This window comes from Lissotriton helveticus, chromosome 4_1, assembly GCF_964261635.1.
Source record: "Lissotriton helveticus chromosome 4_1, aLisHel1.1, whole genome shotgun sequence".
NCBI classification, from domain to species: domain Eukaryota; kingdom Metazoa; phylum Chordata; class Amphibia; order Caudata; family Salamandridae; genus Lissotriton; species Lissotriton helveticus.
In genome coordinates this window covers 1,382,908,467-1,383,052,645 of record NC_136063.1, presented here as the reverse complement: position 1 = coordinate 1,383,052,645, position 144,179 = coordinate 1,382,908,467, and positions in this window count along the sequence as shown.

The window sequence follows — 144,179 nt, the reverse complement described above, 5'->3', positions numbered from 1 at the left end:
AGGAATATGGAACTTACACCTTCTATGCCGATTATTATCATTTAATGGAATCTCAACAGGAGTACATGAAGGATAAGGCATGAGCAAACCAAGAGATATCCAGGCACCTGGTTTCTTCTAGTGCACATCCTCTGTAGTAATGGTTTACCTTGCTTAACCCCTAGTTGTTCTATGAGCACAAACAACAAAAGCTTCCTTCTGTGAATGAAAAGAGAACTGATAATCGTGTCTTCTCATTCTGCAGTAATAAGGCGGTTTTGCATTCCTGTAACAAAAGATAGAAGACAAAAATATGAAGCTAATTTTGTTCAAAGAGCGATCATCTGAGAGGGAATAACAGACAAATTCAAAGAGGAACACAGACAAGAGTCCATAAACATAATAATGAAATTATTCTCAAGGGAATTACTCTAGTAGGAGCATTGAAAGAGACTTAGGTATTAAACTGTTCTTTATCAGCACCCTCTTTTTTAAGTAGGTCCTTGAAGGTCTATTGTAGTATCTAGCTAAGGGTGGTGCTTATATAAATGTTGCCATGGAACTTGGAACATGGAATGTGGGGAAGTTTCATGTGAGGGAGTATCAGTTGCTATGAGGAGTCGGTGGATAAGGTGCTCTAATAAAGCCCACTTACCGCATCTTGATCTTGTGTGGTATCTTCCTTTAAATGTTATAGTGATCTAACTTATGGGCAAGTTTTAGCATTCCAAAAAGCCTGCAATATAGCATTCAAAGACGAAAGGAGCATTAAAGGAATATGGAACTTACACCTTCTATGCCGATTATTATCATTTAATGGAATCTCAACAGGAGTACATGAAGGATAAGGCATGAGCAAACCAAGAGATAATGGAAACATTTAGAAAGCCATTTATTAAAATGGGGTGGCCACCAATGCCAGCAAGACCTTTTGAACGTTTCTCAGCTTTAAGAGGGCTAGCACCAAATGTCTTGGGAGGAGGCATAGTTTGTGATGTTGAGTCAAAAACGGGAGAGCAACCCCTCTATCAACAAGGGGACAGGGTTTTCCTCAAAACACAAAACTAAAAATCTCCCCTTAGTTACATTATATTGCTCTGTACACATCAAATTAATAATGATCTTATTCCATTCCAATCTCATTTGTATACCACAAAAAAATGTTTAAAAGAGATATATGAATATAACATTTCGGGGCAGATTTACAAGCCCCTTGCGACAACTTTACGCCGCCGTTGCGTCACTTCTGTGACGCAGCGGCGTCAGAAACAATGCGCCACGATGCAACATATTTACAACGTGATGCCTCTAGGGAGATGCATCACGTTGTAAAGCCCTGCCTACATTATACCTGCGCCAGGTATAATGTATGCAGGGTGGGCGTTCCGTCGCCAGGAAGCCTCGTAAAAGTGATGCAGTGAAATCTACGAGATTTCACAGATGCACTTTTACGACGCGATTGCATCAAATCCTTGCGCCTGCTTGAAGCAGGCATAAGGAGTGACGCAGCATGATGAGAATAGGCATTCCTGACCATTGCTTGAGTTGCATCGTGCTTACGACATGACTCCAGCAATGCGCTGCCTTTCCGCCAAAAGATGCATCACGCATCTGTCTATCCTTGCACCACGGTACTCCGCATTGTAAATGCAATGCAACCATGGTGGCGCAAGGCTTTTTTTTAGGTCACGCAATTTAGCTGATGAATCTCTGCTAATATGCAGAGATGCTCCTTTGTATTTACTTGAACCACAACAAATATACTCAGAAAGGGCCATATGTATCAATGTTAGGTTTTGTGTTTCTCAAATAGCGAATTTTTGAGAATCCCTATTTGAGAATCGCAAAACGCTATGTATGTAGGATTTCCAATACATTTTGTGAATCTTACATATTCCTTAATTGTGAATCGCAAATTGCGATTCTCAATTAAGGAATAACTCCCCCATTCATTCCCATGGGCTTAGAGGCCCATAGGCATGAATGGGAAGAAATTCTCAATTTGCGAATTGTATTTGTTTTTGTATAGCGCTAATCACTGACAGGTCTCTAAGCGCTTTTAGAGGCGAGGCTTAAAACGAAGTGGACAGATCAGGGAGTCTAACCAAGATGGGAGGTTTAGACGGTGGTCAGTGCTTCTCTGAACAGCTGTGTTTTTAGTTGTTTCCTGAATACGATGAGCACAGGTTCCCAATTAGAGATTCACAAATTAAGAATGCAATTTCAAGTGTGCCAGGGTGTCAAAAGGACACCATGTTGCACCCCTGAATTGAGCATGGGTCCACATGTGGCACACATACATGCCCTAAGGGCATGTGTGTGCGCCACAGGTCACTTTGAAAAATGCAAAAATGTAGCAGTTTTAAAAGAAATCGCAAATTACCACCAACTGTAGTTGGTGGTAATTTGCGATTCCTTATGCCATATTCACACAACTTGGGTGCTTTATACATTCCATTTAAGGAATCGCAATTTGGGATTCCTTAAATACTTGAGTAAAATAAGGAATCGCAAATTTAGCGATTCCTTAATTTGGAGGACCGCTGTGCTTTCACACATAGCACTAGGCCAAATTGCATTTGCAAACGCTGAAATACCAACAAACACCTAAAAGAGTATTCAGGGCCCCTTCAGTTGCAGTGGCGAGATGGAGGGGTCCAGAAAACACAATCAAAAAGTGTGGTAAACTGCTGCAAGACTTGTTACAAGTGGATTGTCCAGACGTAACTTCCAGAATGTGTGGTCAGGAGCAATATTACAATAGTAATTACACAGGAAAGGTTGGAGATAGAACGAGCAAGTTAGGAAAATATTTTACACTAATTTAATTAAAAAATTAGTGAAATGTCTAATGTCAACTGGTACTTTTTATACATATTTACAGAATATGCAAACGTAGGGCTTTGAAAACAGTTTTAGGTGCCCTTATAACTAATATCGAAGGAAAGTTTATTAAATATTCCTGACATGCTTAACCTAAGAAAAGACATAATATACAGACATAACAACAACAACATAGATATAACATACAGATTCGTAACTATCTGTTTACATGAATTGGACCAAGGTGTTTAATTGCTAATCTCCTTTTTGGCAAAAACGAGGATTATTAATTAGATAGTGATTAAATGTATTTTGGTTTTAACCGTGATTTTTTATTTAAAAATAAAGAGCAATTATTTTAGAGTTTACAAAGTAGTATTGCTAATTTAAAAGAAAGTGTAATCCATTAGGAGTTTAAAAAACTTGATAGACATAATTAAAATGCAATTATTATATATTCAGAGCTAAATGAAGGTTTTTATTCTTTACCCAATGTAGCAAAAAAGAATCTGTAATTTGGAATTGTGTAATTGCTAGAGAGAAAGTAACATAATTAATTTGGGGTTAAAATGTTATGATTGTCAATTAAAAGGCAATGCAAAGATTCATTTTTCCATTTAATACAATTCCCTAATCTTGATTACAACTTGAAATTTAGGTAAAAAAAAAGGATGACTAGTAAAAATTGTTCGAACTTTATGCTACTGTTTTTCCCTATACTTTTATATCAAAATATAAAACATTGAATTGAATTTTTATCAAAATGACACACAACGCAGCGCAGCAAGTTACTTTGCTGTGCTGCGTTGAATGACCGTGAGAGGGCAGGAATGCGCCATATTTAACATTATATGGCAGATTCCTGTGTTGTCCTTGCGCTGGTGCATTATGTGCTGCCTAGCGCCAATGCAGGCTCCCTTGCACTGTGTTGCAAGTGTGCATGAGTTGTAGGCAGGATTGTTTTTAGTACAGGAAGGAACCCCTTCCTGTACAAAAAACAATCCTTTGAGGATTTTTACTCCGTCTATGTACGCTGCAGAATGCATCACATGTAAAAAAAAAAAGGCAAAGGGAAGAGAAAGAAATATATTTCTCCTCGGTATGCCTCCTCTGGGCACGCATTGCATTCTACACAATTCCCTGGACTACCACTCATGGTAAATCTGGGAATGCACCAAAATCCATGGGTGGATGCCTGAGAACACCAATGCTCAACTCATGAAACGCCTCCCAGGGCAGAGTAACGCAAGACAGCGACTCACACTGCCTTGCATTACTCCAGATTTATCAAGCCACACAGGGTTACTCAAGGTGGTCTTGTTTGGCTTGGTAAATCTCATCAAAGTTTTGTATCGCCCTTACGTTACCTTACGTGGCGCAAAGACAACGCAAAACTTTGCTAAATATGGCCCTAATTGTTAATGTGTAAATGTACACAGTAAGAAATATATTGTGTTCACTCTCTCATAACTGAGCCACATTGAGTGCTTAAATTGCATGCTTACCGAGGAGATTTGCAAAACAGAAACTTCACCAGTATGCTGGAAGCTTTGTACTCCAAAGAATAGGTCCAGATTTTCTAAGGCACTGCAAATGCATTGCAAAATAACACAAAGTTTGTCTCGTACTCACTTCCCAGTGTAAAAAACTGTTTGTACAGACAGGTCAATTTTCTCAGCGCAAAAAAACACTGTGCACTGCTTTGTTTTGCTCTGCGTTATGGGAGCATTACTGCTTTGTTACTTGGGCAGGTCAGAACCCCCCCTCCCCCAATGGGTTTGACGCAAAGCTTGAACTACTAAGATAGCTCGACAGAGTTATGCAGTCGCTAACAAGGAGAAATGTTTTCATTCCTAAAAAAATCCTACATTTTCCATTGTGCGGCAGTGCACACCATACATCCACTGTGTGGGGTCCAATTATGTTTGTCTGGACATAGGGATATCAACTGGAAGGGTATGCCACCAGTACAAATTATGCTCGACAGATCACACAGACCTCTGCGAGGCTGTGCATCACATAAGGCAGCCTTTTAGTAGCAGCAGGTCAATCTTATTAGTTATTTCTCTTCTCTCTATTTTCCTGTTTTTTCCCCTTTGAACTCCTGTGCTGCATTGTGTGACAATTATTATATCTGGACCTTATTATTGGTTTGGGTTTATGTGTGTTCCAGATAACCTATAATTGTTTTTTAGGTTGACAAACTCGCAGCTCCGTGGCTATTCACATTACCCTTGCTTATTGTTTCCCACTCTAGAAATGCACTCAAACCTTCTCATGTCTGGAGGAGTAGTATATACATTTCCTGGTGGGAATAGGAAAGCAAGAAACCAGGAATTAATAGTAAAGAACTGGAACTTTTTTCTCTGGAGGGGAAAACACTTCCCCGCAACAAGACACAAAGGTAAAGCATGTAAAGGAATTGTGCATCATGTTTTTATATGTGTAATTTTCCACCTGGGGAAAATTTTAAATGAAAATATTTTATTATATGAGCTCCTTCTCCTTGAAGACTAATACTGTAATTGGATTCTTTGTAAACACTTTAAAAGTCAGACATTAGCTCCAAACATAGAAAGGAAGTCTCCAACTTTGTTTTTGCTATGGTATATATGAACTTATGTGGAATTTCTATAGCGCAAATCTAGCAAAAAGGCTGCAGAGTGCTGTACAGGGTCAAAGGCAAGCATAAACTCGACGAGTGATTGGAGGGATAGCTGCTTTTAAGATGCTTAATGCATCGTGATTCAGTATTCTTTAAAGAGGTGCATCTCTAAATCGTTTCTGAATTGAAGCAGTGTTGGGGTAGGGTCTTTATGGATACATGGGTGTTATTACAGATCCTGAGACATTAGATGTAAAGTTCTGAATTGCATTTATTTAAACTGTATTTTTTAATTTTAATGCAGTGAGATTCTAAACTGGCATGGGTTAAAATAAAATATATCAGTGAAGGGTAGAAAAAAGGAAATAAATACAGTTACCTTGATAGATACCAATTTCTTCATTTCGGCATGTGATGGAGGAACTACCTTGAAGACCTGGAATTACTATGTTGTAGACTAAGATATTATATTTCATATTTATCAAGGGTTGCATCGCCTTTGCACCACGCTGTGTGGTGCAAAAGGAACGCTATGCTTGACATGCGATTTATCAAGTCACGCAAGGCCCCCTTGCGTGGCCTTGAGTGGCTTCATAAATCTTGAGTAATGCAACACAGTACACGTCGCTGTGTTGCATTACTCTGTCCCAGGGGGGAGGTCCATCGGCATTGGGTGGGTGTTCCAATGCAACACCTATGGATTTTGATGCATTCACAGATTTAACAGAACTGGTAGACCTGGGAATGTGCCAAAATGCACCTTCCCAGGGGAGGTGTAACAAGAAGAAAGATCTTTATGCATTGTGCAGCACACATAGAAAGTGAAATATGTCTCAAAAGACTGTTTCTGTGTATGAAGGTGCCACTTCCTGTCCAAAAACAATCCTTCTAGCAATGCGGGCATCCGTGCGCCATGGTGCAAGGGTGCCTGTGTCGCAATCAGGGCAGCACAGTGCTGGGAAAAGGCATGGTTGTCGTATTGTGATAAATACAGTGCATTCCATCCCTATTCCATTAACGCAGTGCAGCAAGGTGATTTGCGGCATTGGTCTGCGTCACTATGTGATAAATACAACCCTATTTGTGGGTGGTGTGGCCTGCTCTTGTAGTAATCCTGGTTACTCTTACATTCCAGAGTAAGGCACGATTATTTCAGGCTTACTCCTGGTGTGCTCCTGAAATTCAGTAATAAATAAAAAGTACAATAGGGGGATATTACAGCAAAGTCGATGGGAATCAAGCCTCGGTGTATTTTTCAGTGAATATATCTCTTAGTAAGGAAAATTTACAGTGAGTGTTTTGGAACACTGTGAGTTTTAGTCTTGCTGGAAAATATGATAGATTTCCAATGTGAACAGGTAGGTTCACAATTCTATTTTTGGAATCATATACTTGGGTCCCTGATTTGCACAGATTTTGAACTGTCAGCGAATTCTCGAAAATATTTAGATTACGCATAAAAATCTAAGCAGATCTTAGATGTCAAGGTATTCTCATAAGCCAAAAAATCCGTTTTAAAGTGATTCTGACAAAAGGGCAAACAGGAGGACACAGGAAAGAATAGGGATAGAAATTGATTGGGAAAATGGGCTATTACCAGAATGTGTGAGCTTACAATAACTAATATATTGTAAGCACTATTTAGAAGTAGTTGTATTAACTTTTTTGTGCTTTAAGTTTTCTACATAGACTGCCAAGGTTACATACAGCTTGTTATTCATGCTTTTTGAGTAAGATGTTTTAATGTGTGTTAGCGTTTTATCGAATTAAAGTAATAATTCGGGTTACTAAAAGATGTATAATGTTGAAAGAAAATGATAGTGACTCATTTTGGGCAACTAGGAGCATAATATCTGCTTTAAAAGTGGCAAAGGTTCTTTTAGTGTTCCTTTTTAAGCCTCATTGCCGTAATCAATTTAATGCCACCCCAACTGCTACACTACTTAATAATCTTAATAGAGATACCTTAATACAGATAACAATCATGGGTGAATTGTTTCACACTGCATGATAGGTGAAGCCAGTATTAAGCTGACATGGCCGTTTCCATGATGTTGTAGTCCAGACGAAGATGTGTATCTAATTTACACCCTAGTGTTTGTCAATAGTGATGAAGGCGCACAACGTGAGAATCGTGTTGTGCTGAGAACAAAGGGCCATATTATCAAGAAAGGGAGATACATCATCGCCGCTTTTATCGGCAGGAAACTGCTGCTAAAGCGGCGATAATGGCATTGATAATATGCCATTGTGAATTCCCATAGAAGCCCAGGTTCTGGTGTTAACCTGGGCTTCTATGGGAATTCACAAGGGCATATTATCAAGCCCATTATCGCCGCTTTAGCAGCAGTTTTCTGCCGATAAAAGCGGCGATAATGTATCGCCCTTTCTTGATATTATGTCCCTCAGTTTTAAGATGCAAATGCTAATGTCCAAGCCTCCACACAAGAGATAATAGTGACCACGAGATTATACTGGAATCAGAAGTTAGCGCTCTCTATTGGAGCAAATGGGGGAAAGAGGAATTTAGAGGGAGAAATACAGAGGTGACTTACCTCAGATTGGATTAGGGCATTTTAAGAAGATATGTCTTGCTGTGCACAAATGCACCCAGGTCACACACTCGCAGAATGATAATTAAGGTCTAAGTAAAGGATAGATAAGAGTTATAATTGCAAGCAATGAATCATGACTCTTTGCATAGAGAACTGCAGTCCAGGTTATACCAAGTCTCGCTGAGGGATTGCAGGTAACCAGAGGAATACCAGAAATTCTCCTGTAATAAAGAGAACCTAGGGACTCAAAAGATGACTGTAAGATGAGTCATGGGTGTTGAGAAAGGAGGACTTGAGGACGTCAGGACTGGAGCATGCCTTAGGCGGATGCTAATAAATTCGGTCAGCAGGGAAGAGTTTCCTAGGAGTTCGGCCTTCTCAGGAGCATGTTTGCACTTACGTTAATGGTAACTGCGGCAACAGAGGAAACAGGGAAAAGGTAATGGAGGAAACAGGGAAAAGACTGTGAAAAACAACAATGGAGCAGGAAAGGGAGAACCATGGCCAAACTACTAACAAGACAAGCTAGGTACTTGCGATAATCACTACAACTTTCCCTTGTTCAATTCTTCTGAAAATGCCCACCATCCCTCAAAGCCTTCCTGTGATTGGTTCTGTTGTTAATCTGATCTTGAAATCTTGCCTAATGCCTTTGTGCACAACCACCATTGACAAGCCCTGTAGCGTCTTCATTCTCGTCCTTTCCTTCACTATCTATTCTTGGTATCTTGTGAATTCCCAGGTATCAATCCGTCATCCAATTTTCTCAACTCTCTACTTCTGACAAGGGAATGTTCTGGTGCATTGCAAATTCATGAGTACATCCTGACAAGGATGTTGCAGCATTTACGGGCAGGCAAAAAATATGACAGTTACATTTTTATGGGTTCATTTCAGGAAATGCTCTGACACCCAGTGCTCAGCAATGAAAGCCTATTCAGGATCATCTATTATGTACTTTTGACGTTTCCAGACATAGAAGGGTGCCATCACCATGCTAGTGGAGAGTGAGAGTCGAACTATTAAGAAAACGTAAGTCACTCCCTCCATGAGGTGAATGACATGAGTGATTAAACCACTACTACAGGGAAAAGAACTGTGTGGGGCGAGACTCTAACACACCCATTTTAACTTGGAGGATCGCGGCAAGAAGTAGGAGAACCTGGAAACTATCATTTCTTCAATTTCTATATTTGATTTAAGGATGCATAGCAAGATGAAAAGTAGGTTATATTAAAAAACGAATTAACATTATATACATGAAATTTCTCTTCCAATAAAAAACTCTTTCAGATACTCCTATCACATTTCAGGTAGGAAAAGGCAGGCACTGCTCATTTTGATGATCGTTCTTCTGCAATGTGGTCCCGGTGACCATATGCACCTTCAGAAAAAGTCAAAGCTACATTTGATTGAATCCGCAGCACACCTACTCTTCTTAACCGGATTGTACCCTGACATTATGCAATGCATAACGTACTAAGGAGTTTTCCAGACTTAAAACTTAATTTAAGCTAGGCAAGACAGCATGGTTCAAAAAGGATTTTGCCTTGGCTTAAGACTGGCGTATATCAGAGCCTAATTCTTTTTAAATCAAGCACTGGTACCTGACTTAAACTTTCTTAATTCCAGAAATATTCTTAGTAAACTGAACTCTACATGCTTTATGAACCAGGAAAGGTTCTTCTGTCTCTTTTGGCCATAAAAGAGTACAACCATGAGCTTTTCGTTCAGGTGTGTGACAACTCAAAGATGGTTCAAATACTACTATTACAATGCATATGTATTCCTTACACTGGTCTACAAACGTCCTTTTTTTGTTCAGAAAAACAAGGTTCCACTTACAAATATATTTTTGAAAGGCAACATGCTTTCTGGGGGCACATGTAAATAGATATAACATATTTTAACAGAAGTTCCCAAACTCAGGTAAATAAAAAGTACCATAATGCAGTTATACATACTGCATTTGTATTATTATTGGCTCACCATCAGGAATGTAGACATTAAGAGGTTACCTCAAACAGTCCCTATAAAAGTGCTCACATAAAAATATGGTAGAGGGGAGCGAACAATTCAGTGTCTTATGTTTTGCTATGTAAAAGTATAGCAACAGTTAATGGTATGGAGCAGATGGGAAATCTTTCTTTTCAAACCAATGCTAATTCAGATATATTTTGAGATGTTCAGGTTGGTTGCTGTTAGAAATGGGGGTCTCTAGTTAGCAGATGTAGGTACCTTTGCCTAAATAGGGACCCTTGCTTCTAGTCAGGGTAAGGTGGATACACACTTTAGATAACCCCTGCTCACCCCCTTGGTAGCTTGGCACGAGCAGACAGGCTTATCACACAGGCAATGTGTAAAGTATTTGTACCAACACTCCCAATAACACAGTGAAAGCACCACAAATGGACACCAAACCAGTTTAGAAAAATAAAATATCTTTATCTAAACTAAACAAGACCAAAACAACAAAAATCCAACATACAAAAACTCAGTAAAATGTCTTTAGAAAGGTGGTTGAAAAAATAAATTTGTAGGTGATGAAATGCGACACTTTACTCACAAAGTACCTGGGATGCGTAACGCAAGACAAACAAAGGGTCGCAGAGAAGGCGATGCGTCGATTCTCCCTGTGCTCTGGTTCCAACGCGGCAAGATGGTGCCTCGATGAGTTGCGACAATCCGGTGCGTTGAGAGAAAACGACGTCTTGGCTGCGATGCGACAACGTAGAGGCAATGTGTGCACGCCCGATGGCCGTGTGGTGAACTCAATGGTTTTCTGAGTGCCGACAGGCCCTGTGACACGCTTCTACGGTGATGCTACGACACCCTCGGTGACGGCGACACGCTTTTCCGGTATTGCGGCGATGATCAGCAGCAGCGCACTTCCTCAGCTATGCGATGGCCCTGCGACATGCTTTTCCGGTGATGCGACTGCACCCTCTGTGCGGCGGCACACTTCTACGGTGATGCGACAGCAAACAGCGGCAGCGGCGACATGCTTCATTGATGATGCGACAGTGGCTGCTTCGGTGGCGTCACGCTTTTCTCGTTGCGTCGTGCTTCCAGCTCCCTTCAGCAAAAAGGCCTCACACACAGTTACAGGCCCTCCTGGCAGACTGGAATTCCCAGCAAGGAAGTTCAGGGAAGCTGGGGGTGGAGTCCTTTTGTGCCTGGGAATTCAGAAACATGAATACAGCTCTTCTCAGGCCCTTGGAGACTTTTCGTCAGAGGGACACAGCACAAAGGAAAGTCCTTCTTCAAGCAGGGGACACAGCACACAGCAAAGTCCTTTAGTTGTCTCCTCAGTAGAAACAGCAAACTGTAGGCCAACCCCAGACACACAGCAAGGGCAGTACTCCTCCTCAATCTCCTCAGCTGATCTTCTTTGGCAGGGATTCCTCTTGATCACGAAGTAGTCTAACTTTCAGGGGTTTTAGCTCTGATATTTATACCCCAAAAGTCTTTGTTGTCTATGTGTGAGGGGCACTGGACCCAGTCCAAACCAGTTCTGGGTGCACTCTGCCAGTGCACAACTTCTTCCTTTGTCAGTGTGGGCCAGGGTCATCAGATGCACCACAGGCAGTAGGGCCAGCATTGTGGAAGGCAGACACAGCCCTATTCAGGCCCAGGTGCTACTCCTCCCACCACTGCAAATGCAGATGTGTCTATTCAGCCTAGTGCTGACTCACCCAGACTTCTGAAGCCACCCCAACCCGTTACTCTCAAACCAGACAGTCAATCCACAAACAGGCAGAGGCACACAGAAAGTTGAACAAGAAAATAGCCACTTTCTAAAAGTGCTATTTTCAAACACTGAAATTAAAAACCATCCTTTGTAAAAGATGTGTTATTAAATTCTGAGTTCAGGGGTACCATATTCCAATTTTCTATCTTGCTTCTATGTGAAGATATGCAGGTAAACATGTTACACAGCATTCCCCATTCTGTCCTATGGGCAAGTTAGCCATTTACATACACTGCACCCTACCCGGGGGGCACCTTGTGCCTACCATAGGGGTGTCCAATGTGTAAGAAAAGGGAAGGGTAAGGCCTGGCAAATAGGTGCACTGGCCAGGTCGACATGGCAGTTAACAAACTGCGCACAGGCATTGCGATGGCAGGACTGAGACCTCTTTTCAGTGCTACTCATGTGGGTGGCACAATCAGTGCTGCAAGTCCACTAGTAGCATTTGCATTACCAGCCCTGGCACACACAGTGCACTTTACTAGGGACCTACTGGTAAAACAAATATTCCAATCATGGATAACCAATCACAATAATAATTTACACAGGGAGCACTTGCACTTTGGCAGTGATCAGCAGTGGCAAAGTGCCCAAAGCATCTAAACCAGCAAAAACGAAATCCAGCACAGTGACAAAAATACAGGAGGTAGAGGCAAAAAGTCAGGGGAAACCACGCCAAGGATGCCAGGTCTAACAGTTGCACTTATAAGGCTGTGTAGACAGGGGTATCCAGCAGAGGTGTGCCTGGACAAAAAATACCTGAATCTTTAGATATAATTTAGGCGTGTCATATTAATGTGGAGGAAAGGAAGGGAAATCTGTGAAATTGACATATTTCAAAACAGAATGAGGAACTTGTATAGGTACCTGTGGCTCTCTGTGAGTCAGCCTGCCTTAGATCCTCAAGTGAAAGTAGACGCAATTCTTAGAAATTTGAAGCAATGAGCATATAGAAGTTTAAGACATTTCATGGGGTTAAAAGGGGTGTAAAGGTAGATCAAGGAGTAAGGTATTTCAATTGGCAAGCTTCCCTAGATCACAGGAGTTAACAGGATACTTGGCAGAGTGGAAAATAAAAAAAGGAAGATTATGGAAGTGGTGTAGTAGAAAGAACATTGGAGCATGGTGGGTGGGGAGAGGAAAATGGAGTATGGTGGGAAGGGAAAGTGAGATGGATTGGTTTGGGTAATTGTGGGCAAGGGGAATATTATGATCTTAATCTTGCCTGGCATTAGTATTAAACATCCAGTTTTAAATTATCACAAAGCGGAGAGCCAGAGGGGATGGAGTGGATTTCCTAAAGGAGTGGAGGGGGGTACATTATACTTGTGCACCATCGACAAATAAATAGTTGAAAAAGTCAAGCATCAAAATGATATTATCCAAAAGATTATGAGTCAAGAGAACTGAAGAAGGGCCAAAAAGCAGACTTCACAGATGTCTACTGGAATTGAAAGATTGCCAGGAAACTAGGTAGGAATGGTCTAAATGGTAGGATAAGATCCAAGAGATTAGAGTAGTGGTCCAAATGGTAGGAGATGGTCTAAGAGAAACAACATCTGTGATGCATAGTGCATGTTGTGCCTTAATCAATCATTTTAATGGTGGCAGAAAGTTCACGAATGATGATGACAAGAGGGATGTTTTTCTACATACAAAAGCTGTGGGTGATTGTTTTTCTTCCAAATAACTAGGGAATGTTGTAATATAACAGGTGATCATCATGAACTCATCAAGATGGGCTGCAATGCCTCACAAAGGCATTGACAATCTAGCCGATTGTCCTTGTGTTTACCTACTAGAGTAACTACATTGCTTTAACTATACATTATGCCTTAAGTTATGTAAGTGGTACCAATACAGATTCTACTGTGAACAAATTGGGAAAATGCAGGCAAAATGATCTGAAATAGGGTGGGACGGTTTGTCTGTACTTGCACATCATCAATGACTCTTGTGTGTTTTATTTTAATGCATTTCTATTGCTTTGATTTTTATCCTAGTTCTTCTGTTTGCCTCTCCAATCTGCAGAGAGCAGGGTACTGCACAACACATTTCAATGTAATAGGATTGGACAATACGAGATAAAGTTGGAAGAAAGGGATTGTTGTCTGTGCATAATATTTTACAAATGTGTAAATTCCGAATTACCAAATCATAGAATGTCTATTTTATTAAATAGACTAAACCATTTAGAGGTACAGCAGCATCTGAAATATTGTCACAAGAGATTTTTCTTGCAAATAATTGCGCATATCACCTTTTATAATAAACTAGAATTGATAACTATTTATCTGCAATGAAGCAAAAGAAAAATTTACTGTAGGAGTGTCACACAAATATAGCATGACACTGCTTTGAATTAAGGGTAGAATGGACGAAGGTAATTGACGGGACGAATTGCAGAATACCTTCCAATAGCACCTCCAACTAGACCTGGACACCTTTCTAAGCTGTAGAGGGTTGCAATCATTCTAATTTGGGGGATGCAAATGGAGGGTAATGTCCTCGCTGATAGGACTAACCATTGGGTGTGTCCACAATTCTTTCCAAAGTTTCTCCCCAACATCCAACATATGCAATGTTCAGATGGTACATTCACTTTGTCAATTGCCTTAAGTAAATATTCAGCAGTCAGACATTGCAAAATATTTTGTCCTTTGCTTAATTTTCTGCAGGGGTAATTATACATGTCTTTCCCAAGTGTGGAACGGTTGCAAAACAATTGTGAATACCCACACACATAGGAGTTTGACTAAGGCAGTCCACAGCATTGTGCCTGGCTGATTCTCCCCTCCCGTAGGGGCTACTTTCTCCTTGTGACCATACAAATATCTCTATGGACAATCTGGCATAATGATGGAAATCTCAGATGAATTCGAATTTTGAATTTGTAAAGCACACTTAACCGAATGGCATCAAATCACTGTCACCAAATAAGGGACCATAGGACAAGGGAAAAAAGCTCAAGTAAAATAGAAGCAGCAAAACCAGGAAGGCATCCTGAGCAGAACAATTATCAAGATAACCCGGTTTTCAAATACAAGTTTAGATTTCTAATATTGTCCGGCAGTGTTTTCCACAGGCTGGCAGCTGCCACCAAGAAATCTGGCTTGCTCCAACTAGCTATCGGGAACCTGGGAACAGTCACCATTCCCAATCCTGCTGATCTCAAAAGACTGCTGAGTGCATACCATTTGAAGGCAGCCCTAAGATAGCATGAGCCCTGTTGATGAAGAGCCTTAAATACCAGGTAGAGGGATTTAAAAGTCACCTACAGCCTCATTGGCAGCCAGTGGAGAGTCCTGAAGCTCTCATCACTAAGATGTTTTTAAGCAGCCCCAGGACCAACCAAGTCGCTGCATTTTGGATGAGTTGAACCTTGTTCAAAGAATACAGGTTGGCATTTAAATGCAGGGTTTTACAGTAGTCAAGGCGAGATGTGATGAGCACAATGATCATTGACACCCTTAACTCCCCAGGAAAAAAGGAAAGAATTTTCTTCAAGATCTTAATAATCCAAAAGCAAGATCTCGTCATTCTATTAACCTGGGAGTCAAACGTCCTGGAAGTCAAAGTTCACTTCCAGATTTTTTACAGTGGCCCCAAAGATGCAGAGTGTAGCCCAGGTTTCCAGCCACCAAAGAGTACAACTTCCATCTTCATTTTCAGCCAGTTCTCCCTCACCCACATTTTTACGTTGGTCTTACAGGACCTAAATCTGTCTGCCACCTCTTCTCAATCTTTGGAAATGGAGATGATGATTAGTTTGATTGGAGCATAGGACAACATCTGGAAACTGAAGAAATGTACCAGTTTCTCCTGAGGGGCGACATACAGGTTAAAGAAGGTAGGTCTGGGGGAAGAACCCTGTGATACTCCACAATGAAGCTGTAAAGGTTTAGCCCTAAAATCATCCCCACATCTGACTGTCAGAGACCTATTCATAAGAAAGCACTCCAGCAGGTCTAAGGCAACATTCCTCAGCCCTGCTGGCCACAGCCTTTGCACTAGCAGAGATGGGGATATTGTGCCAAAGTCTGCTGAAAGATCGAGCATGACCAAAATAGCCGCACCACCCTGATCCACTTGACAACTAATCTAATCAGATGCCGCCAGAAGTGCAAATTCTGTGCTGTGGTTCCTACCAAACCCGTTTTGAGAAAGTTCTAGGAGTTCATGGTCGATAAATAAGAGAGGTAATTCCTGGTTGATATGCTTCTCCTGGATTTTTGCTGGGGCAGGCATAAAGGAAATCGGGCGGAGATTTCTTAAATCTCCTGGAACTCCATTTGTCTTTTTCTTCAGGGGGAGGACAATCACCTTCTTCCAGCACTGAGAATACATTCCAGACTCCACAACCTGAGAATAGACTTTCCCCAATGATTCAGCAATTTAACCTGGACCAATTGAAGTACCCGGGGTGGGGCAAGGGTCATCCTTCAATCATAAATAAAATGAGATAAAACACCACATTGCATCAGTTTCCTAAAAGTGTATCTTTCTGTTGAGACAGATCAGAAAAATGCCACCCTATTTAATCTTTGGATCCCTCAAAATGGTGGCTCTGTCTTGATTTGGTTCAATATTGCACTGTGTAAATTCCGTATATCTTATCCTCCCTGCCACAACTCAGAAGCTTCAAATTGTTAAAAATGCAGCAGTTGCCTCCTCTCAAACACACTAAAAAGAGTACACATGAGCCCATTGCATAAATATCTCATCTCAATTTCCAGTCAAATACAGAGTTCTTAAATGCCTTTCTCCTGCATTTTTTAAAAGTGCCTCGAGATATTAGGAGATACATTTGTTCAAGTACGCTAGGAGCTGCCTCTGCAAATTTTCTGTCCGTACACAGAATAGTCAAATCTAAAGTAGGGGGCATTCCTTCTGGGTTAGTGCTCATTCTCTTCTGCTTTTGCCTAGAACTGAGAGGAATCTTTTACCTACCAGAAAAGCCTTAATAACCTCTCCATAGTTGTAGTTGTCTACACGTTACTGTTCACAGTATCTGCAATATTTGTGTCTGGCTGTTTTGTGCACTGGAGATTTAACATACTTATTTCTCAGTGCCAAGAACTCTTTAGAGTACATGTGCTCTATTATTTGTGATTAAAATAACAAAAAATAAAAATGAACAGTTATAGTGATATTCATCGTATTGTGATATTATTCATAGGTGCAATAGGCTAATACTTACAGGACAATGTTTGTACAACAACTGCCTATAAAAAGTTGTATTTAGGAATATCAAGCATGGAATACAGAGATACCGTATTATCATAGCCAAAATATTAAGGCCCAAAATATCAACAGGTAAGTGCATATAGGCAAGTATAAATTTACTATTCCTAACTCCACATTTACATAACTTGAAGATACATATATTCATTGAAAAAAATAAAGGTTACAGGGACATTATAGTTAGGCCCTGATTTCACTCGTACAAAACCATTGAAATTCAGCAGTTATAGTTATAGTTCTCTCAAGTAACTATAACTCACGCCCTAATGTACCTATAACTCGCGCCCCGCTATGCACAGTTTTGTCTTCAATAATTTTACAGCAAATTTTGCAGTGATATTAACAAGGATGTCATAGAAGATGAAAATGTGTGGCAATTAGCAGTGCATAGCGAGGATGAGAGTTAAAGTTACGAGCACGAGTTATACTTACTTGAGATAACTCTAACTATAGCTGCAGAATTTCAATGGTTTTTTAGGAGTGAAATCTGAGTTGAAATATAACGTCCTTGTAACCTTTGTTTTTTCAGTGAATTTCTATGGTTTTTGCTGCTATTTATCAACTATACCATCCTTGCAACCTGAGTGTGTGAGGGTGTGTGTGAGTGGGTGTGTGAGTGGTTGTGTGGGTGTGTAAGTGGGTATGTGAATACAAATATAGGCTTCAGGTGGTCAACAGTAGGTAGTTAGAGTTAGATACTAGTTTCCATAGGAAAAGCATTTTTTGTTCTACCATTATCTTTGGTGCTGTTTGGCGAATCCTCACGAAAATGTCAAAACTACTTTGACACTCAATTAAGCTGCTTTCTTCAAAGTTTTGGTTGCCGAGAAAAAGGGGGGGGGGTCCCAAAATGCATTTTTTTCCCATTTAATTTCTTGTACTGACTTTAGACACAGCTACTGCCCGATTTGGCCAAGGTACATATATGTGGAATTACCTTTCAATATTTTTGTCATTGATATTTTGACTACAACATTAAGGTATGACAATATTTCCTACTCAGTATTCAGAACCCACACCCCCATAGCATTGACAGAATGTGGAACCCAAAGGGAAGCTATTTTATGAACATCAGTTGAGGCAAATTCAGGAGATTACTGCGGAACATTATGCAAACATGGTATCAAATTCATAGCCTTGTGCTTAATAAATAAGGTTTAAGATTGAATAGGCCCTACATTCATGAGAGATGCTTTTTCTTTACATACATTAATGCAATTGAGATCAGCATAGGGCAACTTTATGGAACTTTGGCACTTTGAAACTCACACGGAAGGTAGAGCATTTGGAGTATAAGCAAAACAATTATGGACAAATCTTAAGACATTTAAAAGTTTCAGACCACAAGCTCCATTTCATTGGAACGTTTATTTCCTTAAATTCCGAAGTCATCAATGGTCAAACATCTGTAAGTGGCTTCTGGACAAATATTAGTTCAGCAATAAAACGTAATGACGCCTTTGGGAATGCATGCACTTTAGGAATCAATATTTCAACACTATAGGGACTCCGCTATTGCAGACGTGGCTGGAAATGGCTGCTAATTTCTTTCTGTCCACTCTTCTTTATTGCCTGTTAGGAATAGACGTATTTTGTGAGCATGACTGCTTTTGCACTTGTTTATTTTATTATTTCGTTTTTGACTGCCCAGAAATAAAAAGAGTTAAAAACAATAAAATAAATTAATAACAGTAACTCCATAATGCATGCTATGCCATGCATGCAAACCAATGCAGAACTTGGAGACACTGGTCCCAGACAATGTTTTCACTTTATTCAGGCACCAGAAGATAAAAAGATATGGCATATGCCTCTTTGCCTGCTCCAAGAGAGCCCTGCAATATATTTGTACAAGGCCCTGCACTTTGCTGTCGATTATAATTGTTTACATATTTCGAGTAACTTGCCTTGTTTTTCATCATTTATATTTTAGATAGATATACAACATACCAATGTGACAAGCCCATGGTGTCTTAAGACAGAGAAACAGACTATTCGCCATAATAAATATTCTCCATAGGTACATTAATCTGCATTTCATGTTTAGCAGAAAGCTCAGCGAATCATAATAAATGCCATTTTGAGTCTCATAACAAGGAAGATGCCTGAAAAATGTTGCATATTATTCATACATATTGACTCAAGCCAAGTAATCTATTCTAGCATACTATAAGAAAAACATTACAATTGATCAAAAAGATTACATGGACTTGACTTAAAAAAACACATTTCATGTTCAAGAGGAAGAACATACAATATACAGTTCTGTTAAACACATGAAATATAGCATGAACACACAGCCATTTCTATTTTCAGCGGAACAACATTGGAGGAAAGTAGTTCAAAAATAAAATTCGACTTGCAGACCTAGATAAAATTGCACTTTTAGAATGTGTTTAAAATTGCTGCAGTAACGTTTTAACATTGACGCAGGCATTTCATAACATGAAAGGTTCATTTTAATGTATAATTTCTCAACGTGAAATATTTCATTAATATTTCATTTTATACAACTGTACCTGTTTGTATAAAATGGAATACACTATAAAAAAACTTTTTTGCACTTAGCTATCATTCTTAAATGTGTACTTTTAGTTCGGCCTCAAAGCCTTTTTCTCACGACTCTTGCTCACAGCTTAATGGAAGTTTATTTAGTATATTTTTGCCCAGCACCAGCAACTTGCTTAAGAATGTGCTGACTTCAAATGCATATTTTATTTAGTTCCTTCATCTCATATTCCTTCATCTGCATTAATACAATGAGACTTGATGTGATTGTTGTAATAAATAATGACATATATATTATCTGTGTGCTTCATCAGGATATTATTGCTTGTTTGCCTACGCATGTCTGACAAGCCTTTGTCTGCACACTGAAACTCATAGCGCATCCTTTAGCTTAGGTTAGAAGGTTCTCATGAGAACTTTCCCCCATGCAATAAAGTCCTGAAACAATGTTTAAGCACTATATCGATGTGAATGTTTACAGTGGGAATCCGGAGAATAAACATTAGAAGTTGGCGACACCATCGGATGAGTGGTTTCCATTGGTTCAGAAGACTCAACGCTTAACATATTTGATACATTATTGTGTGATTTTATATTAATGAGTGTTCCTACCTAGTTAGTAAGAGAGAGACCCCGTAGACCCTGATACGAGACTGAGAGACCCAGACCCATCATCCCTGCCTTGCGCTCTTCTCCTGGAGACTTGATCCTTTACTTTTTTGCCGACAGCTCCTGCTAAAAGGTGACTTGTTTTCTTCTATCTAAAGAACCTTTTCTAATCAATGCTACTGCAGAGATCATTATATTATTGATGGCAGCTACTGCAGCTTTAGGGAACTCAGCCGATTTTCCAGAATGACTCTTTATGGGAAGTTCTTCTCATATCCTCATTTTGGTATTTTCCAATTAGACTTCTCTATAGGTTCTATTTAGAATAGGTCAGTGGCGGTTTTACCATTTGGGCGATGGGGCGTTGCCCCACTAATAATTATCAGGCAATTTATTCGAGCGGCGCGTTAATAAAAGTTTTATAAATTAACGCGCCGCTCGAATAAATTTGCCCGATAATTATTGCCCTGCGGCCGTGGTGTCAAGCTTCACTCATGTGATGTCACACTGGTCACCACTGTCTGACACTGGGTGGCGCTGGAGTGCCGGCACAGTGCGCACTGCGCATGTGGTGTTTGCCCGGCGGCCTTTCTGCAGCTAGCAAACTCAGTGGATTTTAAAAAGCAAGCACTGCAGAGTACGGGGTTTGCCTTTGCAACATACCCCAGTGCTTGAAAAATGAGCGGCGTTTTTTTAATGCTCAGTCCAATCCTGATGCTGCTCTCTTTAGCCCAGCTCTCCTCTAAAGAGAGCAGCGTCAGGATTGGCTAGTACTGTAGTACTCTCCTGTAACAGTACTACGACTGTGTCTGTTCGTTTGCTCCCAGCAGTCTAGTGTCTCACCGCGGGGGTGGGAGCATCTCACGTGGTGGGCAAGCAATGCCCAATCACTGTAGTGGCTTAGTATTAAGCCATTCAGTGATTGGGCATTTCTAAGTTGCTGGGCAAATCGGGCCGGCCCACGGCCAGTCACCCTTCCTCCAATCCTCCTCGTGGTCGTGACTCGTGCGCTGCGCATGAGGGACAGAGACAGTCTGGTCTGAGGCCTCAACACCTAGTCGTCGAGTGAGTCTGTCATCACCCACCTCACCTGCACTTGAATTATTTTCGGGGACGTGTGAAAATAAATTCCGACCGGACCTGCAGGTATGGACCTGTCTTGAAATATAAAAGTTAAGTTGACAATCTGTATGCTCCGTGCCCTGCTCCGGCTCAGGCCTCCCACCGGCTGGTTTTTGAAATGATCTTTACATTAATCAGACCATATTTCAGATAAACAGCAGGTTGGAGTATGTGCTCCACTAAGCCAGTGGTGGAGCTTGTGATGCAAGCAAGCCGGACACGCCAGCATCCAGATGGGAGGGGACGAAGGCCTAGGCAGTCATACCATGGGACATGGCTTCATTTGGAATTTTGTCTCTGATGGATCCCTGTGAGCAACTGCTAATTTTGTATCTTGGGCTGTGAATTTGCACACTTGGTTAAGATGTCTCCCCAAAGCCTTCTAATGATTCTATTTACATTTTAGAGCCTTTGACTAGCTAGAGTTATCAATTATGGTGGTTCTGAACTGTCCGCTGGGAGAAACGGAGGGTTTGTGAAATACATGCCTGTGCTTCTTGCAAGCTGAGAAATGTGTAATCCAGTCTCCAATGGGACAGTGAAGGATATTTAACTACACAAAAACATTTCTAAACTGTGTCGACGGGGGTTAGCGGGATTCTATTCTGAAAGCACAATAATATCTCTTAAAGCCGTTGTGCAGATACATTTTGTAAGCCATCATCATACCAACGAATATTTGCAATTTGAGACAAACAAGATGAATTTGCAATAACTAGCAATGGCAGCAACCCGTCTATCTCATGCTAACAGGAGGAGAGCTGACTCATCCTATGTGCAGTGGACAATTATTGTCATATAAATTACACTCTCACACAGACATATACACACCCACACACACACACACACACACACACACACACACACATATATACACACACATATATACACACACACAGATATCTTTTTGAAATGTACTCACAAGCATTGCAATAATTGGCAGTACACCGCCAGTAGCATATGAAGACGGGAGATCCTCTTAACATACATACATGCCTCTTACTCAAACATTACGTACTAAAAACGAGAATGTGAAGTATATAGTGAGGGCAGAGCAAATCACTTGGTGCCTGGGGTAGTCCTAACAATTCACAGCACTATGTACAGGGAGCTTCAATAAGCATACTATGAAGCTCTGTGGTTATGCTAAAGATGAATAAGCAGCTACCTATGTTATATGACACCACTTTATTAATGTAATAACTGCACTTTCACAATTGCTTTATTAACCTTCCTGCTTTCACAAACTTGCTTGAAAATGCACCATTTGTCCACTCTTTTTTCAAAATTTTCTCGGGGGGTTATCCCCCCGAACCCTCCTTAGGGGGTTAGGAGTGTCTCGCTACGCTCGCTCGCTACCGTGCAGTATGATTATCTTTTTATGCCTCACCACTTTCAAATGTTACCAGCCGCCTAGGTTCCCTAGCTAGTATAGTGACGCTTTACTATATGGAACACTGTGTATTGATTTATGCTGTCAGAAATAAATCTTGTTATTGATATTCCTGTAAACCGACTAATTTGAATAAAGATGATGAAAACAATACTAATCTTTTAAGATAAATAAAGGTGTTAGAAATTTCACCAACTTCTCATAATTGACTGAGCGTTTAAGACAAATTGTCGATGATATATGCATGGTTTATGTTTTCGTTCGAACTCTGTTCTAACTCGGTGGCAAAGGTTAATTTACTTTTTCAAAAGCCATCAGAATTTCTCAAAGCTGAAATCTGTAAGTTGAGTGTTAAATCTTGAAACCCATACTTGGCTAATCCTCAGGCTCCCGCAACACTATTGCTAATTTTAATGCATTGCTTTCTATAAAAAAAGAAAAGATAGAGGGGCACATTTTCAAGCCATGCGCGCTGCCGGAATGTCACTTTTTGTGACGTTCCAGTGGCACACAGGTTTTAGCCATATCTACAAGGCCACATTAAAGCCACCCTGCTTAGCTTTTCATGGCCTTGTAGATATTGAGTGAGGTAAAGCAGCGTAAGTCGCTGCGTTGCCTCACACTACGATGGGAAGGCGTGCCATGGATGTTGCAGTGGGTGTTCCCACGTAACACCCATGTCATTTGACATATTCCCAGATTTACAAGAAGTAGTAAATATGGGAATGGCTCAAAAGCCTATGCCTCCCCAGGAGAGGCGTAAGGGAGGCACAATGAGGTGAAATAACATTGTGTCTTCTCGTTTCTTTCCTCTTTCTATGAGTGCTGCATAAAGCAGCACATTAGAAAGAGAAAACCACCTCCATTCATTGTTTTTGTGTAGGAACGTGCCCCTTACTGTGCAAAAAGCATCATCCCTACAATGCAGACCATGGTGCAAGGGTGCCTGCATTGGCTCATCGCAGTCAATTGAGTGCCAGCACTGAGAAGTAGGACAGGAATGCACTGGATCTGATAGGTGCGGCATATTCATGCCCCTTACTTTTGCCATAGGGCAGCAAAGCAGGAAGGTTTGCAGTGCTGCCATACTGCAAAATATTGTAAATGAAACCCAGAGATTATTAGGTACATCAGTTTGCACACCTTTCTTCTTACTTTCAGCATAGAGACTAACCTTGGTTTTTGACACAAAGCCCTGTTTATGGATATTTCTGGACAGGGTTTTGCACCAAAAAATAACGCCTCTTTGAAGCTGGTCTTAAAAGCTAAAGAGAAAATAGTATTATTTCACCAAACTTTCCTGACTTTGCATGTGTGCTGCTCTTACAGTACACATCCAGAGTGGGAAACATTTTAATGTTTATGTAAGCATAGCATTTTATTCTGAAAGTCCTTCCTGTGCAAGACCTAGGCAAGACATCACACAGACACCTTTGCACCATAGTCAAAAGGTAATTTTAAGGCAGTAGCCAGCCTGATTTTCTGCCAGGGCTAGAGAAGAGAGCAGGAGTGCCATATCTTAATAGTTATGGCACTGTCCTGCTCTTTCCCTCTCATGCAACACAACTTTGATTCCTACAGTGCGTTGCGTGACAGCTTTGTAAATCTACCCCTACAAGTTCAAAACTGTGGCATGCAGTTGGAAATCCCTTAATCCTGATTCATATAATCAGGATGAGTAGACAAAGTGACACAATGATAGGATGTGGAAAATACACAATTCTGGTGAAAACATTATTCACTGTGGTGATTGTTGGAGCGGGTGTTATTAATTAAGCTCTTTGGAGGTCTTTCTTAGAAAAAGAGCAGTGAATGTTCACCATCATATGTGCTTGTGGGTAGTTTCCATCCATTCAAATTTGTATGAATGATTCCATTAAAGGGCAGCAACTAGTGCTTTCCTAGGGTTTGAAATGAAAGGCTGCACTTCTCTTCATGTTTCCCATAGTGGGTTCCTATTTAAAATAAATGACTGCTTTCTTCTGTGGAGTTTCCATCATAAGCAGCATTCACAGTGGTACTTAATAGTATGCCTGGAAAGATATGTATGTTGTAGACATATATGCCTCCTCTTTTAAGGGTGTATGATTCTCCAGAAATATGTAAATATAGGCAAATTACTGATACATGTCTATGGTGTATAGAATTATGCACATTTTTTAGACTTAAGCCCAATATCGCGCTTTTTCCTTCACAAGGTATACCAGAAATTGACACACTTCTTTATAAAAGGACTTGCTGCTCCGTTCGAACAAACCTTCCCTTTTCTCCTGGTTAGATCCTTTCTTCATGCACCTCACAATTAGCCTTGGTTTCCTCCAGACCTTTCCACCCTATTTACCCAGCTTTAGTCTTGAGATATATAGTATATTGTTCCTCGCTACCACTCTGTACTACAGTGGATGATTACGCCATACGTTGATGGCTTTTAAATTAGATACAATAAGCAATAACAGTGAACTATCCTATCATTCTTCCAGCATTTGGTTTGTATACAACATCATATTTTCCAATACTTCAGGGATATCAACTATGTGACCATGTATAGCTTTATGTACGATCTACCTTCAGTAATTCTGCAGTATTCCATAGTTGCATTGAAAACAATTTAAAGTATACTGAGATTTGTGGCACCCACCATGTCCTCAGAATACGCGATTTGCAAATGTTGCTGGTATCACTCAGCCAGCACCTATCACAAATTATCATACATGCTCCTATCTTAAGACCTTTCACATTGCCTGCAAGTCTGCTTTGTGGAACATTATCAAGGGCCTCTATGATGTCTGAGTAGATCACACATACATCTGTGCCTTGATCTACTTCTGTAATCCACAGCCAAAATAGTCAATTGAGTACATCTGACAAGAACTTCCCTGTAGATGTTATTTAAAGCTAGTTTAATGTGTATGACTATTCTTTCTCTTTTAAGTGATTCTATCTCATTCTCTACCATCAATGATAGGCCGATTGACCTTAAGCTCCTATCCCTATCTCTGCCCCAGTTTTATTAATGGTGCCTCACCTGCCCTTGTAAGGCTCTTTGGCTTAACTCCTTGGCTGCTAATGCTGGAGTTGTGTTAGATTGTCCTTGGGCCCAAAGTCACGTCTTCATTTTGATCTTAGGCACTGTGTGCAGCACCTTTGCTTGTGCTAGGGGCCTACCTCACTTGGATCACATGCATTTCGAGGAGCATCAAACAACAACATAGATACTTACTGCACTCATCAAAAGAAGCAGCTTACTTTGAAATATTTGTAGCAACTGGGAAAAGGTAAGCCCCCTTGGAATTTAGGAAATTAATTCATATGAGTAATGATACTCATTTGCCATTAATTTGGCCTTCATATTTTCTCTGTAGTTCTTGCTCTAATAGTTCAGAAAAAAATGAAATAGGTGTAATAATCCAAGGTGAAGAAACTCTTTGCTACTTTGAAAATTATTGCTTAACATAAACATATAATTTCAGCAGGTTTAAGTTTAATTTTAGCACCTTGTCACTAAATCCTCCTGGAGAGAATTCGCAATACCCAGCATTTTATGAATATTTAAATATTTAACCTTTCAAAAGTCATCAGAGTCTAGCGATCTACAGGCGTGAAGTTACAGCATGTTTGCATCAGATAAGATTTCATGTCCAAAGAATATCCAAACTAAACATTTTACCAGACAGTAAGATTAGGCAGTAACAGCATTGCATCAACGAATAGGGAAGGAGCTGTGAACAATTGTTTCTTTTGAATATTACTTTCAACAATTGGAAAGTATTACCGTTTGAATGAGGGTGCTCAAAGGCACAACTGAATTCTGGAAATATCATGTAAATGGGACTGTCCGAAAACTATATCCAAAATGTACAATTCGAAAACCCGAATTTTCAGGCTCTGTTTCAGCTTGAGAAGTACCGAGTCACACCAACCCTCAAAGATCTCTTGTGTTTAGTGACAAATTTTGGGATCAAATTCAGAGTACTGTGCACTATGCAAAAGATCTACTGTGATAACATAACAATGTAGTCCTTATATTTGGCACTATGCCCAAGCCTCGCACGTAAGCTCCTTGCATTCTTCCAAGCCAGAATTTCAATGCGGAAACATGGAGGGCTGTCTGTAAGGTTACTGGGGCTATATGATGAACTTATACTTCTCTTGAAATCTGTATGTGTAAACGTTATTATTCAGGCAAGCCATGGGAGTATGAACTGTCCTCATAAAACAGCTTCCACCAAGTGGCCTTGCTTTGATAAGCCTTCACCGCTGCCTGAACATTTGAAACTAGCAACGCCTCTTAATCCAGTGGAAAGGACCACTGATATTGGTCTTAATGCAGCATGTTGACCACTATACAAAGCATCTAATCAAACAAATATGACGAAAATGTGTACAGATGTTTTTGCTTGCCAGTAAAGGAAGAACAACGTAAAAACCACTCTTACCACGGAGTCTTCAACCATATCATATGGTGCGGACTACCAGAGCTTAGTTCCTCTGGCAGTCCAGTGCCATGTAATTCATGCTAGGTTAATATCAATAACAGGGTATGTCCCACAGTTTATATTATGATCCATAATATATCAGTGAGTTTCTCCCCTTCATAAGAAAGCAAACTCCTTAAACTATATATTTTTATCCACTTGAATCAGTTTGGAACTCTGAGTGCTTTATTATTTAGATTACTCAGCTTTTAATGTGAAGTTTCAAATGTCTAGTAATATATCAAAATCCATATTCCTTTCAATATTTGCCTAAAGAAAATAACTAATGAATTGTTATGTGTGACTGCGATTTTCCGATAGTAGTTTGTGTAACTTTGGTGGTAAGTAAGGAAATGCTGATAGAAAAATATAGTCAATGCTAAGGATAATGTTTAGATGGGAATGTCCCATTCATGGTGTACAGGGGTGACCTCTGCCATGCATGCCCGAACTGCAATCCTGGCTTTTGATTTTTGGCCATGCAACACACTAATCCTGTGTGTACATTTTGACCTAGGCCCGGTCTTTGACAATCATTGGCTCTGAACCTTGTTTGGAGCACTTCATAGTGACTTAGGACTACCGTCTATGTTGTGGGTTTCATGAATGGAGTGTAGTGGTGGCAACATACCATGTTTGTGAATTATAGCAATACGCCTTTTTACCTGGGCGACACAAACGCGAGCCAACAGGCTTATTCATGTAAATGGTTTTGCTGCTCACTATGAACCCGGCTGCATTGTACATGTGGCTGCCTGCGAGTTCCATTTTGGAAGCCCGCAGCCTGCAACAGAGTACAAGATGGAAGAGAGATTAATTTCCCTAGGCAGATTATCTGTATTGCTGGCATCTTCTAGATGGCAGGTGGGGACAACAGATACCGTAGTGAGGAAAATAGAGAGATACTTTCTTAAGAGGTACTGGGGCCCTTCCTGATACATTGGACTGCAATTGACTATAACTGTGGCTGCTGATATGTACATGGAAGGGGCAGGGAGAGGCCTGTAGTATCTCTTTTTAGGGAATGGAGTCCTTGGAAGGGGCAAAGCTACTTGTATTTCTTTCTGATCTGTGAGGAGGGGTAACAAATAGCTGGATACAGCCTGCTCATGCCTCTTTGTACTCCTTTGGTAAACTCTCCACCAGCAGACTGTACTTTTGAGCAGAGCAGCATTTCAAACAAACACATGTCTGGAGAGTGGCCTGGACAGAGTGGCCTGGTCAGGACTAATGAAATGGGAACTAACCTAAACCGGTGCCAAGGAAGCAGACCTGAAACACATTTATTATATCTGTGAAATTGATATAAAGATTTGAGCCAAACCCCATAATTATTTGTTGTTGGGGGTCTCTTCTACCGAGTAGGGGGTACACTGTTTCATTAACCCACTGTTCATTTCCAATCCCCCAATGCATGTGCAACTGAAAATACTCACAAAGACAACTCTCATTACTCATGTGATGGATCCTGATGTGATCCTTGAGACAAGCATGGATTGCTGTTCTGATCTGTTCACAATGTGACCAATGTGAAGGTACATCAATAGCCAAGGACATACAACATTGCTATATATAGGAGTTGACATTGTGATTCACATAAACATTATAGAGCCCACACTCTGGTCCTGATTACAATGTCAGGTGGACCTCAGGTCGGCTGTACCGACCGCATCATTTGGATGCGACTGCACACAGTGCAGTCAGACACATCCATTTTTCTATGGGATCATGTGAGGTGAGCGGAAAACGTCTGCAGCATAAGCAGCCATAGTAAAATGTATGCTTCCAAACATCTCTTCACCATGTGGCAGGCACCTCATGGTGCCTGGCACACGTTACCGGGGTGTTCAGGTGTCCGCAAGCCCAGATGCGGAGGGCCAGGGGGGAAAGGTGCCCTGCTAGAGGCCCCCAATGTCGCTTTCTGACAGCCTTTCCTTGTTGGAAAGGCTGACATGGAAAGTCTGTTAGGAAACAGGCATCAGAATCCCGATGGCAAAAACGATGTCCGTAAGGGAAAATGAAGAGTTTCAGACCAACCAATGGGCCCTCTGACTGCTGCCTCTGACAGCACGCATCGAAATGCATCGGTCAGACCGCAGCAGTAGATGGGTTCGAACCACATCGCAATCATGCCCTGTGTGTTCAAGCTATATTGATAGTATAAATTAAACATGGACGGTCACAAGGATTGGCAAATGGGGATTAAAAAAAAGCATAGCGGCCCAAGGTGGGCTAAATAATTTGGAGGGGCGGCTGACAAAAAAAATGCTAGCACTAAGACATCAAATATTTTGCATAAAATAAAGAGTAATGTAATGTAATGTAACGTAATGTAATGTAATTAAGCATTTATAACGCGCAGCAATCGCTCCAAGGAGCATCTAGGCGCCCGATGAGGATCCAGAGATGTAGGAAACAGGTAGGAGGTAGATGAAGACTCATCCCACTGTTACACTAGGGCTCTAGTAATCCACAGAATAGTCCACAAACAAATTAAAAACCTAAATTCCAAATGTAAAAGAGAATTCCTCAAAAAACAAGATAAAAAACTAATTGATGAATTTTAAAAATCATCCCCCAACTCAGAAATGTTTGTCTCATTCCACTATTGTGCAGGATGGCACATCCTTCTGTGCAAGCAAGAACACATTGGCAAGAAAAAATGGAATATGGCAGTCCATCGTGGACAAGGTGAATGTAGTTGAAGTGTTGAAGAGGACAATGGAAAAGGTCAAGAGGTGCTGGAATGACGTCAAGCGCAAAACCAAGCAGAAACTCGTCAACAACTGGAAGACAGCAATGCAGACTGGAGGTGGGAGTCCACAGGAGGAGCTGGAAAAGATAGAGGAAATGGTGTCCACAGTCTTCAGTGGGGAGACGGTGGCAGTAGTTGGGGGACCGGACACTGCTCAATATGACCAGACACACAGCACCAGGGTGAGTAATGACCAGTGACTGGGGGTAATAGGGAAATGGGCACAATGGCACATATGCACAATTAAGTAGAGCATATCTGCAGACAAACCATACCCCAGACCTCCAACTCCCACCAAGAGATCAATGTACCCAAGTATGCGAAATCACAGCACTGTACAAGCACAGAAGTCAAAGGCACACCGCATGTAAGGGAGAAGGGGCAGCAAAATCAGAGCTGCAGGGGCGAATCACCCAAAATGAAGAACACACACATAACAGGCAGGGCACATCAACATTGACAACGATGTGGTACAAACCGCAACACGTCCACAACAGAACACAGAACACAGAACACAACTGGTGCTGCATGTGTGTAGAAACTGGCCAATCCCATTTGGCATTGCAGGCAGATGTGAGTTGATAATGTACAAGTACCAACACACATCCGTGATGTTGTCGAAATGTCCACTGTCCTGCATCAAATAGGCAGCTCCTCACAAACAGCCACAATGTACACAGTCATGCAGTTTGTATGTAAACATGTACAATGCGACAACATACATGTGAAAACAATGTTAAACTGCATCACCCTTTCACATTGCAGAGAGAAGTCCAACACCTCCTGCAGAGCATCCCGAACTTCTTTTCTCTGATGACGAAGAGGACCACCACACCTTCGACTCTGATGCCCTCCAACAGCTCATTGAGAGCCTCCGCAGCCCACTTCAACGAGCTGGCCAGCCCAGCTGCATCGAGGGGACCCCACCCCCTGCACAGACCACACAGCAGGCAGCACCCACCACCACCACTGCCTCCCGGGACCCCCAGGAAGACCACATGGCCTTCCAACGCCATGTGTTGGGGTGCCAGGAGCAGTTGACTTAACAGGTGCGGGTGGGGTTTGACCGCATGGCAGGCAATCTAGATGCCCTACGTGGGTGTCTAAGTCCCATCAGGGACCACTCACAGTCCCTAATGGACACCCAAAGTCAGCTCCAAGCTCTTCAACGGACCATTACTGACATCGCTGGAGCCCTGACTCAGAGACTCGAACAACTGTCCAGTTAGAGGGCCCGATTCACAGAACTAACTTAAGACAAAATCCTAAACTTCCTACCATTTTGGTATTCACAGAAGCCACTTACTCATTTTGGTATTCACAGAAGGCACTTACTCATTTCGGTATTCACAGAAATTAGGAGTCCTAACTTTAGGACTCCTAAATGCCTTCTATGAATACCGAAAGTCTTAAAGTTAGGATTTTTCTCAGTTTAGGATTAGTAAAGTTAGGACTCCTAACTTTAGGACTCCTAAATGCCTTCTGTGAATACCGAAAGTCTTAAAGTTAGGACTTTTCTCAGTTTAGGAGTCCTAAAGTTAGGAGTCTAACTTTATTACTCCTAAACTGAGAAAAATCCTAAGGTTAAGACTTTTGGTATTCACAGAAGGCATTTAGGAGTCCTAAAGTTAGGACTCCTAACTTCTGTTAGTACCGAAATGAGTAAGTGCCTTCTGTGAATACCAAAATGAGTAAGTGCCTTCTGTGAATATGAAAATGGTAGTAAGTTTAGGATTTTGTTTTAAGTTAGTTCTGTGAATCAGGCCTAGAGTGGCTCTAGCGATGTCACCCGGGGGTTGGGACACATGCGGAGGTTAATGGAGACCAAAGAAAGGACGCAGGCAGAAAAAGCGTCTGCCACGGCTGCACACCAGTGAGAGGTAGCTGGGTTCCTCAATTACCTCAGGACTATCCTCATGCATTGCTGTCACAAGGCCTGGCGCTGATGCATGCTGCTGCTAACACTACATCCACATCTACACCACCTGAAGTGTCAGTGCCACACAGTGCTGGAGACAGAACACCACCGCCCACAAGGGAGGCACATAAAAACAGCAGAGGACGAAGATGCAGATGAATCTGCCTTACTGGTGAGAAGAAAACTGTAGCATTCATCTCCGCCATATGGCCAGTTTCTGCTGGGCTCTGCCCTCTGCATCATCACCTTACACCGTCCCCGATACATTCTGCAGCACTCACCTTTGACGTCGACATGGACTGCCATATTCTGTTTGAACACAGCAATCAGACTGCTGACTGAACTCTTCCTCTTCCTTTGGCCCTTCATGGGCCAAAATTGGAATGTGGGGTTTGCATGGCCCTGTACTGCTCCAGCTGCAACACTCCACTGAAGGTGCAATAAACATTCATTATCACACAGATGTGTCATGTCTATGATCTTTCAAGTGTGGAACACTTCCATGTTGCTCATGTTGTCGGACATGTGTAACAGGGTGACACATTGGCAATTACAGTCCGGGTTGGCCCGACACTACAAAAGAGACACACGCATTAGTTACTTCCTTGTCCAGCCCAGGACGGAACCACGCCCAGAGCCCCAGGGCCATTGTTCACACCCTCCGCTGGACTAGCATACGCCAGGCCAGCCAACTCCGCTTCTGCTCACAGGGGGGGATGACAACGCTACATGTCCCAGGTCTTCCCTGTGGTGATCTGCTGATCACAGGTCTAGTTGTCAGCATACCACAGCCACTCCCTCACAGCTGGTATACACCCACACCACACCCATCCAGCACAGGTGTGACAGGACTTGTGACCCTACCAATAAAAAGGGCCGGGCGCACAAGCTCGATGCCATTTCCACTGTCTCTCTGGGTATATCTGTGTGGTTATTAGTTATGCATGAGGGCCTAGGGCCCTGCAACATCACATTCCCCAGGGCCGGAGGGGACATGATGGCGTCTCCACCACGATACCCAATCATAGAGGGTCCATGACTTGCGGGGTACAGACTTGGCGGTACTGAATACACTTCGGCCGGCACAGGCACACAGCCACGGGACAGTGACTTTCGGTGCACTAAGGTAGGGGCACCTTAAGTGCTGAGCGGGTTTGCAGCCTGCGATGGTACCCTGTCCTGGAGGTCCGGACTGCTAAGGATTTGCATGCCCTGCTTGACCGCAGTGTGGGCCAGAGCCAGCGAGCAGGGCGTGCCTACCGCCATGTGTCTTTGCCTCGCGGGTCACAGAGGTAGTGGCCCCAAAAGGGCCTAGCGGGTGTGCAGCCTGCGATATGCCCTGTGCACTGATATGTCCTCTGCCATAGCGAAATCAAGACCCAGAATCAAATGTGAGACCCGGTGGTCGCAGAGCCGGCTGCATGATGGGGAAGGTGCCATGTTCACGGGGCCTGGGCTTGGGGCTTGCACCGGCACTTGGTGGGTCCTCTTGGAGACATGCCGTGGAAGAAGGTGAGCAGTGAGGCCTGGGTGTGTAGGGTGAGCATGCACCGCTGGGGCGCGGGAGGGGCTGGGGTGCAGCTGCCTGGGTGCGCAGGGGCGGACAGGTGATGATGTAATGGGCAGGTGCAATTGTATGTACTCTGCCATTCATGTATCTGGGATCTGTTTCAGATGAGGGACCTGGTGAACTGAAGTACATACCGGAAAGTGGTTGGATACACACCAGTGGCAGCAGGTGAGCAGTGAGGCCTGGGTGCGCAGTGTCGGCACTCTCTCTCCCGTCCCTCTCTTCTTTTCTCTGTGTCTCTTTCTCCCTCTCTTTCTGTCTTTCTCCCTCTCTCTCTCTCCCTCTCTTTCCGTCTTTCTCCCTGTCTCCCTCTCTTTCCGTCTTTCTCCCTCTCTCCCTTTCTTTCTGTCTTTCTCCCTCTCTCCGGCTCTTTCCGTCTTTCTCCCTCTCTCCCTCTCTGTATCTCTCTGTATCTCTCTCTCTATTTCGCTCTCTCTCTGTCCCTTGATGAGCGCATGACACACCATCTTATCTGGATGTTTGTCTTGCAGGCTGTGACCTACAGATTGTCCTAAGGAGACTCGCCATGAGTCTTCATAAATGTTGTTTTGAGGTTATTCAAATAAAATGTTTTGTTTGTTAATTCTCAGATGTATGTGTCATGCTCATTTTTGTGCCGACACATGCATGTTACGTGTTGTGATTGTGCGACATCAGGTGAATCTTTTTGTACATAATTTCGTGAAGTTGATATGACATGTCTTTGCTCGAGGAGCAGGGGGTGCCGGGGTGGGGGGTGGGGTTTCTAGGGGTAGTGGTTATGGGTGTTGTGGCCCTGTTGGGCTCACAGCTGCATGATCAGTTGCTCCATGGCATCTGTTTCCCTTCAGGTGTGGCTCTGGGCTGGGCTCCCTTTTCTGGTGCAGGCTGTCATCCGACTTTACATCAGGTGAGAGCAGGTGTAACATTCCTGCTGCTAACATGCCTTATTGCATGTTTTGTAATCTTATCGCCGATCTGGCTGGTCGTTGAGAATGTTGCGGAGTGGTGTTGTCGCAGCTTTTTGCACAGGAACGCCTACTCTGCATCTCATTAGCGATAGTTGCCAGTTTCATCCGTGGCGATGTTTTTTGCGGCTGCTATCGCAGGTAAACTAGTGATATGGGCTGTTACCACCAGCTTGTGAATGGGGCGATAGGTTTATCGCCACTTTGGCTGCGATAAAGTGCCGATACCTTAGCGAAAAATTCTTGAGAATATGCCCCTACATCTCTCACTTTTTTTAAATTAAAAGTTATAACTTTTCAAAATCGATAAATAAGTAAATAAATACACTAAATAAATAAATAAATACACAGATAACCATAGAATACAGGCAATTCTTCAGTTAAGCATTGTGGCTCCTGAATCACAATGATCAGGTAACTGGAAAATGGGAACTGGCAATCGAACTGTCAGTGATCTGCACAGGTGAGGAGAAATTATCAGCAGACACAGAGTCAACAACCATCTCTCAGGACCCAGGGCCAGATGTAGGAGCCTAAATACCAGTCGGTATCAGCCGATTTCGGCCGTTACCGACCGGTATTTAAGAATCGGCATGTAGGGGCATACTTTTACAGAATTGGTAAATTTACCGAATCGGTAAATTTACCGATTCTGTAAAATACCGAATCGGTATTTTTACCGATTCGGTAAATTTCAGATGTAGGTGGGACTCTTCTGAGTCCCAAAGGCCCTACAAATTCGGTATTTTACCACCCAATCCAATTGGGTGTTAAAATACTGAATCCAGGTGTGCATGCACATGTGTGCATGCACACCTAGCCATGTGACAGACAGACATGCCCTTAGGGCATGTCTGTGTGCCACATGGCGCACATGCCTAATTTTGGGGTGCCAGAGGGTGTCAAAGTGACACCCCCTGCACCCTTGCTGGAATCGGTATTTACCAATTCGGTAATTACCGAATCGGTATTTCCCATTGATTCCTATGGGCTTCACAGCCCATAGGAATCAATAGGAAATACCGATTCGGTATTTACCGAATCGGTAAATACCGATTTTTAACGATTCGGTATTTCCACATCTGAAAATACCTACATCTCCCCCCTTCATATTTACCGATTCATAAATATCGAATCGGTAAAATTCGGTATTTATGAATCGGTAAATATCATTTACCTACATCTAGCCCCCAGTTTCGACAACGATATCGATGTTTTTCTGTGTTTGTCTGACAAGCACTCGATCTCCTCTTGGAAAGCTGGCATCTTCACATGATGTTGTCTGTCAGCATATATTCTTCTTCTGTTTGCAACCAAGGCCTGAAGCATGAACATCTTCCTCATTCTTGGATCTGAGGTTAATCCATTGGGGCAGCTTGGTCGTCATGGCTCTTCCAAACATAAGTGGTGCAGGGCTTTCCCCTGTCATCGAGTGAGTGTTGAAACAACTTTGAGGTCAAGCTTCTCCAGTGCACCACGCTAAACAGTTTTTTAGGAGTACTCACAAACCGTTCTACTAGATCATTGGCCTGAGGCCAAAGAGGAATGCTTTTTTGATGATATATATTGAGGTGATTTAGAAAGTCTTTGAATTTTCGACTATTACAAGTTGGGCTGTTTTCAAATTTTAAGATTGTGGGTACCCTCCATGTTGCAAAGATGTCATCAAATTTTGAATAACCTTTTAATGGATAGTGAATGAAAGGTCTTCTACTGATGCAAACAAAACTATTTAATAACCATAACTAGAAGATGATGTCCCTTTTCCAGAGGACCAAAGAATCAATCAATAGACATTTTCTCCCAAGCATGATGTGCCAATCTCTTGCATTTTTGCACTTTGCCTACTCACTGGCATTAGTGAAAGCTTCAGAGTGCTGGTTCCACGATTGATGAGTAAAAATGCGTTTCAATTTTAACATGTCACTTTCTTGGCTCGTGGCCGTGACAAGTTGTTCTAAAGACACGGCAGCTGGTGTTCTCTATTTCACAATAAAATTGATGTAATCCTCCGCTGTCTTAGAAGCGGTACCAGGGCATTGTAATGGCACTCTTGAAAAATAATCAGCAGGATTCTGATATTTCCCTGGACAATGAAGAATCGTATAGTTCTATTCCTGTAACCTCAAACCCCGACGTTCAAGTCTAGGAGCCATTTTGGATATGGGATTGCTGAAATATCGTCAACAGTGCTTAATGATCAGTAACTACTGTGTAGGACCTTCTGGACAAAAACACTGGAAAAAATATTTGCAAGCCCAGACCCCTGGCAAACTTTTTTTTCAGGCTATGAGTAATCACTATACGTTTGTGACAGACTTTTACTTGCAAATGCCACAATATGTCTCCCAGCATTGGGCTGTTAGTTGTGCTGTGCAAGGATTGCGCCTAACCCGACAGGGCTAGTGTCCACTATAACCTCTGTGTGAAGTTTGGGATCAAAGTAGGCCATTTCAGTGACTCTCTCAATAGCTTGCTTGATCCTTTGAAAACTCTTATCACAACCTCATAATAAATTAAATGACACATTCTTTTTCGTTAGTTCTCGTAAAGGTGCACTGACTGAAGCAAAGTCTTGTATGTATCTAGAACAGCAACTGGCCATTCCTAGAAATTATTGCAACATATGAACGTCTTGTGGGGGATTTTCAGCAGATAAAACCTGTACTTTAGTTGGATCAGGTTTCATACCCCCATCAGAGAAGGCATGGTCAAAGAATTTCAAGCTTATCTTATGCAATTCAAATTTGTCAGCATTTAGATTTAAACCTGCATCATTCAGAAAACTACAAACTTGTATTGGAGCTTTGTCATGCTCTTTCTGTGTAGCTCCATAAACCTATATGTCGTCACTATAGCTAAATGCTTTTACTATGGGCTCTATGATACATTGAATTACATCTTGGAAAAGTTAGATAGCAGTGGATATACAAAATTCAATCACTTGTTGAGAAATAAACAAATATGCGTAGAAAAGGCTATAATGTTCTGGATTTTTCTTCAAGCTCCAAATGGTGATATCCTTTTTTTAGGTCAAGCAGAGAGACGAACTTCTCAAAATTCAATTGAGTTATAAGATCAGCAATGTGTGGGCCAGGATGTATCTCTTGCTCGATTGCCTTATTGGAATGACTCAAGTCAACGCATATATGTACAGCTCCTTCACTATCTCTTTTAAGCACTATTACACTGGGGGAAACTCAAGGTGTCAGACAAGTGGAGCGTTCAAATATGTCATGTTTACGCAACAAATTAAGTTCCTTTTCGACATCTTCTTGCAAGTGAAACACAATGGGGGTCATTAGGATGGCGGGCGGATTGCCCCCGTCAGGCTGGCGGTAGCCACCGCCGGCCTGGCGGGGGCAATCCGCCCGACATCCTCAGCCAAATGCCCCTTCGCCATATTAGTATGGCGGGGGGGACCGCAGCGGACGGAAAGACCGTCCACCGCTTTTCCGCCCCGGTCGCCTTGCGACCGGGCGGAAAAGGTTTAATATGCTGGTGGTATCTATCAGACACCGCCAGCCATATTACAATGGGCCAGAACAGATGCCAGAAGGCGAGGTGGGGGGTGAACATGGGGGGTACCTGTGGTACCCCCCCCAGCATTTGCATATACAATGCGGTAGGAACCGCGCAGTGCCTGCCGCTTTGTGTATGGAAATGCATACATGCATTTATAGCATTGTGGTGAGCGGTGGTGAGAGCACAGCCCGTCACAATGTTATAAATGCAGGATGCGCCTGCCACTGTGACGGGCGCATCCTAATACCCCCCACGGGACCCCCGCCCTTATGGCGGGCGGTCCCGAATTCCGAAAGGGTGGCGGGCGGACTAAGTCCGCCCGTCATCCTAATGACCCCCAATGTGTCTGTGTCTTTGAGCAATAGAACACACACCCTCATTTATGTGCAACTTTACTTTCATTGTTTTGAGTTTTTCTAACCCATGAAATAAGGAGGGAAATTGAATTACAATTTTATGATGAACATTCATATTGTAGTTCACTGATACCAGTCCCATATCAGCAGCAGTGTTGAAACTCAGCAAACAGGCACCCTGTGGCTACAAATTAACCTTGACTCTTTAAGGTTGTTGAGGCAGCCCATTTGCATATTTTAGTCTTTGACTTCGTAAGTTGTGGTAACAGAGATCATTTTTTATACTACTTCTCAGGCCTGATATTTATCAATGCACCACTATCAGTTATGAATGGTATTGAATACCTGTTTATCTTTCAAGTGATCTTTGGACAATGTTCAAATGTTTGTGGTGCTTTTTCATGTCGATGTTTCTTCACTTTGGATTTTTCCTCACTTTGACTAGTCCCACATGTGCATGCTTTTTGAAGTAAATATTTACACTGCACGATTGTCATTGTCACATTCACTAGAAACTGATACTGAGGAACTCTTTGTCAATGATTTATATGACCATCAACTTCGTTTGGTAACTATTTGCCTCAGTTGGTGTGACCGCTTGGCTTTGTGTGAGCACGTCAGACATTGCAGAGGTTGCATTCGGTCAGCCATTTTGCCTTCAGGCTGTGAAACACTTTCTTTTCTCTTCACCTTGCAAGTCGTTACAAAGTGGTTTGCTTTACAGTAGCTGATGCATATCTTTTCAATGGCTGGACATTTACCTTTGTGTGGAAATGACCGTCCACATCTGTAACACTTTTTGTTATTCTGCGGAGACATCACCTTGTGTCCCTCAGCCGTGTATTTTGGCTTACTTTTCATACTCATGACTGACTCACTTTGGGCGCCTCTGTCCTCCTTGACAGTCACTTCAGCACAAGCAGCCTTGAGGACTTGTTCTAAATTGAGAGGTTTTTTCAGCATTCGTCATTGAAAGGAATCTGACAAACATCCACCGATTACTCTGAGGCAAGTAGCTTCCTCATCATTAAACTCATCAATGGTTTTACCTGGTCTCTGGTGTTCTTGACTGAATATGTACCTTATTTAATCCACATTTGGCACTCAATTAAATTTGACATTCAAGTCTGTTTTGATTTGATTGTACAGCAATTCACCTTCTTGAGGTATCTTTAACATGACTTTTTTCTCTCCTTCACCAGCCATGTTCTTCGGATAAATGTTATACTCTTTTTATCATCCTTTTCATCTATTGCATCTATGGACTCTTCAAATGTCTACCCATGCAGTCCATCTATTGCCTATATTATGTTTCTTGACTGTCTCAAATGCAAATTACGGTTTTAAGAATGCAGCAGCTGTATATATATTGGTGGACAGTAGTGCTCTCTCAGGCACTTCTTATGGAAATTGATCTTAGAGATTTCTTTTAACACCTTGTGATGTGCTGGCTTCAGAGCCAGTCTTAATGACTTTTAGAGCATGGATTTTGCCCTGGCCCTCCATCAGAGCTCTTTACTTGATGGCTGTCTAGGGACTTGTCATGAGCCCTTACACTGCAGCTTTGTTGGCGGTCCTCTACATTCAGGGACAACTACGCTAGCACAACCATAACCCTCTTTCTGGGGCTGGGTAAGTAGATAAACCTTGTACACTACTATTTCATGAAAGCAGATACCGTTTTGATATTTGGTCAGCTTTGTGCTTAAATGTTTCTACACAAACACTTTGTTAATCCTCACTTCTTGGCACATGAATTTCAATTTGACTGGTACTAAACTATGGCTATGCGCTGTTAATGTAACATAGTTGCATATGCCTTTAGCATTCTTACTCCGTATAGTGCATGGCATCAATTTGAGTGATGGCTCAGTACCTTGTATTCATGGCCGTTTCATTCAGTTCCTGGTCACCAACACGTAGACTTTCAATGTCGCTTTCTTTAACCATTTAATACATGCGCTCTTGTGGCTTATTTTCTTTTTTTAATACAATTATGGCCCGGTCTGGTTTTTAATGTGCTGCTCTCGTTCTCTGTCCTGTTACATCCTCTGAGGATGAGGGAAATACTTTTGTAATTGTCCCTCCTAAGGCCCCCAACTGACTGATCAAGAACGGGACAGATGGAACGCGTGCCTAACCGGCCCATTGTGCATTTCAAGGGGGTTCGAAAGAGATGGTCTCTTTCCTCTTCGTGCTTCTCCTTCATGGCACACAATAGCTGAAAAGGTCAATTAATGGAAAAGAACTGCACATCTGGAGCACGTTCTCCGTTTAAAACATTCATTAAAAAATGATGTATCTCACTGTTCTCCAACTTCCGCAATGAATGAATTTACATATGATCAGAGCTTGCCTTAATCACCTTTGTGGCCATGGATTGCTCCTTCATCCTGTTACAAGAGGAACTGAGCAGGGGATGTTTCAAGGTTAGAACATTGAAATCCATGGATAATGTCTTTGCCACCTATTACTAAATGTGCAGGACTTTTTCTTGCCAAGTACTACTATCTCATGTATTTGGAGAATCCTCTTGCAGTGCTCCTGGAACAGTGTTTAGACTCTAGAAGATGCTAAAAGTTCACATCAATTATATGCAGGGATAAACATGGACCCCTAAACAATGCATTAATTAGAACAGCCAGGGACAGTTCATATTAATAGAAAGAGCTAAAAATATATATATAATTTTGAACACTACAGTGACATATGAGCTTTTAAATAATGTGGAGTCAAATGCTGTTACCAAATAATTTCATATTATCGCTGTGAATTGAACAGCAGACACCAGATCAGAAACAATGGTGTTTTTGCATATAATTTGAAGAGCATTTCCATTGATTTTTTTGAACATGCATAACGTAGTGATACATCATCACGCACACACACTTCCATCATTGTACCAAATGATGATTCAGAGGGACAAGACAATTCTTCCTATGATGGTGGAAGACTCAATCAATCAATTGCACTTTATTGGGTTTTTGCATAAAACCATAAAAGTAATCTAAAACCATACATAGTACAAGATAATAGTCTAAAACAGTATATAATACAGAAAAGTGACATAAATAACCGATCTGACCTAGAAGTCTCATATACAGTACATAAAAAAGTGTTATAAAGTGCATACAACATTTTCTTTTTAACAAAGGAAGGAGAATAAGCACGAGATCCCTAACTGAACTGTATGTGTCACAAACATGTATAGTAGAGTACAGTGTAATCACTTGTGGGCCAATATCAAATAATCACAGCAGGCTCTAATCCTCACTGCTGATTTAAAAAAATTAAGAACATAAAGGACAGTGTTACCGGATAACAGTTGTAAAAAAATAAAAGCTAGTCGCACCTGCTTAAACTCCAATTTTTTTCAGAATAGGAATGATAAAGGTTTTCCAGGGAGTCACGTAGTACTTACAAAACATTAAAAAGTGAAGCATGCCCTGTGAAGAATTACCGTCGTAGCCACAGGGGTCTAAAATCTGACCTCTGCTACACCCACGTGGCTGTGCCAACAGGAGGTGAAAGAGATCAATACAAAACCTAGTCAATAAAAAACCTTCATAAGTACTAAGAGGCTCTTGGAGATATGACTCAGTGGATTGCACAGTTTTCAAAATGATAAATTTGTAGACGCTAGATTTCCTCAGCTCACTCTCTTTCCTATCTATTCTCCTCTGACTGTATAAGGTCTCCCAAACCCAGCCACGTCTTTCTTATTCACTGAATCTGGGTTGGTGAATAGATCAGCTCTTCCCAACCTCCCAACACAACTCTGTATGTGGTTGAGCCACGGAATTGTAGTGTTGTGCTCGGAATGATGACAGACACTTATTAATCTTTGCAGGAGCCTTATGAATCACACGGCTACCAGAATATCCAGGTAGGATCGGGCGTGCTCCCGACTCAGTTTCTTTTAGTCGCGTGCCGTTTTACACGCATCGGGGTGAGTTTTCCTTCACTTTTAGCGCGCAATGATCGTGTGCCATTTCGCACGCTTCAGGGGTGAGTCTTTACTTTGGCGCGCACCGGCGCTCTGTCACCAGCACTTCTACGAGGCTTCAGCAATGCCTCACACGCTCCTCGACAACCGGAGCAGCAGGGTAAGATCGGGGTAGGCTCCCGATCTCTGCCTCCCATGCACACTGCTGGGCACACGTACTCGGGGTATGCTCCCGGTTCTTTTTGGCGCTAAGCAGCGCTTCCCTTGTAATCTTCTTCAGCGCTCGACCACGCTGATCCGACAGAGCTCTATGCGACTAGGACTCGTGGAGCTGGGGCAATTACCGCTGGCCTTAGGTCTTCGGCGACGGTTCCAATGGGGCACGTGTGTTCGCAACAGCAATTTCTTTCTCGTGGTGCCCAGGGACAGGACGCTTCCTTTCAGGGTTCAGGGATGGCAGGCTGCACATCCCACCCTCGTCGCCAGCTGTAATGTCGTGCTCAGAATGATGACAGACACTTATTAATCTTTGCAGGAGCCTTTATTATCTGCTTCTGTACTCGTCCCTGTCCCTACTCTAACTAACTCTTTCCTGTCTCCGCTCCTCCTCTTCCTCTGGCCCCCTAGTTCCGCCCACTCCCAACTACTAGAATGCATCACAATATTACAGGAATGTGATGGGTATAGTCAAGGGCCATGCACTCCTTCAGGATCAGTTTGCTTAGGGTTGATCCTTGATTCAGCGAGAGCTTCAACTATAATGTTAAGGGGCGGAGGGCCAACAGATCAGAAAGATAGGGCACCCCCCAGTTCTTCATGAATCCCTGTGACACACATAACCGACGTTTCAAAAAATTATTCTCAGCCACTTATAGTTCACCCATAGCAACATAACCCCATGTTTCACTGCCATAGGAAACATTGGTAATACATTTGGCCTGATATATCTGTAGGAGTGCCGCGATCAGTCTCCTGTCTAATCTTGATGCACAATTAAAAATGGCGGCGTTAGTGCGCACTAGATCTCCCCTCTTTCTCTGTTTTAGTGGCCCCCATTTCATCTTGCCTTCTATCAGGACCCCATGATATGAAAATGCTTTCTAGGGCCGGTCCCACCTGCCTCATGTAGAATTTGGAGTCCTTTATTGACCAGTCCAGATCCTCCATGAAAGAAGAAAAGGAGTTGAGCAATGATTACATCATCCGCATATAATAAGACCAGCAGACCACGCTGACCCACCTGAGGGTAATCTACCTTAGTCTCCAATAAAACGTTCTCCAGTTTGTTAATATACAAATTGAACAATAAAGGGGCTAAGACATACTCCTCTTCTTATTGAGAACTGGCAGGAGACGTTAAGGTCTTATGAATATCGAACCTCTGCCTTGGTGTTGCTATAGAGGTCCTCCAAAAAATGAACAATATCACCACCCACCCCGATGGACAGCATGGTATGCCAAAGCTCAGCTCTAGTATTCACGCAATCGAATGCAGATGACTGATCCATGAATGCCAAATAAATAGTACCGGGTGGGCCACCGTATATTTGTTAGGGTTCATAAATAGGTTAAGGCACTTGGCTACGGTAGACCATCCAGTACAAAAACCATGCTGGACGTCAGTTAGAACATCATTATCCTCTGCCCAGCTGGTCAACATGTCTAGGAGGACACGGCCTACCACCTTGACCACAGAATCCAACAAAGAGATTGGTCTATAACAATGGGTACTATCTTGATTACCCTTTTTATATACTGGCACTATGGTGGAGGTGGGCCAAAAATACGGAGGACCGTTCTTTACTGCAGCATTAATGACTGCTGTGAGAATGGGTGCCCAAAGATTTAGAATGGATTTAAAAAGATCCGGTGGGATACCGTCAGGGCCCGGGGCTTTGCTGTTTGACAGCTCAACAATACCTTTCCTAACCTCTTCTACCGTAAAAGTCAGGGCAGAGTTCCCTACTATTAGTACGGGAAGACTATTTATGTTGGGGGGACACTGGAACATGACTTCGAAATGGAGCACCCATTCCTCCTCTGTGCTGTGGCCCCCACCTCGTTTCCTGCATCTTCGTTTACAAAGGGGCTATTTATTATGCTCTAGAAGTTGGAGGTGCTCTTCGAGGTACTGGCCTCAATTAACTCCATCCATGTTTCCTCCTTCAGTGCCGCCCTGCGTCTGGCCAATACTGCCTTGTACTCCCTTCAACATGTTCTGACTAAAGTAATATCCCTTGGGCTCTTACCCAAAACTTCCTTTAATTTCCTAGCCGCACTAGAGCAATCAGAATCAGACCATCTGGGAACCCAGATGGTCTCTGTGCAGGAGCACTGAGAAGGTGCACTGAGAAGGTCTGTTATTATGGAGGAGATGACCTTAAAGGCTTTTATGACCTCGCCCGAGTTTGTTGATGGTGCTGTACATAGTGCTAACTACGGTGGTTACTGATCCATAGAATAACTCGGGGGTTAGCAGGGCTTATTTTACCCTTCTTCCTCCATCTGTTGTCTTCAATACCCCGCTCTGCCCAACCCTCCCGCTGGGTGCTAATAAAGGCCTGCTGATATAAACACATAAAGGGTTGTGATCACTATGTATGCTGGCTTCGATGGTAAAACCCAAAATCATTTCAAGGAGAGGCCTTCATACCAGAATAAAGTGGATAAAAGAACCACCTTCCCCACCCACAGGTTGAGGATCTTACTGCAGGGTTCTACTGTAGACATGGACGAGGATAAATTCGAATTTGTGTAGTAAGTCATTAAGGGAGTCGCCTTGTACAGTATGCTAGAGGGTATCCCCTTCACACATGTGCAACCCAGATCAATCAAACTAGTGATCCTAGGGTCCCTGCATAGGTGGATGTTAAAACACCAGTGATCACAATGTTTTTAAAATCTGCATTAAGCTGTTTCCTTAAAAAAGAGCCAGATTGGGACCCTCAAAACCGCTCTGTGGACACCTCATACCTCTATCCGGTGAAAGAAGGGCTCAGGAGGGGAGAGGCGCTTGCCCGACGGCGGGAGTGATGGAGCGGGAGGCTGCTGCGTTGCCGTCACGAGGCCTCACCGGTGCCAGCAAGGTGGAGCCCAATGGCAGAAGAGGGTTTGCAGCAGCACTGAAAGGCCCCCAGCCGTGGCCCGTACATGATTACAGCCCTGGGGCCCATGATCCTGGTCCATCTCGAGGCCGTAGCTCCAGAGTGGACATAAAGTGCTGCAGGACCCGCGAGTGTGGCTGCCATCAGATGGCAGCCACACTCGCTGCCATCAGATGGCAGCCGCAGAGTGCTTGTTGTAGGTGGAGTTGGCCTGGTTAGTCCTGGGTGCAGCCTGCATCCGTCCTACAGGCCCCACTCGCAGGGGTCCCTGACACCAGGACGCTGTCCCAGGAGACAGGATTGAGCCTCCTTTGCTGCCGGTTTTGAGCTGCCAGGCCCTGGGAGGCCTGGACACCAGGAGGGAGCGTGAGGCTAAATTGGGGCACAGGCATACCAAACCAGGCCGTGCAGCACCAAAGGAGAGACATGCCTGCCACATCAGCAGTTAAGTAAGGTGTTGGAGGTGGTGGGAGGCAGAATAGGGAACCCAAGTTCCAGGGGCAGAAGAGTTGGGCTCCACACCTCAAGATTCACCCCACAGCAGATCTACCCACTGGGAGACGGGCATCGATGAAACAACATTGATCCAATTGTTGGGCTCTACATGACACCTGAGGAATGAGGGATAAGCGTAAAAAAGGCCAGACAAGGCGGCCGTGCATTAGCTTATGCCGGACCAGCACTCTGGAATTCTGCCCCCAGAACTCAGATCAATTTCCAGTCATCTGAGTTTTCGGAAAACTTTAAAAACGTATTTGTATCCTGATAAATAATTGCCTCCCAGCTCCTGCACCCCTCTATTGGACACACTCTCGGAATTAGTACACTCTCGTGTTGCAGCAATAGCGCGGAGATACCCCTTCGGGGGTCTAGTCTGGCGCTTTATAAGAATATAAAATAAATAAATAAAAGCTCTTCCCCAGGTTACACACTTAGAGAGGGAGGGTGATTGTCGGTGCAACCACTGGAGATCACACCGGGCCGGATAGGCATTGCTCACAAGAAAGAACCGCCATTTTAGAGTCCCCTGATGGTCGCGGACAGTTGGGCCTGGAATTCGCAGAGGCCTCACTCGTCTGAGGCCTATCTGGTGTAGGGACCTGATCGGAAGCTGGGCTGAGGTGTCTGATCTGCCGTAGGAACCGCAGGTAACAAAGCTCTTGGGGTCATCGGTCTGCACAGGTAAGACCTGAGACTGCGAGGGGCGCTGTGACCGGTCTCTGCCCTGCCTGACTAAAGCAGGTTGGGGTTCGCAACATGTCGTCCAACCGTGCCAAAAGGAGGCTAAAATTAAAGACCTCCTACAGAAACCCAGGGGCAAACAGATGGAGGGTCAGGCCATGGAGGTGCCATTATCACAGCACCAGGAAGGGGAATCGGGCCAGGTTGAATTCGGATCAGACGACCCGCTCATGAGGAGCTTCATAAAGCAACTCTTCACTATACTGCGACTTCGCAGTGCTGAAACAGTAGGTCTCCATGGATCTGAAACTGATCAGGAAAGACATAGGCGAGCTGGGACATCGGGTGGACACCTTAGAAAAGGCAGGAGATTGCAGGGAGGAAGAGCTTCATTCACATGCTCGGGAGTTGATGGACACGCGAGGCCGCAGTGAAGAACTGTGCATATGACTCGAGGACTTGGAAAATAGGTTGTGACACTCGAACATACCAATTAAGGGGGTTCATCTCCGAGCAGATGCGGGACGGCTGGAAGAATTTGGGACCCGGCCCTTCCGACATGTGGCTCCGTCATTAGAATCATTAGAAGGTCAAGAGATCGTTCTGGACCGCACACATAGGGTGGGTTGCCCAGCGAAGATCCCAGGTCAACCCCATGATATGCTCACATGCCTGCACTCCTATCGCCAGAAAGAAGTTATCATGGCGGCTACCTGGGACAAGACGACTATCCCGTTTGAGGGACTCCAGGTGGGCATCTATCAAGATCTCTCCCAGCTCACGCTTCAACGCTGCTGGTTCCTGCGTCCCATTACCACCTTCCTAAGGGATTATGAGATACGCTATAGGTGGGGGCATCCGTTCAGGCAACTCTTTGTGTGGGACAAAGAACACACACGATTAGAACACTTCAAGAAGCACAGAAGGCTCTGCGAGTGGACTTTGTGGATGGGTACTCGAAAGCCTGCACCCAGACGAGGAAGAATCTGCACGAGCCCTGAAGAAGACACAAGACGCCTCATTGGGAAAGACACACGTGCACAACCCTTCAAAAAAGAAAGTCTAAAGGAACGAGAGGCGCTTCTACAGCAGTTGCAGGCCCGAGACAGAGGCGGAGACTACACAACGGAATGAGGAAGCCTAGAAAACTGTTACTAGCTTTTGAGCGCAGTTCGGTTACCGGCGGAACTGAGACAAATTTCAGAAGCGGTCGAGGCGGGCCCATATTCCACCCATTGGAGGACCAGATGGGCGGCATGGCTATTGGCCAGATGGACCCATGTGCCAAGGAGCTCATGGTGCCCACAGGAGGGCAATTCTTCTGTTAACAGCATGTTACACAGTTGTCTCTTCTATATGTTTCCTAATTCCTTCTTCCTTTTTGCGTCTCTATGGCACACTCCTTTAGCGGTCAGGACTTATGTTGAGTGGGTACTTCACAAGCGAGATCTGCTGCAGGGGATCCGGGTGAAGGGGTCAGAAGTTAAGTGAGGTCAATGGGGCACATCACATATGGGGGTGGCTGATACACCTGACTGAACACAGACATGGGTGGAGGGGCACGAGGGAGGGCCAACTCACTAGGCCTGGACTACCACAATTGCGGACCTGGCCTTCTAACACTCCTTATGCCAAGATAGGAGGGACAACTGCCCCCTTTCTACACAAATGGGTTTTTGCTGGGTTGGGGGCCCTGGGCCACACACAACACATAGCAGGGGACAAGAGCGGGGGGCCACAGACACTTGAGAGGGAAGGGACCCCATGTTTGATGCATGTACAGCCAATCTGCTTACATGGTGCCGCAGAGCATTTCAATAGTGAGCCTCAATGTCCTGGGCCTCAATTCTCTGGTGAAACCCAGGGCTCTCTTGTCTTACCTTAAATAAATGAAATGCGATATTTGCCTTTTACAGGAAACGCATTTGAAGCGCATGGACTGGACACGTTTATGGTCCCATTGGTTCGACTGCCAATTTTTTCGTCCCTGTCCGGGAAGAATTCATGAGTGGCAGTGCTCTTTGCAATCCAATTCCCTGGGAGGATACTAGGGGTGCAGCTGGAAATACTGGGTAGGGTTTTGTCCTTGCGGGTGGTAAAGGGAGGTCACTCTTACACTTTGGTATCGCTATATGGGCCCAATGAGGGACAGGAGGTGTTTCTTAAGAACGCCATAAGTTAGATATTGGACTCATCTGGGGAAAACCTTATTTTAGGGGGAGACTGTAATATAGTCCAAGACCCTGTTCTTGATAGAACCACACCCCGGACGGGACATGCGGGGGCATTGGCTACATCCATGCAGCAGTGGCTGGGGGAAGTGGGCCTCTTGGTTGCTTGAAAACAACGTAACCCTGAAACCCGAGAGTACACCTTCTTCTCGGCGGCCCATCAGGCCTATTCCCGACTTGACTTCTTTTTAACTACACCACGGATTACCATAGGGATCCTGGACACATCCATAGGCATTGCATCACTATGAGACGATGCACCCATTAGCTTCTCTTGGCGCCTTGAAGCGGATATTCAGAAGCACAGGGTATGGCGCCTTAACCATGAATTGCTTACGTACGATGCAAATATCACAGAGATCCAAGAGGCTATACGAACCTTTATGGAACATAATGAAGATGGTCAAACGCACATACACCTACTGTGGGACACATTGAAGGCGGTCATCCGGAGACAGTTTCCGGCGATAGCGGCCAGATTGGACAAGGACAGGAAAGATAAAAGAGACCGACTGAACGGACCGGTTAGTGAACATGAAATGGTACATAGGGCAACAGCAGCAATAAAGACTTGTTACCAGCTCACCAAAGCTCGCAAACAATTGAAAGCGTTGGATCTTGACACAGTGGACTACTTCCTGCTCTGCACCAAACAACGCTTCTACGCGGGGGGAATAAGGTGGCGGAGTTGCTGGCGTACCATGTGCGCTCACAAATATTGCAGCACCATATAGTTGAGATAGACACCGGACAGGGCGAACCAATACAAAGCGATGACATGATAGTTTTCGAATTTGAAAAATTCTATACAGTGCTGTACACAGCTGATCCCTCTGATGAAACAGCAGCAGCGGCATATGTCGCTCAAGCACAGGTCACCTCTCTACGAGCCTTGGACGCAGAAAAATTAGAGGCAGACATTACACCAGATGGAGTACTGAAGGTAATTCAAGGCTTGGCGTCGGGCAAGGCCCTTGGGGAAGATGGATTTTCCTCAGATTTTTATAAAATCTTGCCTCCAAGCTTACTCTTGATACTCACATGCCTTTTTAACTTCTTCAGTACTGAAGGAACGATCCCCGCTTCCATGCGTAGGGCCACGGTGGTGGTGCTGCCCACATCGGGTAAAGACCCGAAGAAGTGCACATCATATCGCCCTATCTCGCTGCTGAATGTCGATCTCAAAATCTTCGTCAGCTTACTGGCGGCGCGCTTAGCTCCACACATGTAGGGGTTAGTGGACCCACACCAGTCCGGCATTTTCCCCAAAAGGAACTGCAGTGATGGCTCCTGTAGACTATGTCACCTTATTGACAAGAGGGCAAAAAGGAAGGGAGTTACCCTGATGCTGAGAAAAGAGATGGGGTAGCTGAATAGGAAATCACAAGAGTCCCTTTTTTTAATAAAAAGACAGTTTTTTGGGCAAAGTTCTCTGTATATAAGAACATGCCACGATATGGATCATGTGCTAAAACACAATCACAAAGTTATATATATTCAATATTATCCAAAATGAGCTGTGTGAATAAATTTATAAAAAGATTAACAAAAATTTTGAAACAAATATTACATTGAGAAATGAGGATGAGAAGATGTTTTTAATCTTGTGAGAATTGTAATGTTTCTCTCTTTTTATGTATCATTTAAATACATTCTCTGATTTACAGAGTTGTCATTTCCTCAATGTAATATTTGTTTCAAAATTTTTGTTAATCTTTTTATAAGTTTATTACACACAGCTCTTTAGCACATGATCCATATCGTGGCATGCTCTTATATAGGGAGAATTTTGCCCCAAAAACTTTTTTCTTTAAAAAAAGGGACTCTTGTGTTTACCTTATTGACAAGACCCAAAGTTCACAGAAACCAGCCTTGCTCCTGTCAGTTGATGCACAGAAGGATTTTGATCAAGTCCAGTGGCCCGATCTGCACCTGGATGAGATTTGACTGCAACCACGATTCCTGCAATGGGTCAATAGCACATATACGGGCCCTGAGGCAATAATTACTGTCAATGGGGTTCAATATCAGCCCTTTCAAACTGGGAGAGGCACCTGTCAGGGGTGTCCTTCATCCCGCTTCTATTTGATCTGTATATAGAGCCCTTTGCGGAACGTATTTGTCAACACGCCGCCATTGCTGGGATTTATATGGGGATAGGGAACACAAGATTTGCCTTCACGCGGACGATATGATGCTCTTTCTTAACCAACTGGACACCTTCATACTACTACTCATGTGAGAGTTCAAGGTTTTTGGCCAGGTTTCAGGGTTCAAAATGAATATACATAAGACCCAATCCCTTAGCCTTACCATTCCAATTGCTGACTTTGGGGGTTTGAAGGCGGACTATCCCTTTGGGTGGACTGACTCATGTGTCCGCTGTCTAGGCCTTCAAATATTCTCTATGCTGGATCGCATGGTGCGTGTGAACTATGAGACTCTTCCAAATAACACCCAGCGGGCTCTTCAGCGATGGAGGCATCTTACACTGTCTTGGCTGGGCAGATTAGCTGCAGTCAAGATGACTATACTCCCCGTATACTATACGTTATGCAAACTCTCCCACTGCAGCATCTTCCCCAGATACTCACCAAACTGCAGCCCCTCTTAACGGATTTCATCAGGGGCGGGAAGAAAGCACTCATGGCACGCTTATTGGAAGCAAGCTGATGGAGGCCTGGGACTTCCAAATCTGGTGCACTACTTTTAAGCGGCCCAATTACGCTATATGGTCGAATGGTATAGGTTAATGTCTGAAAAACATTGGTGTTTCATAGACTGGGCAATAGCGAATATACATATGTGTAAGGTCCCTTGGCTCCCTAAACGTTATCGTCCAGTGGGGGTATATATTTCCCCGGTGCTGAGATCCACAATGACGGCATGGGACAGGGTACAAGTCGCACATGGACTATCAACCCCTATGTCCCCATTGACTCCCTTCATTGGCCACCCGGTGGCATGTCTGGGACAGAGCTTTCTTACATGGCAGGAGGCTAATTGCAAGAGGGTGGGGGATCTCTTTTACGAGGCTGAGATAATAGACTTCCACCAACTAGTAGAGGGGTATGGGCTACCTAAAACTGCGTACTGGCGGTACCTGGCCCTAAGACACTGGGTCACACAACCAACAGTATATATACACGCAGGGTGGCCTCTAACAAAATTTGAGATATGGTTTATAACCAGATCCTCTGACAAAAAGCCTATGTCAGACATATATGCTTTTTTAATTACGCCCACACAGCAAGGTAAAACACCAGTGCAGCGCAGATGGGAAACAGAATGTGCACGAGAATTCTCCCCTAAGGAATGGCACGACATTGTACACAGGGCCAGGGCATCTTCTAGTAGCACAGCCGGCAAGGAGATGTTCCTTAAAAAAGCGCACTCCTGGTACTACACTCCAGAAAGGTTGGCACCCTGGAAACAGGAGGGTGGACGTCCTCTGCTGGCGTCAGTGCGGTCATATAGGTACATTGACCCACCTACTGGGGGAGTGCCCCAAGATACAGCCCTTCTGGGGCTCTATACTGCCTGATATAAATAACGAATCTATGACATAATATTGACAGACATAATATAGACATACAATAATATCGACACAAAAATATCGAAATCAAAAATATCGGAGTTCTATCTACATAAAGGTAAGTACAAAAATAGCGAGAAAAAAAATCTAGTAATACAAAAATATCGAAGTAAAAAATATCGTTTTTTTAAATGAATTAATAATAATGTAAAAATAATTTAAAAATACATATAATTTACCAAATAAAAAATATAAACATTAAAACATATTAAAAAATTAATAACTAATACATACACATTTAAAATAAATTAAAACTACATATAAATTAATATATATATTTAAATTTACTATTCCCACTCCACAGAGTGCAACAGTAGGGAAAGCGTTGGATAGCGCAGGGGTAAAAATTACTATTCCCACTCCAGAGAGTGCAACAGTAGGGAAAGCGTTGGATAGCGTAGGGGTAAAAATTACTATTCCCACTCCAGAGGGTGCAACAGTAGGGAAAGCGTTGGATAGCGTAGGGGTAAAAATTACTATTCCCACTCCAGAGAGTGCAACAGTAGGGAAAGCGTTGGATAGCGTAGGGGTAAAAATTACTATTCCCACTCCAGAGAGTGCAACAGTAGGGAAAGCGTTGGATAGCGTAGGGGTAAAAATTACTATTCCCACTCCAGAGAGTGCAACAGTAGGGAAAGCGTTGGATAGCTTAGGGGTAAAAATTACTATTCCCACTCCAGAGAGTACAACAGTAGGGAAAGCGTTGGATAGCGTAGGGGTAAAAATTACTATTCCCACTCCAGAGGGTGCAACAGTAGGGAAAGCGTTGGATAGCGTAGGGGTAAAAATTACTATTCCCACTCCAGAGAGTGCAACAGTTGGGAAAACGTTGGATAGCGTAGGGGTAAAAATTACTATTCCCACTCCAGAGAGTGCAACAGTAGGGAAACCGTTGGCTGGCGTAGGGGTAAAAATTACTATTTCCACTCCAGAGGGTGCAACAGTAGAGAAAGCGTTGGATAGCGTAGGGGTAAAAATTACTATTCCCACTCCAGAGAGTGCAACAGTAGGGAAAGCGTTGGATAGCGTAGGGATAAAAATTACTATTCCCACTCCAGAGGGTGCAACAGTAGGTAAAGCGTTGGATAGTGTAGGGGTAAAAATTACTATTCCCACTCCAGAGAGTGCAACAGTAGGGAAAGCGTTGGATAGTGTAGGGGTAAAAATTACTATTCCCACTCCAGAGAGTGCAACAGTAGGGAAAGCGTTGGATAGTGTAGGGGTAAAAATTACTATTCCCACTCCAGAGAGCAACAGTAGGGAAAGCGTGGGATAGAGTAGGGATAAAAATTACTATTCCCACTCCAGAGGGTGCAACAGTAGGGAAAGCGTTGGATAGTGTAGGGGTAAAAATTACTATTCCCACTCCAGAGAGTGCAACTGTAGGGAAAGCGTTGGATAGCGTAGGGGTAAAAATTACTATTCTCACTCCAGAGGGTACAACAGTAGGGAAAGCGTTGGATAGCATGGGGGTAAAAATTACTTCCCACACTACTCCCCCTTTAACACACACCACACTACACATACAAAAAACCGCAATTACTATAATGATCAATTAATAAATTAATATCAATTAATATTAAATAGATGTAATTATAAATTAGCTAATTAACACATATTAATTACCAATTAAAAATGATTTACCAATTAATTAACAAGATATTTACAAGAACAAACAATAGTTATTAATAAATTATTTATAATTAATATTATGAAATAATTAAAAAACTAATAACCAATTAATTAATTAACAATTAATTAACAATAAATACCAAAAAATAAATACAATCTCTTTAATTGATTTAATTTAATTATTTCACACCCTATTCTCCTATAAACACACAACCCACTACACATAAATAAATCACATAAAAAATGTAATTGTCATTTAATCACTTAATATTAATGAATTACCAATGAATTATTAATTAGCAATAACAAAAAATTTAAAATATTAGTACATTAACTCTAATTAATTTAATTAACTAATTAATAATAAGTAATTACCAAATAATTATTAATTAACAATAACAAAAAATATTAAACATTACTACATTAACTCTAATTAATTTATTTAACCAATTAATAATAATTAATTACCAATTAATAATTAATTAACAATAACAAAAAATAATAAATACTACTACATTAACTCTAATTCTTTTAATTAACTAATTAATAATAATTAATTACCAATTACTTATTAATTTAATTATTTATTAATCAAAAATATTTTTAAAACATATTAATCAATTCATTATAATTAAATTACTTCCCACCCTATTCCCCTATAAACCCACAACCCGCTCTGATACTAAAACGCAAAATTTACAAACTCTAAACATACAATAAAAAACGTGTTTAACAAACATATAAACAACATAATAAAATACATAACACTAAACAAAATTTCGATATTACTAACATACATACCTTAATATCGATATTCTGTCTATCGATATTATTGCACATCGATATTCTATACCATCATAATTAAAACATCGATATTATTGTATATCGATATTTTTATTTTAATATTTTGTCTCTCTACCATAAATAAAACCTACGATACAGACCTACTACGATTTCCAAGTTACATTTTACTAGGTCTCCCGAACGCCTTAACGTACCACTTGAACTCCTGTAGGGGGAGAGGCATTACACTAGCGTTAAGGGCGGCCAAACAGGTGATATTTATTAGGTGGGGCAAGGAAGGGGTTCCCACCCGGTTGGATTGGTTACATAAACTATTGGAGGTGGTAGGAAATGAGAAGATCACAGTCAGCATATCTCATAGTCTTCCTCGTTTCGATAAAACCTGGAAATCCACACTGGAGTTCTTATCTACTGAGTTTAACGAGCTTACCTGCCCGATGTACCTACGTGTGCTTGGACTCACTAGAGATCCCCCAAGACCAGACGACAACCCTGCAGCAGAATCACAGGATGGATGCCGAGCCCACTAGTCAAACTTTATAACACCACAGACTGACCCTCACACTTCCCTCTTATATTTCTCTTCATCCTCACTCTTAACCTCTATCCTTTCTCTCTTTTAAAGAAATCTGACGTCTTCCCAACGGCAATGTGGTTGTAGGTGGTGAATTTGTTTTCCCTTTTTGAAAACCAATAAAGAGATATAAACCATAAAAAAGAGCCCAACAAAGATATGTTATAAATGGACGGGGGACAAGACATTGCGTTGTAAAAATTCAAAAGCCCCAATTGAAAGGCCCCTTAGACAGCAGCAACAACTGTAAACACTGGTTCTCCATGAACAACACTGGTGTTTTGGACTCTATTGCTAGGGAACCATAAATCACAAGACCACCCTTGGATCTTCCAGGAGTTACAGGAGTAGCCGAAACAAAAAAGGACTTATAACCCTCCAGGGGGAAACTGTTCCCAATCGCTCATGTCTCTTGCAGACAGATAAAACCAACCCTTTTTATTATTAGGATCCATGATGGGTCAGGAAAATTGTTAGCCAGGCGAGCAACATTCCATGAAATGAAATTACAGTCCATTCCACCCAAAATCCTGCTGCCTTGCTGGCAATTGTTCTGCTGAATAGTTGATGACCCCATTTCCACAGGAACAGCCCCACTCAGTTAATCACAGGTGTCCAGAATGCCCAAAGGTATGAAGCAATTCAATAGCTCCATGAGAGGTGGTACAAACTACTGCCCACCTTGTAATACCCAGAAAGTATGGTCCAGATTATTCCAAGGCACTAAAGTATTTGTAAGCCTGGAAGGGGGTGGAAAGGCGGCTGCCGTCCAAGAGGGGCCACACTGTTATTGACCCTGTTGTTCCAGATGAAAGGTTCAGGTTTATAAAAGAATCCAAGAGGGAGGGCAATAATGGTCGACTCTGGGCAAAGAAAGGTACAAGGTGGAAGATGAAGCCAGGATCCTTTCTGCGACGTGCAACCTATTAACATGAATAATGACACAGTCTCCTTTATATATCTTCCTACCCAGTTGACTGCACCATGTTGAAGTATTTTTCCACCCTTATGCCCAAAGAAATGTTACAGGACAGCTAGTATATGACTTTGTTCTTCAATTGAGAATAGGAGAGAGAGTTGGCACATTCCCCAGGAACACAACATACAACTTCGATTCTGGCGGGAGATGTAAGTTAACTAGATTGTGATTGAAACCTCCTCTCTACCATTAAATGTTGCCCCCGCGTTGAAAGTCTTGTGGTAAATTTGTTCCAAGTTTGTGCCCTTCCAGCCGATCCTGAACCTGGGCCCAATTGGTTCTGAAAAGAGGGGGGCGGTGCCAATGATGCTGAGGCCAATTAGTGGCAGTTCCCATAGAGAGCTTTAAAGCTGGCAATGACTGATTCCTGATATTAAAAAGTGAGTCAGCCAAATTAGGGCCCTCAGTTGCAATTGCGGCATTTTCAAGGATCACAAGCATCCTAGAGAGGCTCAGTGTCACCAGCTATATCTCCTTATCAAGAATTCCAGCCACCCTCTGCAGAAAAGAGTCCATAGTGACTACTGTGCCTGTAGCAGCCATGCCCGGCAGTGTAGCCACCTTACGTTCCCCCATAGCTATCCCAGATTGGTATTCGCTCTGCACTCTCCAGCTATGGGCTGACAATAAGGGGTAACAATGTGTGTGCTAGAATATGGTAGATGAAAGTCCAAAGGGGGACTGCTAACATAATAGCACACAAAGAAACAGAATAGGCAAGCCTGACACACCGTACGACCAATTAAAAAAGCCCCCCGGTCACTGTAACACTGCAACAAGTGGCAAATAAGTACTTGAGATACAGCAAGAGGGAACACCACCCTCCCTACCTGCTCTTGAAGCACCTCTATGGGCTGGACAGACCACTGCAGACCTCCTTGTGGCATTAAGGCACTTGGCTGGTAGACAAATGCACTGAGGTGTTGTAGGGGAAGACCAAGAGGGTAGGCCCAGCCCAGTCTCCTCCGGTCTCGGGTGGGCTCGGATGGGCCTGCCCTTGGCCCGGGTGCATCCAGCTATGCTTTTCAGCGCACGGGGTGCAGAAGAATCTACCTCCTCCTCTTCTGCTTAGGCTTCAGGGACAACTAGTCCCCTCTCCACAACAGCAGCCAGCAAAAACAGGCAAACAGCATGGAAGACTCGATCTGAGATGGAAAACTATAGACTCCAAACCTCCAACTTTTAGGATCTGAAATATTTGCTAATAGGAGGCAAGCTTAAGTCCATCACAGCATCTCATTGGCCAATGGCGTCTTGATCCTTGACACCCAGTGCCAGTATTTCAAAGTTTGTCTGGTAGAGTCTCTGTACACACAGACACAAAGCTGCCTTGATGCTGTCTGTCATGGGAAGCCATCTCATAGACGGCAGATGCAAATACTCTGAGCACATGTAGGATCAATGGGCATGAGTACAGCTCTTTATTTAGTTTGTCTCCCTGATGCACAGAGAAATTATTTAAGATCATTTTTCTACATACCGGTAAGCAAGGTTTGGGAGGGAGGAAGGGTGGTGCACAGACAGAATATTGAGTTTTTAATATCGATATACAAAAATATTGAGTTGCAAATATCGTGATACACAAATATCAACAGCAAGAATATCGTGGTCCCGAATATTGACTTGAAGGTAAGAAATATTGTTTTAAAGAAAAAGAAGTCCGTAATATCGTTTGCAAAAATATGTTTTTTTTAAATATCGATTTTTGTATTAGTGTTATGTATTTTAGTATGTATTTTAAAAATATGTGCTCTCATTTTTTTAAAAATAAGTATTGCTTTTGCTTTTAAATATACGTGTCAAATTATTAGTAGTGATTAATTTTATGTTAATTAAATTTTGCATTTTTTAGTTCTGTAGTGGGTTGTGGGTTTATAGGGGAATAGGGTGGGAAGTAATTTAATTTTAATAAATTCATTAATATTTTTATGTATTAGTATTTATTTAATTTAGATTTTATAGTGTTAACTGTGATAATTCAAGTATTATTAATTAATTATTAATTGGATAGTCATTTGTATTAATAATTAATTGATCATTATGTTAATTGTGTTATTTTTTTAGGATCGGGTTGTGGGTTTATAGGAGAATGGGGTGGGAAGTAACTTAATTGTAATAAATTCATTAATAGCTTGTATTTATTAATATTTATTTAATTTAGATTTAATAGTGTTAATTGTGTTAATTATTTTTAATGAATTAATTATTAATTGGTTATTAATTTTGTAATAATTAATTAATTATAATTATATTGATTGTGTTATTTATTTTAAGAGCGGGTTGTGGGTTTATAGGGGAATAGGGCGTGAAGTAATACATTCAGTCATATTTATTTAATTTTGATTTTATAGTGTTAATTTTGGGATTTTTTATTATTATTTAAATATTAATTGTTTTATAATTATTATTAATTAATTGGTAATTATGTTAATGGTGTCAATTTTGTAGGAGCGGGTTGTGGGTTTATAAGGGAACAGGGTCTGAAGTAATTTATTTAAAAATAATTAATAATTGTTAATTAATAGTAATTAAATAATTAAAAATTAATTATGGAAATTGTGTAAATAATTTGAGATGTGGGTTGTGGGGTTTATAGTGGTAAAGGGTGGGAAGTAAATTATTTCCAAATTAATTAATAAGTTGTTAATTGATAATTTAATAATGTAAAAATAGTTATGGAAATTATGTAATGTCCTATTACTTACCGGTAATCTTCATCACTCCTGGTCCCGTTGTCCTCGTCCCATTCCTCAATAAAGAACCCGGCCGTCCGGACATCCACCAATGCCAGGGGCCCCAGACCGAAAAAAATGGCACCCAACCAAAGCAGAAGGGAGCCCACAAGAAAGAAGAAAACACAGGCAGGAGCCCACAACCAGCCATGCCCCCCAACCAAGCCAACAGAGCCAAGACCCCAAAACAAGCAGGGGACGACCAAGAAAGGACTGCAAAAGAGCACAAGACCCCCCAGGCAAGCCCGCACCCAGATCCAAACCCCAAGGGAACCCCTGAGAGCGGCGAAAACAAAGAACACCCCCCCCCCCAAATCACCAGGGAAAGGGAACCCAGGAGAAGCAGAAGCGCCCCAATGGAGCAACCCAGCCAGGAAGGGCAACCGACCAGGAAGAAAACAACGCCAAGGGCAAAGCCCACAGTCTCAGGCACCACCAGGCAGCCACCCCACCAGGGACAAAACAGGCCAACCCGGCCCAACGCCCGAGAGCCGCAGGAGCATGCCGCACAGGGCGGCACGGCCGAAGGCCCATGAAGGAACACAGCAGGGGTAAGAAGGGGAGCAAATCTCCCAGAGCAGGGAAGAGCCGCAGGAACCCTCAAAAAACCACACCAAAAGGCGAGGAGAAGGAAGACAAGACCGAAGAGGCACACCAAAGCAAGAGAAGAAGCACAGGACCAACCCCAACACACCAGGAGAAGCCACCAGCAGAACCGCAAACACTAAAGAGGGAGGAACCAGACAAGAACACAGAGGAAGAACCAGGAAGAATGGGGCTAAGGAACACAATCAAGCCCCCCCCCTCCTACAGCCGACCATAGCAGCAACAGGGAACCCAAAGCCACAGAAACAGCACAGAAGGCCCAGGCCACAAGGCAGGAAGGACCAGCGGCCAACACCAGGGGAGATACCGGACAGCCACAGGAAAGGCCGCCACACCAGGAAAAGAACCCTGGGCACACAAATCCGCCCAGCTGCTAGGCCTAAGGCACGCCCCCAAAAGCAGGACACACAGGGACCTGAACCCAGCAACACGCCCAACCGAGGCCAGGGAGAGCAACAAAGTGCAACCCGAAGCAGACCACGCACAAACCAGGGCTCAACCAAGAGAGAGCTCCAGAAGACTGAACACGGAACAGAGGAAACAAAAACCCAGAACCAGGAAGGAGGAACTGCCACCAACAAGAGCCGACCCACCAGCCAGGAGGACAGAGGAGCACATCAAGGAACCACCCAAGGCGAATCTCAAGAAGGGCAAAAAAGGCAGGACCAACAAGGAGGCCAGCAGCCCAACAGCGCAGGCGGCAGAGAAACACCTAAGAAGCCAGCAGACAAACCGACAGGCCAGCCAGCCAGGAGGCTCCCAACATGGCGCCACCAGAAGCGGGAAGGTAAGGCAAAGGACCAACCGACCCAACCCCAAAAAACCCGCAACCAAGAAGGGGCACAGGGAACGGCACCAGAGCCAACCACAGCCAGGCCACCCAGAGTGGAGAAGCAGCAGGAAGACATGGAGGGAGACCGGCAACCCCCACCGCCAATCCACCAAAAGGACCCAGCGCAACAGCCAGGTGCAAGGAGCGGCACAGGAGCTCCAGACCACCAGGGCCAGAAGCAACGGCCACCAAGAGGTCCAAAAGAGGCCCAAAAGCATCAGAGAATGAGCTGCCAGGAAAAGGACCCAGCCAGGGACCCAAAGGGGACCCTGAAGCAACCAAGGGCCCCACAGCCAACAAAAACCTGACACACCCAAGCATCAAAGGCAACAGCAACCCATACGCACAAACAAATGGGAGGCCAAACACAGGGAACCAAAGGGCAAAACCCTACAGAGGCAGAGCCCAGGCCCCAACAGCACCCCGGAACACCCCAGGCACCACCAAACCAAAGGAGAGGAGCCCAGAGAAACCAAAGGCACACAACCCACCCGGGGGTGCGGAAACAGACCCAAAAAAGGGAAGTATGAACCCTGCAGAGTCAGCAAGAGAGCAAAGGCCAGAGACACCACAGGCCGAAAGCAGCCGGAGCGGCAAAAAACGCACAAGCCAGAACCGGAAGGCCACAGCCCCAGAGGCGAGGCAAAAGCCAACCGCAGCCACAAGGCCGACAAAGAAGAGCGGGGAAGCAGCAACGAAGCCCACACACCAGGAAAGGCCGACACCAGACCCACAAATGGAAGCCCCACCAACAAACCCACCGGGCAAGACCAAAAGCAAGCACGGCTAGAAGGACACCCACACCGGCACCCATAAAGCAGGGAAAGGGCACAGGGCAGCCCACCCCAGCCAACAGGGTGGGGCGCAGAAGCAGTGCACCGGGGAAACCAAGGGGCCACCCAGGGCAGAAGCCAAGGAAGACCCACAACACCCAGCCACCACAGGTGGCAAAGGGAGCGGCAGCCGAGAGGCAAAGAACCCCAAAGAGCACCAAGCCATAAAAAAGAAAAACAAGAGGGGAGAAAGAAACCACAACAGGAAACCAAACCCCACCAGCCAACCAAGTGCAACACAACCCAGCACCAGGCAAGAGGCAAACAGCAATGCCAGCCATAAAGCCCACCAGGGGCACCACCAGCATGGCCCCGGAGCCAACAGCCAAAAAGGCCAAGGACCTGCCAGGACAGGGGAAGGGCAAAACAGCCTGCTGCCCAAAAACAACAGAACCCAAGAAACCGGGGGGCCACAAAGCCCAAGGGTCGGAAGCAGGACTCAAGAAGCGACCCAGCCACAGCTGAGCAGGGACTAAGCAACAGCCCCAGAAAGAATTAAGGAGCGCACAGTGAAAGGATAAGCATGACGATATACTGACAATGCCTTCCCTCTGTCATCACATACTGCAGATACAAGCAGCTGGACCAACCGGAAGCCCCAGGAAGGTAATCAGACAGGCCAGAACCTGCCCAAGGAGCAAGAGAAGACATGACCAAGTGCCAGCAGGGAGGAAAGGCCGCAGGCCAGGAAAACACACCCTGCGAAGCCCACAGCACCCAACAGCACAGAGGGGGCAGGTAGAAACAAGGCACCCCCAAGCAGAGGCCAGGCAAACACCCCTGGAAGGACGCAACGAGCGCCCAACACTGGAAGCCGCAGACAGGCACCCAGACAGGCAAGCACCAGGCCCGAACCCACAAGAGAGGGCAGGAACTAACAGGGCGGACGGGCAGCAGGCAGCCGAGGGAAAGAGAAGGACAGAGCAACAGGCATACCCAGGCGGACACCCAACCAGGCCTGACCAGGGAGAACGGAAGCATGCAGGGCAGGACAGCCAGAGGCTCAGAGTCCAGAGGCAACGAACCAGCCCGGACCCCGCCCAAACATGCCAAACCAAGCCTCTGGAGCAGGCCCACAACACTCGTCCAGCCCCGGAACACCCCCAGCAGGGGGAAACCGGGAGCCAAGGCTGCAGGCCGGCACAGCAGCAGGAGAACAGCACAGGGAAGAACAGCTACGTAGTACTTACCAGGGGGACAGGCCAACACCACCACACAGAGACCGTCCCCCAACACCCAGCCCAGACGCCAACCATCAACCAGCGCCGAGCAAGCGGAAAGCCAGGAGGCCCGGGAACCCTCAACCTGTGGAGGAAGCCCCCTAAGGTTCCCCCCCGCAGCACTGGAAACAAGGCAGAGACACAGAGCGGAAAGCCACGCAATGCCCCCACCCTCAGCAGAGACAGGGAGCGCCACGAGCCAGTACAGAGAGGCCCCAACAGGAACCAACCAGCACAGGGAGAGACCCGTGGATGCTGGGCCCCCGAGCACCAGCAACAACCCAGGGAACCAATGCTGCAAGGAAGAACAAAATAGAAAGCAGCAGAGCGTTTTACAAGAGCACCAGGAATGTCACAGAAAAACGGAACCGCTACGCGGTACTCACCGCAGGGGCAGGAAGAGCGCACCACGAGCTCACTGCCCCCAAGAGCCAGCCCAGGTGCCCTCCAGGACACCAACGCCGGGCTGAGGAGACTGCAGCAACCGGACACCGAGGCCACAGAATGCCCACCCCTGCACCGGCCAAATGCCAAGCAGGGAGCCCAGGAGCACCGACAAGCGCAGCCCCTGGACTCACCAAACAGCAGCAGCCGCGCGTCTCCTAGACCGGCAAAGCCCCAGGAAGACGCGCGCTGTAACCCAGAAGAAACCCGGAGGAGCGGCGCCCCAGACGCAAAGGTCCGGGTGCCCATCAACGCGGATCCTGGCAAGCCCAGCAAGCTAGGAGAACGCGGAACTGGATGTCGAGGACAGACCAACAGCCCAACGAGACATCCAGTGAAGAAACCATTAAGGAAGACAGCAAACACGTCCCATTCTGTCGGAAGACAGGAAAAAAGAACAGGCTGCATGCTGAGCTGGTACTGCTTATGTACTCCCAGTGGGAGGGAGTGGGTTAGGTATCCCAGCATGCTCCTGGTTTTTTTGTCCTCGCGGAGATGGTCATCTCCATTATGTTCAGGAATGGGATGAGGACAGGAGGGACCTGGGGGTAATTATTTTTATGTGTGTGTTATGGTGTTTGTTGGGGTAGAGGGTGGAAAGTATTTTGCGATTTATTAATGAATAATTATTTACTCATTATTATTCATTTATTAATTGAAACATTTTATGGTAATTGTTTACTTTTATTTTGTGTTTGGATTTTCGTTTTATAGGGGTAATGTTTGGTGAGTAAATTAATTTTTATATGTTTTAATTTGATTTGTAATTAAGAATATTTGTACATTTGATAATTAATTATATTAGTTAATGAGGTACTTTTTTAAATTTAGATGTGTGTTGTGAAATTGTGGTGTTATAGGGTAGGAAATAAAAAATGTTGATTTTGTGTAATAATTAATGTTTTTATTTATAATTAATTTATATTAAATATAGTTGTTTGTAAAACATTTTTAAGATTTTTTATAAAATAATGTTTGTAGGTCGTTTTTAATTTTCTTTAACATTATAATATGTTTCTATCTTTTGAATTTTTTTATATTGTTATATAATTTTATTTTTGTGTTATTAACAATTTTTGTATGGTAGTTGATATTTTTTTATTTTGAATTGACTTTGTGGCGCATATTAATTTTAACCCTCTGCTATCCAACACTTTCCCTACTGTTGCACTCACTGGAGTAGAAATAGTAATTTTTATCCCTCTGCTATCCAACACTTTCCCTAATGCTGCACTAACCTGGAGTGGGAATAGTAATTTTTCCACATCTGCTTTCTTTTTTTTTCTTTTTTTTAAAAATATTTTTATTGTTCATCATCAGAGAAAAAAACTGTTTAAACAATTAATCAATTCGATATATATATCTAATACAACACATATTCTTCAATTAAGACTTAGAATCTTAAACCAAACATCAAGATGCTAAAAAAAAAGAAAAATAGTATGAAAATGATATTCTAAAAAAAAAAGAGGTTAAGAGATCTTAAGGAGAAAAACTTAAAAGTGGGGATCATACAATATCAGCACAACCAACTATAATCCCATCTAAATGAGCATCTCCTCCCCCCCTATTGAATTAATCATCTAGCTTTAAATTCCATTTTTCAATTGGGGCCCAAACCCGTTTACCGAGCTGCCTTGCCCTCGTACTTTTTTTTTTCGTACAGAGCTTTCTCCATTATATAAATAGCTAATAATTTTGAGATCCATTGTTGAAATGATAGAGGATTAGGGCCTTTCCATGCCATTGCAATACAAAGCCGGCTCAACGTCATTGCGATAAATATGAATTCTTGATGTGGTACATCCTGCCCCTCCTTTGACACCCCAAGAACCATGATTTCATTAGATAACTTAATACAGATCCCCAATTCATCCTTAAAGAAATTTTCTATAGCTTGTTTAAAGGGATCTAGATTAGGACAAGATGCAAACATATGTATCGTGTCTGCCTGTAAGCTTTGACATCTTGGACAAGAAATCCCATTCGTACCCCCCCCCCCACCTGGCTATTCTTTGCGGTGTATAGTATAATTCGTACATGGTCTTATAATGTTGTGCCTGCAAGTTTGCAACCTTTAGGATAGTATTTCCAAACATAAGAGGTTTTTCGCTCTCATTCCCAACAAGACTTAATTTAGTTCTCCATTTATCAAATACCTTTACTCTATCATCCTCATTATACTGACATAATGTACCATAAAGTTGAGAAATTGAACATCCCTCTTCATCTCGAACAAGTTCCATCAGATCCACCCTAGTAAACTTACAATTCCCTGCTTGTTTTTTCTGCAAAACTGATCTGATCTGTAAGTATTTGAAAAATTCTCTGCGATCCAATTTATATAGCTGTTGCGCCCTTTCAAATGATATTAAACCTGACTGGTCCATAATATCTCCAATTGTCCCAACCCCAAGATTATCCCACCGCCGCATCAATTGATCAGGAAACACCTCTGGGAGCAGCTCATTCATATACAAAGGGGTATAAAAATTCATTCTTCCTAGTTTAATTTTTTGCCGGAATTGGTTGACCAAACTGAAATGGCCACGCCCAAAACCTTAAACTTCGTTCTTTTATAGTAGTTTAGCTCCTTAAATGTGAGTAGTCCCTTGTTAGAGTCCAAGACCAGCATATCATATATATCCGGACTACCAGTACTGCATCTCCAGATATCTTTCGTATTCCCACCTAGGAGTCCTCTACAATACTGAAGAACTGAAGCATAATAGTAAACCTTGAAGTCAGATACTGCAAGACCCCCCCGATCTTTAGAGAGTGCCAGCAGCTTTATGGCCCTTCGAGTTTTGCCCTTAGCTCATATGAATCAATTACAGATCCGCTCAATTTCCTTAAACCAATTGTTAGTGAATATTAAAGGAATTGTGCAGAAAAGATATAAAATCTTGGGCAAAAACAACATCTTTATAACATTGCAGCGACCTATAATTGTTAAATGTAGATTGTCCATCCTATCTAGATCTAGTTTAGCCTTTTTAATTACTGGATCAAATTTTTCTCCACAACCTTAGATAGATCAGACATTATAGTGACACCCAAATAGACCGCAGACTCTGTGACTCTCTCATCATTAATCACAGCAAATTGATTTACAACTATTTGTGTTTTCTCTTGGTTCAATTTGTACCCTGACAGAAATCCATACCTTTTAGCCTCCTTCTCAATTTCCCTTAGCGCTGTAGTTGGTGCTGATGATGTAATTGCTAAATCATCTGCATATACCAGAATTTTGGTCTCGTATCCATTCAACACTATTGAGCAGATGTCTTTATTTTTTTCTATATGTCTTATAAATGAGTCTATATAACAGGCGAAGAGTAGTGGGGAGCAAGGGCATCCTTGCCGTGTTTCACGATCAATTTTTATTACCTCGCCTTGCTCCCCCGCCACTCTTAGCCTGATACTCGGACTTCTATATAGGGCTTTTAGTGCTCCTATGCATATTTTCCTAAAATTGTATTTGTTCATTGTTGCCCACAGAAAACCCCACGAGACCCTATCGAAAGCCTTTTCCGCGTCTAGCAGTATTAAGGACATAGGGTCTCGTGAGGCAGTCGTACCATCCAGCAGCGCAAATACCCTTCTAATGTGGTCGGCAGTACCCCTCGCCGGTATAAACCCGTGCTGCCAAGGAGAAATTACCTTCCCGATTACCAAACTCAGCCTAGTTGCCAAGATTTTAGAGTAGGCCTTGGTATCACTGTTCATCAGGCTAATTGGTCTGTATGACCCAGGATCGGTAGATTTTTTATTCTTTTTAAGAAAAACCACCATTGTCGCTTCTCCCCATGACCCCGGTGGAGTAGCTCCGTTTTGTATTGAAACCATAAGTCTATTAATATCTACTTCTAAAATTGGAAAGAATTTGTTATAAAATTTTAGTGGTATTAGATCAGGCCCCTCTGCTTTCCCTGAAGGGAGATCCTTAAAAGCTCTTTGTACTTCTTCTGGGGTAAAATTGATCTCCAAGGTGTTCTTATCCTCTTCTGAGAGCTTGTCTATAGAGGCAGCCTCTAAATATTCCTCAATTTCCTCTGCATCTGGATCCCCGCTTTCCTGACTATATAGTTTCTTATAGAAATTTTGAAATACCGAGCAAATTTCCTTTGATGTTTTTACAATTCCCCTGCCTCCGTGTTCATTTCTGTTATCTGCCCCTGAGTGGCTACCTCACCTGTCGGGTTCTAATCGCTAATATTCGTCCTACTTGTTTGCTATACTTATGTTGCTCTTCCCTCCTAGCTAGGTATTTTCCAGCCGCCTTTGAGGCATATACTTCACCCACTGCCGCTTTTGCCAGAGCTAGTTTTTGCGTAACTATTGTCACATCCTCTTTTCCTCTTATATTTCTTACCAGTTCTTCCTCTAGCATTGCTACTAGATGTATCTTCTTCTCAATAACTTCTTTTTCCAGCTTACTGCGTCTAAGAGAATACCTTAAAGCTTCGCCCCTAATACCTGCCTTCAGAGCGTCCCACACTATTGCTGGTGACGCTGTGCCCCTGTTATTTTCCAGGAATTCCCTTAACCAACTTTCCATATGAGTAACGTAATTTATATCCTGTAACATAGCTCTCTCAAATGTCCAGCTGGTTACCCTTTTCTGTAAATTTGATAAAGAGATCTCCATGGAAAGCAGGTTGTGGTCTGACATCAATCTAGGCATTTTTTTAACCTTCACCATCGGTATTAGCGAGGGAGGAATCAAAAAATAGTCTAGACGAGCTAAAGTTTTATGGGGGGCAGAATAGTAAGTACTGCCTCCCCCTCCATTTATTTGTTCCCAAATATCGATCAGCCCATTGTCCTGCATAAGCTGTATCAGCGCTCTATGGCTTTTCTTCTTTTTGCCAATAAACTTACTGGGATCATTTGTCCACAACCCATTAAGGCCATTTATATTTACATCGCCACACGGTATAATGGGGAGAGGCCAGTTAGGTAGTTGCAAATGTATATGATTAAAGGTCTCCGGGTCGCCAACTGTTGGTGCATAGAAAGAGCATAAGGTAAAATTAAAGTTTTGCATTTGACACTCAGCTAAAACCCATCTGCTGTATCTATCTGTCTGCTGTTTTTTAGTGTAATCTTATTTCCCCGTGCTAATATTACTACCCCACGTGTTCTAGTGCCCTGAGTTGTACAAGTCAATACTTTATACCCCAATTGTTCCAAAATAAATTTCTGAGAAGTCTCAATATGCGTTTCCTGAACACAGATTAAATCAGCTTGCAATGTTTTAAAATATTCCTTCATATCCCTTCTTTTTCTTACATCGTTTAAACCACATACATTAATTGTAACTATGCGCATAATTTTCGTTTTTTTTCCCCCATTTCTAATTCCTTTTCTTTTCTGATGATGAATTTTCCCCCATTTTCTCCCATGACCACCCACCCCCTCCCATCTTCGCACCCCCCTTCACCCCCCAATTCAGGCAGCCCTCCCCCCACCATTTCTTGAGGCATCCTGGGACAGAGGGTCCCCAGGTATGGGCGTCCGAGTGATCCGAGCATCACCGTTCGCTAGATCGCCTGAATTATCAAAAAACTTTAAACACATAACATATCAGATGGCTAGCTTTTTCCCCCCTATTTTCTTGGTTCAGAGAGTTCATGCAGGTAGGCCTCCGCTTGGGTCTCACTTGTAAAGTTCCTAGATGTTCCTTTGTAAAGAACTCTTAAACGTGCTGGATTTAGCAGATAGACAGTTGCTCCAATCTTTTCAAATGGGGCAAAGAGTTGCCTCAACCACCAGCGGCGTTCAACCGCTGCATGAGCAAAATCCGGACGAACAAAAAACTTGTTTCCTTGATATTCTTTTTTGCTCGTCGGTCGGGCCAGGTCATAGATCGCTTCACGTAAAAGAAAGTTTCCAAAGCAGACCAGAACGGTCCTTGGGTACTGGTTTCCTTTTTGAGATCGCTTGGGGAGTGTAAGAGGAAAGCGATAAGCCCGTTGAACTTCACGTTCCAATTCCCATGTTTGGAGTTCAGGCATGGTAGACTTTAGAAGGTTGATAATATATCCCTTCGGATCGCTTCCCTCTGCCCCTTCTGCAATTCCCAAAAAGCGGAGGTTATTTCTTCTCCCCCGATTTTCGAGATCCTCCACCTTTGTCATTAAATCTTCAATGATACCAGCTTGGGACTTTTCTCCGTTTTGGAGTTTAATAACATCTGATTCCAGATTTTCTGTACGGCTTTCCACCGAAGCCATTCTGTCCACTATCTCAGTACAAGTATTAACAACCTTTTGGATAGCGCCTTGGAGTTGTTGAATAGCATTGTGATTCCTTTGGCTATCAATTTTAACGTCTGAGTGAAAATCCTTTATGGTCTTCAGGACCTCACTCAGCGATGGTTGTACAGAAAATCCTAGTTTACCAGTATCGTGATGATGTCTTTCCGTATCCTTTTCAACTTCCCCACTGTTCGGATTTTTAAGTTCTGTGTCTCCTGTAGATGTAGGAGTCAAGCTTTTCCGGAAGTGTTTAGATTTTTTCCTTGTTTGGTCCTGGTTGCTCCCCTGATCCGTTGTTTCATCATCCATTGGATTGTGGAGTTTTCTATGTTTTGGTTTTTTTTTCTCCACCTTCTTTTTAGATATCGAATCTCGACCGAATTCATTGTTGTCCTTTGTATCTCTCTGATGTGTCTGATCGAATACTTCCGGATTGGCAATAGATGATTTTTCGTCCTCGCTAATTGCGCTTGTCTCTACCAATTTACTAGAAATCGATAGTCCAGTTTCATAGATTTCAGAATTAGATTCCTCCGACGATTCTGCACTCTCTGTTTGTAGCTTTTTATCTCCAACTGTGGTTTGTCCAGTAGCGGAAGTATGATCCAGATCCAGATCTAGATCTTGATTAACCAGATCTACACCCATATCTGCGCTTGCTCTATTTGCAGTTAGTTCATCTCTGGGAGTCTTGTTCTTCATTACATCTTGTAGCTTCCCATTATTGATATTATTGCTGTTGCTGTTGTCACTTTTATTGCCTTCGTTCAAGGCTTCCTTTGAAACTGGTACAAATATATTAGAAATCCTTGGTTGTGTTTCGTCACGCAATCCTGTTAGTTTTGCTGCGACCTTCAGGTTTTTGATGGTTTGCAACCTCTTAGCCTTTTTAACCATAAGTTCCGCCTTTTCATCAGCTTGATCATCGGATTTTTCTTCTGGGTAACATTCATTTATCTGTTCTTATTTCTTCTGTTTTCCCCTCTCACTCTCTTTCTCTTTCTCAGCAGTTTTTATAGCATTTTTGCTTTTGCGTTTGATTTTCTCCATATTATTGTTATGTTTTGCTTTGCCATTAACATTATCCTCATGCCTTCTTTTCCATTTTTGGCCTCTTTAACCTCTAGTGCCTTCAATCATCTGGTTTCTGGCCTTCTAATGGAACTATTGCTTTTTAGTTGGCAGCTCATCGTTTGTCTTAAACTGCTTTCGTAATCCAAAGTTACTGGTGTATTTTTGGCAGCTAATTTGACTGCTTCATTTGCTTCAATCACTTCAATTGCTTCATCCCCAGAAAGCACCTCGGGATTTTCTTGGGCCTCTCATTTGCTCGCTAGTTTGCCCGGGGTTGTTTGAGACATTTTCTGTGCAATTTGAGTTTGTGCTTGAGTTTGTAATACTATTGCCTCCATACAGGTTCTTTCAAGTTCATTGGGGTCCTAAAACCCTGAAGTACAGTCCCGCTCTTGATTCTCCTTAAAAAGAAGCCTTATTGTGATCCTGTATGGCTTTACCCTCCACTCAAACTGCCTCAAACGTTTGCCACAATCTCTGCTTATCTTTCTAAATTTGTATGTGAAGGCTCTCCTTATATTTAACCTTGCCCCCCGGCTTTCTAGAGTAGATAAACTGAAGTACACTCATATAGACAATCAGTCCTCCAAAGTGCTCGCTTTAGCCTTCGTGCCTTACTCCACAAACACCAATGTCAGCAGGAATATGTGGCATATCCTTAACAGATCTGAGCACAATAATTTGCAGATAATTTGCAGATGCGCCCTAAGACCTGAGGCCTGGGGCGTGGCGTTCTCGCTATACAGCTCACAGTGAGCAGTGTTCCGATGACGCCCCACACAACAATCAGCAGATCGGAGGGGGGCCAAACACAGCACAGAAGGAAGTCCAGAAGTGGCCAAACATGACTGAATGCTACCCCTTCCCCCCCTTCGCGCACCAACAGAAAGGTAAAGTGCAACGAGTGGGATTACTTCTAAGAGCCACGTAGTACTCACGTTCTGGTGTGCTCCGTGCCTAGTCTGTAGATTTACAGCACGAAATCGAGTAAATCCGCCACCTCTGCTTTCCAACACTTTCCCTACTATTGCACTCACTGGAGTGGGAATAGTAATTTTTACCCCTCAGCTATCCAACACTTTCCCAAATGCTGTACTCACTGGAGTGGGAATAGTAATTTTTACCCCTCCGATATCCAACACTTTCCCTACTGTTGCACTCACTGGAAAGCGAATAGTAATTTTTACCCCTCCTCTATCCAACACTTTACTTACTGTTGCAGTAGTTGGAGTGGGAATAGTAATTTGTACTCCTCCGCTATCCAACACTTTCCCTACTGCTGTACTCACTGGAGTGGGAATAGTAAGTTTTACCCCTCCCCTATCCAATACTTTCTCTACTGTTGCGCTCACTGGAGAGCGAATAGTAATTTTTACCCCTCCGCTATCCAACACTTTTCCTACTGTTGCACTAACTGGAGTGGGAACAGTAATTTTTGCCCCTCCGCTGTCCAGCACTTTCCCTACTGTTTCACTCACTGAAGTGGGAATAGTAAATTTTACACTCCGCTATCCAACACTTTCCCTACTGTTGCACACACTGGAGTGGGAATAGTAAATGTAACCCCTCCTCCGCTTTCCAACACTTTCCCTACTGTTTTAGTAGTTGGAGTGGGAATAGTAATTTTTAGCTATCCAACACTTGCCCTACTGTTGCACTCACGAGATTAGGAATAGTCATTTTTCCCCTCCGCTATCCAACACTTTCCCTACTGTTGCACTCACGGGAGTGGGAAAAATAAAATTTTCCCCTCCTCTATCCAACACTTTTCCTACGGTTGCACTCACTGGAGTGGGAATAGTAATTGTTTCCTCTCCCCTATCCAACACGTTCCCTACTGTTGCACTCACTGGAGTGGGAATAGTAATTTTTACCTCTACTCTATCCAACACTTTTCCTACTGTTGCACACAATGGAGTGCAAAATGTAAGTTTAAAAATTATTAAATGTTTTAATAATTTAATTTATAGTATACTTTTTTTAATTAGATTTTATGTTATAGGTGTATGTATATATATTTATTTGTTATTTTTTATATATTTATAATGTTTTAAAATAAATTAAAGTAGTTTGTTTATTAGTTGTTTTCCAGTAAATATAGATTTATAAATTATATTTTATATATGTACATTTACATTTTTTTAATTAAATGTATTTATTATATTTGTTAAAATGTACATTACATCTAAATAATGTTTTTTAAAGTTCATTTTATTATTAAATGTATTTAATATTATTTTTATATATAGAAACATCGATATTTTGTACATCAATATTTCTAACATCTATATTATTTTTTCAATATTTTTGTATTTTTCATTTTAAAGCTAGGATGTCGATATTTTGGATATCAATATTTTTGTAATGATATTTGTGTATGGGGATATTTATGCAGTCGATATTATGTCAGTGTCCCTGCAAACGAGTATGGTAATTTTCAGTCACACCAACTGAGACCGCAACAGCAAGACAAAAACATGAAACGTTCCGAACAGTGTGTGAAAATCACAGGCCAATCAATGTCTGCTTGTTTAGCTATTCCTTCCTTCCTTCCTTCCTTCCTTCCTTCCTTCCTTCCTTCCTTCCTTCCTTCCTTCCTTCCTTCCTTCCTTCCTTCCTTCCTTCCTTCCTTCCTTCCTTCCTTCCTTCCTTCTTTCCTCCCTCCCTCCCTAAATCCTTCCCTTCCTCCCTCCCTAAATCCTTCCCTTCCTCCCTCCCTCCCTCCCTCCCTCCCTCCTTCCCTCCCTCCCTTTCCTCCTTTTCCATCGTTTCCTTCCTTATTTTCTGAGACTTCTTTTCTAAGACTCTGCACAGCATACAGCAACCCGCAGCAGAAAAAACAAACAGTTTCAGCTTGCATCATGAAAAAACATTAAGTGGCTAAAAAGTCAATGTTTGGAATCATAAATGTTCATATGCCATTATGGTTCTACTATTTATGATGTCTATTCCAACATAGCAACCGAGAATGAGATATATTTTGATAAGGTTCTATACATTTTTCGATTCTTGATTTTTATGTGGGTTCTATTGATTGGCATTCTCTGTTAATGGGCACACTGTATTGTGGTCACTTTAAGAGAGCTTGTAAATAACATATTTTATTGCGGCACATGCTACCAAGAGAAAACCCTTAAAACAAATGCGTGTTAAAATCCCTGCCTACAGTTTGATACCATAGTGCAGTTAAATAGCTAGGTTTACAATAGCATGTCCGTGTAAATCCTTTATAGATTCACATTATGCTAAACAAAACGTTTGTAATTTTTTGATGATTTTTTTCAAGCTCTTCATGGAGCCTGTGTAACTACGAGAAAAAAGAGTCACGTTACCATCAAGAATCAACGGAAAGCGAGGAGTGGAAAAGGAGAGAGAATAGGAATAATATGAGACATACGGGTTTCAGAGGAACAAGAGCAAATAAATACAGAAAAACATCACCCGTGCAATGCTGGTGCTTGAAACCTCAAAATCATTTAGGCAAACCAATTTTTTTTTTTTAGGCAAATCATTTCAAAGTAAAAACCGCAAAAAGACATTCACATTTACTGTACATACTGGCAGATGCATCAAAGTTATGTTTTGCGAGTCCTTAATAGCTAATTTTAAGGAATCGCTATTAAAGACTCGCAAAACGGGATGCATGTAGGAATCGCAATGTTATTAGAGATTCCTAAAAATTCTTTATTTGCGATTCGGTAATAGCTAATCGCTAATAAGGAATGGCTTTCCCATTCATTCCTAAAGGCCCATAGGAATGAATGGGAAAGCCATTCCTTATTAGCGATTAGCTATTACCGAATCGCTAATGTTCCGCTATTTCAAGGGTGCCAGGGTGTCCAAAGGACACCCTGTTGCACCCCTGAAATGGACCTGTGCACAAATGTTACACACACACATGCCCTAAGGGCATGTGTGTGCGCAACATGTAACTTTGAAAAATGCACAAAAGTGCATTTTTCAAAGTTTTAGCAAATTACCACGAAGTTCAACTTCATGGTAATTTGCTCCCCCTATTAGCGAATTCGCTATTTTTTGGGGTTTCATGCATTGCATTTAAGGAATCTCATTTTGGGATTCCTTAAATGCAAGAGCAATTTAAGGAATCACTATTTAGAGATTCCTTAAATTGCGATTTTTGCATTTGGGATGATGCATCCCAAATGCAAAAATACCGGGAGCAAACGTCCAGATTCTGAGAATCTGCCCATTTGCTCCCGGTATTTACTTTGATGCATCTGCCAGTAAGAGGATTAAAAAAAAAAAAAAAACCTTTTTTACAGAACTACCACCGCGAGCTAGGACACTTATTCAGCACATAATAGCTACCTGTAAACTGCTAATTCTATTAGGGCAAATGCTAGCCAGGGCGGAACTTCCACAATAGGGGCAAACTAGAACCTGAATGAGCTGAACAATAGCATTATCATAATTCAAGACAGTGAAGGAAACACGGACGCTGCCAAACTAAAGGCCTGATTTAGAGTTTGGCGAAAGGTATTCTCCACCACCACAAAGGTAGTGGAGTACCCTGTCTGCCAAATTGACAGTCCAGCCACCCTATTTAGAGTTGGGCGTACCATCATGTTTCTGCGAGCAGAACACTTGCTGGCTTTGCAGTCTTGCAGTCATAGCTACACTGATGATCTGACAGAGTCGTAGTAGGTACATCAGATCATCCGCCTTATTTAGAGTGGACAGTCTGATATACTTTATTTTCTGTTCGGTACTACCAGAGAAACATTGTGTGTCCTGAACAAACAAAATTGAAAAAAGATCCCCACACCCTCTAAAAAAATGCCTAGAGTTTTTGGGTGTCATTCACTTTTTAGTTCCCCCCCCAAAAAAACTCCTAGTTTGGGAGTTTGTTTTTGGAAAACATGAAACATGGTGGCTGCTCACCAAACATTCAGTGCCTTCAGAGGAGCCATCACGGCAGTGGCTTCTCTACCGGCACAGAGATTTCTGGAGGCTGGCAGAGATCACAAAATCTGGCAGTCAGTAGTTCATCCAGGAAGTTGGAAGAAAGACTTCTGTAATCCAGACCAATGACGGGTCAAATTCAGGTGCTAAAGGGTCAAGTTGGTAAAAGACCTAAAACTGTGCACATGATCTTCAATTGCATTTTGGGAATATCCTTTCACGTAACCTTAGCGATACAGAGGGATAGGTACTTCCACGCACTCACAATGACAATATCCATGGTTTAAACAATAGCATCCTCATTGGATAAGATAGATGCCATGACAAAGTGCATTGAGGTCCACTGCTGACAAACTGTGCATCAGACCTAGAACCTGCACGCATCTATTCCATAGTCCAGTTTACAAGTGAAGGTACACATCGTAACACCAGAGTGAAACAAGTTGCAGTAGATCCAGTTTACTTTATGGAACCTGTAAGAATTACTGCTGCACAATGAGCAGACACATAAAAGGCATGAGCATGTGTCCCCAAACTACACAGGAAACACAGCAATTCTCAAGCCTAAATTACAATTGACTCTTGAAATTGGATGGGTACAGTAATGCAAATTACCGGTTCCAGCAGAATTACAATTTTTGATGGTCGCACTGAGATTTAATGTGAAAAAGAGGAGAAAAACATGCAGGCATTGTCATGGAATCACAAATTCCTGCATGATAATCCTGAATCTCATAATTCTTTTATTTTCCCACCCCTTGAATAATTGGGAATTGTGGTAACAGTTATTCCACAGTGGGGAAGTAAAGGGATTACTATGTGGCAGGTGTAATCGAGGACTTAGAGAGGCAAGTGTCATGCGTAAGCAAAACTGTATTTTTTAAATAAAAAATAATAAAATATTGCAAAAATACATGAAATTAAATGAACGTTTGTGAAACTAAAAATTGAAAACAAGGACATATCAGAATTCAAAATGAATGGGAGGTAGGAGAACAGTCTCCTTTAAGACATGTTTTTCTCGTACCAGTCTCTTACAAGACTTTTACTGCTTGAGCCAGTCCTTCACACTAAAAAATTGTGCAAAACTTTGCTCCTGTGAAATTCAATAAATTTCACAAATGCTGGGTAATGCGAAATTCACAAACTTTGCTGCCATAAGAAAATGTTTGCACATGCCTCGTCAATGTACCATCAGCTAAAACAACAAAGGAAACATATGCCACAATAATACCTACAAAATAAAGGAGGTCTTGGCTCTCTTTGTTTGAACGTAGAACTCGTATCAGGCCCGACAGCTGTTGTGACAGAGATTCTGTCATCCAACATTTAAGATAACAATAATGAACATACTCCCACAATCTGAAAGCTAATGTTACTCAATAGCCCATGACCATGCAGATACTGTGCCCTACAGTAACAATGTTAGAAACTGGTAAGAAGAAGAATGAATTACTAGTTTTCTTGCCACCAAACACCTACTTGAAGTACAAGATCCTATTAAAGAGCACAAATACAACCACATTGATCTTACTCAGTATTGCATCTTGCTATCTCTACTTTAGTCTTTGACTAGATGTTTCAAACAAGCCTTAAAATCATCTCCTAGAATGAGAAGTCAAAACAAGATGAGACACACAACTTATACTGAAGGGATTGTGTATAGAGATGAAAAGCATGTTTAACACTGCTTTTGAATTGCAGGGTATATGTTGTAAAATCCAGCGCCTTTGCACCCATCCGTTAGATACTGGCTCTACAGTACACCATTTTCTCAACCATAAATGATTAGGCCCTTATTTAGAATTGATAGTTATTAGCCCAAGTTTTTGCCAACTAACCAACTCCCAGTAGCGATTTCCCTTCAATTATAATTCACATTGTTAATTCTTTTTAAAAAGACATGTAATGTGCCCAGCTACCCCTAGATGTTTCCCATACAGAGCGGGTTAGGGAGGGACAGAAGAGCCATAAGTTAAAAAATAGGATTGAAAATTAAAAGAGGCAAGTCTTTAAACACTTACAAAAAGCAAGAAGTGACACACAGTTCCTCTCCTCAGAGACTCTGAAAGAGAGTTCCATAGTTTTGGGCCTAAATAAGCAAAGGAGCGCCTTTTCATGCGAGACAACTAGAATCTAGGCACAGTAAACATGGCTCAATGTGAGGATCTCAAGGAGCATGAGAGATGATATGGAAGCACCCGATCATGAATGTAAGAGGTCCAAGCCCAGATTTTGCCTTGAACATAGTGCTTTACATTTTATACGATTAGAGATTGTAAGCAAGTGCAGCTCATTGAGAAGATTTGAGTCTAAGGCTAATTTGGGAAGCCATTAGAGAAATTTAGCAGCGTCATTCTGCAGTAGCTGCAGCCGACAGATGGTTGCTTTGTCGACTCCTAAATACCGAGGTGGGGATCAGCCAAAGGATCTTTTTTAGCCGCTTGAGGCTTTATAGATAACGTGAAATCCAAAAGGAAGCTCTTGACCTTAGAAAATCGAGTTGGCAGAGCCCCCAGAGAAGCAAGCCAATGTCATGTGCCCCAGAGAACAGGGTTCTTGCCCATAATCATGACCTCAGTTTTGTCTTCATTGAACTTGAATGAGTCTCTATTCATCCATGAGGAGATGTGACTCAAGTCCAGACTGAGATCAGACGGTCCTTTACTCTGAGCAGATGACAAAGTAAAGATGATCTGGGTGTCATCATCTGCATAGGAGAAAAGGGAAAGTGTGAAGTGCTGTTGACATATGCGCATGCACTAATGCCTGTAAAATCTATGCTTGAGCTAAATTGGGTCACTTGCAGTACAAACAAGTACATTGGAGTGTTACCTTCAGCATTGTGGTCTCTAGCCCTCTGGATATGTCCAAATATAATAAACCGTGATACCACATACCACACAAGTGACACCACAGAGCTCCCGAGGTAGATCAGAGACATTGTTTTACTGAAATCTGCATTACTACATGAACATAGAAATCCTACATATGGCAGGAATTTAAAGCAGCAGACAATGAAATTATTAATGTTCACATGGTTTTGAACGTGATGACTTATTACTTTCTAAAGAGGGAGTAGTATTATTTGGTAGCTTGGTCATCAAGACCATCCTCAGGACAATAACAAAGCTGTGGGGGAATGGCACAGATGGTGGGTGTTTGAAGGGCGGAGAAACACAACTGTGGGAATTTGCTTACAGGAATTGGCTCCAGACTAGGATCCAGATTTACTGTTCTTTAATGCAAAGCAACACAGCAAGGGAACTTGATGCTCTGAGTTGTGCAAAAAGGAGAGAGCAGAATTGTGTCACATCTACTAAGATATGGCACACGTCTGCTTTCTCGCAGCCCTGGCACACTTCAGGCAGCATGATCCACCTTACATGAGTGCCTGCATTACGGGCAGCATTGTTTTTGTGTAGAAAGGTATACCTTACGAAATAGACACATTTCTTAAGATTTTGCTGCTGTAATTAAAACTTTGTCTACCACCATCATGGCTGTGAATGACAAGAATATTGATTGGCAGATCTGATCTTCAGAGCCTTTAGAGCACACAGGGAGGTCCCAATTCACAAAGGTAAACTTAGACTGCAGGTCTAAGTTTACCTTTGTAAATTGGGAATTTAGACTTCAGGTCTAAACCTAGATTTCAGTTCTAAGTTTACCTTTGTGAATTGGGCCCTGGGGGGCATATTTACACTATTTTGGTATACAGCAGCGGCACAAGCCTTTGCCCTTTTTTTACATAAAAAAGGGGCAGAAATATGCCATATCTACAAGATACAGTGCATTACTGTTCTTTCAGTCAGTGCTGGTGCACACACTAGAGCCAAAAGCTAATGCGGGCATCCTTGCACCATTGTGCAAGGGAGTTTGTGTTGTTGGCATAATTGTTTTTCTGCAGGAAGGGAGACCTTCATGTACAAAAACAAAGGAGGAATTTTCCTCATTCTATATATGATGCACAATGCAAACAGGAAGAAACAAGGAGGAATGTAAACATTTCTCCTTGTAATGCCTTCTTTGGAAAGGTGTTAGGTTTGGCCCTGCCCCAGATCTACACTATGTTGTAAATCTGAGGCAGTGTCAAAAACTATGAGTGTTGAATGGAAACACCCACAGCAACACCCATGGAAAGACCCTTCCACGCACAGTAAAGCATTGCCTTACTCCATATTTACAAGGCCTTGAAAAGCCACACAGGGTGGCTTTGTGTGGCCTAGTAAATATGGGCTGGCACACTTCATCCATGGAGCGTCACAAAAGTGATGTCCTGGTGGTGTAAAAGTGCTACAATGACCCTTAGATGTCAGGTCTAAACTTAGGGGCAGATTTATGAGGCCCTTGCGCCACGTTTACGCCGCTGTTGCGTCACGCAAGGCGGCGTAAACGTGGCGCATCCCTATGAACGATTTACAACGTGACGCATCTAGGCAGATGCGTCACGTTGTAAAGCCCTGCGCCGCTTGTGGGCGTTCGGGCGCAGGGTGGGCGTTCTGGGGCAGGTGCGCCTCGCAAAAGTGGCTGAGTGAAATCTATAAGATTTCACTCAGTCACTTTCAGGCCAATGCTGCGTCAAAACCCTGCGCCTGCTTGAAGCAGGCGTAGGTCTTGATGCAGCATTGGTCAGATAGGGCACCCCGAGCCTTGCTGGAGCTGCGTCGCGCTTGCGACGCAACTCCAGCAATGCGCCGCCTTTACGGCACAGATGCGTCACGCATCTGTGCCGTTTTTGCCCCATGGTGCGCCGCATTGTAAATGCGGCGCACCATGGGTGGCGGAGCTGTGGCGCACTGTGGCGCACATTAACTGGCGCATCCCTGGGGATGCGCCAGTTAACATAAATCTGCCCCTGAGACTTCAGGTATAAACTTAGACTTCAGGTCTAAGTTTACTTTTATGAATTGGGCCCAGGACGTTTAAGCTTTTATTATCAAACATATAATTATGAGCTATTTTGTACTTCTAAGTAGAACACTTTCATTGAGGGGCAAGGTTTCTACTGGCAGCAGCAATGGCAACATTGCAATGAGTCTCTCTGTATATGCTAAAGAGATTAACCTATCTTCTCACTGATCATCTATCAGTGAGCAGTAACTCTTTTTCAGCTTGCTCAATCATGTTTTGATCACAGTGATCACAGTGATCTTGTAGTGCAAGTCAGTCATGTAAATCTGAGATTCATTTTTAATTCTCATAAAAAAATTAACTGACTAAGAAATGATTTTAGGTGACATGACTCACAATGAGCTTGCCTTTCTAGCCCTGTCAATATATTGTTGTTGTATTCCATGTATTGGTATACCACATTTCTACAATTCACCTGATTCTCTGACAGTGATCTGTGAACTCTTTAAAACTTGCTTTTAAGCAAGTGCCAGCTACGTGTGCATTCCTGTCTCTTTTAAGTTGTCAAGGATCCTCTTAGGTCTGCTTTTCAAATTCTGCTGAGCATAGAAGCAGCTCTGAAAAGATTTCACTCAGTGATGACACACTGTTGCACAACACTTCTGCTTAAGGGCTTGTGTCTTAAAAATGTATTTATTACAAGCTATGATCACAAACATTGTGTAGAGATACCAGAGCACAAGTCGGGGATACACGCTGGTAGATTGCATCCACCCACTCTCTTCACAGGGTAGACGCCGTTCACCCTGCTAAGACTTTAGGCCCCACTGAAATAAGCTGAACTTGTTCCAGTGTAACTTTCAAACACCAGGACATGTTCAGCAGCGCCTGGATGTTATCTGCTTTCATTCCGAGCAGCAACGTGCAGGCAGGGAGGGGTCCTTTCTATTTTCACCTCCAGCTGGGCCAAAGGTAAAGGTCGAAATTAAGGGGCCGGTCAGCAGGTCTCCTTTTGTTCCAATATGATCCTGGATGGATGGGGTCTGGATCTTCACACTTAGAGGCAAATGCAACGGAGGGGGAACAAAGACTCACAGCTTCCTTACACTTCACAGGTACTCAACAGAGGCATGCTTTTGACTTTGTTCAGTCACAGTATATAAGAGACATGCATGCACTGTAAGAATGTCAGATGTGTTGGCCTGTCCCAGTATTTACTCAAATAATTTAAATACCACAATTGTATTTGTTTATATTGCTACTCATCCCAATGTAGAATGTCAGAGCGCTTTATGTAATATACACATTATATTTTGACAATAAATCATGTAAGTGTGTAAATCAATGTACATGATGTGTTACATAAGGCGATGAGGGTCACAAAGCATAGGAATGAGGGGCCTGATGTACAATCGTTCCATTTTGCGAGTTGCAAATTGCGACATTTTGTGACCTGCAATTTGCGACTCACAAAACGGAATGTACAGCAGTGTCTGAGAAACTTTGCGATTCCCAAATGGGTCACAAGGGACCTGCCCCATTAATATTCATGAGGCAGGTCACAATTTGCAAACCATTGGGAAAGGCTTACAAGCACAGGGATGGTGGCCTACTGGGGACAGCAGAACCCCATGTCTGTGTTTGCTTTTTCATTAAAGCAACTTTTTCTTTTTCAAATGTCGCCCTTTTTCCTGAAAGGAAAACAGGATGCATTTTTTAAAAAAAAGAAAAGTTTTATTTTTGGTTTTTAAGGGCAATGTCTGCTCTTAAAAAACATTTTTGCAATCATTCACGAAGGGGAAGGGGTCCCCGGGAAGGGGTAACCTAGGGACCCCTTCCCGTTTGTGAGTAGCTTACCACCTACTTGAAGTAGGTGGTAAACTGTGAGTGTTTTTGCGACCATAAAATGTTTGCAAAACAACCATACATGGCAGTACAACTCGCTATTAGGAAGGGGCGGCCTGGCATGCCCCTTCCTAATAGCGACTCGCAAACCCTATTTTGCGAGTCAGCGACTACCAAAATAGAGTTTGTACATCCTGCAATCTTTTTAGCGGTCGCAAACGGGCCGATTTTTCGTTTGTTACCACTACAAAAGGTCGTACATCTGGCCCCTTATGTGCTAGCTCACTGTGCTATATTAGAACGATTACAATTTATGAACTGCAAGTAACCCACTCACCTATCTACATAAAATAAACATCTGTGATCTGCATGTGAAATGCTTTGCAGGAGAGATAATAATCTTCTATACTACTTTGATTCAAAATCTGAAACTAGTCAAAACATAGATCTCTCCAGCAAAAGTGTTAACCTCGAGAGTTATCTTACCATTATCATTATTCCCTGAGATTTACTGGGCGCACAAAACTCTCTGCAGCAGGTGCCTTAACCCCAGAAGAGTTTTTAAAATGCCGCCTTTGCAACCAATTAAGCAGAACAGATCTACTGCCATGTTGCTCCTTGTTACAAATTTCTTTGTGGCAGAGTTAAAAATGTTTTATTAGTTTGAGGCCCAGATTGTGCATTGGGGGGGGGGTGCCACTTTTTTGCCACAACCCAATGCAAAATTTCATTTGTTAAATCTCGTGATGCGCTTAAATGTACTCATTATAGACCTGCTAACCCTATGAGTGTGGTATTAATATCTGATGTCACTTGCTGTGATGTCATTTCTGGTACCGTGATGCCATGTGCAATGTCACACGTTATGAAGTCATGTGCTCCAATATTGTGCACCATTATGTCACTTGCATTCTGCCTAACTTGGTTAGTCCCCCCACATCCTTTTTTTAGGACTTGTGCCCTGGAGATACACCTACAATTGCAAAAGAACAATTAATGGATGGAATGCTGAACAATGTCAAACATTCACCCCCAGTACTGAGATCAGGGCCTAAATCTATTGAGTTTTTGCTCACCACCCCATTCCAGATTGGACCCAGCCATATGCAAATCAGTCTTGACCCTGCTACCCATGGGAAAAGTCCAGCCCAAACTGCCAGGTCAGGTCTTCCCTGCACCGGAAACAAGCATCCTAGGACTGGTTTTGGGGTATCACCACTCATCAGCCAGGATAGCCTGACTCTAGTGGCATTGCAAGCACAGGACTCACGTCTGGGCATACCCCTCCTACTTGGGATGACAATTGCAAAAAGAACAATAGATGGGCAGAATGCTGAACAATGCCAAACATTCATACCCAATACAGAGATCTAGGCCTAATTCCATTGTATTTTTGCTCACCACACCATTATAGTTTGGACTCAGCCATATGCAAATCAGTCTTGAACCTGCTCCCCATGGGAACAGTCAAGCCCACACTGACAGGCCAGGTCCTCCCTGGACCGAACACAAGCACCCTAGTACCGGTTTCAGGATGTCACCCCTCCCTCCTTAGCTAGGATAGCATGAATCAAGTGGCATGGCGAGTATGAGAGCCACATCTGGACATACCCGTTCCACTTGGGGTGACAAATAAAGAACAATTGATGGGCTGAATGCTGAACAATGTCAAACATTCACCCCCATACAGAGATCTGCACCTAAATACATCATTTTTATGCTCACAACACCTTTCCAGTTTGGACCCAACCATATGCAAATCAGTCTTGACCCTTTTTTCCATGCAAACAGTCCACCCAAACTACCAGGCCAGGACCTGATCGGAAATGAAGAATCCTAGGACCAGTTTCTCTCCCCCCCCTTCTCACTCCAACCTCCCCTCAGCCAACACACACTCACCAACACTCCTAACTCTCTCTCCTCCTCCTCCTCCTCCCTTCCCACACTTCATGACCCCACTCAATCCATCCCCGTTCTCCCACAACCTGACTCTTCTCCCAAGGTCTACCCTGCTAAAAATAACGCTCCAGGGAGTGAATTCAGTCCAGTTTCTGTATCCACGATTATCAACATAATTTCCAAACTTAAACCTTCCTCCCATACCAAAGATCCTCTCCCCGCCCATCTGGTTCAAGAACTCAAACACATCATTGCCTCTATTTGGACCAATATTATCAACTCCTCTTTATCCTCTGCGTTGTCCCTGCCTCCCTTCAGTTTGGCCAAATCTCCCCATTCTTAAAAACACCTCAGCTGACCCTAATGACCTTAACAACCTACGCCCTATCTCCAACCTTCCTTTCCTCTCTAGGGCCCTTGAAAAGTGTGTGCTGTCCCAATTAGAGAACCATATCTTCTCCTTTAATCTCCTGTACGTTTTCCAATCAGGATTTAGAAAGGGATGCAGCACCGAAACTGCTATGTTAAATATCACAGATGATATCCATCCCTCCCTAGATAGAGGTGAATCATCACTACTAATCTAACTTGACCTCTCGGCTGCTTTTGATACTGTCCACCATCCCACCCTTCTCAACAGTCTCAAAAATCGATTTGGCTTTGAAGGCACTGTATTCAATTGGTTCTCCTCGTTCCTTCAAAACAGATCACAGCAAATCAAGCTCAACCACTACCTCTCTAATCCACAACCTGTCTCACTCGGTGTCCCTCAAGGATCCATCCTCTCCCTAACCCTATTTAATCTTTTCATGGAACCACTCACTCTCATGCTCAAACAAGCCAAAATCAGTAACGGAGTTACTTAAAGCAGCAGGTGCAGAAATTAGATAATAGGAATCATTGAAACTAGGAGCGAGTGTCTTTCAAAAACGTCTACAGATAAAGTTCAGGGCCTCGTTATTTTAACCTGTACAGAAAACTAATGTTTCAGGTGTAAAAATGTAAAACTTCTTCTTGCTGCAAGGAGAGATCTTCCAGTTACTAAACAAACTGGTATAATAAAACATGGCTACAGGAGACTACATAGTTAGGCATTAGCATGACTACATATTAACAATTGCTATTCATTCTAAAGAAGTATCTGTGTGCATATCTGAAATCCCCGGCCCTTCCCAACAGCCGCAGACGCTCTAAAATCAATTGTTAATACATATATTATAAACTGGAAAGAAATGTATGAGAAAGATTTAGAAAAGCCTTGATGCAGTCCATGTGGCACGAGCCAGGTGCTGCATAAATCTCCACAAACGTGATGAATTGAAAATCTCACTACAGAGCATAACTGGCGTTGTGAAATCTAATATGCCATATTATAATTTTCAGTTACTTCTTGTTTTTTTTACTGTAAATCCACAACAATTGTTCCATTCTTTTCCACAATTACTTTCTACATCTAAGCAATAAGTAATAGTACCATGGCCCATTATCTTGTTTCTTTATGCACAGTGAGATGTGTGAGCACAAACTGTGCCAAAATTGTTTCTTCACTTTTTGGGAAGAAATGCCATTGGTTTGCAATAAAATCTGATATAGACTAAGGACAAGATTTATTAAGGGGTTGCATTGTTGTTGCATCGTCGTTGCATCACGCAAGGCGCCGTACGGTAATGCAAGCCCTTAAGTAAGATTTGCTAACCATGCAAAGCCATCCTGCGTGGCTCTGCGTGGCTTAGTAATTCTGGAGTAATGCAATAATGCACAAGTCGATGCCTTGCATTACTCTGCATTGGGAGGGTGTTCTATGGGTGGAGCATGGGTGTTTCCATGCATCCACAAATGGTTTTTGGAGCATTTCCATATTTACTAAGATTAGTTCACCTGGGAAGGCATCAAAATGGTATGCCATCCCATCAGAGGCGTAATGAGGAGAAATATCTTTATGTCTCCTCGTTATCTCCTCTTCCTATGCCTGTTGCCCACATAGAATGAGGAAAATGCCTCTGGATTGTTTTCATGCAGGAAGGTGTCTCTTCCTGCAGTGAAACAATACCTCCTGTAATGCAAACAGCCTTGCAACATGGCCCAAAAGTGCCTGCGCCAGAGCAGACCCAGAGCAGGAATGTGCCATATATTAGTAAATATGATGCATTCCTACTCTCTTCACTTGACACTGCGCAGCATGTTGTCTTGTTGTGTTGCGTTGCCCCAAATCTTAGTACATCTGGGCCCTAATCTTTCTTAGAACTCACATTGCTGCTGCTGTTATTCATTTCCAATCACTATTATTTATCCCACATACTTCTTGTAGGGCTTAAATTGTAGACAAAAGTCCCTCTTCTACCTTTCTCTCAAATGAATTGCTGATTCCTCCATGTCTATGATAGTATTCAGAACATTCATGAACGATCTATCAATAAACTAAATCTGAGAGTAGAAGCAATGGGTCTGAATCGCTCACCAACTTGTTTTCAGTGATTTTGAATGAAAAAGCTTAAGTTGAGATTTTTATGAAAACTTTGAAATGTTTGCTGTCAGCTGTCTTTTGTGTTCATGTTCCTTATAGGGTATGCAGACAAAATATGGAAATTTAAATATCGATATACAATAATATCGATGTTTAAATATCGAAGGGACATAATATAGAAGGTAAGTAATATCGATAGATTTTAATATCAAGATTAGCAATATCGATATTTTAAATATCGATGTTAGTAATATCGATGTTAATAATTTCGATGTTACTAATATTGATTTTTATATATTTATATTTTTTTGTATATTATTGTGTTTATTATGTTTTTAATTTATTTTTATGTAATTTAATTAATTTTTGTATTTTAGTACTGTAGCGGGTTGTGGGTTTATAGGGGAATAGGGTGGTAAGTAATTTAATTATATTATATTAATTATTAATTATTAGGAATTATAAATTAATTCTAATTAATTGGTAATTCATTTTGAATAATTGATTAATTGATAATTATGTTCTGTAGCGGGTTGTGGGTTAATAGGGGAATAGGGTGGGAAGTAATTTAATTATACTAAATTAATTATTAATTAGTAGGAATTATAAATTGATTTTAATTAATTGGTAATTAATTTTAATTCATTGGTAATTAATTTTAATTAATTGATTAATTGATAAATATGTTCTGTAGCGGGTTGTGGGTTTATAGGAGAATAGGGTGGGGCGTAATTTAAATGTAATTAAGTAATAATGTTTTTCAATTAATTATTTTGTTAATTATATACTTGTTAATTAATTATTAATTGGTAATTAAATATTATTAAATGGTATGTATTATTAATTTTTGTAGTTAATTATTTATTGCTAATCATGTTTTTAATAATTATGTATTGGTATTTGTAAATGGTTTATATTTATTTAATAGTTACGTTTTTATTATTATTTTTTATTTTTTATTTATAAGTATGTTATTTTTACCTCTACGCTATCCAACACTTTCCCGACTGTTGCACTCTTTGGAGTGGGAATAGTAATTTTTACCCCTACGCTATCCAACACTTTCCCTACTGTTGCACTCTCTGGAGTGGGAATAGTAATTTTTACCCCTACGCTATCCAACACTTTCCCTACTGTTGCACTCTCTGGAGTGGGAATAGTAATTGTTACCCCTACGCTATCCAACACTTTCCCTACTGTTGCACTCTCTGGAGTTGGAATAGTAATTGTTACCCCTACACTATCCAACACTTTCCCTACTGTTGCACTCTCTGGAGTTGGAATAGTAATTGTTACCCCTACGCTATCCAACACTTTCCCTACTGTTGCACTCTCTGGAGTGGGAATAGTAATTTTTACCCCTACGCTATACAACACTTTCCCTACTGTTGCACTCTCTGGAGTGGGAATAGTAATTGTTACCCCTACGCTATCCAACACTTTCCCTACTGTTGCACTCCCTGGAGTGGGAATAGTAAGTGTTACCCCTACGCTATCCAACACTTTCCCTACTGTTGCACTCTCTGGAGTTGGAATAGTAATTGTTACCCCTACGCTATCCAAAACCTTCCCTACTGTTGCAGTCTCTGGAGTGGGAATAGTAATTTTTACCCCTACGCTATCCAACACTTTCCCTACTGTTGCACTCTTTGGAGTGCGAATAGAAATTGTTACCCCTAAGCTATCCAACACTTTCCCTACTGTTGCACTCTCTGGAGTGGGAATAGTAATTGTTACCCCTACGCTATCCAACACTTTCCCTACTGTTGCACTCTTTGGAGTGGGAATAGTAATTTTACCCCTACGCTATCCAACATTTACTTACTTTTTTAAATTTGTTTTACATTTTTATTAATTGTTATTTATATTATTATTTTATGTATATACATTTATTATATTTTAATTTATTAATAAGTTATTAAAATAATTTTTTAGAGTTATTATTAATGAAGTATATACTATGTATTATATCGTTATTATTATTTGTTTTTATTACATAATTTATTAATTTTAAATATTATAATATATGTTTACCTATGTTTATTACATTTATAAGTATTATTTTATTAATATTACTTTTTGTTAATTTAAAAAAACGATATTTTTTTTAAAACGATATTTTTGACATCTATATATTTTTTTCAATATTTTTGTACTTACCTTTTTAGAGATAGGATGTCGATATTGTTGTAATCGATATTTTTGTTGCGATATTTTTGTATGTGGATATTTTTGTATTCAATATTTTGTCATAGATTCTCCATATATATATAACTGATGGGTATTTTTGTAGACTTGGGGTTTAACATTCCATTTAACACTCCATTTAAGAAACTATCCAGAGTAAAAGACCTTTCCTTTATGTGCTGTGGAATCCAAGGTTTGAATGTGGAATTGCGATCTGCGCACCACTCTCATTACTGTACGATTCATTGACTTCCACTATTTTCTAGTAATGTTGAGCGAAGAACGAAAACACACCAACATATATATTGCATTCAAAATTTAAACAGTCTAACTATATTTAAGTCTAAATGATTCTAGTTCTCATTCAGCTGTGAAGCCTTCAGAAATTTTAATAATGCAGTGCTTGCAGCTTTGAATTTCATAAATCTGCTATATCGTGGCAGAACCATTCAAATCAACACTCACAAGGGAATTGTTTTGATTTACAGGAACTCTCTGTCAGTTGTAATTTTGGACCACCCACACTCTCTACAATCTCGTTAGTAAAGCCCTCCGTATGACTCTGATCCTGAGGGCTTTCCAAGCGAATTGCACTGTGCGAGTCCGACTGAACGAGTAAGATGCAACCGTATGCTGACAGCCTCGGTTCGCTCGGACTCCCATTGAACTCTATGGGAGCCCGTGCACCGACGCGTACACAGGCTCTCTTAGCAAAAAGGGGTGAGTGGGGAAAAGCATAAACCCTGTGGCTGGCACCCCATGTTGCCCGCCACACTGAGCATGCATGGATCGGGGGGACCCATGGACAGATTCAAAAGGCTCCGGTTGAAGGGGACCTGCTACGGCCTCCTGAAGTCTGATTCTGAATGCTGTTTCATCTCGTTGAAACCGAGGCAATACAGCTGACCGAATCGTGTATTGTACTCGCTCGGGCAGAATCGGGCTCCATTTCACGGCACGATTAGTCTGCGAACGTGCCGGTCGGACAGAATTGGGTTCCATAAACGATCCGGTCGACGAGGACAATATCTTCACATCGTACTTGCTCGTTCAGAGCGGGTGATGACTCAGTCGAAAACATAGGTGCCGAATCGGACGCGCACGTTCAGATTCCTGTCAGGAGGTCTTCCTTTTGAGATCACAACGTGGCCCTATAAGTACACTTAGAGTGGAAAGGTGTAGGAGAGGATAGTTACTTTTAACTTATCTTCCTAAAGCAGGTCCCTCACTGATGTGTTTGATAGGTATGCAAGATATGAATGCTGCATGATCTTCATAAGAACAATATCAGGGAGGTGTCCTTGGTAGCAGAAACACTTTTCCCAACAGAATATTCAGAAAATCCACCTACCTGCTCAGTTTTTCTGGAAATATTTGGTAGACCAAATAAATTAAGCCATACCATACTATAATGCCCAGGCGTTTATCGGATAGAGGTTTTCAGAAAAAAACAAGAGATAAGAAAAAGATATGAGAAAAAAAAGTGAGTGTGGGCAGAGCATTGCCAAGATAGGCCTATGCTAAGATATCAATTAATCTGACTGACACTCCGACATTTCCAACCTAAACACCAGATTATGAAGTAAAAAATCAACTTTCTAGCTACTTCCTGAATCGACTGAGGTCCACCGCCTGTGAGAGAAATTGAAAAACTCTTCCATAAATGGGAGGCCTGACGGAAAATGCTCTGCCCCACACTCCAGAGAGCCTAACCACAGGCTGTGTCCAAAGACTAGCCTCTACAGAACGCAAAAAGCAGCCAGGGCAGTACAATGAAAACTTGATCCACCGGTACGCGGGACCAACATCATTAAAGGTCCTATGAAGAATGCAGAGTTTTAAAGAGGATCCTTTTGATATTGAAAGACAGTGCAGTTTTCTAGGGGCAGAGGTGACCAATGAAGTTCGTGGAAGGGTGAGGTGGGCAAACTAGCTGCTGCATTTTGTATATTAGAGAGGTATTTATTCAAATAATCTGAAGACCTGAGGAACAGAGCTTCCATAAACCAACCGACTTAGAAGTGTGGCTTTATTAATCAATGGTCTACATTGTACAGGAAGGAGCGGTAACAGTTTCCGAAGCATTTTAAGAAGTGAAAAAGGGGTGTATGTACTAATACTCTACAGCTTGTACTATTGCCAAATCCAGACATTGAATCTTATTTTCTTTCCTTTGGGCCGCAATGTACCCATAAAGGGGAGGATAAATTACAATAAGCTATAGTATAGGTATATTTCAGCCCAAAGGAAAGAAAATAAGATTTGGTGCCCGGATTGTGCAATAGTCAACGTTTTATAGTATAAATACATAACATTTACAAGTGGCAATATTAATTATATACAAATTATATTTACATCTTGGAAAGTAGGGTTCTCGTGATCATTAGTGGCGTAGACATTTGAAAAACAGAACAGTTGGAATTATCCGATCAGTATGAGAGCATTACATGTTTGGACAATGGTTCCCCAGTAACAGTTGGGTTCCATCTACCCAATGTGTTAAGGCCAAGCTTCATTGACTTACAGCGTGTGATCCATCGATATTAACACTGCTGCAGGATTTGTTTCAAATCTCCACCCGCCATGCTGGAGCATGGTTCAAGAGAAGTAAGTGAGAGACAAGAGGGTCATTTGCCACTTTACACGGAATGCGACTCTTGTGCTAGGTCATTCCTTGTTTTAACATTTGTGTAGTTTTGGCAATATACACAAGGCCACCAGGGCAACATATGGCATAAATGAGATTCGATGTTTGACAATTGCTCGGTTGTTTTAATGAATAGGTCTGTGTGCCTACTTAAAGTTAAAAGGCACACAGTGCAATCCTGGCATTTGAAATGTTGGTAGGCCCCAGGCTGTCGTAATGGATTGGATATTCCTAGCCTCAGGGTTCCAGGTTATTGCATGTACCATGGCATGTGATTGACCAATCATCCCTACTGAGGGGCGGAGATTTGTGACAACTCCTGCAGCATTATGAATGTTGATGGATCACACACTTTGATTCAGTGAACCATGGCCTTAACACGCCACTACTGATAAAGGGGATACTGCCTTCCAAGATGTAAATATAATTTGTATATAAGTATTATTTCCATTTATAAATTGATTGTACTTATACAGTACAATTTTGAATATTGCCCAATCTGAGCATTAAATCTTCGTTTCTTTCCTTTATGCCGCAATAAATCCATATTAAGGCTTAATGAAATGTATCCTCCCTTGGTTCCCTCAGGGTACTTCTCTGGCTTACATGCTGAACTGGACAGGAGATGCCGTCCCGCACACGGGAGGTGGGACACCGATGGAGATTGTATTCTGCAACCCTACACTTATTGATATACAGATGGAGTCATTGTAACTCGGATTGTTGATGTACTTAGCAACACCAAACTTATTGATATGCAGATGGAATCAATAGAACTCGGATTTCAGCCCTGAGAAAGTCGAGGGTTATTATACCCAAAGACAAAACATGTGTTGACTGGTGTGGCTGGTGTTTGAAGAATTAAAGAAAAGACTGACACTTTGACAACTGCTGGATTGATTTTGTGGACTCTATGTGTTGCATGTGCTCAGAGCCATTGTTCTGTTTATATTCCAATAAGGGATGCCAGCTGACATCCTTCCTCTAGAGCACTGCAGACGTTTTGTGGATACAATATATTATCTCATACTGTGTTTTCTGTGCTCCCTAATTCCCTTATAAACCCTTCTCTGATGTACTACTTAGCCCCATAGTTCCTTATTGTACAGACTGTCTAGTGGTTTAGATTTGATGCATTGTTTTAAAGTGGACCAGAAAGGCCAACAATAGATTGGTATTGAAGCACTTGCTGAAATGGAGGCCTCATAGACTGACAGCAAAACTCCCAGAGGCCCTCTCGACTCCTGCCATTGAGACGCTGGGCCAAATGATCACTGCATGCTTCACCGCAGCACAGTTCTTTCCTTCAACCACCCACGCCTCCCTCCTTGAGTGCTGGACACATTGTAAGGCATCATTTGCCATATATTGATTAGAGTGGTTGTGCCCATAAGTGTAATCGGATAGTCCACTCCCTGTTTCTTGGAATTAGCTCCACAGATAGACCTCTTGGTTTTGTGTTGGGTAACCCTTCAATCCCCGGGCAGGGGGTTAAAGTACCTAACCTACATAAATGCTGTAAGACTGCATTCAGCATACAGATTTATTTTGTGCAATCTCTGTCCTGATGATGACCTAACATAATACAGGGCACAACGCAGTCGACACGAACCAGCGGCTTTACAGCCTCTGGCACGTGACATGCTTATGTAAAATTGTCTCCTCCAGTATTCATGTTTTGTACCATTTCAAATGATTTCCCTCACACTGTTATTTTCCTTGTTCATGTGCCTCACATGCGCCTTTCACATTTATTCTCTCACGAGCACAATGTGTCCACTGTACACTGATTGCACATTCTCAAAGTAACATTACTGCTGTCCCAAACTTATTCTTGCTACTACTCTGAATACAGAGCACAATAATCAATCCTTGGTGTTTCTCTTTTTTCTATGTAATTACTTTACTCACATTACTGCGCAAATCATTTCTTAATTATTACCTGTTGAGACATTGTTGTGTGTTACTATACTCACCCAGGTGTCAACTGGGTTTATGGGTCTCCTCCGGTTGTTGGTAATTGTTACACAGGATCTCATTGGCAGCACACCACAAAACCTAATTTGTTTTCCTCATTAAACATGAGACAATTTGTGGTAAGCCAATTAATAATTTTACACATACTTTGATGGAAATTGTCAAATGGCGCCGGCGCCCTTGAGTCTACCAATATTACAAGTTGGATATCATCCGCGTTATTCATAAAGACTAACACTGATTGCAGAGCCGTACAGCTAACAGCCTCAAATAGATATTAAATAGAGTGGGGGCATTGCACAGAAACCTGAGGAATACCTGGTTTAGTGTACCTGAACCCAGATTGGAATGGTGGAAGGTGGATCACCTAAACTCTAGTGTCCATATAGGATATAAACCATGTAAGAGTTCTTTCTTCCCTTTATGGCAAAGTCTGCCAACCTTGAGTTCAGAATCTCATGGAAGGCCATGTTGAATGCAGCAGACAGATCTAATAATACCAAAGCCACAGAGTTCTCCTTGTCGACTGCCATCCTCAAGTCATTCAAAACAAAGACCAATGAGGCCTTGGTTCCGTGAAGTGGATGGAAACTGGTCTGAGCAAGGTTCAACAAGTTATTACTCTCAAGACAATCTGAGAGAATGGAAATCACATGCTTCTCCAAGACCGCAACTGGAAAAAGGAAACCAGGAATAAGCTGAAAGTTATTGAGAATGTTGGGATCTCAAGTCAAGTCAAGTCAGGAAATTTGTATAGCGCGCTACATACCCATAGGGTCTCAAGGCGCTTGAGGAAGGATGGGGAATTACTTGTCGAATATCCAAGTTTTAAGTTGCTTTCTGAATGCTAGGTGGTTCTGAGTAAGTCGAAGGTGAGTGGGAAGTGAGTTCCAGGTTTTAGCTGCCAGGTAGGAGAAGGATCTGCCTCCCATGGTGGTTTTGTTGATGCGAGGTACAGTGGCAAGGGCTTGGATCGTAGCTGACGGGAGGGGGTGTAGAAGGACAGTCGTGTGTTGAGGCATTCGGGTCCAAGTTCGTAAAGTGCTTTGTGTGCGTGGGTTAGGAGGCGGAAAGTAATCCTCTTATTTACGGGGAGCCAGTGGGGGTTTTTCAAGTGACCAGAGATGTGTTCTTTACGCGGGATGTCTAGTATGAGCCTGGCTGAAGCGTTCTGGATGCGTTGGAGTTTTTTCTGGAGTTTTGCGGTGGTACCGGCGTATAGGGTGTTTCCGTAGTCCAGGCGGCTCGTGATCAGTGCGTGGGTGACCGTTTTTCTAGTTTCGGGGGGATCCAGCGAAATTTTTTTTTGAGCATGCGGAGAATGTTGAAACAGGATGATGAAACGGCGTTGACTTGTCTGGTCATCGAGAGTGAGGAGTCCAGGATGACGCCCAGGTTCCGTGCGTGGTCCGTCGGGATGGGTGCTTTTCCAAGGGCCTCTGGCCACCAAGAGTCATCCCAGGCGGAGGGGGAGGTGCCTAAGATGAGGACTTCTGTTTTGTCTGAATTCAGTTTCAGATGGCTGTGCTTCATCCACTCGGCTACTTCTTTCATTCCTTCGTGTAAGTTGGTTTTGGCAGTGTTAGGGTCTTTGGTGAGTGAGAGGATCAGTTGAGTGTCGTCAGCGTAGGAGATGATGTTGAGATTGTGTTGGCGGGCGATGGCCGCAAGGGGGCTCATGTATACGTTGAAGAGGGTGGGGCTGAGTGACGATCCTTGTGGCACGCCGCAGATGACTTCAGAGGACTCAGACTTGAATGGTGGGAGGCGGACTCTCTGGGTTCTTCCGGTAAGGAACGAGGTGATCCATTCCAGTGCTTTTCCTTGGATTCCGATGTTTTTGAGGCGCTGTAGAAGGGTGCTATGACAGACTGTGTCGAAGGCAGCGGAGAGGTCGAGGAGGATGAGGGCGACTGTGTCTCCATTGTCCAGAAGAGTTCGAATGTCGTCTGTTGCTGCGATAAGTGCGGTCTCAGTGCTGTGTTTGGCTCGGAAGCCGGACTGTGAGGGGTCGAGGGATTTGTTGGTTTCGAGGAAGGTGGCGAGCTGGTTGTTGACAGCTTTCTCGATGACTTTGGCCGGGAATGGAAGAAGCGAGATGGGGTGGTAGTTTTTGAGTTCGGTGGGGTCAGCTGTGGGTTTTTTCAGACGGGCGCTGAGTTCTGCGTGATAGTTCTTCAGATAGTTTTCTCAAAAGTGGTACAACCGAGGCTTTATTCCAGTGTGAGTGAACCATCCCCGAAGTCAAGGGTCTATTACAGATGGACGCAGTTCTCAGACAATATGTCAACCAAAGACTGACACATGTTTGGTGGATTCACATCAGTGTGGGAGCCAGCTCTTAAAAGCTGATGTTGGAAATACTGCCAAAGTCATCCAAGAATACTGTCCCAGAACAAATTCCCTCATTGCTGGTGACTAATGAGTCCTCATCATTTGTAGCTGTAACAAGATAGCTACGAGGGCCTTTGCCGAGTATGCGTTGTGAAGTGGCAGGTCTGATGGGTTTGAGGGCTGCGGAAGCGATGTGGGTCTTTGCGACTTGTCCAATCTACAGAGTAGTTGATATGCATCTATTCTGCTTGGGTTAGGTCTGCACAGCAGAGAAGATGCGTCAGTACTGTAGGTACCACAGAGGCTGGCTAAGCATCTTAAGCCCACTTCCAAGGATCCTGGACTGGAGTGGCACAACCTAGCTTGGTAGAGTCTTAATGGTAGAGGCCAGGTGCAGATGCAAGTCTGTTGGAAGCCTGGTATGTCCTCAGGCTTCAAATCAGGAGGCCAGCCAACTCCACCTTGGAGTCACTCTGGGTTATGCGTTCATGAGATGCAGGTTCAGTCCTTTTTCACTCAGGCAAGAAGGCAGCAGGCAGCAGGTCAGTATAGCAGGTCTGCAGTTCCTTCAGAGCAGCAGTCCAGCAGAATAGCAGTGCTTTCAGCAGCACAGCAGTCCCTCCACCTGGCAGAGTAGCCACAGGTCTAGAAGTGTACTAAGGTCGTGTTGTCTAAGGTCTGGTATCTATTCAAGTGTAAGCAGGGCTGGGTCTAGCTCCGACCTCTGATCCCATCAGCGAGGGTCCATTCAGCCACATCCAAGCTCCCCATTGTGTGTGGCTGTCTAGGAGGAATACACAAAGCCCAACTATCAGTCACACCCTGTCATGTGACCCAGAGACAGGCTTCAGGTACCAAATGGTTAAGGCAAGAAAATGCCAACTTTCTAAAAGTGGCATTTTCAGAATTCCAATTTTAAATCCAATTTTACCATATGTTAGGATTTTAAACGGTGATTCTAGCGACACCAAACATGAAGGGGTTACTTGTTACCATTTGGAAATTACGCTTGTAAAACGTAATAAGGTCATTCCTGTCTTAACCAAATGAAGAGGTAGGCCTTGCAGTAATTAGAAATAGATTTAAGAATTTTTCCCTACAGGCCGCGTAAAACATAAAAGTACATGTCCATCCTTTTAAATGCAATGCACCCTTCCCTTGGGGCTGTACAGGGCCTATCCTAGGGGTGAATTACAGGTCTTAAAATGGAAGGTTTAGGCCTAGCAAAAGCTTTATTTGGCATGTTGAAATGGCAGTTTACAATTGCACTTAAACAAGCTGCAATGGCAGGCCTGAGACATATTAAAAGTACTACTTAAGTGGGTGGCACAATCAGTGCTGCAGACCCACTAGTAGCATTTAATTTACAGGCCCCGGACACAGGTAATTCCACTTTGCTAGGGACTTACAAGTAGGGGTGGGCGGGCAGCTACGCTCCGTCCACGGAGCATGCGTAGTGCCGTCTGCTACGCATTTTGCGGTGCGGGCGTAGTAGCCGGCACTACGCATGCTCCGTGGACGAGCGTAGCTGGCCCGCCACCCGCCTCCCTCCCGCCCTCAGTAAATACCCCCTTCAATGTTTAAATAAGTTTAAAACCACTTACCTGGTCCGCGCGCGTCCCGGGGCTCCCTCGTCTTTTTCAGTGCGCGTCTTGAACCCTAATGCGCATGCGTGGCCGCCCGCGCATGCGCATTTCTCGCTAGAAATGCGCATGCGCGGGCGGCCACGCATGCGCATTAGGGTTCAAGACGCGGGCACTGAAAGAGACGAGGGAGCCCCGGGACGCGCGCGGACCAGGTAGGTGGTTTTAAACTTATTTAAACATTGAAGGGGGTATTTACTGAGGGCGGGAGGGAGGCGGGTGGTGCGTAGTGGGGCTACGCGAAGTGCGCAGGTGGGCGTAGTTTCTCGCCCACTTTGCGTAGCTTCGCGAAGCCCCACTACGCTCACTACGCCCAGGGTTACTTACAAGTAAATTTGATATAGCACTTGGGTATAAGCAAATTCACAATTTAAGGAGGGAGCACAAGCACTTTAGCACTGGTTAGCAGTTGTAAAGTGTACAGAATCCTTAGGCCCGTAAAAATTAAGTCGGCAAAAACAGGAGATCTGAGGGCAAAATGTAAGTGGAAAACCACCCAAGTATGCCAGGTCTAACAAATCCCTTGTTTAGAAGATGACAAACTCATCATGATGTTGGTGATTTTATTCTCAAAGTAGAGTGACAGATCGTCTCAAAGGGCTTGAGTATGATTCATGGAGTGGGTCAAGCAGAACAAATTTGCTAAGGACTGAGTAATAGCAAAAATCATTTTGGATAGATTTGAAGAAGAGAGGATTTCATTCAAGAAAAAAATTGCTTTAGGGGAAACAATATGCTTTTTATAGATCTGCAATGTTCTTGTAAGATGCACCTTGGTGTGAAAATCATAAATAGATCTTCAGCATTTTTCCACTTTTTACATTCTATTTTGGCTCTTCGAAGCTCCTAGTTGTACCAGGGAGCAGATGGGCAGCTATGTGTATGTGTTAATTTTGTAAGGCAGTAGCCTATCCACCACAGTAACAGTTCACCAGTCACATATTTCTATCATAGTGTCTGCAGACATATCTACAGATAGCTGAGGAAGAGACTCTCTTAACTGCCTGTTCTGTTTATCCTCGTCCACCCGAACCCATGAGCATCTTAAATGACAGACTCTTTCCCACCACCCATCTTCAGTTTGCGATCATCAAATTTAGCATTGAAATTGATCAAAAAGTGATTAGAGGAACCATTTCAACCAGATTGCCTTCAGTGTAAATTTATTTTATTATTATGTAATATTCATAGAGAGCCCCTCTGTTACATGAAGGTTTTTTTCTTTGCACTTGGATATTTTTCTAGAGGAAAACAATGTGTTTTCCTTAAATAACCTTCACCCACCAGGGTTGCACTTTGGTGGCATGCTTCATCATCTGGTTCTTCCCGTCATGCTGCGGAATGAGCGTGCTACAACCTACTAAGATGTAGGAGCACTTATAGTTGATACCTTGTGTTGATGAAGTGTTGAGGTCTGAGTGAAGGGAAAAAAAAGGAATTAAAAATACCTGGATAGTGCGAAAATGTTCTTTACTGTAACCCCTATCCGGTATGGCTAAAATAAGGGGAAATTGGGACCTTTAAGGATGCAATGTGCCTAGGTTACACTGGTCGACATATTTCTAACCCTACCCCAATGCTATTCTTCAAGACCAAAACATGCAAGGGTTCCCCTGGTACCACTCTTATATTTAGTGCATATAATAATAAATAAAAACAGCACCCATTGGTGTCAAAATCTTGATAGATATCAACTCCAGGAAAAGAAAAAGGCATGGTTAAGGTAAACAAATCAAGAGCACTATCCTCCGTGCCCCAACAGTTAAAAACACTTCACCTGTGTGGAAAAAACGTGATATATTTTGCATAAGAAATGTGATCACTTCTAGTGCTGCCTTCAGTGGTACATCACTTTGGAAAAGAACATACGAGGGACTCACAAGCCATACAGACATATAACACAAAAGACTTCTGTAAGTCCGCCATCATCCTGTGGATGGTGACTGCCCGCCTATTAGGCGGTGGTCCCACTGATGCTGAAATGGATCAAAAAGTGATCTGAGGAACCATTTCAACCAGATTGCCTTCAGTGTTAATTTATTTTATTATTATGTAATATTCATAGAGAGCCCCTCTGTTACATGAAGGTCTTTTTCTTTGCACTTGGATATTTTTCTAGAGGAAAACAACGTGTTTTCCTTAAATAACCTTCACCCACCAGGGTTGCACTTTGGTGGCATGCTTCATCATCTGGTTCTTCCCGTCATGCTGCGGAATGAGCGTGCTACAACCTACTGAGATGTAGGAGCACTTATAGTTGATACCTTGTGTTGATGAAATGTTGATGTCTGAGTGAAGGGAAAAAAAGGAATTAAAAATACCTGGATAGTGCAAAAATGTTCTTTACTGTAACCCCTATCCGGTATGGCTAAAATAAGGGGAAATTGGAAACTTTAAGTATGCAATGTGCCTAGGTTACACTGGTCGACATATTTCTAACCCTACCCCAATGCTATTCTTCAAGACCAAAACATGCAAGGGTTCCCCTGGTACCACTCTTATATTTAGTGCATATAATAATAAATAAAAACAGCACCCATTGGTGTCAAAATCTTGATAGATATCAACTACCAGGAAAAGAAAAAGGCATGGTTAAGGTAAACAAATCAAGAGCACTATCCTCCGTGCCCCAACAGTAAAAACACTTCACCTGTGTGGAAAAAACGTGATATATTTTGCATAAGAAATGTGATCACTTCTAGTGCTGCCTTCAGTGGTACATCACTTTGGAAAAGAACATACGAGGGGCTCACAAGACATACAGACATATAACACAAAAGACTTCTGTAAGTCCGCCATCGTCCTGTGGATGGTGAGTGCCCGCCTATTAGGCGGTGGTCCCACTTATGCTATTACAATGCGACCACCACCACGGTGGTCGCACTTGTCATATTTAACATTGTGACTGGTGCTGCTAGGTGCAGCACCCACCGCAATGCTAAAAATGCACTCCTAACATTTCCCTGCACTACGTGGCATGCACCATGCGGTGCCTGCCACATGTTGCAGGTAAATGTAGGGGGGCACCATAGGTGCCCCTCAATGCTCTTGCCCGAGGCCCAGGGATAAAGGGGGCCTGCTATGGACACCAAAACCATTTCCACATGCAGTTTCATGGTGGGTTGACCGCCACGAAATGGCCAGCGAAAAGAAATATCATAATCCCGCTGGCCGCAATGCTGGGCAATGCGGCTGCTGCGACAGGCGGTCGGAAAATTACCGCCTGTTGGAACCGTGGCGGATGGTCTTTCTGACCGCCACGTTTCCACCCGCCATTGTAGTCTGGTGGGCAGAAAGCCGCAGTACGAAGGCGGAGGGCCAGCCACGATAGGCTGTCAGTGCGGGCCCTCCACCATCATAATGACCCCCATAGTATGGCTAGTTAAATGCCACCAGTGACCTGAAGCATTTATTTTGCATTAAGTTACATGACAAGAAAAACATGGCTTTAAGGCTACCATTTTAATCTGAAAGCTACAGTTTATAATTGAAGCCTACACTGTCAAAATAATCCTACGGCGGAAAAAAATCCTCTTTTTAACTATTAATAGGTCAACCCTATTTAGCCCTCGTAGCCCACAAGGTAAATTGTATAGTATTTGCAATTGGGGAATATAACATAATCATGTTCCTTCAGTGACAAGCCCACAAAAGCTATTTTCATTTTGGAAGGCTCTGGCTATCCTTTGTGGAAAACTGCAGTACAGAATAAAGTATTATTTCTGCTACCTTGGATTTGGGCCAAGCTAGATAAATGGTTCAACCACTATTTTCAATATTTATTAAAAATCCAATTCAGTTCTGAAGTTAGATTTTACTCAATGTTTAGGAAAAGTAACTTTTAAAAGTTACTTTTTTCTTGCCTACAGCTCCTTGAAGGTAATGTGTATTAGCCTACCAGGAGGTGCCCTGTCAGTGATTGAGCTTAATGAGGTGTGAAAACTGCTCCCAGAGCAAGACAATGATTTCAGCCTGGTGACAGGATGGACCCAAATCAGCTCAGGAAGGGCATCTGGGGAGGTTCCAAAAACTTCATTAACTTGAAAGGGACAGCAGTGAGGCCTGCCCATTCACTTTTTAGTTTGAGTGGAAGCCTGAGAAAGGAAAGCCTTTGATCGTTATGCTATATGTAGCCAATTGGGCACTAGCCGAGTAAGAGGGGTGGGCTAGTCTCAGAACTAGTTTGATGTAGCTTAGGAGGAGGAGGCTGCTCATTTCCTTAAATGCATCCGAGCCTAGCACACAAGCACCTTCCAATGGCATATGCCAAACCATGGATCCTAAAATAGTACATTATTAGCCAGTTTGCAGTAAAACAAACTGGATGAACTGCAAAGGTGGATAGAGTTTCCCCGAGGAACTTTTCCCTCATGGGTTGGAGTTTGTCCAGGAGTCATCCCGACCCACTTGCTACTGGACTGTACAAAGATGGACCTTACCACGAACCCCTCAGAACCCGTTCTGAACCTGTGAAAGAACAGATGAAGGACTGCACCTGCTGTTCGAGATATATGAGGAGATCTGAGGTGCTGGACCTACCCAAATTTGCACCTAGGGCAAAGTTGGAGACTCCAACGGAAAATTGGCTGATTGCCAATGATGGAGGGACACAGCATGCTTTAAAAGGTCAAGAGGGCTTTTTCTTGAAATGCGCTCCTCACCAGTTGCAACTGGACCTGGACTGGAAATTGCTGGTGGTCTCTGATGGAGTAAATTCTGACCAATAAGTGTTGTCTCTGAGGTCCTGTAGCACTTGGCTGTGACTGGCTGGATTTCAACAATCTCTAAAAAAGTGTCACGTAATAAAATTTTCAAATCAATAAATCAATCAGAATTTATAAAGTGTGGGTAATCACCTACTAGGAGATCCAGGGGCTTGCATGTCCTGGAGACTTATTTGAACAAATAATTCCAGAGGTAAGGTGATGGTCCGGAGTTGTATTGGGAGGCTGTTCCAGGTTTTTGCTGCGATGTGGAAGAAGAAGCATCCTTCACTTCTACTTTGGTAGAGGAGGGGAGTATGGGCTACTGAAAGGGAGGTGGAGTATAGTCTGGAAGTTCAGTCTGTGGTTAATGTAGGTGGGTGTTTGGTTGTCTAGTGCTATGTGTGCGTGGATCAGCAGCTTGAATTGGCATCTATTCTGTATGGGGAAGGAAGTAGAGTTGCCAGAGGTGGGGTGTGATGTGGGTTTGTCGGGAAAGGCAGAGGATGAGTCTGGCTGTGGCTCTCTGTATGGTCTGAAGTCTCTGTAGGGGTTGTGCAGTGATTCCTACTTAATGGGCATTGCTGTAGTCCAGTTGGCTCGTTATGAGGGCCTGTGTCATGGCATGTCTCATGTGTAGGGGTAGCCACTTGAAGATCTTATGTACCATGCGCAGAGTAGGACAGCAAGGGAAAAAAATAGCGTTGATCTTTGATTCTTCACTTCTAGACCTCTATAAGACTGGGACCAACCAACCAATTAAGTAGCTCCTGCATAAATCTTGTTGCTGCTCTGAGAACCTGTTCAGCAAACTCTCGTGGGTTTTTGGCCTCTCTGGGACCTCCTACCAAACCTAGGAGGACAGAGTAGGGATAATCTATTTTCTAGGCTACGGGGACTGTATTTGGGACCCCCCTTTTTTTCGACCCTTGCTTGACAGAACACCCAAAACTTTCCAGGAAGCAGCTGAGATGGATGGGACTTTTTTGAGAAATTCTTGTGATGATTCTTCAAAAGGGACTAAAGTTATTAGCAAATCAAAACATCCATTTGCCATGGAATTATATATATATGTATTTATACATACACACTTTTTTTCATGTTACGGTGAGGTATAATAAAAATATCTGTTTTCTTTAAATAAAAAAAGTGGAAATTCCCTAAAAACAAAAGTTAATGTAGCATTATAGTAAGGTCAATTTCTAAGTGACAACATACCGTTATGAACTAAAAAACAGAAATTCAGCAGTGATAACCTGCACTCCCACCATGCACTGCTTATGACCTCACATATCACATCACTCATGATATATTTTATAACATCATTGATGACATCACTGATGACGCCTCAAATCATAATTGATGACATAATCCAAACTTCATTTTCCCGCATATTACAGTATACTTTACTTCGGCTTTGCAAGTAGCATAGTTGACATTAACAATCAACCACAGACATATGGGAAACCATAATTGTGTGTGGTGTTCAATCTGTATACAACTGTACAGAGAAAGCCAAATTAGTGAATGCCAATTCCAAAACAAATGCCCTACTGCGGACAGCTTTAATCCGTATCAAACCCCTGACACACACCAAACTTACATTAAGAAATGGAGTTGATATCAGTAGAGAACTTAAGGGCCGATTACGATTGCGAATGGCCCGTCACTGCCAGCCATGCAGAGGCGGTCCTTCTGCAATCGGACCGATATATACCATCCGCTACATTACAATGGCGGAGGGAATCATGCTCTGACAGTGGCGGATGCCAAAAGCAATCTCACAGATTGCCTGGTGGATGGTCCAGATATCCTAAAATGGTGGCAGTGCCTAGCAAGCAAGGCTGGTGGGGATTTGTGATGGGGCCCATTGTGGGCCCCCCTTGAGTTGGGGCAGGTGATTGTGCACTTGGCGAGTACCCATGGTACCTCTTACATTTCACAACACTACATGGCAGGCCATGTGTGGTACCTGCCACATAGTGCTGTAAAATGCTCAACATGGCATTTTAACATTGCAGCGGGTGCTGCTGTCAGCAGCACCTGCCGCAATGTTAGAAAATCAAGATCAGACCGCCATGGTGGCGGTTGCATCCTGATCTGGTCTGCAGGGCCGCTGCATGCCTGGTGGACGGACCCGGTTCCCGCCATCCTAATGACCCCCTTAGTACTGTAAATAGTGTTTACTCTATGGAGAGTTCCTTCTATACTGCACTGGTTGCAATCACTGAAACACTGATAGGAAATACACCACAGACTACTGAAACAAGACTACTATGAATAATGTACATTCAATGCAACAGTTAAAAAAAAAAGGCGCTATTTGCTAAAAATAATCAAGATCTGAAGGTGCTAAAGATCATAGTACCTGTACCTTTTATACTGTGGTGAACACTTTACAGATAGCCCTTCTTCAAAAGTAAAACAAGCATGCCTAAATAGGTGCACACACTCTTTCATGTTAAGTATAAAGTTTAAATTATCATGCTGACACTTTTCTCTATAATAACTCATGGCTGCTTGCAAAACTTAATATCTACTACCTACAATTTCTCTCCTGTTGGAAATGTTTTCTGCAAAACAAAAGCGTTGTGTGGAGCATAATGAATACAAATTAACTGCCACTTGCACACAGAGTTACTCTTGAATGCAAACATTTATAATGTGTTCAATACCTCTTCCCAGCTATTGATATTAGTATCACACACGTTTTGTAAACATTTATACCAATTAACTGCACCCAAGCTGTAAGAAATGACATAGAAAAGTAATATATAAGTTACTTACCATTTTGTAAACTATAAAAAAAACTTGCACACTTATTGGATGAGGTTATCAGTTATGTCATCGATATCATTTGAGATACCAGTGATGTCATCAATGATGTCATAGAACATGTCATGAGTGGTGTCATATGTGAGGTCATAAGCAGTGCATGGTGGGGGCACAAGTAATAGTTAGTGCTGCTAACTTTAACTTTTAAATGTCTGTTTTTTTTAGTTCAAAACATTAATGTTGTCACTTTGAAATTCACTTAAATATAACGTTACTTAAACCTCTGCTTTTTACAATGAATTTCTAGTTTTTCTTTTAAAGCAAATGAAATTATTTTGTGAGTGTAAGTATGGTAGAACAACTTTATAATATATGCTGTATGCAGACATTTTCTTGAAAAATATTTTTTGTTGTTGCTGTAACATAACAGGATATGGTTCACAGTTTGCAAAATGTTTTCAAAATATGTGTGAGTATTAAACAGATAAATATTTATTATCTATTTGAAATTGTGTATTTGCTCAGTTCTTGAACTCTCATGTCAAGACATGTTACCAGAAATCTATTTTTGAGGTGTCATTACTCTCATGAGAGCCTCGCAAGAAGTTTGCAGGACACTCGCAAGTTTGTGAAGTTATCAAAGTTATTGTAATCTACTGTATACAGTTCTTTACCATGTTTTAAGTTATTATTTAAATCTTATGTAGAAGAGAATAGCGAACTTAAGAGGGTTGTATCTCTCTCTCTCTCTCTCTCTCTCTCTATATATATATATATATATATATATATATTTTAAAGTGATGACTCTCGCGAGATGCTCGCAGGAGCCAGATGAGCAATCCCCTGAATGGACGCTGTGAGGGCTGTACTTCCTGTTCGACTTTCGTGCAGCCCTCACAAGATTGTACATTTTGAATTAAGTTAATGAAGGTGTTTATTGAGTACTTTTGAAAAACGTAGAGCATTAGACATGTTGATTAAGTTAGAAAAATGTATTTTATTGTTCCGTAGAAGATATAAAGCTATTACTTTTTTTACAGTCTCTCAAGATGCACGCAAGACTCTCTTGAGAGGTCAGGGAGAGGAAGCACAACCTAAGAAACAATTGTGATTGTTTAATATGGATGCCTTTATTTAGAAGAAGAAAATGTCATTCTTTTTGCTTTATTTCACTATTGAATGTTGGTGGAAGTAGACATATTTGCCTTGATCTCTTTTTCTGTTTGCCTTACATCACAAACATGTCAGATGTCTGCAACAAATTCTGATGAAGAGCCAGGGGCACGTACCCCAGCTCAGTCATCGCAGCCTCCTAAGGAATCCTTGGTGTGGCAATTCTTTGACATGAGGCCAGGTAGCAAGAATGTTTCTGCGAAGTATGCCATCGGTAAACTCTGCAAGAAGGAGTTCAGCTGGGGGAGCAAGAAATAAGCAATATAGCTTGAGTACCACAGGCATGTAGAGACGCCTCAGACCTATGCATCTGCAAAGGCTTGCATGGACAGATTTTGCTTATGCTGCGGAGCAAGACAACTCTATAGGGGATCCTACATCATTTGCTCTGGAAGACACTGTTGCTGCACAGGTTCTAAGTGCACAGGCAGACTATACTCCTGCTTTATTGAATAAAGCACTATTTTTTTGATTGTTTAAGCAGACACTTTTTTCATCTGAGACAAGTAGGTCTGCCCAGGACAAGGTTGTCTAAGATCACAGGACCTCCCAGAGGCAGTAGTTTTTTTTTAAACCAGTTTTTTCCCAAATGTTCTCCTTTTTGTTTTGTAAGGAGATGTTGTTGATGTTGCTCAATACCTCAAGTTGTAGGTTTTTATCCTGCACTACTAAAAAAATGTAAAATACAAAAAAATATTAGAACTGAAAAAAACTCAGAAAATTCATACTTGGCGAAAACTTAATAAAAATGGCTCTTTTCAAAGCTACCCTCTACGGTCATGATCTAATGTGTTTCCCTTCTTAAAATCTCTTCTGAGACTCTTCACAGAACCAGAGTAGGCCATGATAATCTGCAGCTCTCATGAGCCTCTTGCAGTATTTTGTGGGAGCTTGCTAGAGCCAGGTAGGCAATCCCTCATGTGCAGTCTGAGGGGGCAGTACCTCCTGGTTTGCTCTTGTAAACCTCTTGTGAGAACAGAATTTTTATAATGGATTTTGCAATTAACGGGAATATATCCTGATGTATGTACGATTTTTCTCCAGCAGAATAGTAACAGTGTGTTTAGTTTAATGAAATGCAAACCATTATATAATTGTGGGGTTTCACTGATAGAATATTGATGTTAAAATTAAAATATCGATGTTCAAAATATCGAAAAAATATATACGGCCTGATTCCAATATCGTTTGGGAGGCCTCCAAACCGGATTTAGCTTTCCCGGATCCGATTCGTATAATGCGAAGATCTATACGTGCAGACCGAATCGTTTCCGGGACCCAAACCTGTCTGTATGACTCGTTAGCCAAATAGTGCCGAATTATGACCGAGCGAGTACGATGCACAATCCGGACAGCCACTTAGCCTCGGTCTCAGCGAGACTAAATGGCTATTGGAGGCCTACTTCGGGGGCAGTAGCCGACCCTCCTTCATGCAAGGTCCTCCGAATCTGTCACAGGGGTATGCCCATGGGTCCAGGCATGCAGAGTGGGGCCAGGGCCGGACTGGCCATAGCGGGCACCGGGCAATACCCCGGTGTGTCGCATGGGTGGGTGCCGGTTTTGGGCCCCTGGGGGCCGTTTTTGCTACTGGGCCCTGTACCAAAATTGCCCGAAAACCGGCCCCGGCAAAGAGCTCGGCGGCACCTCCAACCCCCCCCCCCGAGTTGGGAGGGGGTGCCGGCCGAGCACTTTGCCAGAGCCGGTTGTGGTTCACAGTCTGGCCCTGATTGTAGCGAGCATCATGGGGTGCCCACCACAGGGTGTACACTTTGCCCCACCCACCCCTTTTTGCAATGGGAGCCTATGTACCCGTCTGTACACAGGCTCCCATAGAGTTCAATGGGAGTCAGAGCGCACAGAGTTCGTAAGCATACGGCTGTATCGTACTCACTCGTTCAGACTCCCGGAGCACGTCTCGCTCGCAAAGCCCTCCAGATCCGAGTCGTACGGAGGGCTTTCCTAGCGAGATTGTTATCGGGCATATAGACTACAAAAATATTGACTCCCGTACAATTAGGTACAAAAATATCCAATCAAAATTATCATTGTAAAAACATAGATGTAAAGAATATCGATTTCAATATATATATGTATAAAATAAAATAATATATATTAAACATTCATATTCATTTTAACAAAATATATTAAATGTAACATGCATTTTTATAAAGTATTACAAATAAACGTAAAAGAAATAAGCACACAAACATAATAATGTATACATATATATATATTTACTTTAAAATAATGAATTAACTATTGTGTTTAATTTATTTAAAAACTTTAAAATGATATATAAATAAAGAATATATATTTAAATAATTTTAAATATAAAAGAATTCTAGAATAACTGAGAACATTAAACTATGAAAAAATATTTAAACTCAAATTGCCCAAAACAATCAGTGCAACAGTAGGAAATGTGTTGGATAGCAAAATAATAAAATATACTATTGCAACTCCAATGAGTGTAACAGTAGGGAAAGTGTTGGATAGCGGAGGGGTACAAATTACTATTCCCATTCCAAACAATTGCGGGTTTATATAGCGCTAGGAATCGACTCCCGGAGGAGTATCTCCACGCTTCGACCGCTGGGGAACCCGTCCTGGCTCACCCTGAGAGATGGTCCCTGATGGGTATCTCTAAGGTGCGACCAAGCATCCCCGGCGGTCTGGGGGGGCCGTTGTGAAGATGAGGCAAGCTGATGCCCAGAGTTGCCGAGTGTGGTTTCTGACTAGAGTAGGCACCGAGGCAAGAATTATCGAGTCCGCTGACCCTGGTCCACGACCCTGCCGCGTCGGGAATCGAACCCTGGTCCCGGGCCGTTCTCTGCTTACGGGTCTGCCGCCTCTAACCAGTGAGCCACACTTCTCCACAATGCAACAGTAGGGAAAGTGTTGGATAGCGTAGGGGTACAAATTACTATTCAGAATCCAGTGAGAGGAACAGTAAGGAAAGTGTTAGATAGCAGAGGGAAAAAATTACTATTCCCACTCCAGGTAGTGAAACAATAGGAAAAGTGCAGGATAGCAGAGAGATACAAAATACTATTCCCACTCCAGTGAGTGCAACAGTAGGGAAAGAACTGGATGGCGGAGGGGTAACAATTACTATTCCCACTCCAAACAGTGCAACAGTAGAGCAAGTGTTGAATAGAGGAGGGGTAAAATTGCTTTTTCCACTCCAGTAAGAGCAACAGTAGGGAAAGTGCTGGATAGCGGAGGGGTAAACATTACTATTCCAACTCTGGTGAGTGCAACAGTAGGGAAAGTGTTGGATAGGGGACAGGTCAAATGTACTATTGCCACTCCAGTGAGAGCAACTGAAGAACTGTAATCTTCATTCTCAAGGAATACTTACTAATAAAAAAAGAACTTGGCACAGAAGCTGAAAATATGAAAAGACATCTTTATTAAATTTAATAAGTGAGGCCACGTCACACAGAAGCCGTAGCAACTGAATGAGGTAGTCTGAGGAATACAGAAAACAGAGGCCTTTTATATGCTTAGGGTTACAAACTTCAGCATACAAGTAAGGGGCAGTCCTAGCTTTTGCAAGCATGAAAGAAATGCCTAACATGGACATGCAAGGTCTGCCAAACGACAAACCCATTTTACAGTTGTCCGGCCCATAATCAATCATTGAACAAACCCAACATTCTTCTTTAGACAAGCCGGACAAACCCATAATAAAAGAACCACAACCCATATCATAATCAGACCATAAAAGAAGGAACAGAAAACAGATAAGAAGCAGGATAAGGGGTGTGTGTGCATACCAAACTCTACAATGTCCTGTGCTTTGAGCCTCAATCGTGATCAGCTAAAGGGCAGGAACTGGTTTAACAAGGTCAGCTTCAGGCAACAGGGTCAGTTCACTCAGGTCAAACAGGAGTCAGCATGAACTCGAGCTAAGGTGTACATGTCCTCAAAAGACTAGTTTCAGCCACAATCATGGACTATGTGAGGGCAACCACAAAATGGCTGCCATACACAAAATGGAACCCATGGGTTCAGAATTCACAGAACCTCAGACCCTCCTTTTGCCCTTACATAGGCAATCACTGTATCTGAATCAATGTCAATATTATCCGTTATTCCCTTCACTAAGGCATTATTACTTGAGTTATTACTTTTAACCCCTTCGGGGCTGATGACGAGCTGGGCTCGTCATGGCGTAGCCTCCTCGCACGCTCATGACGAGCCCAGCTCGTCATGAGCCCCACCCTCGGGGGAAGCGCCAGCGCTCCCCCCGAGTCAGCCCGATTTTTTTAGTTTCTGCGGGGATGGCAGGGGAAGATCTTCCCCTGCCTCCCCCCGCCCTCCCCGCCCGCGTCATCAATGACGTCAGCGCGCGAGGCGCGCTGACGTCACCGGAGGCTCCATTTGTTTACCGACGCGCAGGGAAGCCATTTGCTTCCTGCGCGTCGGATGGTAAACAGGTTAGTTTTGCGGCTGGGGCGGGGGAGATTTCAGTATTACTTCTAAGGAGGGAAAGGAAAGGCTTTTCCTTTCCCTCGGTGGCATTTAGAGGTTTCCTGCTGCACGATCGTGCGATCGTGCAGCAGGAATGTTAGGGATTTTTTTTTTTTTTTCATTGATGATCAATTTCGTAGTTCGGGGAGCGGCCCCTTGGGGAAGGGTCGCTCCCCTTGTTGGGGGAACATTATCTATGAAGTCTTCTCTTGGCTGCAATGTTGTTGAAAGGCCGTTTTTTCTACAAAAATGCTGATGGGGGTCATTTATAAAGTAAAATAATAGTGCTCATTGTAATGAAGGATGCAAGTGCCTCTGTCCTTCATTACTTATACTGATGTGTGTTTCTGAAGTGGCTAAAAAACACACCTGTGCTGCCTAGGCAAAGCTCACTAGTGTTTTTGGCCTGATGAATGTTTTTTTTTGTGTGCTGCTTTTCAAACACATGCTTTGTCTCCAGTGACCATGTGTGTGTTACTATGCCATGTGCGAAGGGGTCCCTTGAGTGAGCTGTCCATCATAGTGGGAAGCTCACAAATGTTTTTGGGCTGTTGATTGTTACCTGAATTTGTGCTGCAACTCTAGCGCCATCTTTGTCTCCATTGACCATGGGTGCGTTACTATGCAACTGCACAAATGTGCGCAGGGGTCCCTTGAGTGAGCTGTCCATCATAGTGGGAAGCTCACAAATTTTTTTGTGTTGATGATTGTTTTCCTGAGTTTGTGCCGCAACTCGAGCGCCATCTTTGTCTCCAGTGTCCATGTGTGCGTTACTATGCAATTGCACAGATGTGCGCAGGGGTCCCTTGTGTGAGCTGTCCATCATAGTGTTTGGGGTATGCACGAAACATGTCGACGATAGGAGTTGATAGGTACATCTGGACACATTACGTTTAGGGCAGCCTATCTTTGCACCCTGTTTATTACCACCTAGAGGCAAGAATAAAGTTTATTGTAAACCTACTGGGCAGGTATTTCACACATCACATAGTCCACTCCTCAAATACACATGCACCACACATAGTCTAATAAAGTGCTCCTACGTAACTTTCGCAAGTCGCAGCACGCCCCAGCCCGTAGAGGACTGGGATGGCCCCAATGATGAAGCATGTCACCGTGGGGCAACCCTGGTGAGTGAGGGGACACCTAAAAGAGGAGCATTTCTCCCCTTTTTTGTACACAATACCATATTTTCACAATCGACCCCAGTGTGTGTTGGTTGTTATCTGAATAAACTAGCAAGGCTCTTAGGTATCTGGAAGCAGAGACCATTTGTTCATCATAGTGGGAAGTTCACAAATGTTTTTGGGCTGATGATTGCTTTCCTGAGTTTGTGCTGCAACTCGAGCCCCATCTTTGTCTCCAGTGTCCATGTGTGCGTTACTATGCAATTGCACAGATGTGCGCAGGGGTCCCTTGTGTGAGCTGTGAATCATAGTGGGAAGGTCACAAATGTTTTTGGGCTGATGAATGTTTTCCTGAATTTGTGCTGCAACTCGAGCGCTTGCTTTGTCTCCAGTGTCCGTGTGTGTTACTATGCCATCGCACCAATGTGTGCACAGGTCCCTTGAGTGAGCTGTCCATCATAGTGGGTAAATTTAGGAAAGATGGTGCACTCCGCTAGTTGGTGGGCGTTGCCAAACGGGGATCTTCTGTGTGAGTTCACATGCCTCTTATGTGTATAAATGGTCAGAGACTGTTGAGAGCAGCAGATGGGGAGAAAGAAGCTCCTGGTTATAGGAACTGTTTTAGGATTGCGCTTGTGAAAATCAAGGATGCAAGTGCCTCTGTCCAGCATCGCAGTGAACCACAGTAATTCTGTTGTCCCCCTCCCCATGAGAATCCCTGATGATGTCAGCGCGCACAGCACGCGCCAACATCTTCAGGGATTCCCAGGCGGTCGGGAAGCCATTTGCTTCCTGCGCCTGGAGGTGTTAGGTTGGTTTTGAGATATTTGGGGGGGTTTGCAAAGAGGCATCAGGGGAGAGGTAAGTGATTTTCCTCTCTTCTGATGTCTCTTTGCAGGGCATTTCTGGCTCACGGTCGCGCACAGCATTGCGATTGTGCGGTGGAAATGCCCCCACTAGCACCAGGGATTTTATTTTAGATTGTAGGAAGTGACCCATTGTGCAAGGGTCGCTTTCAGGTGGGTCGGATTTTAAATTTAGATTTTCTGGCCTCCCCCCCCGGTGGGCAAATCAACCCGTACTTTTGTCCGTTTTGCCCTTTTTGATGGCCCATCTGTGTGGATGTGATTTTGGGGGTAAATTTGTGTATTGTTTATTCATTTGTTATGTTGTTTGTGAAATGTAGTATTAAATTATTTTTTTTCTTCTTTGTTTTTGATCCAGGCTTTTGCTGTTTGTATTGGTGTAGGTTGTGGTTCGGTTAATGCTGGTTTTGCAGCTTGTGTAGTTGCATGTGCTTGGTAAGTAAATGTTTTTTGTACTATTTTTCCTAGATAAATGTGTTGTTATGAAAAGTGAAGTTATTGCTGTGTGTGTGGCTTTGTGTTTCTTGATTGTTAACTTTTTTTTTTGTATTGCTGCTTGATGTGTACTTTGTCTAATCTATACTTTTTTTTTTCTTTCCAGTGGGATTTCCTTTCTTTTTGCTGTGTTTCAGCAGAGTAGGTGCTGGTGAGTCTTCTTATATTTGGTTAGATTTGAATTGTTTTTGAGTGTATTGATTTTTGTGTGAAGACTCTACCTTGTTTACTTCTTCCTTTGCACAGTGTAGGTTGTTGTTCACTTGTGTGTGTAGTCTTCTTGATTTGTAAGGATAATGGCTGCTCGCAGGATTACTGCTAAGCAGGTTGTTAGTTTGCTTTTTGAGTCTTCCTCTGACCATGGTCCAGACACTGACTCCGATTCGGAGCATGAGGTAGGTGCAGAAGATTCAGGCAGTGAGTTTTCTCTTCGCATGGTATCATCGGATGATGATTCTTCTTCTAGTGCTGATGAAGTGCCTGTGGTAGAGAGGGACATTGATGTGCCGGTAGAGAGGCAAGAGCCATGTGAGCGGCAGCCTAGGTCCTCAAGGTTTCCCTTTTTTTCACGTCAGGAACAGGCAAGTGTGGTAAAGGCTGCGCCCAAAAGGTTTCACATTGCTGTGGTGCGCCAAAGGTTATCTGGTGCTGCTAGTCTTCCTGTTGTAGAGCAGCATGAGGCATCTGGTGCTGCTAGTCTTTCTGTTGTTGTTGAGCAGCAAGTGGCATCTGGGGATGCGAGTTCTTCTGTTGATGTTGAGATGCAAGAGGCAGCTGGGGATGTGAGTTCTCCTGTTGGTGAAGAGATGCAAAATGTATCTGGGAATGCTAGTATTCCTGTTGGTGTAGTGAGGCAAGAGGCATCTGGGGATGCTAGTGTTCCCGTTGATGTAGTGCAGCAAGAGGCATCTGGCCTGCAGGCTAGGGTGGCTTCTTCTCCTCATGTTAGTGATGACGTCTGGGTTGCCCCTGGCATGGTGCAGCCGGAATTGCCAGACTTCACTGGTGTTCCAGGGTGTAGAGTGGATACTGACAATTTTTTGCCAATTCAATATTTTCAGTTGTTTTTTGACGATGAGTTTTTGCAGGAGATTGTGGAGCAAACTAATTTGTATGCAGAGCAGTATTTGAGGGACCACAGTGCCAGCCTTAAGCCCCATTCCAGAGCTACCCATTGGTCTCCCACATATGTTGAAGAGATGAAGAAGTTTTTGGGATTAACTTTTTTGATGGGCTTGCTAAGGAAGCCATCAATGTCTTCTTATTGGTCCACTAGTCCCTTGATGGCAACATCTATATTTCCAGCAGTTATGACTCGTGATCGATATATGCTTCTTCTTCGCATGATGCATTTTGTTGATAATGATTTAGCGTTGCCACGCGATCACCCTGATTGTGACCGTCTTTTTAAGATTCGGCCTGTCCTTGATCACTTTGTTGATCGTTTTCCTGAGATGTTTGCACCTGGAAGAGAAATAGCTGTGGACGAGTCTTTGGTATTGTTCAAGGGCCGCTTGGTTTTTAGGCAATACATTCCTAGTAAGAGGGCACGCTATGGCATCAAACTGTATATGCTGTGTGACAGTGAGACTGGATATGTTTATAATTTCAGGGTGTACACCGGTAAGGATTCCAGCATTAACACTTCTGCTTGTCCGTCCACTTTTGGAGTGACTGAGAAAATTGTGTGGGAACTAGGTAGACGATTATTTAACAAAGGCCACCATTTATATGTAGATAACTTCTACACTAGTGTGCGTTTGTTCAAGGAGTTGGCCAAAGTGGGCACTGTTGCATGTGGCACGATGCGCAGTAACCGGAAAGGTTTTCCAATAGAACTTGTTTGCAAAAGGCTTGTGCGGGGACAGTCTACTGCATTGCGATGTGGGAAGCTTCTAGCTGTGAAGTTTTCAGACAGGAGAGATGTTTACATGCTGACTACTATCCATGACGAAAGCACTGAAGCTCTGCCAGTTCGGGGTGAGACTGCTGAAGTGCGTAAACCTGTGTGCATTTTAGACTATAATAGGCACATGGGTGGTGTTGACAGAGTAGATCAGAGGTTGGAACCTTATGCTGCTCTTCGAAAGGCTTACGTTTGGTACAAGAAGTTGGCTATCCATCTTTTCCACTTGGCATCCTTTAATGCTTTTGTTGTTTTCCAGAAATCTTGTCCTGAGTCAAAGATGCCTTTTGTTAAGTTTCAGGAGACTATAATAGGCAGCCTTGTACTAGTGGAACAGGCAAGTGTGCCAAGATTTGGAGTGGTGGAGGAAGTGGCTAGACTGAAAGATCGCCACTTTCCAGAATACATTCCTCCCACAACTGCAAAAGACAAACCCACTAAAAGATGTAGAGTCTGTTGGCGAAGAGAAGTGCGGAGGGAGTCTCGTATGCACTGTCCTGACTGTCCTTCAAATCCTGGATTGTGTGTGCCAGCTTGTTTTAAATCGTACCACACACAAAAGAAGTTTTGGGAGTTTCATTGAGCTTGTAAGTGTACTGTCTGGTCTTTTTTCTGTAATATTTTTTTGTTTGCTTTTAGGTTTCCATTAATGCAAAGCATTTAGGTTTTGAATTTGTGTTAGCAGATTTGTAGGTTTCTACATTTGATTTGCGGTATTTCTTTAAAAAATTCTAATTTCGATGGTGGTGTGTGCAGGATTGTGCTTGGATTGTTGGTGTGCGTGGACTGGCGCTTGGCTGGTGGTGTGCGTGGTCTGGTGCTTGGCTGGCATAGTGCATGGATTGGAGTTGTGCTGGGGGGGTGAGTGGATTTTTGCTTGGCTGGCTGAGTGCATGGTTAGGTGCTTGGCTGGTGGTGTGAGTGGATGGCGCTTGGCTGGTGGTGTGCGTGGTCTGGTGCTTGGCTGGCATAGTGCATGGATTGGAGTTGTGCTGGGGGGGTGCGTGGATTTTTGCTTGGCTGGCGGAGTGCATGGTTAGGTGCTTGGCTGGTGGTGTGAGTGGATGGCGCTTGGCTGGTGGTGTGCGTGGTCTGGTGCTTGGCTGGCATAGTGCATGGATTGGAGTTGTGCTGGGGGGTGCGTGGATTTTTGCTTGGCTGGCGGAGTGTATGGTTAGGTGCTTGGCTGGCGGTGTGAGTGGAGTGGTGCTTGGCTGGCGGTGTGTGTGGAGTGGTGCTTGGCTGGCGGCGTGTGTGGAGTGGTGCTTGGATGGTGTTGTGTTTGTGGAGTGGCGCTTGGCTGGTGGTGTGCGTGGAGTGATGCTTGGCTGGTGGTGTGTGTGAAGTGGTAGTTGGCTGTCGGTGTGCGCTGAGTGGTGTTTGGCTGGCAGTGTGCATGGTCTGGTGCTTGGATGGTGGTGTGGGTGGACTGGCGCTCGGCAGGCGGTGTGTGAGTAGTTACTTTCTGTTGGTCAATACACACACTGCTAGTTGAGTGACACTCCACACAGTCCATCATTTTGTGTAGTTGCGGTGTCAGAAATGTGGGCGTGTGAAAGTGATGGGCCCTTGAATGGCGCTGTTTGCTGGTGTGAGTGTTGAAATGTGATGGGTCCGCGGCTGGCGGTGTGAATGTTTTGTATGTGTCACGCGTACGAAAGGTGTATGAATGGCCTGTAAAGAGGTTGGTGCCTTGACGTGGCTTTACAGCTCACGAGCTGCGAGTCAGTGGTTCAGTTTATCATACTTTCAATTATACGCAGTGTATTTCATTTTTGATGAAATTACTTGCGTATCCAATTGTATGTACTGAATCATCACTCACCCTCGTGCCAAATCCAACCAGTATGTGTGTGTGCTTGCGGATTAGATGGGTGTGCAGTAATAATTGTTTTTTTTCTCTTTCTGCAGTAGGGTGTACATTGCCCTTTATTGTGATTGTTCTTATGTGTTGCTTTTCCATTCGGATGGTGTCAATGGTCTGGTTTGTATCAGGTATGAAAGGTGCGTGAATGGCCTGTAAAACGGTTGGTGCCTTGTCGTGGCTTTACAGCTCATGAGTTGCGAGTCACTGGTTCAGTTTTTATGCATTTATTTATTGACAGAGTATTTCATTTTTTTGAAATATCTTGTTAATAAAATTTTATGTACTGAACCATCACTCGCCCTCGTGCCAAATCCAACCTGTATGTGTGTGTCTTTGAGGAATAGATAGCCGTGCTTGAATGTTTGACTTTTGATTAACTCTGTTAAGGTGTGGTATCCTTTTACTCGGGAGAACAAGGGGAGCGCAGGGTGGTAGGACTTTTTTGCCGGCACGGCGATCCCACGCCAAAATGTTTGGAAAATTGCTATTTTTACCTATTTTTAAGGTTTGCAAGGAGTTCTGGGTAGGAAAACATTGGTGGACCCACACATGCCATACCTCCCTGGACTCTCCCGGGTGTCTAGTTTTCAGAACTGTTTGGGTTTGCTACTTTCCAAAGAATACCACCCACCCCGGCCCAAAAACTCAGGTGCCTCCCCCCAAAAAAATCAAAGTTATATTGCTTCAGGGTATTTTATATTCACCACTGTTAGATTTGGACCTTTTCCTGTTGCAGCCACTATGGCTACCCACGCAAGTGAGGTACCGTTTTTATCGGGAGACCTGGGGGAATGCTGGGTGGGAGGTCATTTGTGTGAGCCCAGTGATGCCACGCTTTCCCAGACTACAACGTGTGAAAAAAATTAATTTTTTTCTGCTAAAATTGAGGTTTGCAAGTGATTCTGGGTAAAGGAACGTTGGCGGATCCACGCAAGCCATACCTCCTTGGAAGCGCCCGGGTGTCTACTTTTCAGAAATGTGTGGGTTTGGTAGGTTTCCATAGATGGCTGTCTCGCACGGGGCCAGAAACCCAGGTAACCCCTAAGTCCACCAGCTTTTGCAAGAGGGGTTACCTGGGTTTTTGGCCCCGTGCGAGACAGCCATCTAGGGAAACCTACCAATCCCACACATTTCTGAAAAGTAGACAACCGGGGGCTTCCAAGGAGGTATGGCTTGCGTGGATCCTCCAACGTTCCTTTACCCAGAATCCCTTGCAAACCTCATTTTTTGCATGGAAAAAATCAGTTTTTTCACACGTTTTAGTGTGGGAAAGCGTGGCATCACTGGGCACACACAAATTACCTCCCACCCAGCGTTCCCCAAGGTCTCCCAATAAAAATGGTACCTCACTTGCGTGGGTAGGCATAGCGGCTGCTTTATGAAAAGGCCCAATTCATACTGTGGAGACGAAAACATTATCTTTAGCCAAATAATCTGATTTTTTGAGGGGGTCACCTGAGCTTTTGGCCCGGGGCTTGGCAGGCATCTTTGGAAACTACCAAACCCAAACAGTTCTGAGAACTAGACACCCGGGGGAGTCCAGGGTGGTATGGCATGCGTGGGTCCCCCAATGTTTTCCTACCCAGAAACCCCTGCAAACCTGAAATTTTGGTCAAAAAACCCACTTTTCCATACTTTTTTGGGTGGGATGAGCTACGGCGCAAAAACAAAAGGTAGTCTTTTTGTCCGAATCGTGCTAAATTTCACTGGGAAATTGAGGTGCGACCATGCTGCGTTTTGCGCTGTTTCATGTCGCAGCCACTATGCCTACCCACGCAAGTGAGGTACCATTTTTTTCGGGAGACCTGGGGGCACGCTGGGTGGGTGGAAATTTGTTGATCCACACAGATTCCAGAACTTTCCACCACAGAAATGTGAGGAAAATGTGTTTTTTTGGTCACATTTTTATGTTTGCAAGGGATTCTGGGTAACAAAACCTGGGGGTGGGCAGGCGAGTCACCCCATCCTGAATTGCCCTGGGTGTCTAGTTTTCAAAAATGTATAGGTTTGCTAGGTTTCCCTAGGTGCTGGCAGAGCTACGGCGCAAAAACAAAAGGTAGTCTTTTTGTCCGAATCGTGCTAAATTTCACTGGGAAATTGAGGTGCGACCATGCTGCGTTTTGCGCTGTTTCATGTCGCAGCCACTATGCCTACCCACGCAAGTGAGGTACCATTTTTTTCGGGAGACCTGGGGGCACGCTGGGTGGGTGGAAATTTGTTGATCCACGCAGATTCCAGAACTTTCCACCACAGAAATGTGAGGAAAATGTGTTTTTTTGGTCAAATTTTTATGTTTTCAAGGGATTCTGGGTAACAAAACCTGGGGGTAGGCAGGCGAGTCACCCCATCCTGAATTCCCCTGGGTGTCTAGTTTTCAAAAATGTATAGGTTTGCTAGGTTTCCCTAGGTGCTGGCAGAGCTACGGCGCAAAAACAAAAGGTAGTCTTTTTGTCCGAATCGTGCTAAATTTCACTGGGAAATTGAGGTGCGACCATGCTGCGTTTTGCGCTTTTTCATGTCGCAGCCACTATTCCTACCCACGCAAGTGAGGTACCATTTGTTTTGGGAGACCTGGGGGCACGCTGGGTGGGTAGAAATTTGTTGATCCACGCAGATTCCAGAACTTTCCACCACAGAAATGTGAGGAAAATGTGTTTTTTTGGTCAAATTTTTATGTTTGCAAGGGATTCTGGGTAACAAAACCTGGGGGTGGGCAGGCGAGTCACCCCATCCTGAATTGCCCTGGGTGTCTAGTTTTCAAAAATGTATAGGTTTGCTAGGTTTCCCTAGGTGCTGGCAGAGCTACGGCGCAAAAACAAAAGGTAGTCCTTTTGTCCAAATCGTGCTAAATTTCACTGGGAAATTGAGGTGCGACCATGCTGCGTTTTGCGCTGTTTCATGTCGCAGCCACTATGCCTACCCACGCAAGTGAGGTACCATTTTTTTCGGGAGACCTGGGGGCACGCTGGGTGGGTGGAAATTTGTTGATCCACGCAGATTCCAGAACTTTCCACCACAGAAATGTGAGGAAAATGTGTTTTTTTGGTCAAATTTTTATGTTTTCAAGGGATTCTGGGTAACAAAACCTGGGGGTAGGCAGGCGAGTCACCCCATCCTGAATTTCCCTGGGTGTCTAGTTTTCAAAAATGTATAGGTTTGCTAGGTTTCCCTAGGTGCTGGCAGAGCTACGGCGCAAAAACAAAAGGTAGTCTTTTTGTCCGAATCGTGCTAAATTTCACTGGGAAATTGAGGTGCGACCATGCTGCGTTTTGCGCTGTTTCATGTCGCAGCCACTATGCCTACCCACGCAAGTGAGGTACCATTTTTTTCGGGAGACCTGGGGGCACGCTGGGTGGGTGGAAATTTGTTGATCCACACAGATTCCAGAACTTTCCACCACAGAAATGTGAGGAAAATGTGTTTTTTTGGTCAAATTTTTATGTTTGCAAGGGATTCTGGGTAACAAAACCTGGGGGTGGGCAGGCGAGTCACCCCATCCTGAATTGCCCTGGGTGTCTAGTTTTCAAAAATGTATAGGTTTGCTAGGTTTCCCTAGGTGCTGGCAGAGCTACGGCGCAAAAACAAAAGGTAGTCTTTTTGTCCGAATCGTGCTAAATTTCACTGGGAAATTGAGGTGCGACCATGCTGCGTTTTGCGCTGTTTCATGTCGCAGCCACTATGCCTACCCACGCAAGTGAGGTACCATTTTTTTCGGGAGACCTGGGGGCACGCTGGGTGGGTGGAAATTTGTTGATCCACGCAGATTCCAGAACTTTCCACCACAGAAATGTGAGGAAAATGTGTTTTTTTGGTCAAATTTTTATGTTTTCAAGGGATTCTGGGTAACAAAACCTGGGGGTAGGCAGGCGAGTCACCCCATCCTGAATTCCCCTGGGTGTCTAGTTTTCAAAAATGTATAGGTTTGCTAGGTTTCCCTAGGTGCTGGCAGAGCTACGGCGCAAAAACAAAAGGTAGTCTTTTTGTCCGAATCGTGCTAAATTTCACTGGGAAATTGAGGTGCGACCATGCTGCGTTTTGCGCTGTTTCATGTCGCAGCCACTATTCCTACCCACGCAAGTGAGGTACCATTTGTTTTGGGAGACCTGGGGGCACGCTGGGTGGGTGGAAATTTGTTGATCCACGCAGATTCCAGAACTTTCCACCACAGAAATGTGAGGAAAATGTGTTTTTTTGGTCAAATTTTTATGTTTGCAAGGGATTCTGGGTAACAAAACCTGGGGGTGGGCAGGCGAGTCACCCCATCCTGAATTGCCCTGGGTGTCTAGTTTTCAAAAATGTATAGGTTTGCTAGGTTTCCCTAGGTGCTGGCAGAGCTACGGCGCAAAAACAAAAGGTAGTCTTTTTGTCCAAATCGTGCTAAATTTCACTGGGAAATTGAGGTGCAACCATGCTGCGTTTTGCGCTGTTTCATGTCGCAGCCACTATGCCTACCCACGCAAGTGAGGTACCATTTTTTTTGGGAGACCTGGGGGCACGCTGGGTGGGTGGAAATTTGTTGATCCACGCAGATTCCAGAACTTTCCACCACAGAAATGTGAGGAAAATGTGTTTTTTTGGTCAAATGTTTATGTTTGAAAGGGATTCTGGGTAACAAAACCTGGGGGTGGGCAGGCGAGTCACCCCATCCTGAATTGCCCTGGGTGTCTAGTTTTCAAAAATGTATAGGTTTGCTAGGTTTCCCTAGGTGCTGGCAGAGCTACGGCGCAAAAACAAAAGGTAGTCTTTTTGTCCAAATCGTGCTAAATTTCACTGGGAAATTGAGGTGCGACCATGCTGCGTTTTGCGCTGTTTCATGTCGCAGCCACTATGCCTACCCACGCAAGTGAGGTACCATTTTTTTTGGGAGACCTGGGGGCACGCTGGGTGGGTGGAAATTTGTTGATCCACGCAGATTCCAGAACTTTCCACCACAGAAATGTGAGGAAAATGTGTTTTTTTGGTCAAATTTTTATGTTTGCAAGGGATTCTGGGTAACAAAACCTGGGGGTGGGCAGGCGAGTCACCCCATCCTGAATTGCCCTGGGTGTCTAGTTTTCAAAAATGTATAGGTTTGCTAGGTTTCCCTAGGTGCTGGCAGAGCTACGGCGCAAAAACAAAAGGTAGTCTTTTTGTCCAAATCGTGCTAAATTTCACTGGGAAATTGAGGTGCGACCATGCTGCGTTTTGCGCTGTTTCATGTCGCAGCCACTATGCCTACCCACGCAAGTGAGGTACCATTTTTTTCGGGAGACCTGGGGGCACGCTGGGTGGGTGGAAATTTGTTGATCCACGCAGATTCCAGAACTTTCCACCACAGAAATGTGAGGAAAATGTGGTTTTTTGGTCAAATTGTTATGTTTTCAAGGGATTCTGGGTAACAAAACCTGGGGGTAGGCAGGCGAGTCACCCCATCCTGAATTCCCCTGGGTGTCTAGTTTTCAAAAATGTATAGGTTTGCTAGGTTTCCCTAGGTGCTGGCAGAGCTACGGCGCAAAAACAAAAGGTAGTCTTTTTGTCCAAATCGTGCTAAATTTCACTGGGAAATTGAGGTGCGACCATGCTGCGTTTTGCACTGTTTCATGTCGCAGCCACTATGCCTACCCACGCAAGTGAGGTACCATTTTTTTTGGGAGACCTGGGGGCACGCTGGGTGGGTGGAAATTTGTTGATCCACGCAGATTCCAGAACTTTCCACCACAGAAATGTGAGGAAAATGTGTTTTTTTGGTCAAATTTTTATGTTTTCAAGGGATTCTGGGTAACAAAACCTGGGGGTGGGCAGGCGAGTCACCCCATCCTGAATTGCCCTGGGTGTCTAGGTTTCAAAAATGTATAGGTTTGCTAGGTTTCCCTAGGTGCTGGCAGAGCTACGGCGCAAAAACAAAAGGTAGTCTTTTTGTCCGAATCGTGCTAAATTTCACTGGGAAATTGAGGTGCGACCATGCTGCGTTTTGCGCTGTTTCATGTCGCAGCCACTATGCCTACCCACGCAAGTGAGGTACCATTGTTTTTGGGAGACCTGGGGGCACGCTGGGTGGGTGGAAATTTGTTGATCCACGCAGATTCCAGAACTTTCCACCACAGAAATGTGAGGAAAATGTGTTTTTTTGGTCAAATTTTTATGTTTGCAAGGGATTCTGGGTAACAAAACCTGGGGGTGGGCAGGCGAGTCACCCCATCCTGAATTGCCCTGGGTGTCTAGTTTTCAAAAATGTATAGGTTTGCTAGGTTTCCCTAGGTGCTGGCAGAGCTACGGCGCAAAAACAAAAGGTAGTCTTTTTGTCCAAATCGTGCTAAATTTCACTGGGAAATTGAGGTGCGACCATGCTGCGTTTTGCACTGTTTCATGTCGCAGCCACTATGCCTACCCACGCAAGTGAGGTACCATTTTTTTTGGGAGACCTGGGGGCACGCTGGGTGGGTGGAAATTTGTTGATCCACGCAGATTCCAGAACTTTCCACCACAGAAATGTGAGGAAAATGTGTTTTTTTGGTCAAATTTTTATGTTTTCAAGGGATTCTGGGTAACAAAACCTGGGGGTGGGCAGGCGAGTCACCCGATCCTGAATTGCCCTGGGTGTCTAGGTTTCAAAAATGTATAGGTTTGCTAGGTTTCCCTAGGTGCTGGCAGAGCTACGGCGCAAAAACAAAAGGTAGTCTTTTTGTCCGAATCGTGCTAAATTTCACTGGGAAATTGAGGTGCGACCATGCTGCGTTTTGTGCTGTTTCATGTCGCAGCCACTATGCCTACCCACGCAAGTGAGGTACCATTTGTTTTGGGAGACCTGGGGGCACGCTGGGTGGGTGGAAATTTGTTGATCCACGCAGATTCCAGAACTTTCCACCACAGAAATGTGAGGAAAATGTGTTTTTTAGGTCAAATTTTTATGTTTGCAAGGGATTCTGGGTAACAAAACCTGGGGGTGGGCAGGCGAGTCACCCCATCCTGAATTGCCCTGGGTGTCTAGTTTTCAAAAATGTATAGGTTTGCTAGGTTTCCCTAGGTGCTGGCAGAGCTACGGCGCAAAAACAAAAGGTAGTCTTTTTGTCCAAATCGTGCTAAATTTCACTGGGAAATTGAGGTGCGACCATGCTGCGTTTTGCGCTGTTTCATGTCGCAGCCACTATGCCTACCCACGCAAGTGAGGTACCATTTTTTTTGGGAGACCTGGGGGCACGCTGGGTGGGTGGAAATTTGTTGATCCACGCATATTCCAGAACTTTCCACCACAGAAATGTGAGGAAAATGTGTTTTTTTGGTCAAATTTTTATGTTTGAAAGGGATTCTGGGTAACAAAACCTGGGGGTGGGCAGGCGAGTCACCCCATCCTGAATTGCCCTGGGTGTCTAGTTTTCAAAAATGTATAGGTTTGCTAGGTTTCCCTAGGTGCTGGCAGAGCTACGGCGCAAAAACAAAAGGTAGTCTTTTTGTCCAAATCGTGCTAAATTTCACTGGGAAATTGAGGTGCGACCATGCTGCGTTTTGCGCTGTTTCATGTCGCAGCCACTATGCCTACCCACGCAAGTGAGGTACCATTTTTTTTGGGAGACCTGGGGGCACGCTGGGTGGGTGGAAATTTGTTGATCCACGCAGATTCCAGAACTTTCCACCACAGAAATGTGAGGAAAATGTGTTTTTTTGGTCAAATGTTTATGTTTGCAAGGGATTCTGGGTAACAAAACCTGGGGGTGGGCAGGCGAGTCACCCCATCCTGAATTGCCCTGGGTGTCTAGTTTTCAAAAATGTATAGGTTTGCTAGGTTTCCCTAGGTGCTGGCAGAGCTACGGCGCAAAAACAAAAGGTAGTCTTTTTGTCCAAATCGTGCTAAATTTCACTGGGAAATTGAGGTGCGACCATGCTGCGTTTTGCACTGTTTCATGTCGCAGCCACTATGCCTACCCACGCAAGTGAGGTACCATTTTTTTCGGGAGACCTGGGGGCACGCTGGGTGGGTGGAAATTTGTTGATCCACGCAGATTCCAGAACTTTCCACCACAGAAATGTGAGGAAAATGTGGTTTTTTGGTCAAATTTTTATGTTTTCAAGGGATTCTGGGTAACAAAACCTGGGGGTAGGCAGGCGAGTCACCCCATCCTGAATTCCCCTGGGTGTCTAGTTTTCAAAAATGTATAGGTTTGCTAGGTTTCCCTAGGTGCTGGCAGAGCTACGGCGCAAAAACAAAAGGTAGTCTTTTTGTCCGGATCGTGCTAAATTTCACTGGGAAATTGAGGTGCGACCATGCTGCGTTTTGCGCTGTTTCATGTCGCAGCCACTATGCCTACCCACGCAAGTGAGGTATCATTTTTTTCGGGAGACCTGGGGGCACGCTGGGTGGGTGGAAATTTGTTGATCCACGCAGATTCCAGAACTTTCCACCACAGAAATGTGAGGAAAATGTGTTTTTTTGGTCAAGTTTTTATGTTTGCAAGGGATTCTGGGTAACAAAACCTGGGGGTGGGCAGGCGAGTCACCCCATCCTGAATTGCCCTGGGTGTCTAGTTTTCAAAAATGTATAGGTTTGCTAGGTTTCTCTAGGTGCTGGCAGAGCTACGGCGCAAAAACAAAAGGTAGTCTTTTTGTCCAAATCGTGCTAAATTTCACTGGGAAATTGAGGTGCGACCATGCTGCGTTTTGCACTGTTTCATGTCGCAGCCACTATGCCTACCCACGCAAGTGAGGTACCATTTTTTTTGGGAGACCTGGGGGCACGCTGGGTGGGTGGAAATTTGTTGATCCACGCAGATTCCAGAACTTTCCACCACAGAAATGTGAGGAAAATGTGTTTTTTTGGTCAAATTTTTATGTTTTCAAGGGATTCTGGGTAACAAAACCTGGGGGTGGGCAGGCGAGTCACCCCATCCTGAATTGCCCTGGGTGTCTAGGTTTCAAAAATGTATAGGTTTGCTAGGTTTCCCTAGGTGCTGGCAGAGCTACGGCGCAAAAACAAAAGGTAGTCTTTTTGTCCGAATCGTGCTAAATTTCACTGGGAAATTGAGGTGCGACCATGCTGCGTTTTGCGCTGTTTCATGTCGCAGCCACTATGCCTACCCACGCAAGTGAGGTACCATTGTTTTTGGGAGACCTGGGGGCACGCTGGGTGGGTGGAAATTTGTTGATCCACGCAGATTCCAGAACTTTCCACCACAGAAATGTGAGGAAAATGTGTTTTTTTGGTCAAATTTTTATGTTTGCAAGGGATTCTGGGTAACAAAACCTGGGGGTGGGCAGGCGAGTCACCCCATCCTGAATTGCCCTGGGTGTCTAGTTTTCAAAAATGTATAGGTTTGCTAGGTTTCCCTAGGTGCTGGCAGAGCTACGGCGCAAAAACAAAAGGTAGTCTTTTTGTCCAAATCGTGCTAAATTTCACTGGGAAATTGAGGTGCGACCATGCTGCGTTTTGCGCTGTTTCATGTCGCAGCCACTATGCCTACCCACGCAAGTGAGGTACCATTTTTTTCGGGAGACCTGGGGGCACGCTGGGTGGGTGGAAATTTGTTGATCCACGCAGATTCCAGAACTTTCCACCACAGAAATGTGAGGAAAATGTGGTTTTTTGGTCAAATTTTTATGTTTTCAAGGGATTCTGGGTAACAAAACCTGGGGGTAGGCAGGCGAGTCACCCCATCCTGAATTCCCCTGGGTGTCTAGTTTTCAAAAATGTATAGGTTTGCTAGGTTTCCCTAGGTGCTGGCAGAGCTACGGCGCAAAAACAAAAGGTAGTCTTTTTGTCCGGATCGTGCTAAATTTCACTGGGAAATTGAGGTGCGACCATGCTGCGTTTTGCGCTGTTTCATGTCGCAGCCACTATGCCTACCCACGCAAGTGAGGTATCATTTTTTTCGGGAGACCTGGGGGCACGCTGGGTGGGTGGAAATTTGTTGATCCACGCAGATTCCAGAACTTTCCACCACAGAAATGTGAGGAAAATGTGTTTTTTTGGTCAAGTTTTTATGTTTGCAAGGGATTCTGGGTAACAAAACCTGGGGGTGGGCAGGCGAGTCACCCCATCCTGAATTGCCCTGGGTGTCTAGTTTTCAAAAATGTATAGGTTTGCTAGGTTTCTCTAGGTGCTGGCAGAGCTACGGCGCAAAAACAAAAGGTAGTCTTTTTGTCCAAATCGTGCTAAATTTCACTGGGAAATTGAGGTGCGACCATGCTGCGTTTTGCACTGTTTCATGTCGCAGCCACTATGCCTACCCACGCAAGTGAGGTACCATTTTTTTTGGGAGACCTGGGGGCACGCTGGGTGGGTGGAAATTTGTTGATCCACGCAGATTCCAGAACTTTCCACCACAGAAATGTGAGGAAAATGTGTTTTTTTGGTCAAATTTTTATGTTTTCAAGGGATTCTGGGTAACAAAACCTGGGGGTGGGCAGGCGAGTCACCCCATCCTGAATTGCCCTGGGTGTCTAGGTTTCAAAAATGTATAGGTTTGCTAGGTTTCCCTAGGTGCTGGCAGAGCTACGGCGCAAAAACAAAAGGTAGTCTTTTTGTCCGAATCGTGCTAAATTTCACTGGGAAATTGAGGTGCGACCATGCTGCGTTTTGCGCTGTTTCATGTCGCAGCCACTATGCCTACCCACGCAAGTGAGGTACCATTGTTTTTGGGAGACCTGGGGGCACGCTGGGTGGGTGGAAATTTGTTGATCCACGCAGATTCCAGAACTTTCCACCACAGAAATGTGAGGAAAATGTGTTTTTTTGGTCAAATTTTTATGTTTGCAAGGGATTCTGGGTAACAAAACCTGGGGGTGGGCAGGCGAGTCACCCCATCCTGAATTGCCCTGGGTGTCTAGTTTTCAAAAATGTATAGGTTTGCTAGGTTTCCCTAGGTGCTGGCAGAGCTACGGCGCAAAAACAAAAGGTAGTCTTTTTGTCCAAATCGTGCTAAATTTCACTGGGAAATTGAGGTGCGACCATGCTGCGTTTTGCGCTGTTTCATGTCGCAGCCACTATGCCTACCCACGCAAGTGAGGTACCATTTTTTACGGGAGACCTGGGGCCACACTGGGTGAGTGGAAATTTGTTGATCCACGCAGATTCCAGAACTTTCCACCACAGAAATGTGAGGAAAATGTGTTTTTTTGGTCAAATTTTTATGTTTTCAAGGGATTCTGGGTAACAAAACCTGGGGGTAGGCAGGCGAGTCACCCCATCCTGAATTCCCCTGGGTGTCTATTTTTCAAAAATGTATAGGTTTGCTAGGTTTCCCTAGGTGCTGGCAGAGCTACGGCGCAAAAACAAAAGGTAGTCTTTTTGTCCGAATCGTGCTAAATTTCACTGGGAAATTGAGGTGCGACCATGCTGCGTTTTGCGCTGTTTCATGTCGCAGCCACTATGCCTACCCACGCAAGTGAGGTACCATTTTTTTCGGGAGACCTGGGGCCACGCTGGGTGAGTAAAAATTTGTTGATCCACGCAGATTCCAGAACTTTCCACCACAGAAATGTGAGGAAAATGTGTTTTTTTTATCAAATTTCTATGTTTTCAAGGGATTCTGGGTAACAAACCCTGAGGGTAGGCAGGCGAGTCACCCCATCCTGAATTCCCCTTGGTGTCTAGTTTTCAAAAATGTATAGGTTTCCTAGGTTTCCCTAGGTGCCGGCAGAGCTAGGGTGCAAAAACTACAGGTAGGCACTTTGCCAAAAAAGGGTCAATTTGTAACTGCTAAATTTAGGTGTGACCACGTTGCATTTTGCGCCGTTTCCTGTCGCAGGCACAAGGCCGACCCACACAAGTGAGGTACCGTTTTTATCGGGACACTTGGGGTAATTCAGATTTGTAAATCAACTGTTATTACCAATTGAGCTTTCATGGATTTCTCCCTTTGAATGAAAGACATTGTGTAAAAAAAAAATCTTTATGAAAAATGACCAATAATTCTCATGCTAGTATGAGTATTCCCAACTTTGAAAATGTGCAATTATATACTGTTTCTGAACTCTATAATTTGTACCCAATTCAGAAATACATAGGTGTCTTTCATACAGATTATTCCATGTATACATTTTCCAAGACAAAGTGCACTATACCCAGTAAATGAAAAAATACCATTGCAAGTTGCTGCTCAGTTTTTGGATCTGGGTTCGTCGGGTTCTTGGTGAAACTACAAGTCCTATATATCCCCACAACCAGGAAGGTCTAACGGATGTAACGGTATATTGCTTTCCAAGAGCTGTCAAAATTAGAAAAAGTTATAGGTGAAAACGTTGAGACAAAAGGCTGTTTTTTTCAACAAAATTTCAAATATTCCAATATCTAACTGTTAGTTTCTATAACGAAACCTTCATGGATTTAGACAAATGACCCCTTTCTGAATTCAGAATTTTTTCTACTTTTCGAAAATGTAAAGCTTTCCAGGATCCATTATAGCTTTCAAACTCATTTCTACCATTAACTGGAAGGAGGTGGAAAGCTCTAAAAATAGCAAAAATAGGCTATGTCCCAGAAAAATGCCAAAACTGAGTGAAAAATTTCGGTTCTCTGACAAAAGTCTGTCATTCCCTGAAAGCTGAGAAAATGGAGATTTCAGCCCCACAAACCCTTTTGTGATACCATTTTCAGGGAAACACCCAGAGGCTTTCATTTGCAGCCCGTTTTTCCCATTTTTCTGAAAAAAACAAAAAAATCACTATATTTTGGTTAATTTCTGGGCCCCCTCCAAGGGAATCCACAAACCCTGGGCGCCTTTAGAATCCACATGATGTTGGAAGAAAAGGACGCAAATTTGGCGTGGATACCTTATGTGGTCAAAAAGTTACAAGGGCCTAAGCGCGCACTACTCCAAAACGCCAAAAAAAGCCTCAGCACAGGAGGGGAAAAGGCCTAGCAGCGAAGGGGTTAATAACTGTGCATCAAATGCACTACGCAATACACAGGGTAATAATCAAAATGTGGAAACTTGTCTTATGATAGCATTGAGTCAGTTAACCAGTCCATCACTACCATGACAGTTAGACTGGAAAACATCGAGTTAGGCCTAAAGAAAATTCTTAAAAAACAGTCTAGTCATACAAAAGGAAATTATACATAATATAGGGGTTCCTAGTACATTACTGCAATCTGGAAGTGTGAACCTAATACAATAATAATAATAAAAGAAGGCTAACTGGTGAAAGGAATATGGAAAAGGGAAAATGGGACTAGGACACAGCTAACATCCCCAATTACTAGGGACGATGCAACATCAATCAGGGGAGAAGTGATGAAAGAAAAATCTATAGGAAGAACAAGAAATTACTAGAGTGAATGTTAGCTCTACCGCTGGCCGCTAAACCATATACGGTAATCTCAGCTAATGTTCCAGTTCCTTTCTTCAGGGAAAAATGAAACCTTGATTCCTTTATGGTACAAGGCCATACACTATTCAGGAAGCAGAACAAAACTGACTAATGTAATATAAAAATTAGGTCAGCATGCGCAAAAGTAACAGATCTATAATTTATCCTTACATCCAATCAGGATACATAAATGTAGGGCTGCCTGTTCCTTAAGGGGAGGGGCAGTACGTGACTAACAGCATGTGACACACTTTGATTCTGTATATCTCTTTTTTTTATTTTCCTTCAAATACCATTAAAGCCAAATTTGACATACACTGATGAAGTGTTGTCTGTCTTTCTGTGAAATTTAGTGTCAAAGCAAATCTACCCAACTGTTTGCAGGATACACATCGTCATGTATATCCCTTCACAACACAGGTAAACTTGTAATAGTATCAAAAGCAACAACATAAACGCAAAACGCACATGTTAAACCATCAGATATACTTGCGGTATATCAAGCACAAAAAACATAGACAAGACAATAGCATATGTAAAAGAGCGGCGACGCACACACTTCAAGTCCTTTACTTTATGCACTGTGAACCTGCAGCCCAAAACTCAATATTTGGGCTTGCTTAATTTATCAGGTTTAAAATCCTTACCAAGGAAATCAAAAGGGGGGAGTAAAGAGGTGATGCCGGTGGGCACCGAGGTGGGCACGTCCTCCTCTTATCAGGGTTGTAGGTTAATCAAAAAGGGCCACCTCACAATGGGTGGGTGTATATCCGGATGTCATTGGAATACACCTTCTTTGTTAAAATACCCCTCACACACCAAAAGGGCCCTTGGTGTCATGCTTCATCATCGGGGTCTTCCCGTCCCGCTGCGGGGCGGGGCAGTGCTGCGACAAGCGGATATGCTGGAGCACCTTTAGGTGAAGGTGCTATGTGTTGGGAGTGAGTGTCAGTGGGGTCAGGAGTGATATAAGAGTGAACATTAAAAAATACCTGGCCTAGTGGAAAAAAGAAATTTTATTAAACACTGGCTGGTATTATTAAAAGAAAAGTGAAGCGGAGAGATGGAGCTATTTAATGGGTTCTCTCTCCTATGTGGGTCAACATGTTTCGAGGCGCGGGGCCTCTTCGTCAGGACCTAGGGGAAGATCCCCCTGTCACTCACTAGTGTTTCTCCACAAAGGTAGAAAAGGTGTATATACAAGAAAAGTGAAAAAAAGGTAAACTATGTGTGTAACTACAATTAATAATTACGACACAATTAAGCTTCCACACTCATAATGTAGTATGCTTATCAATGGAGGAGTCAATGCCCCATGAGCCAGCTTGAGACAGAAGGGTAAGGTGGGGTCACAATGGTCCCCTCGCACGCTCGTGCTTCCTCCTTCGTCTGCGGCTTCCGTGGATAAAATCCTTACCCCCTTTTTGACAGTAGATCACCAATTAGTGGATATCTGTTGTCAAATACAACTTTCAGACACACAGAACCAGCAAGAACAATTCATGATAGAACCAAATACACAAACATGAAAAACGCATGGACATTTCTTTCCAAAGGAGTTACGCAAAAACACATCTCATTTCAACCAACCAAACTCACGTGTCTTGTCAGCCTTAAAATCACCCAGAACAATCCATGAATGATCTGTGGGCAGAAGCAAAAAAAAAAAATACACAACACACAAAAGAGAGACATTTCTCATAACAAACAGACATCAATTATAACGTTTAATCAGAAGACAAAACATAATACACATGAACAAACACAAAAATAAATTTCCATTACTTAACTGTTACCATCTTGTCAGTCAGCTTGCAACATTAAGCCATTTTAACTTTCCAAAAGTAAAATTCTTTCACTGACACTCCATGTTCTCTTTGCGCCACAATTGTTCTCACTTAGGCATGTAGCCTTCAAAATTTCAATAAAAAGCTTCGTCTTATTTTCTGTCTAAGACTTAATGCAATGCTTCATTTTCGGTCAAATAAAAGCAACTAGCAGACATTATTTTTTTAGAGGCAGAGATACAAATATATCATTTCTGCAGAGCATTTAGCATGTGTTGGGACTTTCAAAGAAAGCTGTTTCATATTTTCCCTTTGGAATTAAGTTCTTTAATTTTGTGGAGAAACCAGAAACCCTTCCTTTTAGAGGCCTTTTTAGCAAGGTCATTCTGCATTTCACAGAGACAAGGCCTTAATTTAAAAGGTCACAAATGTCAACATGACAGCCTCCTTCCATTGTTTACAGGGAAACTAAAGATAACACCTCAGCGGTACTTGAGCAAACCTCTGCAGTTCTACTAGCCCCCACCCTCTGCTCATTCTGAGGCTGACAAAGTCAAAAGGCCTTCCGGATTCCTCCTAACCTGCAATAATTCACTCTATTTAAAACACATGTTATATATATTACTCCTGTTAGGGGCTATAATTTATTTCTATACTTATATTATTAAAACATTTACTGTGAATAATTCGTAGAACATAATAACACACATACCAGTTTTTAGAACAAATGCTTGTTTGCAATGGTACTCATTTCATCAACCTTAAATAGATGAAGGTCTCAGTTAGGTCCAGCCAAAGTTAAAAACCTTCAACCCTGATATTAAACTCAAACCTTTGCCCCAGGCACATTGGCTCACTGAGCCATTAAACGTAACCCCAAATGGGAACAACCTGCAAATTTGTGTTTTATACCTAAATGTATGCATTTACTGAAGCCTAAGGCACTTTAAAGCTATTTTAAATGGCAAAAATACCCAAATTCGACTTTGATATTTGGGGCACTTAAAAATAAATATCCTATAAGTATGTTGCATATTAATCATCCTCAGAATGTTCTTTACACATTACAGATATTAGACATTAAACATATCTCATGTAAATCCTTAGAAACATGAGTTTTTTACGCCTGCGCTAAGTGAGATGTCATATGCTAATATCCTCATTATGCAGTGCAACACAACTCAAATTAAAATTTAATGCTAGGGGGTCATAGTATGAGTATTAAGTTTCATGAATAGTAAAAAACGAATTTTGTAACACTTATTTTTTAATAATTATTTTTCATAATTTAATAATTATTTTTAATAAACCCAATCATTTTGGCTAATTTCACATATAAAAGCAAGCTGCATCCCTTATTTCAGACATAAACAGAAAAGGGGTGAAACACTCAGGACACACAATACGGCGCGCTACAGCCATGCATTTCATAAATAGCGCCAACGCTATTCACTTACAGAAATTGCACTAATGGGAAAACCACATAGACATTTAAACACACATTTAACCCACAAACCAATACTCAGAACAAAAACAAAGGACAGCCCACAGACTGTACTTAAACCAAACCATTTGTAAATACTAGTTGTATGTCATATTTACAAGAAATGCTTTGCAATTGTGTTTCAAAAGACTGCAAAAACAGCCCAACAGACTGATGTATGTCCAAGAAGCGAAAATACACTCAATTCACTAGCTTTGGCTAGCAGAACACCAAAAAATCGCTCTGCATATCTTCCTTTATAAAATTGCGCAGAACAAAGGATCCGTATATGTATTATGTCATATTTTAATTCCCTGGGGATACAAAATCACCAAGGAAGAAATATGTTTGTAAATCTAAACCTATTTAGATATTCCCTCTAGGGAAGCCGGCTAATTTACTTCACATCACACTATGGTACCTTCCAAATAAAGTCACACATTCTTCGTATGTGAGCTTTTAAACAGGCATGCCAAAAATATTGCAAAATATACAATATTATAATCAATGTAGTGCTTAATGTACTTTTCGTACGTGCACCGTTCAACTAAACCAAATAGAGAAAATTCTCCTCATTACCTGTTCTACACAAAATGCAATTCGCATATACAAACCTATACAAATTCAAAGTTGGCCAACACAAATTCCAAAGTTCCAAAGTTACAGTCCTAAATTTGCTAAGACCAGGCATCTTATAGCTCACTAATCTAGCTTCAAACTTCAAGGAGTTATCAAAAACGATATACTCGCAAATATGCGAGACCCTCGGCTTTGGTAATTGCAATAACCAAATCAAAACCAAGAAACCAAACCCTAGGCTTTGGTAATTGCAATAACCAAATCAAAACCAAGAAACCAAACAAAGTCGTGGGAGCGACCCACTTGTACTTCTTATTCTTACTAATCACAAGGTTATCCAAATTCTAACTGTCAAGTTCTACATGACCTAACGGTCTTTTTTAGAATACTCACGCCAAAAAAGGTTCTCAGTCAGGAGTGAAATCATGTGGAGGATCAAAATCAGGAAGATCAGAAATATATCGGGCTGCGAAGACAGATAATCTCCAGAATCATTGTGCACAAAGAAGCAGAGTCCCATCCTCTCCTCCTCAGTAGATTTCAGTCTCCTGACAAGATCACTCCCACAGAAAGTCACTTCTCTGATGAAGCCCACGTTGGCCGCGCCATTTGAAGAACAGTAATCTTCATTCTCAGGGAATACTTACTAATAAAAAAAGAACTTGGCACAGAAGCTGAAAATATGAAAAGACATCTTTATTAAATTTAATACGTGAGGCCACGTTACACAGAAGCCGTAGCAACTGAATGAGGTAGTCTGAGGAATACAGAAAACAGAGGGCTTTTATATGCTTAGGGTTACAAACTTCAGCATACAAATAAAGGGCAGTCCTAGCTTTTGCAAGCATGCAAAAAATGGCTAACATGGACATGCAAGGTCTGCCAAACGACAAACCCATTTTACAGTTGTCCGGCCCATAATCAATCATTGAACAAACCCAACATTCTTCTGTAGACAAGCCGGACAAACCCATAATAAAAGGACCACAACCCATATCATAATCAGACCATAAAAGAAGGAACAAAAAACAGATAAGAAGCAGGATAAGGGGTGTGTGTGTGCATACCAAACTCTACAATGTCCTGTGCTTTGATCCTCAATCTTGATCAGCTAAAGGGCAGGAACTGGTTTAACAAGGTCAGCTTCAGGCAACAGGGTCAGTTCACTCAGGTCAAACAGGAGTCAGCATGAACTCGAGCTAAGGTGTACATGTCCCCAAAAGACTAGTTTTAGACACAATGGCCCATGTGAGGGCAACCACAAAATGGCTGCCATACACAAAATGGAACCCATGGGTTCAGAATTCACCGAACCTCACAACAGTAGGGAAAGTGTTGGATAGCAGAGGGGCACAAATTACAGTAGAGAAAATGTTAGATAGTAGGAGGGGTAAAAATTAGTATTCCCACTCCTCTGAATGCAACAGTAGGATAAGTGCTGGATAACGGAGGGGTAACATAATTCATTACCACTCCAGTGAGTGCAACAGAAGGGAAAGTGTTGGATAGGGGAGGGGTACAAATTTCTATTCCCACTAAAGAGAGTGCAACAGTAGGGAAAGTCCTGGATAGCGGAGGGGTACTATTACTATTCCCATTCCAGTGAATGCAACAGTAGGGAAAGTGTTGGATAGCAGAGAGGAAAAATTACTTTTCCTACTGAAACACTTAGAAAATATATATATGTTAAAATAAAAAAATTAAAATTAATAAACAAAATTTCAAAAAAATAAACATATAAAAAGAACACATTTTATAATACTAATTACATATGACAAAAACCTACAAATATTATATAAAAAAAAGAATACATAAATTTACAAAACAATCATTCTTTTAAACTAGTAAATATGTTCAAACAAAAAAATTAATTAAAACATAAATGTATTTATTTTATTTCCTACCCTATAACACCACACCAGTAACAAAACAGTTCAACTTTTTAATTTTTTTTTTTTTTCTTTTGTCCTCATAACCACCATATAGACTAAGTGCCAAAAGGAATTTCCAAAAACAGCTGTCTCAGTTTATCTTGTAAACTGGAAGGGAAACGAGTCTTCTGGGGGCCATTTTTCCCTCAGCTGTCATCTGTATTCCCAGTAGGCACGAGGTCAGTGATTTACCATTTTGTGGCAAACCTTGGGGTAATTTAGCAGCCAAATGGGGCCGGGCATGAACCGGTTAGCGGCTGTTCCATAGGCACAAAATATTTAAGTACCATAGGAGATCAATCATAGGACCCGGGAAAAAAAAAAAAACCCAGATGAATCAATGGAGCCAAGAAAGCAGATACCAAAACGCCCTTTTGCTATGATTGCCAGATCTAGCCAAATCCATACGGGAGGTCTGCAAGACTGAGAGTTGCCAATCCCTAAATGTAGGGGGTGAAGAGTCTTTCCATTTTCTGCATATCTCCCTTCTTGCGAGCAGCATAGCATAGAATACTAGACACTTAGCTGGGTTTTGTAGACCATCAGATACCCCAAATATCACTAAAGGCAGATCTATGGTAACCGGGCTACCCAGTGATTCTGTAAGATAGTTTCTGATGTCCTCCCAGTATGGAGTTAATAGTGGGCATTCAAAAAACATATGTGTGTCTGATGCAGCAGTCAATCCACATCTAGCACAAGACACTAGCTCTCCTCCTACAAACTTAGATAACCTGAGAGGGGAGTAATATGCCCTATGGAGGGTAAAGATATGGTTTCTGCGAAGCCAAGATGGTTTAACAATCTTCCACAGAAGTTCAAAAGAAGTTATCCAAAGATTTTGTAGGTTGTAATCCATCAAAACTGAGCCCCATGTTGACTCCGGTAGAATAAAGTCTCCATCCGACTCCACCAAAATAAGATTATACCATTTAGATACTTCTTTTTTTGCTGGCTCGCAGACTACCAGATCAGAAACAAATTGACTGTGCCCTCCAAGTTTAGCTTTGTTCCTGTTGGCGGTGGAGGTTTTATAGGCCACAGTCCAACTATAAATCTGTAGGTATTTAAATCTTGAAAGATTAGGGCCGACCTTAGCTTGCAAATGTTCCCATGAAAGTAAATCCCCCTCAAAGAAGAGGTCTCCCCAGACTTCAAGACCTGCCCGTCTGAGGGGGGTGGCTAAGGTATCGTCGAGCCAGGTAGGATTTTCGGGCAGCCCCCACAACGGTGTTTTTTCACAAAAATAATTTAGATTTATAACTTTCGTGACTTCAGCCCATGTTTTAGCCAGACCATGTAGAATCTTCAGTTTAATCTTTTTAAAGAACTTAGGGTTACCAAACTTAAAAAGAAAACCAGAACGATTAATTTTTTCCCCATCCAGCATAGCTGCATACATAAGGCCTACCCCAGAACCCAAAGGGACCTTCAGCAACATTCGTGAATGGGACAATTGAAAGGCCCATGCATACATTTTTAGATCTGGTGCCGCTAATCCACCCTTGTCGCGTCGCCGTCTTAATTATTTCCAGGCAATACGTGGAAGATGGTTATTCCAAATAAAGGATGAGATGTTGGATTGGAATTTAGTTATGGTAGCATGATCAAAATATAAAGGAATAGTGTTAAATAAAAAAGAAATTTTAGGAAGGATGGACATTTTTATGAGATTAACTCTGCCAAGTAATGAAAGGGGCAAATGTGACCATGATTGTAAAAGCTTACGGCACTCTTTAAGAACTGAAGATAGATTTACATGGACAAGTTTATTAATATCCTTGACTATCGTCAAGCCTAGATATCGCAGTGAATTACCTACTTGCAACTCGGTTACAGCATTCTCATCATCCCATATAAGCATTTCTGTCTTCGCGGCATTAATCTCATAGCCCGAGATTTGTCCAAATGCGTTAGCTAGTTTCAAAATTGCCGGAAGAGCAGCGGAGACCTCGGATGTTAATATAAGCACGTCATCGGCATATAAAGCTACCTTTCTCATCCAGCCTTGATAGTAAAATGGTTTAATGGCAGTCTCCTCCCTTAGATGTTGAGCAAAGGGCTCAATGTAGAAATCAAAAAGCAAGGGAGAGAGCGGGCACCCCTGCCGGGTGCCCCTAGAGATAGAAAAAGGGCTCGATAGGTCACCATTAATGAGGAGACAGGCAGATGGATTACCATAGAGGAGACCTATCGCCTTACGGAACCTCTCCCCCACACCAAACTTAGCCAAGGCCTCCGACAGGTATCCCCAATTAACCCTGTCGAAAGTCTTGGTCGCGTCTAGCGTAAGGGCGGCCAATGGTAGGTTATTTGTTGTTGCGATATCTATGGCTCCAATCAGGTCATAAGTTAGTTCGTAAAGTTGTCTCCCTTTCAAAAAACCCTTTTGATCCGTATGAAGAACCAAAGGGGCGATAGAGGCCAGTCTAGTTGATAAAACTGTGGTAAAGATTTTATAATCCACATTCAAAATGGAAATTGGCCTGTAAGAGCCACAAGCCTCTTTAGGTTTACCAGGTTTTAGAATGAGGGTAATTGAGGCATTATCCCATGATGACGGAGGGGATACGCCTTCTACAAGGATTTGATTAAACAAAATCGTGAGGAAGGGAACAATTTCCGATTCCAAGATTTTATATAATTCGGATGGCAACCCATCCGGTCCGGAAGCCTTCCCTTTCTTACCCTTCCTAATGGCTGATCTCACCTCTTCGTCTGTGATGGGCTTATCCAAATGTTGTGATTGCTCCAGAGAAAAAGAGGGTAAAGTGATGTTATTCAACCAGCTCTTAATGGCCTCAGATGGAATAACCTTATCTTCCTGATATATCTCTTGGAAGAATTCCCTAAAAGCTGTCCTAATTTCATCATCTGTGGAGAAGATGTTATCTCCTACTTTTATGGATGCTATATTGTTCCGGACCTGATCTACTTTGGTTTTCAAAGCCAGTAATCTACCCGCCCCTTCGCTATATTCAAAATGGGCCAGCTTACTGGCTTCCCATCTTTGTTGAACTCTCAAGTTTAAGGTTGATGCAAGGTCTCCTCTTAGAATCAGGAGTTGATTTAAAAGAGAATCTAAAGTAGACCCCGAGGCTATGCTGTTGGTATCAATATCGTGTTGGACACGGGCCATTTCTGCTTCAATAGAGGAAATTTTTCCATTATAACTTTTCCTACGATAGGCAACTTTAGCAGTTATAAGCCCTCTTAAGGTGGCCTTATAAGAGTCCCAGATAGTTCTGTGTGAAGCTGAGCCATTATTTGAAAGGAAAAAATTCTGTGTCTCCAATTTGAGATATAAAATATCTTCGTCATTGGTGAGGAAGGAACGATCAAAAGACCATGTATTCGACGATGTCTTAGAGCGAAGACTTAATTCCAATTTAATCGCCGAATGGTCAGAGAGATGAGACGGAAGATAGTCTATTGTATTGACAGAATCAGCCAGTCTTTGAGTTATTAAAATAAAGTCTATCCTTGACTTGTGATGATATTTGAGATTTCGAAAAGAAACCCCTTGTTGTTGGCCCGACCTTTGTCGCCAGATATCAATAAAACCATATTGCCTCATAGCATCCAGTAAAAAGGATCTAGTCTTAGACAGGACCAGAGATCTATTATTGGAAGACTTGTCCAGAACAGGATCCAACACTATATTAAAGTCGCCTGCGAATATTATAGGTCCTGAGACATTTAATAACTGTGAAAAGACAGTTTCCAAACTAGATGGATAGTCTTGGTTCGGACCATAATAACCGACGATGGTGGCTGAGAATCCAGCCATGAGGATTGAGGCCATGGCCCATCTACCAGCAGGATCAACAGCCTGCCAGGTCAGCTTGGCTTTAGCTTTTTTCTTAAAGATAATTGCCACCCCTCTAGTGTGAGTTGTCTGAGTAGTGGTAACAACAAAGTCAATCCATCTGTTCTTTTTGGTCAACGTGATCAGTTCGCTATGTGTTAAATGGGTTTCCTGCAAGACAATAATCTGCGCATCCAAATCTCTCAAATATTGTAAGATTTTATTGGCACGAGGGTTGGTGCGCAGGCCATTGACATTCCAGGAAAAAAGACCAATACTACTCATCCAAATTCCAAAATTCCAAAGCAAGTGAAAACACTATTCCGTTCAAGAGTATTTGAGATCCCCATCATACCTTCCTTGCATGAGTTATAAATAATATACAGATTACCCTTCCCAAGAATACTAATTAGGGTATGGAGGACTTTTTTATATTTTTGCCACCCCTTTGCACACACCCCCCCATGGTGCGTGCCTCTCCCCCCGTGAAGAACCCTTGCAACATCTAACCGGAACAATGTCCAGTAGATAGTGCCCCTTCGGTTGACCTCCAACAGGAAAAATCAGCCACGTAATTTAAAGTGAAAAAAAAAAAAAAAAAGTAAAGAATATTACAAAGAAGAGAAAAGAGAATAGCTAAGAATATGATCCTATGATCTAGTGCAATGGATTGGGAGGGGAAACTTCAGACTTCGACATCTAATTTTCTTAAATCAAAAAAGAAGACTTAAAAAGATAGTCTCTTTTGATATTTACAAGGTATCTATTATTCCTTGGTAGCACGCTTACCCAGATCCATTAATAGCTCATCAGCTGCTTGTACCGACCGGATGTTAAACATCTTGTTGTTGTACATTACCCTAAGAGCTGCCGGAAACATAAGCTGAGCCATTGCACCCAGTTTCCTAAATGCATCTAGACGCCTCCCAAATTCCCATTGCTTTTCAAGAGTCACCCTAGAGAGGTCCGATCTAATCAGAAAGGTGAAACCCTTCCCAGCCAAGGATTTTTGTTTCAAGGCCAGATTTAATATACGCTCCTTTAAGGTATAGGTGTGAAAGTTCACGAGAATTTTACGAGGCTTCGGCCTCTGAGGATTCAGTTTAAAGGGATCCCTGTGAATCCTTTGAATGTCAGCCGACAATTCTGCTATAGTATGGTCCAAATTCAGTGATTCCTTCAATAAGAAGACAATATATTGTTTAATGTCTGACCCCTCAGACCCTTCAGGAACATTCAAAATACGAATGTTCCCACGCCTTGCGTTATTTTCAAGAGTCTCCATCCTCTCGCTGAGAGCCAGATCTTCCTTTGTAAGTTTTTGAATATCCACTTTCGCTTGGTCTAAGTAGATTGAATGGACGCCAACCGTTTCCTCTAAGACTCCAGTCCTTACTGTCAGGCCGTCAATTTTGTTGTCTAAAGTTTCACAGTAGTTTCTGAACTCTAATTGATTAGCGGACGATTCCGCAAATCCCTTTCTTATCTCCAGGGTAAGAGCTGAAAACATCTCTAAAACAGAAGCTGCTGTCAGCGGAGAGGGAGAAGGAGACGATAGCGCCAATAGTGAGCCTGGATTAGGTGGAGCAGGAACTGAAGAGGTTTCCATACATACACCCCCTGATGCCTCTCCCAGACCAAACAAATCTGTCACGGCAGTCTCCGTGGTTGACTCTGTGATCCAAATTGAAGGTGAATTCTGCTCTATCACTGATGTCACTGATGGAAATTGTGGCAGAGATTGCTCGGACTGTGCAGACAACATGGGTAGTACAGGCTGTTGTTCTATTTGTTGATCACACTGTCCTTGCAAGTTTCCTCCAAAAGCCATACCTGTCGCATTTTCAACAATTTTTCTACAGTTCGTATCAACCTCATCATCTACGTCCAGCGGTGAAGTTTCTGCTAGTGTTGAAGGTTGGCAGTAAAGGGAGGAGCTGGGCTCAGGGATCAGCGCCATGCCTATATCTTCAGGCTCCTCGGAGAGATGTAAGATCTGAGGAACAGCCTTGAAGTAGGAACGAAGTGAAGGAGTAATTTTTGAGCTTGTAGGAATTACAACTTTAGAAACAGTAGCTCTTGCCTTAACTTTACTCTTTACAGTGGTGTTTTTTGACTTAAGCTCTGTGTTCAAGAAAGAGGATTTTTTCTTATGTGGTGTATTGACACCCTTCCCTTTCCCAGCCTCTATGCCTTCCTCCAAAACTCCGTTTTTCTTTTTTCGCCCGCGCCCCCGACTTTTTTTAACCCCCCCACTGGTGGTAATAGGTGAGATGTTATTAGGCTTAGAAATATCTGGAGTATTTATCGTAGGGGAAGCCGACCGGCTGTCTTCAACACAGGCAGTGTAAGGTGAAGAGGCAGGTTTATCCACTACTTGGGACAAATCTGTAAAAAAACCATCACCGAGTTCCTGTAACAAGGACCCCTCCACCGCGACATGGGGGACGGGTTGTTGTATTCTACACAAGTGGTCTTTGGGTCCTTCTAGGGAGCTGGGGGATATAGTTAAATATGTGGCATTCCCTGCATTCACTGACCCTGAAAAGGAGATTACATTTCTTAATTTTTTTCCTCTCCTTAGCTCCAGCGCGGCAACACAAATCCTCGGGCTAGATCTAAGATAACTAGGAGATTCCGGGGAGTGCTTAACACTAGGTGGGGAGGGGCCCCTAGAAGCGAATTCTTGTTGTTTCTGATTGTTAGCATCTAGCAGCAAATTTTGATTACTGTTACCCCTACCCCCCCAGATTACCTGGGCCACACTGCCTCCCAAGACCCACTTGCCAGTTCCTGTGTAACCAGCTCGAAAATCTCTGCAAGAATCACTGCTGCAGCCTCTGTCCCAGAGCTTTGGTCGGCGCCCTCGGTTAGCGTCCTCGGCAGTGCTCTCACTCTCGCTCGAACCCAGGACCATGGGAGTAGAGAGGGGACTCCGTATCCACCGCTTAGTGAAGGGGAATATCGCATACCGCGTTCGGTGCAAGAAACGAATAATACACACGATGGGCAAAATCACGGTAAAATAAACCGTTTCTCTGAAGTTTTGTCCGTGCTGCTTCTTTACTTATTTTCCTCATTAATCATCCTCTAACTCCATCGATGATGGGCTGACTCAGACGGATTTGTATAGGAGGTCGTGCCGGAGCACCGCAGCAAGCTAACTAGCTGCCGCCATGTTCTTCCACCCCGTTCAACTTTTTAATTACATGTATTTACATAATTAACATAATTATTAATCAATTAACAAAATATTATTAATAAAAAAAACAATAAACATCAATTGACCACACACACGTTACCACTATAATATCCACAACACACACCTAAATGAAATTATAAAATAATAAAACACAATTAAAACGTATTTTAAAATTAAATAATTTAAATGAATTTAATACCCACCCTTAACCCCTTAAAAGGTAAAAGCAACACACTAAAAAATGAACAATTACCCAAAATAAATATCAAATAATTAACATTAATTAACAACTAGATATAATTAATTAAACACAAATTGCTTCCCACCCTTTACTCCTATAAACACCACAACACACACCTAAAATTAATTACACAATTACCATAATTAAGTACCAATAATTAATTAATCACTTAAAAATGAATTACTTCCCACCCTTTACACCTATAAAAACCACAACACACACCTGAAACTAATTACACAATTACCATAATTAACTATTAATTAATTAAAATTAATTAACAACCAATTGTTAATTAATAATAATAAATTACATAAAACATTAAACACTATAACATATCAAATAAACAAATATTAATAAATAAAAATTAATCAACAAATGTAATATGATTCAATTACTTCCCACCCTATTCCCCTATTAACCCACAACCCGCTATGGAACGAAAAGCTCAAAATTCAAATAAAAAAAAACTACTAAGAATTTAACACATATATTAAAAATACAAACAATTCTTATACAAAAAAAATACATCACATATATACAAAATATATGCTAAATTACATAACAATAATAAAACACAATATTTTGCAAGATGGCGACGGAGTGTTTGAGAGTCCCTCCGGCGCCACAAGCCTTCTTAGCATTGTTTCAGCTTCCCCTGGGTGCTCCTGCTCATCGCCACCCGTGCAACCTGGGCTCTGAAGTCGACTGGAGGAGCCCGGGGCTTTTATTTCATCTGCGGCGGTGCCCTGGGACGGAGTTTGTGGCCGCGGCCTGTCAGGCGGTGGGCGCGCGCGGGGCCCGCCAGCGTCTAGGGGCAGAGCGGCTCGAGTCGAGGAGCGGAGCCGAGCGGGATTGCAGTGACCGGCGCCCGCCGGAGCTCAGCGGACCGTCCCTGACTGCTTGGTCCGCTGTGTGCTGAGAGCTGAGCCAGCAAGTGCCACATCGCCGTGCTTCCGACCTTTGGAGTGAGGCGAGTACAGAGGGCGCGTCGCCCAGACTAGCTGTTTGCGGCTCGGCCGCGGAATCTACGAGAGGATCGGGTCCAGGGCCTAGAGGGGGGCCTAGCTCTGACTTTCTTCACCCGGAGTGTGTCGTACCGGCGAGGGGGCCGCCCCTGCACCCTGTGTGCCCGGGACCCGCCTGGAGGCGACTTGGCCGCGAGGCCAGGAAAGACAAGGGCTCCGAGGCCTAGGTAGGCCGCGACTGGATTGCGCAACACAGAGGGGCGGTCTGCAGGCGGGAGGTGGACGGCTGCGCCTGACGGCCATGTCTGAACTCGGGTGGCAGAGTGGGCTAAAGAACGGTGATGGAGTAAACCCAGATCTGTTGACTGGGTGTGAGTGTTTGATTGGTTCAGATGGTCTGTCCATTTTGTACCGCTTTGTTCGCCATAAGTTGGCAGGGTATGCTCAGACGTGAGTATCCTTGGTCCCTTTGCCACTGGTTTCAAGCAAGCCTGGCTGATGAAGCCTGAAATGCCGGAAACCGGTCCTAGGAAGCTTGTTTCCGGTCCAGGGAAG